The following is a 130,519-nucleotide window of genomic DNA, read 5'->3' as shown; positions in this document are numbered from 1 at the left end:
TCCTTACATTTTCATGATTTATATAAATACTTTTGCAGCTGTATTGTATTTTATTTTTATCCTTTGCATTTTATTGGCACAAAACTACTTGTGCATTTGCAGTGCTCCCATGCGTATTTACCTATTTACTCCATGATTATTTATTGAAAGCTATCTCATGCTCAGTTACTTTTCCACTTTCTTTTGCTTTAAACATTAAACAGATGCAGTATATTTCCAAATAATTTAAACACAAATCTTGATGAGTGAATTTGCTCCTTCTGCTGTGTCAGTGACTTCTTTTTCCTCCTTGTTGCTTTTTTCCTGTACTGTACGTTTCTCTCTCTGCTATAAAATCACTCGCCAATTAGAAAGCCTCGGGATCTCAAAGGAGGCCATGCAATTTCAAATATTTGTATAAGCAAACAAATAAAAAGTCTTTATATCTCTCTTCCTCTCCTTGCCCTCCCCGGTCCTCTCCTCTGTTTCTAGAGAGAGGTCACTTTGCAATTTCAGATCATTCTCCAAAGGGCTTCATTTCTCGTACCCCTGGTTGAAAAGCCAGTTACTGCTGTTTGGCTTTTCCAGACTTGTAAAAGAGATTAATGACTGATGGACGGAATAGGCCCCTTCCCACAGCAAGAGTTTTGCCTGAGTGAGAAGGCGAGAGCATGTCGTACATTCATGGGGTTATTCGTGAAACTCCTCCCAAGGAAACATCCGGGAATTCCTTCTTTCACCCGGGAACGCTCAGTGACTGGAGTAACCAACGGTCAGCAGCAAATAGTTACCGCATGCAATTAGCAGTCGTCCTCGGACAGATCCAGGGAGAGGAAGGCAGCGAGGAGGGTGCAGGAGCTGATTGCAGAGGATCGGAATCATTCAGGTAGTGGGATGGAAGTGGTACTGGGACGGGGGGTCCCAGCCCTGTTTTCAGAGGAAGACCCAGCTCACGCCGCCACCAGCCTCCTGCCCTAAAGGGCACAGCCACGGCTTCTGCCTTGAATCCCATCTGGGTACGAGACTAAGTGACAAAGTAGGAAGGCAAAAATTGAAGAAAGGGCATTTTCCAGGACATTGCACAGCAAGATAACATTCCTGACATAAGAAACCTTGATTATTACGTTAACTTACAAAAAGAAACCAAAACCACCGAAGGCCTGATACCGTGCCCTTCCCACTGCTCAGTCCTACTCACCCGGTCTGTACCAGGTTCACCAAGGCGGTGGCAGCACCCAGCAAATCTTCTGAAAGTCCTTAGGTGCAGTCGCAGTTTTGGAGGAGTCGTCTTAAAATATTCCAGGAGTCTTAAAGGGAACTGAAGACATGCTGCAAGAGAGAGACTCAAAAGCATCCTCTTTTTTTTCCCCCCATTATAATTCCTATAATTTACTCATAATCCCATTGTCAAAACAACGCAACCTCCTGTTTAAAAAATGTTTTAAAACCCCAGGAATTGTTAAATTGCATCTTGATTTGTTCTCTGCTGCCAGGAAGGGAGCTCACCCCCCCAGCTGGCAGCGAATTTGGAGGCTTGCTGCCTGCAGAGACCCTCCAGCTCCTGGGTTTGGTGGCTGGGACCCCGGGCTGCCTTCGGCTCCCTCTAAGCAGAAGGAGCCACGCCGGTGGCCTGGTGAGCCCACGGGGTACAGAGCCACCGCGCCGGGATCCCGTGTCACAGGTTATGGCCAGCTCAGTCCCGGGCTGGATGGGGACGGAAGGATCTCTGCCTCCTCTCCAATCTGCCATTCAGATCTACTCGACAACTGGCTGAAAGCCATTATTCCCCTAACTGTTGCTTATTTTTAAGTAATACAGCTGCTCTGCACAATCTTAACCACCTTTTTGATTGTTCATTAGGGACCTGCAATACTCTTGGTTTATTCCATTTAAATCTGGATTTAACTAACGGTAGTTATGTGCCCCATCACCTCTTCATTATTAGACTGAATTGCTTCCTAAGGACCAAATCATGCAGAGTCTCGCAGTTTCTGCGAGGCGCCGGGCACCCTCTCTTCTCATCCATTTCACTTAGGCAGCCGCTTTCAATGGAAATTGATGGCGGGCTCGGGCTGGACGAGTCCTGAGCCGCCGTTCAGATTCTGCATTCAAAATCTTCATTTGCAGCAAACAATGATGCACGTGACTCCGCTTAATGCAAGTTAATGTCTGCATGACCATCAAGGAACAAAGGCATAATAAAGGATCAATAATCGCAATGATCTAAGTAACGGTTTTGAAATATTTAACCAGAGGCAACAATTAAGGTTCTTTGAGATGTTGCAAACTTAAAGCCTACGATATTGAGTCCGAGTCAAGTGTTTACCCTTAATGATTGTATGAGTTTCCCTAAATGATGCCTCCCCTCGCTCAAGCTCAGCTACCTACAGAGCCAGCACAGAAACAAACGCTTCAAAAATCACGTGAAATTGCAATGAACTTTTCTCCTTTGCTACCTTCTCATCACTTTTAAACAGTGCTAAACTAAGGAATAAATTTATAATTTAACTCACATGGTAGCAAGCCATTAAATGATTCCCAAGGAAAGTTTGGATTGAGTGGACTTGCGTTTTATAAAGCGTAAAGATACCTGCCAGCATTCCTCAGCTGATGGGGGCTGAAACATTACTGGGCTTTTTGGTTTTATTTTTCTGCATGATATTCAGATTTTGGAAGTGAAGAAGAATATTTGCTTGCTGGTAGCCTGAATTCCACTACAGATACAAATCTCTGTCTCTCTGAGAATGATAAAAGAAGTCAGGCAGGGTATTGTATACCATCTTGCATTAAGAAAAACTCGGAGGTTTAAGGCCATCTGTATTTAAATCCAAGGACAGATGAGACATTTAAATTTTAGTAGCACTCAGTTATATACCTGACATAGAGAAATGGCTGCAATCCTTTTTATCAGGCTGGAGAATAGGCATTAAATGACAAAATATTAGTCAGGCCATAGATCCACGAAACCTATAAGTTCTGCAGCAGCTTCATTAAATCTGTTTTTTATCAGAGGGGAGAGAAGGGTCTGGTGTAACATTGCCAGCATTTGAGGCATTGGGCTTTTAGAGGATCGCTGCCAGATACTTCATCCATCTGTCTATTTTCATATTTATTGTTTTACCAATCACTTTATTCATCCATCTGTTCATCTGTGTAAACCCATTTTTTTAAATTTTAATTTTTATTTATAGACTGACCTTAATAAACTCTCCTCAAGTACCGCGTGTTTATCACTGTCATGGATGAAAACGTTATTAATGACAGGAGGGCTGAGCAGGGAAGACGACTGCCCTTTAAATTCCTTTTCAGCTGACTGGACCGCAGCAACTCAGCTGGGTGGAGGTGGCTGGATCGATAAGGTCGGAGTTCAGTCACTGGTCCCATCTCCTCTATCATCCCCATCACTGCCAGCTAACGATGCCTGCAGGTGGAGCGGGGGCACTTGACTACGTTTATGAATTGCCTCGCTCCCTAGCGAAGGCTTTTCCGCCCCGTAGGAAAAGCTGTGGGTAGCTCGGGATATTTATTTTGAAATGTATACGAGGGAAGACACGGATGTCAATACAAGAAAAGCAGCCCGGTGTGTTTAGAGTAAATATCGCTGGCTCCAAGCGCAGCGCTGGCAGCGTGGGTTGCAGCTCTTCCAGGGAAATTCTGATTAAGTATAAATAAGGGATGTGCCGGTCGTTAAATGCTTTCCACATCACACGAAGGAAAGAGAGGTGAGTTAGTTTTCAGCACATGGTCACTAGCGCTATACTTTCAATCCAACTACTTAAACGGCCTTAATTGCCAGGAATCCGGGGCTGGTAACGACAGCATTGCATATGCCTCTATATTTGCCTGCAACAGCCAGGGCTTCCACACCTACACCTGGTTTGGGCAGCAATAGATGTATTTCTTTTCGCAGGTGCATAACTCACAACGCAGTTCAGAAAATGCCATTTACTGCTACTAATCGTGGCCTTATTTAATTGCCAGCAGCAATATGGGTGATTGTTACACTGAAAATAGAAGGTGGTAAGAGTATCTCGAAGCACCTCAAAATTACACACCTATGGATTAAGAACACTTCAAATTTATGGCAGGTAACAGGAGGTGGCTATAAGTGCTTTATGAGTTCACTTACTTGACATAAGGTCTAACCTTGCCGCAAAAATACATTTTTATTCTGCTGACTTAAAGCAGGTTTGACAAATACTCTCCAGGATAACGCAGCCCTCACGTTTTATCTTTGGTTGGCCTAGGTGCCGTTTGCGACAGAGTTTTGCCGTGAAAGATGTAGCTGTGGGGCTGGGGACATTCCCCTCATGGCTTCATCTCACCTCCCAGCTCATTAGAAGCCTTGGATTCCTGCCTGGGATTTTATTTTGACATCAGAGGTGTAAATCAAGTCATAAACATATTTAAACTAATGTTGTTGAAAATCCATAATTCTGACAGCGAAATGAGCAACAAAAAGTGCATATAATATTTGGTGACATGTAATTTTAACTTCATCCAGCCTCTTTGCGTTTGAGACATTGTTACCTGCAGGATAAGGCAATAAAATAAGGATGTACAAGAATGTGTCAAATGTAGGGCTTCCCTAAATTACACGCGGAGGCACAGATTAATACATTTAATACATTCCAGTCATGAGTGAAGTACTTATAGCAGAACAACTGCTCCTTCAGTGATATCATTCACTGGAATGAACTACAGCTAACAGTGACAAGCTGGAAAAATGCCCCCACTTTTCAAACTGTACAAATGGCATTTGGACACAGTAACTCAAAACTGGACACTTCATTTCAAGTTTAAAGCTAGTGGTCCAGTCAAAAGCTATTACTCCATCTTCTTTATTTGTAGTCCATGCTTTTGTGCTCTTTAAGAATCAAATAAATACTGGTGTAATGGTTAGCAACTGCCAGTTCAACGAAAAATACTGCTAAATTCACCAATAAGTCTTTTTTCTACACACACAAATTTATGACATAAGAACTGAACCCATTCCTGTTACAATGTCTGGATAGTTTTTTAATGTAGAGAGAGACTCACTTTAGTGATAAGAGTTTAAACCTCAACTACTTTTTCCTCCTTTCTGGATCATACATCTAGATAGAGAAGAGCGTGAAATAAACGACCGGTGCGTGTAAGCCGAGGTGCACTGAGCTGGCCCGTTCTCAGCTCCATCAATCCAGAGGCGAGTGATCCCTGTAGCTCTGCGGCCCCTTGCACCGAACACCCTTTCCCTTTTGCGTTTGCACCAAGATTATTTGAAACCAGATGCAAGATCTGCCCCCTCCTCTATTTTGATGGAGAAGGGAAGGAGATCGAGCTGGATACAAGCTCACTAGATGCCTCCTCCTTGTCACTTCCGTACAGTCCTCTTTGGTCCACTCTTTGCAAGTCCTTCTCCCCCCAAGGGACATCCCGAGCCTCTCACCCTGCCCCACCACTGCCTGCATAATAGTTAGATCCCAGTTTGTGATCACCACGTGTAGCTGTGCAAAGGGAGGGAGCAGCGCTGCCCTTTGACTGAGGAGGACTTCGTCCAGAAACAAGAGGTGGTCCAGGGAATGGGGCTGGTGGCTTTCCCGTCACCGTAGCACCACGTGCAGGCTTCGGGTCTTGAGTTTTCAAGTTCCTGCTTTGATCTGCCTATACAAAATAACCGATGTGGACAGGTACAAGGCTCGAGGTCTTCTGTAGCAATCAGCACGTGCATCATACCCCAAGAGAAATCTCTCCTGCATCCCCACACAACTACCACACTAGGGGCGATGAAGGCGTCTGCGAATTAATGCTTATTCCAGACAACGTCTATGCTAAAAAAATGCATTATTAGGTGCCACATCACACCTGGAAGAATGCTTATGGATCTGGGGGTTACGCTAGTAATTGTGCTAAACTTCTGAAATTGGCTGATGCGAGACCTAAGCGGGGATGGTGTGATGAAGGGATAAATATTCATGCTGTCCAAGTGCCACGTCTTCTCTCCAGCCAGCCTTTTTACAGCGTGCTGCATTAAATGCTACAGTAAAACAAGAACCTAATACCCACTGCAGGGAACAACGGGTTAGTTTCTAAAAGGAGAAAACCTCACAGCCTAACACTTCTTCAGAAAAGTACACGAATATGTTTCCCCAAACTCATGAGGTTACTTTCAACTTGTTTTGGGGAAGACAAGGAACTAAACCACAAGTAATTATGGATTTTCTAAATATACTGGGTTTGTTCTCCAGCTTCCCCAGGTAGTGATTATAATCCTGTGCCTTTTTGTCACTGATATTTGCAGCTAGAAGCCTTAAAAATATGGGGCTGTTCTCAGGTTTCTTTTCCACTAGTGCAGGCTCTGCAGCGGTCCCATCATCAGAAGACCCATGGTATCTGAAATGCTCAGGAAAAAGTGTCTGGAAACAGAAAGGATTTTAATTTCCACAGAAAGGACTTACATTTTCTTTTATTCAGTTTCTTAAAGATACTGACGCTGAGATGAACAAGGATTTTATGATGCTGTAAGTAATTTCATTCGGTGTCATAATTGCCTCTTGATTAATTCTATCCACATGGAAAATTATGAGGGTTTTTTTTTCTCTTATCTGCAGGGTACATTTTAAAGATTTCGTATTAACTGCAAGTAATGCGAGTTGGGAAGAACTGCGACAGTCTGCAAACAAAGCACCTTTAGTGACTGAGAAGGGATAAATGACAGGTATAACAGGGGCAGGATTGTCCCCCTGGTCTCTGCATTGACATTATGAGAATACAAAGACCCTCGAAGGTATTGTGCAGAAAAAAGTAGGCTGCTAATACACATATCTCTGCCACCTCACTTCTTCCACGGCTGGCACCGAACACAACATGTCTGTTATTATCTTTCCTTCTCGGAGAGAAGCTCTTTACGATTTGCTGCGTGTTGAATGAGACATCAGAGCTCAGCAGCCCCAGCCCTGCAACATCCAGCGGGACGCACGTCCCACGCGGCGTAACTCGCTTTTGAAACGTCAGGCTGGAGGACTGGGACTCTTGTAGAGTTTTCTAAAGTCATTTAAGATTATTTTAATCCTTTGACCTTGGCCAGTTGACACCACTTTTTGACGTTTAGCTGATATTCTCAAAAAGTGAAATTTAAATTTCCTAAGCATACAGACTTGCGAGTTGTTCTCCTGAGTTTGTAGCCGCAAAGAGAAGGATGAGAAACCATGCAGGGCTGCAGGAGGTAGCTTCTACCATGCAAGTTTGCTGCAATGCAGCTCCAACAGCGCTGAATTCCCCAGCACTGGCAAAGTCTGCCCTTACCGAAAGCACTCACAACTTGTTCCAGGAAGTTTCCACATGGCCTTCATCCCCTAGCGATATGAGACCACGAGACCGAAGAACCTTGCAGGATGAGTCCCAAGGAAGAGGAAGGGCTGTGGATACTAAGAAAAATCCTCACAGTTAATATTCATTTGAAAAATAGAATTGGTATCTCTTTTCCTTTCCCTCCCTCCATTCGCTCTCACAAAATAGCTTCACAGCGAGGAACCTATTATTGGCCATTGCACATCATTAATTTTAGAATCATTTCTCTTCTGCTGCATCTTATGGTCCGGCATTACACTGCATAATATTGTCATCCCAGCATAGGAAGCATCGCCTATTTCAAGCATAACACTACAGACCAGAGTTAATCAGTCTAAGAGAGACCTAAACTAGACATCAGAGAGCAGTGCAGGGGTGGAGCCGGCATATAGATATGCAGTCATGAACATACATCGCGGATGAAGAGACATTGCTTTATGTAAAGGGACTGGGAGTGCAGGCAATAGCTGTGAAGCTTGGGAGATTTCTCAGCAGTGTCTTGCTTAGAAATCCAAATTTCAAGAGTATATAAACCAACCCTGTTAAGATATAGTTCACTGTATTTTAAAACTATACAGAGGCCTCAACACCTTGTATCTTTGATAGGCTTATGACAGAGAATACATTTAGTTTTAACTGTTTCAGCACCAGTGGGTCCACGAATAGACTTCACTGCTTATTGACTGCACTGAAGGCTTTGGCCTCTGGAAGACTTCACAGACGCTAGTGTCTACAGCCTAGGCAGGCAGAGCTGGTGGTGGCAGAGAGGACACCATTCAAAACACCTTCCTCCAAAAAGCTGAAGCCCAGACTAACCGAACCAACACCTGCAGCGTGTATTACACGTAAAGGGGCTTTGGGTTCAGCCTGGCAGAGGACAGTGCCGAGCAGACACCACCATGCTCTACAGCTGCAGGACCAGTTCTTATGTGACTAATCCGACTTTATTCGCAGGAACAAAGCGTTTTCATTAGAGCAAGCGAGAGGATGCAGGGCTAGGGATGCTTTTTTTTTACCAGTACACTGCTTCTGCTCACCGATTTTTCTTAAAAATAATCTAGTCACGTGTTTACATTAGTCCACATCCAATCCCGTAAATGCTTTGAAGCAGAACTCTTTTTTTTTTTTTTTTTGCTTTTACCCAGGTAACTGGGGTTTATATGCATCTCGTACAATGGGCCACAGCGAGGGATCCTAGATCAGCACAAAAAATAAGAATGAAAAACAACACTATGTTCTAAACTGCTATGACTAATTCCTTGTATTTGTAATACAAAACCCAATTCAACCCATATCGCAGGATTTTATCAGCAGCCAAGTACTAATTCAAACTTTTACTAGTGTCTGCCTGCTTTTCCATAGAATAATAGCAAAATGTATTTCCAATTCTGATTTTGTCTCATTAAATCCTGTTGACAAAATCGTTCGTTTTAAGAATTAAATGAAATCCTTTTCAGAAGAACTCTCCTCAAGGTGCACACATGGGAAGCAGCCCTCAAATATGTCATTCTTGGAAAACCCAACACGACATTAGGAGGCCCGACACTCCTGCTGCAGCGCCTGTGCAGAATACGGAGCGCAGAGTAAACTGACAAAATAATTGGATTATACATGCACAATTCAGACTTTCAGTTACTGGCTGCTTTCTTGCTCCTGGTTTCCACAGAAAAGTCAGTTTTTTGTTCCTTAAGTCCTTGTACTGCTTATTTACATATGAAAAGGTAAGTTTATAAAAGAGCTTTCCTATTTTACTACATCTAATAGTTAATAATTTAAATCTGTAGCCATTATCATCATATAGATTGACAAAAATGGCATATGTATCATTCTGGGGATGAGGGTTAGTTTCTTTTAAGAGAGAATTGTTTTAGTTTTTGCAGGAAATTAATCGGGGGAATGGGCTTTGTGGAGCATGGAGCAAATCTAATCTGTTCTTTGTTCAAATTTGCCTTGCTCCAATTCCTAGCAATTGTAGACAACATGCTCTTTTGTTCAGGAGCCACTTGTTACATGCATAATTAGAGACTGCAGTAGCTGTGTTTAAAGAAAAACTGTTTTCCAATGTAATGTGTGATCTTGATAATAGTATTTTCATCAAAGGTAGCAATTACATTCATTAAGCTGGGACTGGCAAGGCAGCAAGGAAATTAAGTGGAAGGTGAATAAAAAGCTCCCCGTTTCTTTTAAAAATCTCTGTCTCTTTATAAGTTGAAATGCACCATGTTGAGCTGCAAACTGGAAAATACATACTGAATATAAAAAAAAGAAAGAAAGAAAAAAATAAAGTCCTCCTTAACCTTTCTGAATAATGATCCAGAAGATATCCTAGGGACACCTACTATAGATGCACTTTTCAAATTAAAGGGCTTTATTCTACATTAATTTCTTATGCAAGTTTTAAACGAGCTCAACATATGATTCAGGTCTTTAAAGGCTCCAGGGCTCTCTAGGATTAATTCACTGTTCTTTTCACACATAAATTAATTGTTTTGTGTTCTCAAAAACAGCAAACAGCACATAAATCAACCAGTTTAGAAAAGACGCAAGGCTGGTACCTTTTGCAAATCACTGAAGTTCGCTATTTACACTTCATTATTATAATATGTAACTTTTAAAGGAAAAGCTGGAAAAGCAGGACATATGTTGTTAATTCTAAGCGGATTTCTTGAGTGCATAACTCATTTTAGCAATTTGATTCCTTGAAAGACAAAAGTTGTGGAGCACTGAAAAGACATTCTTCCAGCATTCATAATTATATTTTTTCCAGTTAATAATTCAATTACACATCACTAATGTATTTGCAAACATTCCCACGTAAAAACAGATAGGGTTTTTTTTCCCCCCTCTTTTTGCCTTAAGCTTTGTAAGAGAGATTTGCAGATTAAAAAAAAAGTAAAAATCTAAAGACACGAGCCCCGGAGCCCTGGGAGGGCTGTGCCCAGCCCATGGGCACCCCCAGGCACTCCTGCTGAGCGCGCACACAGGAATCTCATTTTTTAACTCCAAAATGTAATCCTGCTTTTTTTCCCAGGCACTGTATTGCAGGGGGGAAGCGGGTCCATCCCCTCGTACCTTTGCCTTGCGCAGACAGCCAGGGCAGCAACCACTGCAGAGAAGTCGCTACTTCAGATGAGGGCTGAGCTCTAGTTTTGCACGGAGGCAAAATACCCCACTTCAGGGACCTCGGCAAGCGTCAACCAGAGCAGACGACATTGCAGCAAGTGGGGCAAATCTCATTTGTTGTCTCATTTACAAGCACTTACAGCAGGGCAGTACCGAGAAGCAGGCGATAGCAGGTACCGTGCTCTCTCCTGAACAGGGATGTTCCAAGCACACTCTCATCTCGAGGCAAAAGAGAAAAATGAAGCCAGAACCTGGCTATCCGTATCTCCAAAAATAACTGTTTCTCCCTCTGCCCTTCGCAGAAATAGAATATGAAACCACAGCATCTTGGCCAAACTGGAATTTGCATAGTTCTGCGAAGCATTTCCTTCAGTTAGGAATGATTTAATTATTCTTCACTTCCTCTTCTAGCAATCATTCCTGGATAATGAGGTTAGCATAGAGCAGATATGTTTCAGTCAAGAAATAGATGTAATTCAGTGCCAGAAGGCTTTTACAGTTAAAAAAAAAAAGATTTTTGGACACTTCTAAATAGAAGCAGCAGTATAGAGAAGGTTGGCTATTAAATTATAATAGTCTGAGACACCAGATCATCGGGTGCTTTAATCCAGTGCTGCGTCAGCCCCCTGAAGAATTAGAGGACAACCACAACTCTCTTGCAGCCCAGATTCTTACCCAAGGGTAACAAGGCACATTTTAAATAATTATTAAATAATGACAAGCTATATTACCTCCACAGAATTGTTTATCTCTGCAAATTGAATCACTGAAGTCAATGCACAGTAGAGGTAAAATACTTCTAAGTATAAAATGGAAGACCTACTGCTGCACCTTACTTTGGACCTTGGTGTGAATCCTGCACGGCAGTCAAATATAGTTTATGACAAGTAGCTTGCTGAATCTAGCTTTTATTATTCAAGCAACAATCAAAACAACCTGCCATATCAATCAAATGTAGACATTGCTGCAATTAAAGTGAGAAAATTACTTTTTAAAGCTTGGTTGGACAGACATTGAGAAGCCCAAAGTAATCTGGAATTTAAGGCAGCAGCGTAACAGTTTGTGTTTGATAAAAATCATACAGTGGAACATAAGGAATTTTTCTCTGAACATGGGGAAAACAAGACTATGAACGTAAATACAGCCTTCATATCATATAACCATCTTCTAGTACATAATAGGGAGTCATAAAACATTTTCAAAGTTCAAAAAGTACCTGAGCTGAAAAAAGCGCTTTGCCTCAATTCTTACGGGAACAATTGGAGCAAATGCTGCATTTGGTGTGTAAACATCCTCCATCTCAGCAACAGAATGTCTAACATTTTCTTTCCTAAAACAAACAGCATCAGCTTTTGCACTAAAACACATTTGCTCCGTACCAACTATATCTTCAACAGCTCCATTAACAAAACCAGTTCTATGGAGCTTTGCAGTATTTAACTAAATTCCAGAACCTTAACTTTAATTTCTGAATATTCCCCAATTCTTGTTAGGTCAGTTTAGCAGAGGTGACACAAAGCTGTTCTCTACGAGATAAAATGCAAAAAAAAAGTGAAATGTGCCTACAACTTAGTATCATTTCAAGGTTGGCTTTTTCGCTTCAGCGGGTCCTTCAGCCGCTGTTGGGTGCATGGTACAGTAACTCCATAAACAAAGCTATATCAGCTAATACTTTTTAGCATAAGTAACATTTGCAGCTTCTGGGACTCTTAGCCTTTCACACTCTCTGCTTTTTGTCTCCCTACAGAGAAAAAAAAAAAAATCCAGAGAAGCTAATGTCTTTCTAAAATGTAATTATCATGTCTTTAGGTACCGTCTAAACAAAGGCAGAAAAACTCAGCGACACAGTATCAAATTAAAACTGGATGACTGCTCTGGTTATATTGAAAAATTTGCATTTAATTTGCATCTTTAAGATGCAAATTAGTGAATAGAAAAATCTTGCAGCATGTCCTAGAAAATAACTCAGGCCAAAAATATCCGAGAAACTTGCAGCAAACTTAACCAGATGAAAAGGATGATCAGAAAATTACTCTGTTCAACTGACGGGTGGGTCATCGTTTGAAAGTCTTGGCTGAACGTTCGTGAGAGAAGGCAGGACGCAACCCCTCAACCAGGAGAACATCAGCTCTGGATGTCTGTATCGGAGCTTCTTGTTTCCTGCGAAGCGAGACCCAACCAGAGTCCTCCTGCAGGCTCCAAAATGGAAACTTTTCAAAACAAAAACAATCAAACTTACGGGACCTAGGGAGGCAGGGGATACAAATTCAACATGAACCCATCATATTGCAGCTCCGCTCTTCCCTTCGTTCTATCTGTGCTAGGAAAGTCGTCTCATAGTTGGAAAACATGAAGGCATTTCTTCATCTGCCAACCTGCATTTGGCCCTAAACCGAACCAGCACTACCGCTCCGTTTCAGCTCTTCCCACTGACGGGCGCTTTCCCACCATGACCCTCCAGCGAAGCTCATTTTAAGTCCTCCTAATGTTGGCAAGTAGATTTCTCTCCTCCGTTAAACATACCCAAAGCAGTCCAGCCCTGCCTTAGCTGGTGATTTACAACCGATGTTTTTAAAACTGTCACAAATTGTGACAATGGTTTGTGTAACACTTCAAACGGACTGTAAGACCTCCAGGTCTGGCTCGTTAGAGAGCAGAATTTACTTTTCAGTCCATATATGCTGATTTCCTGGTTAGGTGACCCCCAAATAACACAAGCCTCCAATGTGGAAGTTGGGGATTTATTGCTGTATTTTAGGTTTTCCTGTTGCTATTAGAATTTTTTTTTTTTGGTAAGAGAGTGGTTACAGCTTGTAATAGCTTTCCTTTTTTCAGAGATCTCTGCAAAATGTTTGATGAACATATGTTTCTGCACATTCAGAAGTCCTAATTTTGTATATTAAATAAACCCAGTTCTGAAAGTGCTCGTTACTTGGCTACTGAGACACAGTTTTCTGTCAGGTGGGAGTGCTTTTTCTTTAGGATCTTCAGTGAAGTCACCTTGAGATTTCTTTATCGGTATAGTCTTCCAGTATTAGGAGCTCTACAGCTAGTAAGATACACAGAGGAAAAATAGTTTCAGAAAGATGTAAATCCAAATGATCTTGAAAGACAGAAGAATATATAAAAATGCTATTGCTGCCTGTTGAGACTACATCTTTTTGATTTATATTTTAAAGTATTTTAACAAAAAAAATGTTACATTATACATTGCAGGTTCTTTTGAACATTAATATACCAATACGAATCAACATTTGAATGCTCTGATCTATGAAACAAGCTATTAGGAAACACAGTGGTTAGTTCTAGTCACCCAATGTATTAGACAGTTATTGCACATGAACAGAATATTTTCAGAGGATAATAAACGCCAAGATTTCAAAGCAGCTTAATAATGTCTCTAGTATCAGATAATGAGAAATTCCCTCAATGCCGCTAAGCTGGACTTTGTTAATTATAGCAACTGATCTTACAACTGACATATTTAACTGAAATAATTATTGCAATTCCTATTTGTTAGCCTGGAATTCTGGATTCACTATGCACTGACGGTTAACTCTCTCTGGTGTGGGCTCGGAAAGACCTCTTGCTTCCTCTCTCCTGCGTGTACAGCCGACCACGCTACGTAGCTCTAGGCAGCCAAATCTGGAAGAGTAAGACGACTAACCATGCCTCCTCACCTGGACCTAGACCACGGAGTTACACTTCAGAGGAGACGACAACTTGCAAAACGCTCCGCAACAACTGTATTTCAATACAACATAAAATGACAAATCACGTGAAAATTCTTTGGGAATCATACAATATGTATTCATCTGCCCGTCTGCTCTCACTTGATTTGTGCCTCCGCCAACAGTTTGCACAGTGATAACATAACAGGTAAATATTTATGAAGTATTTGTGGTAGCTGTTAACCACTTTCACGTAATTCTCTTAGGAGAAGATCTATCACAGTGGTACACTGAACACATTCTGGGGTTGAGGAAAAATGTTTCTTCAGCTTTCACGTATTCAATAAGCAAGCTCCGGAAAGTCAGACAGCTGCTTTCGAACCAGCCTGTGTTTCAAATCAAGCTTAGCTTGGTAGGAAGAACTTGAAATGTGTCTCTCACCAAAAGATTTCCAAATGGAAATGCAGTAACATGTTAATTAGAAAATTCTTTACATAGTGAAAGGCTCCCAGTGAACAATTACTTTATATTTCACATAAGCTTTTTCTAACACAATCTTTATATGGGGAAAAGAAAATATGAAAGAAAAAACAACAACATAGAAAACATTATATAAAATGTTGTATTTGAGTATTTCCCATGTAGCAATTAAACCTTTCTGTGGAAACCTGCCTCAGACCTTTATCACAAACCACAATACTACTAAAGAAACCTGACAGAAGATATATTCATTCTCTCCCCGTACCAAAATTGCAAGATCTGGGACACAATTTAAAATGACAGATTATATTAGAGAACTATCACCTGATGTACAGGATTAGCACTGTATCAAGTCAAATATAAAATTCAGGCACTTTTAATACATTCTCAATACAGGTCTCTTCTTCTAACTGTGGAAGCCCAGATGCAACATTTGATACTGAAAATGCTGTTCCAGGGCAGTAGACTAGATTGACTGGGCTGACTAAGGGCATATAAAGGGAAAACTCACTAATATAAATACATATGGTGTATAAAGCAGCTTGGAGTCCTGTCAGGAGAACAGAAAGCCTCACAGCGTTCACAACGCCAGCTCTGCAGCCCTACACCTACTGGTGCAGCCAGCCACCATCAACAGCCCTGTGCTCACAGTGCCAAATGTAGAAACGCAATTTATGACAATCCATAAATGCCTGTCCCAAACTGAACTAGGGGCGGGGAGCACAGGCAGCTCTTAAGAGCTCCTGGACAACAGCACAGCACATCTTAATACTAAACCAACGTCTGCATTAGTGCAGCAATGGAATCAGACTTAAACAGGTTAACTCTTCCTGGAGTCAGCGACCAGAATAGCTCTCCACAGAGGTATGTGCCCTTTTAAAACAACGATGAAAGAAACTCAGTGGTTATAATTAATTTGTGCGCATATTCCTCCACAGAATTTTGTGGACAAAAATCAAATACAATACATACATTTCACAAAAGTTACTCTGTATAGAATACAGCATATAGAACTGAGACATGTGAAATATTTACAGCTGTAACATTAGTTAAAGGCTTGACCTTGCTTTTCTGAGAAGAACTGTTGAGTAGCTGATGAGGCTGTTCAGGTTGTTTCCTGGACTATGGCATCCAAGTTCAGACTGTAGGAAATCACATTATTTTGATTTTTTCTTGATTATTTTTTCAAATGGATGCCTGACACAGTTCTACAAAAACAGACAGTCCTTTTACATAATCCTGGATATCAGGCCTTTAACAGTCCTTCAAAGAGCACCTTCCTCCATAAAGGGTTTGCTTTTAGCACTATATTAAGTCAGTTAAGTATTGCCACTCACTTCCTAGCCTCACGCAAAACTGCAGAAGCCAAGTTAAGATAGTATCTCAAACTAGGAGACAAACAGTATGAATCAAAACCTGATCTCTGCTGACACTCATGTTAGCAAAGCAGGCTAAACGGCTGCAGCTAAGGACTGCCTCACATTAGCACAACTCATCACATTAATCAATGCTAAGTCAAACATTTTGTAGTACAGTTATGATAATTTTAGACTCCAGATAAACTATGCCGAGCAGAATAACTGTAATTAACTGTTGTGGTGTCTGTAGTCTTAATTCTAGCCTAACAATCTCCCCAGCCGTTACAATTCAGTTGAAAGAAAGTCTGCAAACAACCTGAAATGCATTAATAATGATAATGATAATAATGATAACAACAACAACAACAATAATAATAATATTAATGCTAGAATAAAACTTCAGAAATCATCTAGTCTACCCTCCTACTCTTGTATTTTTAAAAACCTCAAAGCTGTTGACCAAACTGATATGGGGGGGCCTTTTTTTATTGGCATAAGGATAATTACCACATTAATTCTTCGCCTATCAACAGGCAAAGCACGTATGTAGGGGGAGTAATTCACTAAAGTAGTTACTTCCCCTTGAAGCTGACAGAAAGTCAGAAAACTTTTTAATACTGCTTTTCTTCCTTGCTTGTTTCTTTGTATAAGGCACTGCAGTCTGCTTGTTTCACAAAATCATACTTGTTAAGTGCCATTTACCCTAGTTTTGCTAGAAAATTCTTTGGCAGTCTCAGCCTGTAACATTCTAAGCTCCACTCGAAATGAATCATCAGTGACTAGCAAGCTTTAAAAATGAGATTCTTCTAAGTCAGCCAAAACCAGAAAACCAATCCTTCCCTCCCCAAAACACTTGAAACAAATTGCCAATTACAGCAATTATAATGATTTTTCATATATTAAGCTCTCCGTCTCTTGATTCTTAGTTAATTAGTTCTCCAGCACTGAAGAGGTTTCTGCCGTAAATAAAATGTCTAATTTTAAAGTAAACAGAGAGGGATAAAAACGCAAATACTTCTCAACCCCCCCCCGCTTCCTCTCTCTCTCAAAAGGAGACAAACTTTGCTAGAGAACCACTAACTTCCACGAGCGAATTTCCTAGGCTGCGAATTAGCAGTCCCTCCCTAACCCCCAGGAAGGCTCTGAGGATTGAAGTTTGTAAAAGCATTGAACACGGAAAGGCCACTGTGAGGTAGTATCACAGCATTCCTATTACCTAGCTTATATCTCTGTCTTTCTGCAGAACTACTAGAGCTTTTTTAACCCCATTTCACAAAGATTTCAACTCAACCTTTTATGAAAGGAGAACTATAAATAGCCTCTTAGATTAAAACCCTTAACAGCTGTGAAGGCTGGAAAGGGAGGTAGATATTATCCACCTTTCAGTACTACAAATTGGGGCTGGAAGGGCTTAATTACCAAGATATACTTAAGAGCACACTAAGGGCTACTATAAAAATTACTCCAATTACAGCAGCTCCACAGACACCGCTCCACCCGGGAGAGAGGAAACCATCACTTCTATCTCTTTCCACACACCCCTCCTGTACCCCATGCTAATAAAGGGCACCACAAACAAACCGCAGCTTCACGCCATGCAACAGTTCTGCTGCACGTGTAGAGTCCTTTCTCCCAGGTGGCTTAACAGAGCCTTTCACAACAGGCAAGCCAAGGATTTGGCTTCTTTTCTTTTCACTTTGAAATCTCGAAGTGAAGATGCACTGTTTGTATAACCTAAAGCTACAAAATAATTTCAGCCAATGTCTTAGCTTAGAAGTCTCTCAGGCAGAAAGAGACACTTTTAACCCATGATTTGGATTTGAATGTGGAATTCATGATTTCGCATGAATTACACGCTCACTGTCCTGAAATGGGGAGTTCATGGTTTTCCTTACGATTTTGTCTGTAATGATGTATTCTTATTTATGATTTTTATAATTACAAATAAATGTGTAATTCACAATGAATGTTCAGTGAAATAATTTCCGTCAACAGTCAAGAAGTCCTTATGGTTTCAGTACTCCTGTGCTAAGCTTTTTGCAATGGTGCTCAACTGGATATTTGAAGTTCCTTCATATATTGTACCTGAAATCAGAAGAAAATAAATTAGAAGACTATAAAACCACGGTGAGTATATGAAGAGAGACCAAGATATTGTTCTAACAGTCCAGTTAGAACATTTACAATTATGAAGTGAAGCTTTACAGAGCAAGTTCTAGAAACAGAATTATTATTTACATAAATGTTCATATTTTATTATCTGCAACAATTAAAATACTCTTCTGCTGGTACAACATAATGACAAGACATTTTCCTGAAAAGCAATTCCTAAACACCCAACAAAAATGAAGTATTTAGAAATGCTATCAGCAATAAGAGTCAGAGGGTAATATTGTTAGAAATGTCAAACTGTTTGGTCCAAGGATTATAATGGCAAACAAGGAAGTCTTGAAAATAAAAGTCCACATAGATTCAGATCTTAAAGCCAAAGAAAGTGTTTTCAATTTTTTTGAACTGGAATTTTTTTTAATAGAATGGGACACAATGTGTGTGTCTATATTTTATTAGTATCAAACATTTTAACTAGCCTTACATACACAGGTATTTATACCTAAAGTTTTACCTTCTTATATTTCAGCCTTTGAATTAGTGTTGATTACAGTCTCAGGGAAAAAAATATTTTAAAAAAATAGCCAGTCATTCATCCCCAAACTTTAATACTACTAATGCTACAAGAAATACTTGTTAAGAAACAATCACTCACCTATCTTGCAGTCACGATAGTACTTTTCTATTGGATAATTTTTTGTGAATCCAACGCCACCCATCCATTCAATACATTTACTAGTTGTCAGTGTTGCAACCTATGAAAATAGTTTCAGAGTTACAATTTCGGGATCCAACTTCATGCAGGTGGTAGTAAATCTTATTCTTTGTAGCTATTTAAAGCAAAACCAAAACAGTAATTAAAGCAGAAACTAGAACAAGTGGGAAGAGGAAGGACTGATATTTTTGTATTCATCTTATTTATGCAAGTTATTTTAGAATAAAAATGACATTTTTCTAAATCAGAGGACGTCAAGAATTCACTAACTGCTACTGCAACAGTTCATACGCTGCACTATGAAAAAGACTAGCAGCGGTATGCAAGACAGCAATTACAAAGAGGCAGAAGCAATCCAGTTTTGAATCATATTAAGATTCGCAGTTGTGACCAGCGGAGTTGAAATGGTCACAACTGACGTCTCACCATGCCATCTCTTCAGCCACAAAAAGAGAATTCTGAGAAAATGAGATCTCTCTAGATGAGTGAAAATACTAATTCACTTTCTCTTTTAATGTTGTTACTTGTTTTTCAAAATTTTATTTAGGGGCGTGGGAAGTTTATTCTTTGGCGGCCTACTTTATATTCCATACATGGACTGAGATGAGAAACAAGGTAAATATACATCCACACATCGCCACAGCAAAACATGAATTAAAAGTTACACATTCTGTAACAGAAGAAACATTTAAACAGCAGTGAAATAAATCCACTAAATAAAGAAACTGCAAGTTACCTCAGCAGCGTAGTATTTGGCCATGCTGGCCTCCTTTATGAACGGCCTTCCTGTTTCCGCAAGACGGGCTGCGTTGTAGGTCAGCAACCTCGCCGCCTCCAACTGCGTGGCCACCTGAGCTATCTGATGTTGCATCCCCTGTAATAAGCCACAAGTCAGACCGAACCACTATCTAGTACTCAACTGGAAATTTTAGCAAGAACCATTCTTTTCACAAGGAACATACCTACACTTTAAAATAAAAATACAAAATCTAGATGGACTAGTAAGTCTGCACATCTCTGCATCTATGACATCGACGTTGGAAAACCTCTGGACCACCAAGGTCCTTTTAGGAACTATTTTCTCCTTCCCTCTTCTTGGACTCAGGAGTACTGGGGAACTTCTTCCCTGACTGGCTGGACAGGAGGGTCGAACATGAACCTGTGTGCACCCATAAATATCAAGAAAAATTTCAGCCAAATCTTAATGTTCTCCTCAGCACCACAGAGACACAGGTAGGTCAAAGCTGTGAGCTTAACTGAGAAAAACTTGGAAAAAGTACCTCTTAAGCAAGTGGAGAAATAGCATGGTGACAACCACTTCTTCCCATGTCCCATCACCACGAGACAAGAGTTAGAAGCAGCATAAAAGTCTAGAGAATGTGACTGATGAATGGATTCAAAGGGAAGGAAAAAGGTGATGGAGCTCACCTCTAAATGGTAGGTATTGCAGAAGAATAGGTTTACTTAAGGAGACTCAAACATTATGGTGATTGAAAATGAACATTTAGTTGCCTAACTTGCTCCTAAAACACAATGAAATCTTTCATCTTATTAGAACATTAACACTGCTCCCTAAAATTTGCAGAAATATATATGCAGGTCAAAATAACAAAATGATTCCGCAATTATAAATTCCATTTCCCATTCAAAAGACGCAGTTCCGATAATTTCCTAGATATCTGTGCGTGCTTCCTAAAATTTGTATAAATTATGAGTAGTACTAATGTTCCTTCCCTTCATCCGAGATGTAAATTTCTTTTAACAAGAAAATTACTATAGTAATTACAATTATATATCTTCCTCATTAAACTATACATCATTTTTGCAACAAAAAGTCTTTTTCATTTTAAGATACAGATATTATCATGAAAACTAAATGTCTTTGTGTAACACAGAAAATCTAATAATTCAATCAGTTTTCCTCATCTTTTTATAATTTCTAGTGTCTCCAAAAAAAGGTGTTCCCCCACATCTCATGAAAGGTTATAAAAACTGGAACACATTCAACATACTGTGATATTAAAATCAGAAGAGAAAGGAGTTCTATGTGTATTATTTTCAAAGGCAGTGAATATACTATCAAGGAAAGGGAGTTATGTTAACAATGTTTTGAAGTTTTAAATGATTTATACGGTACTTGCAAAGGCACATAGCACTGAATTTATATATTTTACATGGCAGATGAATGCTCATCTGAAATTAATTTGAAAAATTCTTTTCAAATACTGAGAAATAGAGACATGACACAAGGTGGAGCACAAATTATGCAAATCCCATGACTCATTTTACTGACTTAATCTACTGTGGTAACTACTACTCTCTTGGAGGAAACTTCCCATGCGTTCATTAGCAAGTACCTGGAAATCGAATACGCTTTTCCCAAACTGGACTCTCTCCTTTGTATAGGGAATCGTATGGTCAAAACACCCTTGTGCCAGTCCTAACATCTGTAAGAAATAAGACATATTGAGGTGAATTAGGACAATAAAACACCCAATCTTTGAGGAATAAGCCTGTTCCATACTATTCCATTCCTGAAAGAAACTTTCTTACTAAAGGTAAGATATTTATGAGAACACTATCATTAATTTTTGAACAAAAGTTATGGGTCAAATGTGATTGCACAAATATTAAGTGTTTCTAGGAAAATTCTTAATTACTTGGGGAAATTACTGTAAACTAAACATCTATAGATCTACATTATACTATTAAAGGAAAAATACTTCGAATGATTATTCTAAGCAATTTTCATAATAAAAATAATTTCTCATTTTATAGAAGACACTAGACTGTCAGAATTAGCAATTTATTTCAGAAGCTAGAAAATCAGTATAATGAAAGGAGAGATAACATTCGTTCCAGCATTTTCTAGAAAAAAAACCAACTCAATGGAACAATTTTAGAAGATCCATTGTCTTTTCACACACTCTCTTCACTCAGCAGCAGACAGCAAAATAGAATTATTATCTTGGAGGATTACATCTGGGAAAACTACACATGAACATTTTAAAAGAAATAACTCGCATCTACCCTAGTGTCTGATTTGTTAGCTTAAAGAAACATTAGGAAATCTGGAAAGTAAACTAGTTTTAAGTTTTTTTAACTACCAAATTTTGAGAAATGTATTCCATTCCAAACAAGATAGTAAAGAAAGGACCCTGCCTTTCATATATGTGGGAATCTATAGCTATTAGTAAATAAGATCAGTTGGTTTCATTATATAACTACCATCCATCTGAATGTATTCTTCCTACCTAGCTTCTTTCCTAGGAAAAACCAAGATAGGAAATTAGATTAGGGGAAGCATCAAACAAGAAAAAAAAACCAAAGGGAAATGAATGGCATGAAGAACTATCAAAAAGCAAGGTAACAGTATATGGTAAAATCGGAATCTCCTAAAACTTTTCGAAGTCAAGACGGGATACTACAACGTGGCAGTCAGCTGTCCCATCAAGCAGCTTATGTCCAACTACTTTTAATGATGTACAATAGTGTATGGGTATTTTTGGATAGACCCACACATTAAGCTGAAAGCCAAGGGCCCCAAGAAGATAAAAACATGACTCTGACTGGGTTCAGACATCTACTCCTTAATCATTTAAGATTCTAGAAAAAAACACACAATACACAGGAAAATGAGTATGTGGGAAAAGAACATAAGAAAATAATACACTCTGCTGCTAATCAGATTGGTTGCCTTCTTATATAAACTCATATAGATGAACCAAATATATCAACTTCAGCACCTGTAACAATATATGCAGCTACCTTGCACTAAAACTACCCGAAACTGTTTTCACAGCCACAGTTACATTTTATAAGATGTTCATTACCTTTTAAAACCATTACTACTGTGAAACTAAATTCAGTACTACAGGGCTTTAGAACTGCTGTTCTTGTACATTCAAATACACTTCTCTTCATTTGAAGGTGCCAAGAAAGCAGTAACTAAGATACAACAACTACCTGACCTTAACTTTTAATTAGGTTATAAGTGTAACTGGGAGTAATTAAGAGTAAAATCCAGACCATGTATTTTACTGCCACAGCCTCTATATTATTTGTATCTCTGGGAACAATGGGGCCCACAGCCCTAGTTTTTAAATGCCATATCAGACAAAGTTTAACCACAGATAATCTTTAGAAATGATGGAAAAGCCATCACAGGGCTGAACCTGATTTCCACTGAAATCAGCAGCAATCTGAGATCCAAACTGATCCAAACATACAACATTTTGAAATAACTCCAAGATCAGCAAATATTTTCCCCTAAGATGCCTAAGGTGCAATTTTCAAACACAACAATGAACTAGGACACTTCTGCTATAAAAAATCATATTCATTTTAAAAACAAGTTGACTTTTAAAAATAACGTGTTGGAAAAACATCAGTTAGCATAAGGTCAATTGCCAATCCCATACAATCACAGTTGGAAGCATTAATATTATACATTTCAATGTGTTATATTTTCCAAAGCTAGTTTTCTTTGTAAAATAAATTTGCATAATGGAAGATAAAAATGTTGATATACTTCAGTAGCAATAAGTTAACAATCAAAGACAAACTAATTGCCATGTAATGTTTTCTAAGTCTATCGCTTATGCCACCGAAAGAGACTTTTACCATTTACAGTTTTTTCAGTATTTTACTGTAACTTAGATACAGGTATAGTGACATCTAGTGGCAATTTAGTTTTTAATAAAGTATTTTCTAAACCGTTTATTCTTATTAGCTTTAAAAATTTTGTAAATGTCAATCCAAATTCAAAGTTATATACTGGTTGTATTCAGTATTAAACAAAATTACCCACCTGTGCAGCGATACCTATTCTGCCAGTATTTAGCATTCCAATTGCATACTTATAGCCTTGTCCAACCTGTCCCAGGATATTGGTCTCAGGAACCTAAAGAATAAAACCACTCAATTATTCCTCTTCTATTCTGCTTTGCAGCTGCTAGTACGGTTCACAGGTGAATCAGTGTACATGTTTTATTTAATGTTCCTCATAAGTGAAGGCATAAAACATAAACCAGACATTTGATTCCTAGAATATCTGATTTGAACATTTCCTGATACATGTGATTATAAACTGATGATTGAGAAAAACTGTATCAAAATTGAAGAAACCCAACCCTCCCCAAGACTACCGTGAAAGAATAGGGAGGAAAAAGTTAAAATATACCAAACAATCAGTATGTCTAAGGAAAAAAAAAATTGGGAATTTAGTTAACATTCTTTCCTTATATGTGGTCAAGCTCCAATTATACACAAATTATGTTTCAATAGCTAAACAACTTACAATACCTTAACGTTTTCAAATGTTACTGGGCAGGTGGAAGACGCTCTGATTCCAAGCTTGTCCTCCTTCTTCCCTACATGTAGTCCCTCCGTGTTGCGATCTACTATGAAGCATGTAATTCCCCTGTATCCCTAGGACGAATTAAAAATTAATCAAGAACTGGTTTTTATACTAGTATCACCAAATGGTGGTCTAAATGTCTCATTCCACTACTGAAATTTTACACCTGCTTAATACTGTATTACTAAATAAAACACTGGCACCGTCATCTGTTCCCTCTATGTCTGCTAATTATGGTTTAACAAAGGCCAGAGATACCTTCCTATTAAAATATTCCATGTGGAAAACATAATCAGAACAACCTTAACAGTTCTCTTGATAAGACAGGGGACTGGTATTATGCAAATGAAACAGACAGGACTGTAGTGCCTGTCTGTACTGGAAATTGATGGGAAAGCAAGTTATTGCTGTGCAGTGAAGTTACTGCTTGCTGTTGGAACATACGCCACGGTCAAACAATGGACTGCAAGAAGACATAGGGTATCTTTAGACTAAAGCGGTCAAACAAATAACAGCTCTAAACCCATGTCAGATGATTCTATAGGATGCATGATTTTACTTAAGCCCAATTACTTCAGCTACTCTTCTCATGGAAGGCTGCATATATGCTCTTCCTTTCAAGGTTGTCCAAAGAGCACTGACTGATGAGACTGGCATCTCTGGGAACTGTGCTTGAATATTCAAAGTGCAGTATAATTGTACGTATTATAACAGACCTAATCTAACACCCAGAATTGGTGCACGCATTCTCCTTGTGATTCCAGTTTGCGGAACATTGACATCACTGTTTCTTCACTTTAGAGACGTAGTGGGAATATAATTAATAAAGTAGTCTGAAATCATTATGATGGTTGTTATCAAAAAGCTCAAAGAGTTGATTCAGTATTCAGATAATGATTTGGACAGGACACTAAATAATGCATGCGACAACATATAGATTGTATAGCCAATCTAAATTCTGGCATCTCCTACATACAGGCTTACAATCTTCACATCTTTTGAGCCTTAAACTAGATTTTTGAAGTACAGAACAGTGATTCCTGATAGCTGTCACTTTCTCTTTTTCCATCTGTGTAGTTCTTATTCCCAATTCTCTCCCCTTTCCACCGCTCATTCTTGCTTCCTCAGCATTTCCCCCAGCCAGAACCGCAGTAGTGGTCTTATACAACATACTACAAGGTCCAGGAGACAGAAATGCGAGGTGTTCTTGGCCATGTTTCGATCTCTTCCTGTCCTTAACATCCACAGCACCTACTCTCACTAAGAGGGTGACACTGAGAGGCAGGAAAAGTCCTGTGGTTCTTCTGGAAGAGTTGCCTCTTATTGAAGAGAAGGCTGCTGTTTCAATCGCACCTCAGTAACAACCCATCTCACCAAAGGGGAGCTGTTAGTGCAGAGTGCGTATTTCAGTACACAATTCTACACTGGTCTGTTCTCTCATTTATGCCGACATTAACTGTTATTTAATCTTTGAGCAGCATTGACTTCTAATCTCCTTCTTGAATATTTAAAAGCAAATTTCTAACTTTAAAAAGACAATGTACTATATATTTTTAAAATGTTGCACTAATACAGAAACAACTCCAGATTATAAGGCAATGCACAGCAGTTAACAAATACAGAAACTGGTTTATCAAATATATTTTCATTATATGTAGTACTGAAATCACCCACCACCTTGTGAAGAAATCAATAAAAATTCAGAAAGCGACATGATATTCAATTGTTCGATACAATGAAAGAAAAACCCCTCTTCTTATTTAGGCAAAACCTGAAATTTTGATTTTAAAAATAAGTATCTTCAAGTTAAACTTTTAAGAAAGAGATACTGGAAGAAATTTAAAAAATAAGTAAAAATTTTAAACAATTTAGTTTTGTATTTGATTAACATTCTACCGTATTGGTAGAGTACATTTTAAAGACTGCAGTTGACTTTTCCGAATCTACTATCTATATCCAAATTGGTGACAAAACTTGAAACATGCATATTCAGCTATGTATTTTTTTTCCTGAAAATACTTTGCTGTTGTATTCTTGTTAGTTTTCCAGTGCATGTCCCCTAAGCTCTATTTTACCTTTTAACAACAGCAACTTGTCAGTTAAGTCAGAAGAGTTGGAAAGACTTAGACTAGCTGTTCTTCCGTTACTCAGAATAATACCAATGCATGCTGTGCTCTTCATCTAAGCAATTATGATACTGACATTTTTGTTTTCCCTGGTGGAAGGAATTTATTAAATTGCTCAGCAAGTTCTCATTTTTTGTTGGGAAATATTGTTAAAGGTTTGCTGTCAGCTAGGGAAAGGTTCAAAGAATATTAACCTTTAACATCAGATTATTAATATAAAATCCATAGTTCCATATATAATCAGCTGTCACTGAAATGCAACTATTCTTTAGCAACTTACTAAGGACGGATCTGTATTTGCCATCACAAAGAAAACTCCTGCGTGTTCTGCTAAGCTAATCCACATCTTTGAGCCATTGATAATATAGTAGTCTCCTTTCTTTTCAGCCCGAGTCTTCAAAGAAAAAGCATCACTGCCAGATCCAGCCTCCGAAAGACAGAAACTGCCTATCTGTCAATTGAAGGGAAAAATTAATTTTATTTTTTACTGAACACACAGGCACGACATATAACAAGTTCTGCAACGAAAATAGTTATAAACAAGCACAAGTCTCTTAAATTCAAACATTTTAAACTATTGCATCAAAGTAACTAAGTTTCAGATAGGGAGATTAAGAATAGAAACACTATGTAATTACATGTCTCTCAAAGTCAACTGCTTTAAAGTTCTTTTCCACAGTAAATTAAATTTTAATGAAACTAATAACTGCCTTTCCACTTTTACCTCTCAGCTACTGATGACAGGATATATCTGTATCACCACAGATCTCAGCTCTAACCAGTGTTTCAAAGTTCACATGCATTTTCCAATGCTGCAGTCACCCATTTAGTTACTGAAAATACCCACCCCACTAACATTACTTAACTATTAAAAATTATATTATAGTTCAGTAAAGTGAGACTTTGACTCACTGTATCTTTAGCGACTCTGGGCAAGTAAGTTCTCTTTTGTTCTTCTGTTCCATATGTGGTAAACAACTTATTTGTTAGTGTATTTTGGAGTTCACATAGAAGAGCTACAGCTGGATCGACTTTGGCCAATTCTTCTACCACCAGTATGATTGAAAAAAATGAAGCTCCAGTTCCTCCATATTCTTCCCCAAGCTCAATACTCATCAGCTGAAATGTAAAAGATGCAAATATATCAATCTGTTAGTTCTTGTCAACAACTTGTTAGTCCAAGCTGATACTTAAGAGATTAAAATAAAAACCACAGAACGTATTTACAGATCCTTCCCCAAAGACCTGTGTTCCTTCAATACCCTCAACAAACTAACAATTCTTCACAGAAGTTGATAATCAGTTCATGCAAGAAATAACTAGAACAATTTCCAGAACAATTGCAATCTCAACAGAAGTCTAATATTTAGAGTTGTTGTATAAAATGACATTCTAAACACAGACAAGCTTTAGGTTTGATAGCAGAAAAGGCTAAAATTGAATCCAGGAATAATATCTGCAACGTGAGTCCTTGTGGTTGCCCAGTAAAGACATAGAGGACTCCTGATACCCTTTTCCAGCAACACTTATCAGAGTCATGGCAGTTCTAGTACTCTATGCAATTATGCTTATCCAATTAAAAAAAAAAAAGGGGAGGGGAGATAAGGAACGCAAAGATAAGATGAAGAATGTGGTATGGGAGTGGGAGAGATGGAAAGAATACTACAGGAAAAGATGGAAAGTGATAATGCAGTAAAAGAAAAGAGAGAGTTGCCTTGCTGATGATAAATCCAAAATCTGTAATGATTCATTAGTCCATTTGAATTATATCCCTCAATCTTTTAATCTAAAAATCCAAAAAGTCCACAGCTAGAGATTCATAAAATGATGTCACTTTCCAAATAAAAGATTAAGTAAAAGTGTTCAGACCCCTTGTTCAAACAATCCCTGTATTACAGAGTCTTCCATTTTCGAATTCTCATCCATTTTTTGTACCAAAGGTGCAACTCGTTCCTGAGCAAATTTTGTCACTGCAATGAAGAAAAGAAAGAAAGCGTGTAAGTATTCTAACACCCTACTTGAAGATCAATATAACAGTAATATGGTACTTCTGACAGGTTATGCACGTATTCCCTGACTCTCCCAGACAAGTTAATAAAAGGACAAAAAGTTGCCCAAGTGAAACAAGGTAATGTGCCACAAGGCTTAATTATAATTGCTTTCTGAACTCAGCTACAACTCTCTAAACCGAAACAAATACTTCCTATAAATTCAGAAACCTTGAAAGCATCTCAGCAACACTTATGTAACATCGGTTGACCAAAAAAATTATAGAAAATATTTCAAATACATCCCTTATTTGGTTAGCTGTATTGTATTTCTTTATAAATTAAATCTGCAGTTTGGGAAGATGGTCTCAGGCTTTAACGCATGTTATTTTGATTGCACAAAATCCTGCAAGACTGTTCCTGTTTAACCAGAGCCTTTTATAAGCTCTCTCCCAGATGTGCAGGTCCTCACTCTTTCACCTTTGCTCCGAGGATCCTTTCTGAAACGCTGTCGTCTCCGTGCAGGCCTGGCTGCATTGCAGACACTCACATCACATCTGTCACCATTCTGGGAATACTTGAAATCTCTGAAAACCAGCCGGAGCAACTAACTGTAGCTGAACTAAACACTTTAGAAAGGGAGCGAGTCAATGCCAGGCAACTTCACTTCTGTGACAGCAGCGGTTTTAAACAGCTAATACTTATTTATGCAGAGTACACCGCACTGTGGTATGTGGAACTGCGCTATGGTAACATGGAAAAAGAACACTACATTCTTCTCTTCTGAACTAAAGCAACTAACATTAAGCAAAATCCCACACAACAAACTCAACATTTAACTATAATTAAATAATGAAAATAATTTTTTAAGCTGAAATTCCCCTTCTAGTCAGACATTTCTGAATTTTAACCACACAGATAATAGGTACCCATATTTTTCAGCATTGTCTCCTCTTCGGTGAATGTTTGAAGCGGAGCACAGACAACTCCATCACTGGCTAGATCTGGCATGAGTTCCGATTTGGAGGATCTAAAGACACATGGAGAAGTCCTCCAAGGAGTCAAGTATGCTGGTATATTTTTTTTCAGCTGTTGACAATAAATACAGAACATCAGAACAGTTAATAGAATTTGTATTTGTAGACAGACAGCAATACACAGTTTTATCCAGTCTTTTTATTCAGTAACGGAATAGGAAATATAACTTATGTTTAATGCCTAGTTTGAAGGTTTTTGAGAAGATATAATCCCCCGCTAGTGTCCTAAAAGACAATGGCCTTTAATTACTCTTCTTTTAACCCCAAACAACTTTCCTTCTGGAAGTTTGCTAACACAATGTTCTTCTACAAAGTATTCACAAACATTAATTTCAGTCAATTCTACTGTTTACAGCAAATAAAGCCTGCTGATATTATTTATTTTTATAGATGATTTTGCAATATTCATAGTAGTAAGTGTATATTTTGATAGCATTAATATCTTCACTAACAAATATGGTAAGAGTAAATGTGAAATAGACATACGAATGTTTTTTGCAGAAGACCTGTCAACTTTAATGATAGCCTTAGCTTTCTCCCTGGTTTTCTAGGGGCCAGCAACTCTCGCTTCTAAAGCAATCTAATAGCACTTCATCTGGATTATTGGTATTTTGCTGTGAAAGGACGTAACTTTAACAACGCTGTGGATTTTTGTATTCAAACTGAGTTCTTACCCACCACTTCATGATCTTCAGAGTGAGCACACATTTCATAGACAAAGCCCTGGCATTTGAGTGTTTCAGTGTAGTTGATTTCTATATAGTTAGTTTAAAACCTGTAGTTAGTATGTTGATAGTACTATGTAATGAATAATTAATGTGTCTTATTTGGTTGATTTATTAAATAAGTACAGGAAAGAACTAAAATTGAGTAATTTATGCTTAAGCTCTCCCCATTCGTCCACATACAACAATCTCAAATGATATCAAGCAGCATTGGTTATCCAACCAAGACAGCAGAGATATTACAGAGTGTTTTACTATAGGGGGAATGGCGTTAAGCCATATGTGGCAAAAGTCACAAAAATGAACAGAACAGACGGTGGCTTTTGGGAGCAAGCTACACATAGTGATTGTCAGGTGGGTGGACACAAATACTGTGACAGGTAATTAGTTTTGTACCTTGGAGAACTATGAACTACTTAGTGTTCAAAGACTTACTCAAGTAGGTAACAGCAGGCTTTAGAAAGGAACACATTTGGTTTGAAAGTTAATATACTTTCTAACCACAGAATAATTTCTTACGATTTTAAAAAAAGTTAGCAGAATGAATACGATCTGGCTCAAAAAGCAACAGGCTAACAGTAGCTAAACTGCTGCAAAATCTGTTCCTGAAAAGCAGTAATCAAAAAAGAAGCACAGTTCGACTGATGGATCCCAAGAGGCGAGACAGAAAAATGGCTTTGCTCTCATAGCTCCCAAAACCCAACTTATTCTGTGGCTAACGTCTACAGATCAGATCTTTGCTACACATATCCGTCACTATTGCTATGTCAGTGTAACATGTGGAGATATTAATGCCTTACCAAGACAACTGCTGACAGAAGCCCCCAGTAGAGACACAGCTGTGCCATAAAAATAACGTATATACGAGCATATGCCTGCCAACATACATTTTCGCCAGCACGCGTTCTTAACCCCACAGCAAGCAGACCGACTGACTGTGCCATAACCAGACTGCTATTTAGCTCACAGAACGCAGGACAATTTTGCAATGCACACTGTGATAGCAGCATTCCTCAAAAAATGGCAGAAACTTTGGGGTCAGGAAGTAAAAATTCCTTTGATCCTTCTAATAATTCACTCTCTTTCATGTTGGCTTTCAACACGTGTCATCTCCCTGGCTGAAAAACTGATGTAAACAGATCTACGGACTCCTTTTGTCTTAGAGACAAGATGCATAAGTCTATTACGGTAAGGGAACTCTGACTTTAGCACAACCAGTCATGCATGACAAAAAAAATTAGTAAGAAGTGGCAATATAGAAAACAAACATTGCTGTGAACATTCAACATTCATTCACACACAACACCCCTGGTCACGTAAAACAAATACTGACTAGTGGCGCTGATTCGTCAATACAAAGTTTGGATGATCAGCAATAGCTGCTACACTTTCAAATAAAGACTAAGTTACTGGAGTCACTGTAGGTATTCACACAAAAACAAAGAAAGAGTTGCTTTAATACAAATAAAATCCAAGGCAATCATGTTCTGGAAGCTGTCAGTCAGGAATGGATTATTTGCAGAACATCCAGCTACGGTAGGGTCACTCAACACCCAAACGTATAAAACTATTTAACACCCACATGTGTAGGTCCATATTCTTAGCAAGGTCTGAGAAGGAAAAACCTATATATACACACACACATATATATTTAAACCAGTATGCTTCCTGAGCAGTTATAGGATTACAAATCACACATCCTCCTGCTTCTTCCACTACTTTATTTCCAAGTGCAAAGAAAAGAGCATTTTTCTTTCATAGTGGCATAACCAAAGATGAATCACTGAGACTATTTCACCAGTACTGACCAAGAGCTATCAGGAAAAATGCACAGTGCCTTTTTAAGAATACAAAACTTTTTGAAAAGCTGCCAGTAGGTATGCTCGGTAGGCAATAAGCCAGTACTGTTGAAACAACAACTGTATTGTGGGATTACCTCTACTTTCATTTGACGGCACCTGACACTTGGATGTAGAATTATCGACCACGCAGGGGAACACATCACTAAATGCAGCAGAGGACTCTGCCCTGTCCGAAGCGGGAAGTACAGGTTTTGCAGACCACAAAAAATACACAGATTTTTCTCATATGCTTTCATGAAAATGGTAAGCTGAACAAACTTGATTAAAAGCACCTCAGCAAGGTCAAGCCCAAGTGCACAGGGCTGCATTGGCTGAGGTGACCTGCTAATAGCCTGGCTAGCAAGCGGAAGCTTTCAAACACAGTAAACAGCTCAGTGCTTGTTACAGGTTACTATAGCAAGCAACAGTGCCGAAGGTTTTGAGAAAGTCAGCGCTCACAGTGACCGTCCCTTAGCTCCCTCCCCCTTAGGGGAAACCACCCCAGGTCTTCCCCCCTCCCCAGAGCTTTCACTCGGAGGCTTTTCCACTGCAACCAACTCACTTCAGGGTGGCAGAGAAAGGTGTCCTATCGCGGCAGGAGAAACAAAGGCAGCCCTTAGCATACGTGTATAAATGCTTGTTTGATACCTGATTGAGATGGCGCTAGAGGACAAAAGGAATATTCATAACAAGGTTACCTTGAAAAGCCTTAAAACCGGTAGGATGGCCCCAAGGGACAGGACCGACATTGGCAACACCCACACACAGAGCAGCAACCCACAGGTATGCCAGAGTAATAGCACAGTGTAGAAATGATCTTTTATCTCAACATTTAGATTAAAAAAATCAAGTCACTACATTATTGTTTACATTTTTATTCTTAGAAGTCATGCAGTCATATAGTATCACTAACCTTCAGATAGTTATTTAAAGTGCATGTACATTACTCAAATGCTTTGATACTGATTCCCTGCTTTTTTTCCCCTTCTTTTTCTGTAGGTAAGGTAATGATTTACGCTGCTACAAGATACAGGCTGCTTACCTTACTAAACACAAGTATTTGAAAATTGGTTTCTGGGTTGCTGATAACATTGATTTTTCTGTTTATCTCAATTCTTACCTCCGCCTCAACTCTTTAGAGATCAGTTCTTTTTGTTTCCTTCTGTTTGTTTTACAATCTAAAACGAGATTTTAATGCTGCTGGACCTGGCAGCAGCATTAAGATATAAACAAAAAAAAAAAGGCCAAAGCAATACATTTTCCTAACCTCACTTTGCTTTCCTTGATGTCTTCCACTCCTGTATCTGTCCCAGCTGGCTTCCATACAGCTCCTATTTCTCAGCAGAGAAGCTCCATCACAGGAAGCTTGCTTGCCCTCACTTATGGCATTGGTTTTCTTTACTTCAATTGTCACAACACACCCACAAGCTGCCACGAGAAGGTCCCAGGCCAGCATGTCTTCTCACTTCGAACAGCAAAAGCGTGTGGCACAAACCCAAGTTTTCTGCTTGTTTCCTTTGTCTTTTGATTACCCCTACAATGCCACAAATCTTTTGTCTGTTTAGGTAAGTAATGGAGATATCAAAGCACCTCTGCTGCTAGAACTGTGCTGTCTTCTCACAGGCATATCAGCCACGGGCTGCTCCAACTACAAGCCGTTCCACAAGACTTGCAAGAACTTTCCTTGGCCAGAACTCACCTAATACCACCCCTCCATACAAAACCAACGCAAGACAGAAGGAGACAAGGGCTTTCCAAACCCACTCTCACCCCCTGCGGAGCTGCACTTCAACGGCCGAGCAGACCCCGCACCCCGCCAGCTCCGAGCCCCAGCGAGCGGCTCCCCGGGGGCCGCTGCTGCGGCGGGCGGCCGCGTCCCCGGAGCCGCTTTCGTCCCCAGCAGGCCACGGCCTGTGGTGAACGCGGACGGAACGCGGCACCCCCTTCCCACAGGCGGGACCGGAGAGACGCGGGGGCCTCCTCGGCAGCGCCGCGCACACCTGGCCCTCACCGCGGCGCTCGGCGGCCCCTCGGCAGCCTTAACCGGCGAGAGGTGAGAGGCGAGACAGGACCACCCCGCGCCCGGAACCCCCGGCCCGCCGCTCCCTCCGGCGGGACCCGGCGTCGCCCTGACAACAGGCGCGGCCACAGGCTCGGAAGCACCGGGGGACGCCGGCGCCCCGGCAGAAAAGGGGGCCCACCCCGCTCAGGCGCCCCGCTTCACCTTCGCGCAGCTCCTCAGCCAACGGCCCGCCGCCGCCATGTTGGCTCCCTGCCCGGCCCGGCCCCCGTCCCGCCCCTGCGACGCGAGGGCCACCGCCCTCCCGCCGGTGCGCGCGCAGCGCGGCGACCGGTGGACCACGCCCCCGGTGAGGTCTCGCGAGGCTGCGGTGGGTCGGGCCGGGCCGCGGGAGGCACAACAAACATGGCGGCGGCGGCGGAGGCGGGCGGTGGCCGCGGCGCGGGGCGACGGCGGTGAGTGGCGCCCTCTCCTCGCGCCCTCCCCCTCTCCGTGAAGGGGGCACGGCGGCAGCGCGGCCTGCACCCCCCCCCGGGGACGGCAGCGGCGGCGGTGACACGCCTGCCCGGCGGCCGCGGGGTTCCCGTTGGGGCCTCCCTTTGACGTGAGGGGGGCCGGGCGGCGGGGACGCCTCGCCGGGGGAGGCTGCTGTGGGCTCCCCGCGCGGAGCGGGTGGGCAGCGGCGGGGGAGGGGCAGCGGGGCGGGGGGAGCCGCGCTGCCCTGCCGGGAGCGGGGGGCCGGATCAGCCGGCGCAGCCCCTTGGCTTACCCCTTGTTTTGAAGCCGGGGGGGGGACACGCACAGAGGCATACGCGGAGGTCTCCCGTGGCCGTGTCGCTTCCCGCCCACGCGTGAAGGCGGCGTGGGTCGGAGAAAGGTGGAGGAAACGCGGGGGTGTTCGTACACCGTCTGGTGTGGAAAGAGGGTGGCAGAGCAACCGGCAGTTTTCCGTGGCTGATGACAGGTCGTGGGGCTCGGCCCGGCAGCCGCCGGCGCTGCGACTCCTCTTCCCCTCCCCACGCGCGGAACTCCTTGAGAGGGAGCAAGGAGGGGCTTGGGTAGAGTTGGGGATCCTTCCTCCTTCGTTATGTCAATTTTAAGTCATTTGCATGGAAAAGATGAGACTGGGGCTGAGAGACCTCCCCCCCCTTTTTTTTTTTCTTAATTCCTTAGAAGAAAACGAGATGCATACCTATGCTCGTAGTCATATTATTTTATTCTCTTGTAATTACCACAGTATGAGTTCTTACTGTGTGTGTTTTAAACTACTGGGTTTACTGTGTCAGAATTATTTTCTTTAGCAGAATCCTTTAGGCAAAATATTTATAACACCTTTCATCCTAGCACATCCTATAGCACTTAGACAATAAACTGAGTACACATCAGCACTGTAATGCTGTTAAGTCCAGCACTTGCGCCTGTGTAGGAAATGAATAGCCAGTATTCTACCTGTCAGTGCATAAAGCTGGAGAAAATGTAGTTGTCTATGCAGAAAATGTTTTGTATAAGTAGAACTTGAGGGACATCTGGTGAGATCAGCCCATTCCAGTGCATGAAACACGAGCTGGTCTGCTCAGGTTTCTAGTAATTAGAATTGCATTTACTAGTTTACAGTAGCGACATAGCAAGCATCTGATCTGTGTCATTCTTCCCTGAAAAGGAAAACTGATGGTTGTATATCTATAAAAAATATCACATAAAATCACAAAAGGTTCTTTCGTGTGTACAAATGTAGAGGTTTGAGGTGGTGCTTAAATTGTGGCAACTTATCTACGTTGACATAAAAAAAAAAAGATGAATGTTTTCAAATTAAATTGATGAGGTAGAGAAAGGAAGTTTTATGCAGTTCATCCCCAAAATAATGTCTTTTCCCCAATCAGATTTTTAAAATTTTGTGTAATTTTCTTTAAAAACTAAGTGTCATTATAAAAGTAATCGATCAAATAAGTTTTTGTGCCTCACACAAAGGGATACATAGATTCTTCTGTGAAAATGTGGACCTTTAGCATTGTTTCATGTTGAACCATTCAACATTTAGAATGATTTAATTTTAAATTGTTATTTCTTATTATTATAATTTGGTGAAATTTGGCCTGGTCAGGACTCTACATTACATTGTCGTGTTTTTCTCTGCCGTATCTTTAATTCGTGTCTTGATGTCTTTGTTTTATTGCAGGAGACACCAACAAATGGAACACAAATTAACTTAAGCCTACACGAGGCTGGTGACACCTGAAAGAGGGTAGGGAAGACTGATACGTAAAGAGTTGTTCAAAACTAACTTAATGGTGATAATAGTGATAGTAGTTGAGGACACTTAGGTATGATGTGAAAGAACATACTCATCTGGATTTCAGAAATGAACTAATGCTTGTAAATAACTTTGAAAATACAGGAGAATGTGTTTAAATGTGTTCTGGAACTCAGGACTTGAGTTTTTGTAGGTCACCTAATGCATTGTTTAGTAGCTATTAGAAAACAAAAAGATATTCTTATTGAAAATGTAGCATTATAAACTATTTCTGATTATAATCTGCAGGAATAATAATGTGACTGATTCATTGCCATCTTCCCAGCTGAATCCTAAGTTCTATCTTCACAAATTCATTGCAAGTTGAGACCCTTGAGGTTTGTCATTCACAGTCCCGGAAAAGAGCATGACCGATGATTTGTAGTGAATATTTTTATTATTTCAATGCAAAATAATGAAATGGATTAAGACTTTTATGCAGGATAGGAAACTAAAATTTTGGGAGAACTGTGAAATACTGCTTTCTATAAGGCTTCTTTCTGTCTTTGCTAATCAGCGACATTCAGTTTTCCCCACATTACAGTTGCCATAACTGACTTACCCAACTCTGGGATTTTTTAGAGCCACGTGTTCACCAGAGGAACTACTCAAATGATCAGTGAGATAGAAGTGGCTTTCAGTGAGATACACAAAGGAGTGGATGCAGTCTTTGAAATGTTTTTGCTGGAAGTGTAATTGTTTTATTAAAACTTACAGCAGTACAGTGTTAGAACCTGTCTTTCAAAACATTTTTTTTTTTTTCAAGTTTCTTTCTTACAACTTATGAGGGTTGGGAGGAATAATGGACCTCCATTTTCTTTTTTTCTTTCCAGGGAAAGGGAGAAGCTGTGCTCTGTGCTTTCTATCTGATTTGTTGGGAGTACATTTTGGAGCATGTTTGCTACTTAGCAGGGAACTGAAATTCAGGTACAATCCATTTAAAAAAAAAAAAAAGGGCAAGTTGATTTTTATTATTATGTCATTTTATCCAATTTGATATTGTCCTTGTGTTACTGTTGCTGAAAACAGTTTCCCCAGTAATATGTATTTGGTGATCTTTGAGTTAAAAATTCTAAAAATAATATGGTTTTCAATTTGTGCATTGAGTCATGCTGTATGATAAAACTTATCCTTCGCTTAAAAAAAACCCCAAACCCAAACTTGTTTTTATGAATGCATTCAAATTCAATGACACTTTTGTTTTGAAAATATTTTTCCTTCTAGACACAAAAGGTTGTAAACGTAAAGAGTGAATATGGGTGAAAAGAAGCCAGAACCTTTGGACTTTGTAAAAGATTTTCAGGAATATCTTACACAGCAGACTCACCATGTAAATATGATTTCTGGATCAGTTAGTGGAGACAAGGAAGCAGAGACTCTTCAGGGAGGTAAGCTAATTTCAGTGCTGTCAAAGTCTATTTTTTTGAGAATGACTGCACTGTTTACATTCCAGATCATTATGCAAACTACTATGATTGTATGGAAGCATTTCTGATAGTCATCTTCACATCACAAAAGATGTGTACATACCTTTGTTTTAATCGGGTTTTGTTCTTATAGTTCTGTATGTTTAAAGACCAAGGGCATACAAAAGCAAAAGATATTTGGCATATTCTCACAGCGTGATAGATAGTATCCCACTGATTCTTGATTGAAATCTCTGTTGCATTATTCACAGCTGGGACAGAAGGTGATCAGAATGGTTTGGATCATCCTTCTGTTGAAGTTTCACTGGATGAAAACTCAGGAATGTTAGTGGATGGGTTTGAAAGGACATTTGATGGAAAGTTAAAGTGTCGATACTGCAACTATGCCAGCAAAGGAACAGCACGGCTCATAGAGCATATCAGAATTCATACAGGTATGAAATATTCTGCAGTGCTTTGGTGTGAGGCATTGTATTATTAACTCAATGTTATCGTTTGCATGTGAGGAGTTAGCATCTTCAAGCAGTGTGATAGTTCTTAGACTTACTCAACAATTGGAACTGTTTTTTGTTTTTTTTAATAGACTTTTTTTTAAAGGTGTGCCATTTAGCTATTTAAATTATGCAAATTCCTACTTACATTTATTATTGCAGACTACTGCATTTGAAGTAACTATATATGGGAGTAAAGTTTAGCATGAAGGCATCAGTGTAAATTGAAGGGCCCCAAATGTAACTCTTAGTTTTTCCTTGCTAATCAGAAAAGTGATGCCACACATGGAGATTTGTAGGGGCTTTTCTGCCTCTGTTATTTAGCTGTGAAAATATTCCTGTTTTGTACAACATTTTGGATGCGGAAGTACAAAACATAGTAATAAGAATAAAGTTTTCTTATTGGTAGAATATTCAAACGTGAGGGCATATCATCAAATAAGTGATTAATAACAGTAATGAAAAGAAAAAATACTTACTGTGGCTTGCTTAAGAGCATTTGCCGCTGTTGGGTTTATAAAACTGAAAAGCAAAACTCGCAATAAAGGTTAGAATATCCTAAACGTTCATAAAGTCAGCTCCGACTTCTTGGCAAATGAGAGAAACCAAACAAAAGGTCCTTGTCAAGTCTGACTTTGGTGCCTGCCGAGTATGTTACACTGATACAGAAGACTTTAAGGCTGTTTAAGAGTAATAAGAAAAAAAAAGTATTCTGCAAAAAAAGGAAGTTTTTACAGGTTTCCAGTTTGGTATGGACTGTCCCAAAACTTTTAAGTGTATCATTTTGGTGGTCTTGGGTAGGTGGCATTCTGGGACTCACTTTGAGGGAAACACATTGTTGTAACTTGGGTGTAATTGTAGCTCTCTTTAGGTACAGTTATTGTTAGTCAGATTCTCACCTTGCTGTGAACCATGGCTTCTACACAGTAACTCCCAGGATGTATTTTGGGGAAGTCAGTGCTCCTTGCACTGGCCCTGCGGTGTTGGCTTGTTTCGACAAGGCGTAATGGGATAGAAAATGGCAATCAACTAGAAATCAAAGAGTTCTGAGGTTCATACTCTGAAGATCTTGTAAATTCTTCTCTTGTGCTACCGTGAGCTACCTCTGTGTGTAGCTGTTGCTGTTTTCAGATTCCCAGTGGAAATTCTGTGTAGTTCCAATAGTGGATAAAATACTGTGGCCTGCATTTGACACTGCGTTAATGCCATGGCTTGCTGCAGATCTGCAAAGCAGCAATGTGTTTTGGAGCATTTTTTTTGTCTAGTTTTTCATAAAGCAGTTACAGCTTTACCTACCATTTGCCTTATATGGTATGTGGACAACGAGAGATGTTTTTCTTTTAACAGCTTTACTCTTATTTCTGACCTTGTGAAATGAGGGTCATGTAGTGGGAGAAACTGTACTGCAGACTTACGCCATTCACCGTAGCACTTTAGGATGACTTTTAAATGGTATTTAAAGATATAGAAGTAACATCAACTTTAAGATTTCCTGTCTTTTCAGTAGCATATAGCTATTGCCATCTAAAAACTTGCATCCCCAAGCCCACAGTTACTACTGGCTAGTTGTCAGCATGGACAGATGAACTGCTAGAGCTGTGATGGGAAACATAAATTGCTACTAGAAGATGTTGGTATTATGTGTTTGCTGATTCTTGAGATGTTTTTGATGGCTTTGATGTGCATGGGCTTCCTCAAACAGAATGAGTGAAATAATGTCTTGTAACTTAATATCAAACATCATAAATTCGAGACATACTAGAGAGCAAAAAATCAAATCTTCCTTCTTTAAGTATCAAAATGTGGGTATTGGTATAGTGTCAGCATTCCTTCTCTTGCTCTAGGAAGTTGCCGACCTTTTGTGTACTCTCAGATCTTAGGTTAACAGTTCCTTTGTGTTTTCAGAATGCTTTTTTATCCTGCTGCTACTTTAGGGAGTAGAGGTCACTAAGTAGCTAGGGGTAGTAGAACAATACCAACAACAGATTATAAGCATTTCAGCATGGTTGTAGCATAATATATACAAAAGCAAGAAAGATTCCAACCAAAAATTGGGATGCTGAGAAATGTCCTCAAAAATCTCTGACCCAGTGGTCATTATTCAGAAGCAAACATTCCATGAGCTACACAAATTTGGTTTTTAGGGCAAAGCATAATACTTCGGGTTTGTGCCTTGACTTACATTTTGAGTTGTTTCTTATGGTTGTAGTATATGATATTGGTAGCTAGCATTATATCAGAAGAACGGAGCTTTACACGTGGGATGACTATTGTCTCAGTGCTGCTGCAGGTATTCCCATTATCAGAGGGTATATGCATGATTCATTTGATCAAAGAATCTTTCACAAAGGTGCTAGGAAAAGGTAGCCACATCGAAGGCACACATCGCTCTGCTGCAAAATCATGCAGTCTGAATTACTTTTGTTTCAGAAAGCTAGCTAGCGGTGAGCGAGGGATACAGGGGATGTTAGCCTACTGTGTATCAAAGAGCTTCAGCAGTTTGGACACAGCTTCACACAGTGAACGCTTGATAGCCAGGTTACTGGTTCAGGCATGTCTGATGCCTAATGACAGTAACTCTACAATGATAACGGTTCATTTCCCTATACCAATCTGTTCGGTTTTATAATATAGACAAGAATCTCAGGCTGCCAGAGGCCTTTTTCTGTATAGTTTCCCCTTTGCCTTTTCACAATACATTTCATATCCTTAATTTTAATACAGCACTGCGTGGTGTCCTGATGGTGACATTTTGCCATTACCTTAAAGGCTCTTCAGAAAGCCCTGCTTTGTTTCTTTGTAAGAGACGGGGGACTCCAGAACAAGGAAGGGTTAGTTTGGTTTGGTTTGTTTTTCTTGTTTTTTTTTCACTTAAGGCCAAGGAGATCCGAGACCTGAGTGTAGTTTTGCTCAGAAGCGTGGTGGGGAAGTGTGGCAAAGGGCCAAGAGATGGATTGCATGGGCTATGAAGGCTCAGAGTGACTGAATCACCATTAAAATAAGGAATTGATAGCCGACTAGTAGCCTCGGAGCAGTGTAAGTAAACAGATAATGCATCCTGGATAACATGCAAGTGCAGCAAGGTATCTGCCAAAGTAATTATGACCCAGGCATGACCATGCAACCGTTATTAAGTACAACTTACTACAGAATTAACTTCATGCTGAGTCTGACAGCAGTATAATTAGTAGTTCGCCAGCTGTGTTGTATTAAGGGCATGCAACATGGGATGCAAATCTTCATCCCTGTGTAACCAGTTTAGAATGAAATAAGACTGTTGAGATTCGTCAAGTTCTTTGTGAATGCAGGGAGTTTGTCAGTCTTTTTACATTGTTTGTACCAAATCTCCAGATCTTTACACATGTGTGTGTGTATATATCTCTGAATATATATATGCGCTTATGGAGAAATCATGGTTTCAGTTGGTGCAACTAAGGTACTTAAAAGTAGCACAAAAATTGCTTTCTTTCCTCTTGAAGAGCCAGTGATGTAGGAAAAAAAAAAATCTGTTCAGTATCCCAGGTTGTGATTCCAAACTGTGGGATGCTCAACATGGGAAGGGCTTTCTGTGTCAGTCACATGCCACCTTACAGGGCCTGTACAGTGCTTGCAGTGTAATAGTGGCCTTCACTGCATTCAGATCTCTGGCTTTTACAGTTGTTCCAGATGGATTTTGAAAGCCACAAAACAGATGTGTTGCCTTGTATTTAAAATAATGGAAAATGCTTAAAAAAAAACCCATAAAGGCTGAAGAGAAGGAGCCCACTCACATTTTTTTGGAGTTTGTCTTGCTGTGTAGCAAGAGAATCAGTTACACAACACTCATTTAGAAATTGACTTGGCATTCTAGATAGGAAGATAAGATGATGTTTCATTTCAGCACCTGAGCATGCATCAGATCCTTTACGCATGTCTAGCATTGCAGACCTGGATCTAAAAACTCCTAAAAGATCAGTCTATGAAAGGAAAATCAAAAGTCCCAAAGTATTGTGTTACAGATGTGTTGGCCTGTAATTACGTTTGAAAGTTTTCTAAGTACTTTTAAAAGAAATGTTAATGTGAATATCTCTGAATATCATTTAATAGAAGAGCAAAGTTGTACCTATCAGAAAGGAGAATATCTGGTCCTATCATGCCTGAGAGAGCACATAGCTGTCCAGGGATTAGCTGGCTTTTGTTTTCTTTAATAACTCTTTAGCCACAGGATCCTCTTTCAAAATTCAGTTCTTGGGTGGATGCGTGTGTACATGGGTTATTTAGATAACAGTTCTAGGATGTTTCAAAGTAGGAATGTTTGGAAGATATTGAAAGGATACCCTCCCTCAATATTTAAACACAGTTATCATTTAATCACAGTAAGAATGACTACATTTTGATTGTACAGACATTCCTGTAGCCAGCTGTTCATATGCTTTATAGGTGAGGCAGAGTTTGGATCCAGTTCAGAGCACCACACAAACATCATTGCATTCAGTCCTTGGCATCATTGCTGCAATTCCTAATCAGGTTATCTGTTATGCTAATTCTGGTCACATTTTTTTCTTACGCTTACTATCACTTGGGTGAGGCAGAGAGGTCTAAATTTACTTCACTCTTCCACCAAATACCCAGCTAAACTCAAGGCTAGCAGTGACTCTGAAGCTGAATTGTTTGAGTAGCAGCTCCCAGTTTCTGTTCCATGAAAAGCCTTCTTCAAGCACTCTGAGATGCTATAGTATAATCTATTTTAATTTTCCAGGTGAGAAGCCGCACAGATGCCATTTGTGTCCCTTTGCATCAGCTTACGAACGTCATCTGGAAGCTCACATGCGATCGCATACTGGTGAAAAACCATACAAATGTGAATTGTGTTCCTTTCGCTGCAGTGACAGAAGCAACTTATCTCACCATCGCAGACGCAAACATAAAATGGTGCCTATCAAGGGTACAAGGTCTTCCCTAAGCAGCAAGAAAATGTGGGGAGTTTTGCAGAAGAAGACCAGCAATTTGGGGTACAGCAGAAGAGCATTAATTAATTTGAGTCCACCTTCCATGGTGGTTCAGAAACCAGACTACCTTAATGATTTCACTCATGAAATCCCAAATATCCAGACTGAAGCGTATGAGAGCATGACAAAAACAACCCAGAGCAGTGGGTTGCCAAGAGACCCACAAGACCTCATGGTAGATAATCCTTTAAACCAGCTCTCTACGTTAGCCGGACAGTTATCTAGCTTGCCACCTGAAAACCAAAATCCAGCCTCTCCTGACGTTGTTTCCTGTCAAGATGAAAAGCCTTTCATGATACAGCAGCCTGCTGCACCTGCAGTAGTTTCAGCTGTGTCAGCAAATATTCCTCAAAGTTCATCTCCAACCAGCCCAGATCCTCGGCCTACACACAATCAAAGGAACTATAGTCCCGTGGCAGGTCCCAGCAGTGATCGCAGTGCCCACACCAGTACTCCCAGCATAAGTAACAGTCAACCAAGTACTCCAGCTCCAACCCTTCCTGTTCAGGACCCTCAGCTCCTGCATCACTGCCAACACTGTGACATGTACTTTGCAGACAATATCCTTTATACTATTCACATGGGATGTCATGGATTTGAAAATCCTTTTCAGTGCAACATATGTGGGTGTAAGTGTAAAAATAAGTATGACTTTGCTTGCCATTTTGCAAGAGGCCAACATAGTCAACATTGATTGAGAACATGCTTTCATTTAGTTTTTTAACATATTGCAGTATATTTTTCATACTTGCTGAAGGAAAGCTTGTACATTCCCATAAGGAGTCTTCACATTAATCAATTCGACAAAGGAGGCAAATTTATTTCTGTGTTGTCGTAAAACTTGCCAGGGAAATTTTGTGTAAGATGTGGTTGATATTTTATATGTAGCCTTTTAAAAAAGCCAAGAGTGTGCTATAAGAATTGGAATGCATTTCCATGTTTGGGTTGCTAAATTTAAGTTGCTTGCACTTAATCCCAATAAACATTCTACAAATGTAGAAGCAGAGCGTGTGTCCTGAAACATAGGATGCAATTATCGTACTATTTACTAGGCAAGACAAAATATATTAACCATAAAATACGAAAGGTTAATGCAATGACACATATTGCATTTTGGAGACACTTTGGAGACATACTTATCCTTAAAAACCTAGCTACTCCAACCTGGAAAAACAAACAGAAGCAACTTTCACATACAAATTCAATTTGATGTAAAACTTGCTTTAATCTGATGAAGGTTAATAATAACTTTTTGCTTAGTATAGTGTAAACTCTTCACGCTCAGGCTCAAACACTAATTTAACTATTATTTTTAAAACTCGTCACAAAACTAGAAGATAACAGGTTATTGTGAATGAAACTGGTAGAAAAAATGAAAGAGTTAAAAGCTTGTCATTCACTAGTTATACAAAGGAAAAATTAAACGTGACACCTTATTTTAAACTATACTTACCAAAATTTTACATGTCATTCTTTTTAAAAGGAGGTAATTTTTAAACAGTCATAATAAAGAGCTTGTACAACTAATATATATTCCGTGAGATTTTTAACTGCCTTAAACTAATTTGTACAGATATTTAAAATTTGCACAATTAGACTTCTATCTTGAGGATAGAAGTTCTAATAGAAACAAACAAGAGGTTTACAAATTAAAAATAAATTGTTCAGTTTTATCACGGGCCAAGCTACAACTGGTAGGTTGCCTGCATGTTTGAAAGTTGTATAATCTACTTTATTGAAAACTTCAGCTAACTTGGAAGTCAGTTTGTCTTGTTTCTTCCCCCAAATCTGTTGTCCTTTTGGTGTGCTAGAAGTAAGGGGAAGGGCTTCTGGGTTTTCTGAACTGTTCCTGTGGTAGGCAAGGGAATACTGGCTGACAACGTTTGAAGTCATTGTGATTAATACCGTAGGTGGCAAGTGGTGACTGAAGATGTACGTGAAGTCCATTGCACATGTGGGTTTTTTAATACTGTACATCTTACTTTAGAAGCACCTAGGCTAACAGACAGGCACTTTAATATAAACCTAAATAAAACATCCCAGCAAAATGAATAAAAGCTCTTAATATGCTACACAGGAATCTGTAATATTTCAAAAAAGTGAAGAACTGTTACTTTTCCCATATTTAGACATGCACTTTTACCTTAGTTTGTCTTACTTGAGACAAATTAAAGCTTCCCTTATATATTGCCCTTTTACTATCAGCAAAATACGGCAGCAAATATGTTCTGTTAAAAGCAGGAAGATTATATTAATGTTTGGCAAGTCAGAGGTTGGAATCTGAATAGCAAATGTTTGGCTTATTCAAATTTATATTGTTATGGGAGCTAAAGCTTTCTGAAGCCAATGGAAAAACTTACAATGACTTCAGTGTAAGATCAACACAGGAAAAACCACCCTTCTGAGAATTCTAGAAGTAATTTTGGCTTTAATGAGTTAGAATTTGGGAACCAAATATGTTTCTCTCTACCTAACTTACCTACTGTTGAATTTTCCATGCTTAAGTAACCAGTTGAAGGAACTGGATTCTTGGCTGCACGTAGTCGTGTAGTAATATGCCATTGAAGTATTTCCAATGTAGTGAAGACAAATGATAACAGATATCACTCCTAAAAATGTTTTTGGTTTCAGGCCTGGTTCAAAATCCATTTCAGTGGACTTGTAAAACAGAATGTAATTTCCATTTTTCATAATGACACTCTTTATAATTCCAAAATATCTCTTTGTTGCTTTATACTTTTAAGATTTGTTTTATAAGCAGAACTGCAACTCCATATGCATAAACGTACAGAGTCCTTTATTGTAAGGACTAAAAGTTGCCTGAACTGGAATCCAGTTGGAAGTTACTGCTCCTGGACAGGTTTTGTAACATGACGCTTCCAGTCAAACAGTAATGTAGAAACAATAGCTCTCTTTTGATCACGTATTGACACGTTCCAAAATCTAAATTTGGCTAAAATATAATGTTAGAACTACAAACGTTACTGTTAAAGACCATTACAATTAGTAATTTATAGAAGTCATTTTCCTTGCCTTTTGATAGGTGATACAAAATTTTATTCCGAGGTTCTAGCAACTCCAAGGAAACTTCTGAAATAGTGGTGCTCCAAGGAGCACCTTCCAATACTGAATGATGCAGATCACAGCAGCCAAGTTCTCCTTGGTTTGTAGCTCCAGCCTTTCTCCCTCTTGGTATCAGTAGGGAGGTTAACTCCAACGTGCACAGATGTTTGAGATTTCATCCTTCCATTCCATTTACGTGGTTTCTGATCCATTAGGACTTTCATCGGCAGTGCCTGTAAACATCATAGACTTTTCTTTTTGTGTAGGCTCATGATTTGGCGATTTAGAAGAATGACTTCTGAACCATGATGCCCCTGGACGAAATTTTAGGTAGGAGAATAGTTAGATCACTCATAGAGGTAGCTGGTAGCAAGAGGAAGCCTGCATGGTCTTACTGAAAAGGGGCCCTCATTTAGGCGGGGATCCTCTGTTGCGGGGGAACGTATGTTCTTAATAATAGAACTCAGTATGAAAAAAAAATTCTAACCCCAAACCTTGCAAATTGTTGTTTAGAAGTATTTTAATACTGCTGACTTAATACCATTGTTTCTGCTTCAGAGTACCCAAGGAAAATAAAATTAGCTTGAACATCTAGAAACTGTTGAACAGTGATAAAACTGTTTTTCCTTCTTTCCTTGTGCAAGCTCCTGTTTGCAGGGGGGATCCTTGGGCAGCAGCAGGCTTTGGTGTTCATCCCGTGATTCTGCAACCAGATCTGTGGGGTGGGTCCCTGCTGGCGCCCTGCTCCTTCACAGAGGGTCCCCCTTTGGACCAGGATTCTTAATTTTTCAACGTAATACTGTGTGTTCAGTTGTGCCAAACAGTACCCTGACTGTATCTATTTCCTTCTGTCTACTGAGTAGGTTTGGAAGGTGTATTTTCATATTAGTTTTTCATAATTTTGTATGTACTCTTTACTATAATTTAAAAACCAGAATTAGTACTGGAAAATTGTTTTAGAGTATGATCCTGATGATTCCCATGCACAAGCAGGCCTTACTGAGAGTCGATGAGGGATACTTGTGAGGAATTGTGGGATCGAGTCCTCGGTTAGGACTTTTCATACTGAGTTCTCCATGTGCTACGCTGCACTAACTTGGTTTTTTTAAAAAACCAAATCCTTATATTATAAGGTGGTGACTAGCATTTTAACTTGTATTAACAGGGAAGTTTGGGAATGAGCTGAAGTTTTTCCATAGCTTGACTCTGTTAAGTTCTGTAGTTGCAAAACATTAACTTTGTGGGTTTTTGTTTTTATTGTAATAGATTATTTTATAGATTTGTTGACATTTTTAACATGCACTATTTATAGTACTCTTAATACAAACTTACTATTTTGAGACTGAATATTCCAATGAACATGCAAATATTAGACTGAAGATCTTGGTAGATTATCTTGGTTAATACTTAAACCAACTGTGAAGCAGCTAATAGGGAAAAGTAGTTGTTTTTTCACAGATAGAATGTTTAGATGAAGACGATTTTGACATAAAATGTTGATTGGCATTTTAATATAAAACTCAGTGCTGGAAGACACGTTCCAACAGTGTTTCCAAGCAAAGTGATCTGTTGCTATTTGTTTTGTTCCAGAACGTTTTGGGGGGTTTGTTTGTTTTTTGTTTTTTTGACGAAGGGAATGTAATTTAGAAGTCTTCACTGGCAAGTTTTCTATTAATTTTAAGCTTCTTTGAAAATCTACGGCAAATGGATGTTCTGCTGCAGGAAATCTATCTCCTGCTGAAGCATTTTTCATTGAGGAATCTTTGTGTATGTGCTTCTAAGTACCTGCTTTGTTAATAATATGTATTTCAGTGTAAAGAGCATATTTTGTATGCAAAAATGAAACCTGCTAGAGTTGTAAAATAAATTCTATTGTGTAGTGAATGTTTTCAGATGACAAGGTTAAATCTGAAATAACTCGACTATATCTAGTGTAGTTCATGTTGTGAAGCTTTGCTTTTGTAAGATATGAATAAAATAACACTTTCTAATTAAGTCTCATGTTAGTTCTTCTTAATTGCATATGCTTCAACAGCTGGAACCGGTGAACTGCTCATGACCAGCTATGGTCTAGATGTGGTAAGGCAGGTAAGCTTACCTTTTGGGTAAGCAAGGGACAGTGCATTTATGTTTCAGTCTGCTTAATTTGAAAATGCTTAATTTTAGTGCTGAACCAGGACACACTTTTACTCCTTTCCACTGTTAATCTTGCACATTTGGTCATCTTCCAAATCCTTTGTTTCCTCGTACTCCTATTCCCTTATCAAGAGTGCTTCTATGTCTGAAATCAGAGTTTTTATCATGGTGAGGTGGTTGTCACTGCATATGGAACTTCTGTGTATGTTGTTATTAGCAACTTTGAAGGCAGCACCAAATGTTAAGTTCCTTTGGACATTGGAGTTAATCCTACATGTGTGCGTACGTGCATGCAACTCTCAAGAGCCTTAATTTAACTGCATCTCAAATTTCTTGTTCTCTGCAAAGTTTCTGTCAGGGAAACAAGCAGAGAAGCCAAGAGCTTGATCTAAAAAAGGGACTTGGGAAACTGAAGCGGGACTTTGATTAAGCTTAGGTGCTGACACCCTGCCTTTGGATGCTGTAGTTCATTGTCAACCCACTTCACGCTTGAAGTGCTGAACTCCATCTCGCTTCTTGTTTTTTATACCTTCCCAGGCACGCATGTTCTGGAAGTGCTCAGCTACCCGCTCGACAGAGCAGAGCAGGTCACCAGCCAAGGTGCTCTTCAAACCTCAGCTGGAGGAGGCTCTGGGAAAGCTGGTCCAGCTTAAAGTTAGTCCTGCTGTCGCACGAAGCGGGACTAGATGAACTCCAGGTGTTCCTCCCAGGGTAACTTTTCCTATGATTCTGTGAAATTTAAAATCTAAGGATGGTTTGTGGTTGGCTTGATCTTCAAAGTCAAATACAGTGCAGTAGGCAGTATTTCTGTCCCATAATATGGAGAGAGGAGCTAGAGATGGCACAAGCCTCCAGAGAAGGAAGCTGTATCTCTCCGATGTTTTCAGCAGTGCTGCTGAAACAGTACGGCAGTTTAAACACTTTGGACTCTTAAAAAACACCAACATTCTCTGTGTCATTATTTTAAAATATATTTATTAACTAGATTGGTTGCCTCCTCTTGGAATGAAGAAATTACACTTGTAGCGGGGTCATTTTGTATGCAAATTTGGTTTTTCAAATTATTTCCTTGCCGCAAGTCTTCCAAAAATTGTGCTTTGAGTTTGTTGAGTTCTTCTGCCAGGCCCTTCATCTCACTTGGAAGCACATTTTTATCTAAAAGAAAATGAAAGCTGAACTTTTAACTTCATGCTTAAAGACAAAATTTACAGACTTTGACTCACATTCTACAAATAACCTTGACCAGAGTTCTGGAGGGACTGCCTCAGTCACACCTGCAGGGCTGGGATTCCGTAACAATTTACCCCGAGGGAATCTCATCGGTTTAGTCCTACGTTGCCAGCTAGCGCCTAGAACATGCTACACCTACCTTTTGCGTCCTTCATTGCCTGAGAGATGATGCGCCTGCATGTCTGGTCGGCCTGATGGGCAGTGCTGGCTGCACAGATTGCTCGATCCGCTTCCTACCCAGGGTGACCAACAGAAAGGAAGAATACGTGCAAACACATTAAATTTGATTTAGACTCTCACTGACTTTTGAAGTCTTTGAAAACAAGTAACACGTCAGCAGCAACTCCGTGACTGGCGCAGTGCGCGCCTGCTCCTTTGAATTTGGAGGCAGGTACATGTGTGACATTAGGAAGTGAACATCATTTTCCCCAGTGTGATGCGAGAGCTCCAAAAGGCTTTTTCTTTTTACTACTGTAGAACAGTATTCTTAAAGGTGGTTCAGTGGTTTAACTTACTAAGGTGACAGAAGTACCCATTTCAAATAGGATTAACTTTCCTGTATATGCTTTTGCAATCAAACGCACTAGCTCTTTCTCAGTTTGTGTCATCACGCTGTTCTGAATCCAGTTCAGGAATTACTAACTCGCTCGTTCACCGTCAGCTGAAGGAGACGCGACTGTGAAGACAAGCAGCGCTACCTTTTGCTCAGCGTTTTCCTCGTTCTGCTTCACTGGATTTTCCAAAGCAGTGGCCAGCAAACTAATTATCTGCTCACTAAGAAAACAAACAAAAGAGTAACCCACATTAATCAAACAGTTTCACCGAAGATTTTTCTTTCATTTTGTAATGACATCTCATCACAGAAAAAAAACGAGTTTTCAGTTAAATTTATGAGGCAATCAATGAAATAATCTTTATACAGCAAGTTAGATGAAAAACAATTACAACTAAAACTACAGCCAATTATTTCGAGTCTTAATGTTTCAGATAATTTACATAAATTTTTAACAACAGCTTAGAAGTGCAGTTAGGTTAACTCTGCACAGAACGATGGCTGCGAGTTCCCAACCACTGGCATGTATTGTGTGTAACTGACTGGCTTCCAAAAATCACCACACGGAATATTTTTTACATACTGTTTAGATACAGTAAAAAGCTTCTACCCACCCGTTTATGAAAACACTACTTAGTGAAAACCCCAGCATCAATCCAGTAGCATACTTATCCTCTGAAGTGCAATCAAAACTTTTCAGAACGAGGCTGTTCTGTTCCCAAGTGTTTTTCTTGAGATCTGGCATTTCTATTTTTCTTGCCATTAAACATATTGTCTGGTCAGGTAACGGATGACTTCTTAGACGATTTCTCTGCAAGCAGCATTCAAGTGGACACTCTAAAAATAACTGGCAGAAGCTCAAGGAATCTAAAAGAACATAAACAGACAATTTAAACCGTTCAAGTAAAAATTTCTGAGAGCAACATGCATGAGAAAGGCTTTACATGAATAACTTCTACACTAGTTCTGAGCCTAAGAAGAATACAAACCATTTTACCTTCAAGGCTGCTCAAGTAGTAATTTCTGAGATCAACATACATAAGAAAGGCTTTAAGCGACCGCACTATTTCTACTAATACAGTAGTAAAGTTAAGTTGATGCTTACTATACTGCAGGAACCTAGCAATTAAGAATAACAAATGTTCCGCAGGAATGCTTAAAAGAAAGGCTGTTAAAGAAAACTGAATTTTCTACAAATCTGAAAACGTTCTTACGCATAGGAACAAAGAGTAATTACATTTGCGAGCCAGCTGGTACACCTCGTATCTCATGCTCCGATAATAAAAATTGTCATCCAAGATGAGGTAGAGCGGCCTAGACGTGGCTGCCTGTGTCCAGCAAGGGCCCGCTCCGGCGTGACCTTCCGCTGCGGAGAGCAGCCCCTGCCCGTGGCAGCAGGCGAGGAAGCGCTCCCAGGCCGGCCGGGCGCCGGCGGCGGGGGCTGACAGCGGGCCCCCGGCCACCAGGGCCCGCAGGAAGCGCTCCAGGCACTGCAGCAACTCGCGCCGGCTCCGCTTCCAGCGGGGCAGCTGGGGAGGAAGGCAGCGGAGGGGTGAAGGCCCGCGCACCCGCCCCAGCTCCCCCGCCGCCGCCCGCCCGCCCTCCCCAGGCCCCGCCGCGGGGGCACCGGCACCGGAGGCCCCGCGTGAGGGACGCGCCGCGCTGCCTGGCAACGGCCGCCGCGCGGCCAGTGGCGCTGCTGAGCGACGCGCCTCGGCTGGCCAATGAGAGCAGAGACCGCGCAGCGGGAAGGAGGAAGGCGGCACTGACCAATGGGGACGGTCCCGCTGGCTCCGCCCCCAGCTCGCGCGGGCGGAAGGCTTCCGGCGGGATGAGCTCGTCGTAGGTGAGGAGGGCGCAGGCCCAGCCCGGGCGCTGCGGCAGGCAGCGGCGCAGGGCGCGGGCCAGGGTGGACTTGCCGGCCGCCGGCAGCCCGCACAGCACGCACAGCCCGACCCGGGCGCGCCCGGCGCCGCCCTGCCGCTCCTCCGCCACCGCCGCCGCCAGCGCCGCCAGCAGCTCCGCCGCCGCTCCCGCAGCAGGCCGGTGCTGTGCGCATGCGCGGCGCGTCCCCGCGGGAGGCCCCCTGGCGGCCGGGGGGGGACCTCTCCGCGCGTCGGCGCCGGGAGCCGTAGAGACCGGTCTGGCCGTGTGCGGGAAACAACCGGTTTTACTCAATTTTATTTTGATAATAAATTCAGTAATACATTTTAGTGACCCCAGAAGCCTCAGGCGGCCGTGTGATCCTGGGTGTGCCCAGCGGTGGTCATAAAATCAAGATACTACTAAGCGTGCTGACACCGATGATTTACTTTAAATTATATTATTGTAATATGCTTGTTAATAAGGTCTAAGTGATAGGAATATTTAATTGATAATAACAATTTAAGATTCTAAGGAAATAAAGACAACACTTCTTCGGAAGACACTCCTTGCCAATGCAGATCTTTGCCTGCAGTGTGTTTTGGGTTCTTCCGTCCAGCTCTTCTGTGAAATGACCATCTAAGGGATTAGCAATATTTTCTTGGCGAGGCGATTCCGTAATTTATTCAGTCTTTTTGCTAGTTCATATTCCAAAAGTTTGCTTGTGAACATGGTCAGTGTGATTTACTCTCCGATGTCCAGATTGATCAGCGTCCACAGCTTTGTTCTTGCCAGTGAGTTTTTCTTTGCGTAGCAGCTGCTTCTCCATTAGTTACTATTTTGACAAACTGTGTAACTTCAGACACTTTCTTTTAAATCGGTACCGTTTTCTAATTGTCGCATTTAGAATGACGAAAGTTATCTGTTGCTTTTGTAGTGGAATCAGTTTCTAGCAAAAATCTCAAGCTGTAAGCATTAAAACACTGTGAAGTTGTATAATATATCTCCTGATACACCATATTTTCTACAACAACAGAGATGGCTTGTTTCTTTTAGACGCAAATACGTTATCTACAGAGTTCCTTTCCATTGCTAGTGTCCCTACATGAGATTACTGTTATGAACTACCTGAGCTGGAAAGTAACGCAGCTCGCAGGTGACGAGAGGTGGGATCTGGATCCCAGCTTTGATGCGGTTGCACCAAAGACGAGGCTCAGAGCAAGGCGCAGGAACTGCCCGCGAGCCTGGCACGCGGGGTGCGGCTGCGTTCGGCAGGCGCACGGAGGTCCCCGGCAGCACGCTGCCGAGAGGACGGAGCAGGAGGTAGGCAGACTCCGGACTTCCCAAGAAGTCAATCTACGTTCTCATTTTCACAGCAGCGTATGACTAGGGCTGAATAAATTATGTCTGTAAATAACTGAATTCACTTCTTTTTGGCGTGCAAGTAAGGCTACACTTCAGAAGAGTCCTGTTCTCTGATGCTGTTATAGATTGAATCTAACAAGAGTTGAACTTCAGGCTTCTGATTTAAAAAAAAACAAGAGGTGAGGTAGGAGAGGCACAAATACAGCCAGCAGCAATTAGCAAAATAATGGGACGTTACATAATCTGTGTTCAGTGCCTCTTAGCATCAAGTCTTTTCCAGAGGTACGTGCTTTCAGAAGGCGTTTTGGCTGCACAAGGAGAGGAATGGAAGATTGCAATCTTTAATTTCTTTCACACCAGTTACTTGTCAGAATTGGTTGAGGGTTCTCAAGAAACTTTTCAGGCAGCCGGTCTAGGTGGGACGGTGAGTCGTTGAGGCCCTGAAGGAACTGCAGGAAACTGGGTTTGTACTGATTGCCTGAAGTGTGGAAAACACATTTTGTGAAGTTTTTAATGACTTGAGACAACTGATATTTCTAAACTGGTTCTTTACCATTTTTAGACAGTTGCTAGCATTTATACATATATTTAACTCTCTCTGCCCCTCCCTCTTCCTCTCCCTAATAGCATTTACATGTCCTGTTATGCTGTTTTCTATACAAGCAGTAAAACAGCATTTCTCCTTCAAGTATTTAATCTACTTTATCTCATATGATGCTGCATGAAAAATCCTCCTAAGCAGGAGATGAGACATTAGGAACTTCACTTACAATGATACAGCAATGTAAACGTAGCAAACATGAAGTAAAGAAGGTTTTAAATACCACAAACCTTGGACCAGGGAAATGCGATATGGTAAAAAAATCAGGACTTGATGTGGCAGGCTGGAAAAGATGTCACAGAAGATCAAGTTAACAAAACCCACAGATTTCAAAGCGTGGCTAATTATTCAGTATTAACCTAGTGGTATTTTCATTTCCTGTGACATTCTTCATTTTCTCTTGCAACATTTTGTTTTGATAATTTTTATTTTGTTTTATCAGAACTAGATCCACAGCCTGGCTAAGCATCTTCTGTGGTATTTGGCCGCAGAATTCAGAGTTCAATCTTTGGCCGCTCTGCTAAGTAGCAGCCTGTTCCATCCCATACTACTCACAGCCTATGTTGACAGAGCAGGCAATAAAGCTCATACTTACCCAAACAGAAATCCTGTCTAACACATTATAAATTATTTTAAATACTTGGAAATTCAGATGGTTTCAATGTATCAAAAAGCCACCAAGTCATCAGTAACTATACTAAAGAAAAGGCACTGCATAATTTGGATTACTCAACATGAAATAATGCAAGTATGCATCTATCTCACCTGATTATTTCCTGTGTTATGACTTGGTCTGTTATTTTGCTTTGGTTGCTGCACATGGTTATCCCTGAAATAAAAAACACGTCATCAGGCAAATGCCCATTTGGTTTAACGACCTTCAGGGATGCTTTTCAAGGGACGAGGCTACAGCTCGGAGATCTGGATTCTGTTTCAGACTCCACCCCTTTCTGGCCTTGGCAAGTCATTTCAATATGCTATGTCCATGCAATACAATTATCAATAACAATTAGGAAAGTGCAATGTATTTTGGGAAAAAATGCTTAAGAACTCACAACTAGAGTGTCTGGATTAAACTACCTAATAGCAGGGTACTGGCTATTAAACTACCTGCTACTACCAATAGCAGGGAAGTCTTTTCTTTTAAGAGGTATGGAATTTGTATAGATAAAGCGTCTAACTGGCTTGCTGAATTAGTCTGGAGCATGCTCTCAAATGTCAAAATACACATTTGTAGTAAGTGAAATACCTGTGTTGTCTTCTACTTTTCCTGCAAAACTTTCTTTTTATTGCATCACGCTTAATTACTGCTAATACAGTAACAATTACTATTGGCAACACGAGGAAGAAAAAAATAAGCAGACCATCCCGAAGTGATGTATCTAGAGAAAAAGAATTGAAATCGTGTAAGATAGTAATCTCGTTTAATCTCCTATTAAAGCATTTTTTTCCTAAAAACACCTTTCTGTTGTAAAAACTACAATCTTCAAATTATTATAGATTAAAACTACTAACTCCACTGAAATTTATAAAATGCTATGATCAGAAAAGTAGGATTTGGCCGTATGTTATCACAAGTTCTTTCTGCCTTACCCACCCCATGTTGTATGATATACAAACTTTTTCCTTTTCCATATATTTTTTCAAGAATTCTAAAGCAGACAAATTAATTTTGTATTTGCTTACCCACAAATGATCTGCACGCCTTCTTTGTCTTCCTAAGCTATTAATAAATACAAAACATTTGCATGGTCTCTCAGTGTGAAGGCCAGCAAAATCTACTCCATTTTCCCTTTGCAGAATTTCATGGCTCTTACATGAGCCAGCTGCTGCTTGCTGCATGAACCTCCTTAACCCCTCATTTCTGTGAGACCCCTTCCATATATGGTGGTTGCTGGTTTCATTTTCAAGCTGTAGTCTTCCTCTATTACATCCATTTTATCAGAACTCTGTTTTAAATACCTAAGTAAATATCTAAATATCTGACTATTTAAAAAATGTAACAGTAGTTCTAAGCAACTAATATATTGCTTTTTATCTCAGGTGAAATAGAAGTCAAATTCTCCCTTGGACGAACTTCCTTGATGTCTGCAAACCTACACATCAGATAATGATGTTTGTTCTTCAACTCAGTCCATAACCAAGTGTCCCGTGCAGTAGAAAAAAACAGTTGAAAAGAGACTGAAAAAAACGTGTTATTGGTAGGTTATTTTATGAGACACTGGGGACAGAACGAAGGCCAGTTTCACTATCCTACCTATGTGAGCTGGACCACTGTCAACACTGCCGCCGTAGCCTGACTGGTTACAGAACGGAGGCGCCCATCCAGAATTGCAGTGGCAGTTCCCGTTGTTGTTACACACCTACAGTCAACACAACAGGGATTAATCAAACAAACAACGTCATTCTGGAAGTGGCCACTTTCAACCTCCAGTATATATTTGCAGTTACACATTAAGAATTGCACGTGGAAACAAGAAGCATTGCATAGTATTGCATAGAAATACACGAGGTATTAACCGGCAATAAGCTCTCCCCCTCCGTAACATCCCAAAACACTGAGTCATACTGATACCAGAAGTTAATCCTCTATAGAAGTTAATCTTTGCTTTGTTATTTGCCTGCAATAGATTACAGTCCAAAGAACAACTCAGTTTTACAACCTTTGGACTCCATTTTCATTTTTCATATAGAAATATATAAATCAGGAATCACTAGACTGTCCTCCTTAGAGGAATATTTTCCTTTTACAACTTGACAGCTCAGTAATATTAGAAAATTCCCTAGGGAAATTCAGAAGAAATGTCTTTCAATGTTAGTGCTAAGAGGTTTAGAGCATACTGGCAACACAAATTACAGATAAAAAAGCGGACTTAACTTTTAATACAGATCAGAAAAAAACAAAGCCATCTGGCCGGTTATTGCTTTTATGCAGGGATTTTGTACCTATCTCTGTCTTCTAGAAACAGGGCATGAAAACACCATCTACTCACCCCGTTATCATTACACTTCTTTACATCACAGCTGTAGCCCAGATGAATTGCATCAACACATTCAAAATCTACACAGGCCTGGAAAAAGTAATCAGTGTCTTTCAAACACTTCAAAAAATCCCATCCTTTTACAAATATACTATATAAATGTACATGTTTACAAGTCTACCGCTTGTACTTAAGTGTCAAGAAAAAGGGCTGATAGAACATTCAGTACTTCACAATTTTGTAGCTGTATTTGTCTCAGATTTTCTTAAGTCTGTGGATGCATTTTGATGGAGTAATTTGAATAACTGATAATGTAGTTCACTGATTTATAGCATCCCAGTTTTTGAAGAGCTAATTAATTGTTTGCATGTGTATATCTCAAAAAGCAGTTTTTTTATTATATTATGGCATACAAATAAGGGAGCTATGTAATGCTTTTGAAAGTTAAGAGCTTTCCAGTTGGTGGAATATATTCCGTGGAATATATAATGCTGCTGTGATTCATCTCACCTTCTTTTCTCCACAGGCTGTTCCATCATGAACTTGAGCAGGATCAGGGACATCTGATCCCAAGTCAAAGTCGGAAGACCAGCATAAAACCCCAGATGCATTATTGACAACACTCCAAGCCGGAAGATTTTGAAGACTAACAGATGTGCACTGGAGCTTGCCGCACAGACTATGCCTGTATTGAACGAATGACACTCAGAGACAAGGTGAACAGAAAAAAAACAGTATCAATGCAAATACACCATCCAGTCAAACTTTTTAGCTTGCATTTCAAGGAGATAGTCTTTTAAATCTCATGCTCTAAGAGTTTGTAACAGAATATATTTTTTACATTGAAGATTTTAGAGTTAGCTTTTATTTGCCGGTGACTTACTGAACAGGACACTTCTTGTACACTCCATCTCTCATTCCACAGTTTCCAAACCTATCTCCTTTAATGTTCGCTTTTTCAAAGCATACATCAGGTGCTTTTTGTGCCCCTGTACAAAAAATAGTGAATCTTAGTCGGCCACTACACTGTCTTAAAAATAGGAGAAAGAAAAAGAAAAATCGGAAATGTCTGTTAGGAGACTACAAGTCTTTTTACATTAAATTATAAACATACCTTTTCCATATATAGATTCGCACTGTGAATCAAAACTCTGGCATACTCCATAGTAGCAATATGCCTTCATATTGTCGCATGGGTAACCATTCATCATATAAACGTCGTCTGGACAGTAGGCATTGCTTCCATTGCAGTATTCAGGTAGATCACAGAAATCCATTTTCGACCTGCACTCTGTTCCTGCCACTTTAAACTAGAACCAGAGAGGAATGCCACCCTACTTTTATTTTGCAACAGCAGAAGTTCTGACATGAAACAATGACAACTGGGAACCTTTTGTGATTTTAAGGAAGGCCAAATAGTTTTTCAGATGAATATCTAACAATATCCAAAACTTCCCTCGGTTTCATATGGTGTAGCTATAAAGTTTATGAGCTGAGCCGCAGAGGACTTGGGTAGGTCGTACAAATTAATTTACAAAGCAGCCAACTCTCATAGACTTTGGAGAAGCTTGGTGTTGCATAATGGAGATCACTGAGTTCCCTGATTGCTCCTGCCTCCTACGAGGGATGACACAGAGATGACATTCCATTTCTAAGCTACTGGCCAAGAGTTGTTAGACACAAATTCTTCGCTTATGTGCTCTCTACTGGTAAATGTAGTTTGATAATATGAAAATATGTCAACAGTACTATGATAACTCTTTTCAAACATTAAAAAATACTAGTAAATAGTATCAATTTATCTTAATAAAACATAGCCTACCTTGCAATTTTTGCAGCATAGTCCTTGAGCGCATTGCGATCCAGGCGTGAGTTTGCAGGTTGCAGCATCACAACAAGGGTTAGTACATTCCTGAGGAACCACCATGGACAAGGGGACACAATGTTTTTACCTTGCTGTATAGCTAGGAAAGTACATCATCAAACCACGTGCACGGACAAACCAAACTTTAAACACACCATCTCTCTTGCACGTTCCGAGGCTGACAGCCCTCTGCTCTAACAGAAACCAGCACACAGTTTGGCTGTATTTTTTTACCAGAAGTCATCAGAAAGAGATATGTTTTGATGTGTTGTGGCACAGGGATATAGGATAGGTTTATACTTTAAATGGACACTAAAAGAAGCAGAACACTTTGGGTTTTAAATAACACTTCTTATCACCCCTCCTCTCATTCTTCCACTACGCTAGCAGTTTGACGTAGAGAAATGTTGGCATCTTTTCATGACTTAGAAGAGGGCCTATACGATGGAACCTGGGTTTGCTGACAGCCTTTTGATTTATTGGTGTCTTTTCTGAGACACTTTTATATTCTAAAGAACGAGTCAATATATCCCATTCTTTGAGGGACATTTTGACAATGCAAATATGACCAACAAAAGTAATTTTGTTGTGGGCTAAGCTTAAGGGTTACACTTAGAAACCTGTAAGTGCTCTATAAATGAGCAGTCTTTTTTATGTAACAGAAATATCCATGTTGCTAAAACCAGCACAAAAAACAATGGTGTTTCCACATACTCTTCACTGAAATGCTCTTCTTTCTTAGGCATTGGCTCAAAGTTCTGTGAAGTTCGGTAGCCCTTAACTGAGTTCATATCAAAATCAAAGTATGATTGTAGGCTTTTTCTAAAATTTATCTTCACATTGTTTGCAAAAATGTAAATTTACAAGGAAAACTCCTCAGATATTAATGCAAATCAGGTATATCGAAAGGCCAGTGTTATACAACAAGTATAATATAATATAATATAATATAATATAATATACAACAAATATCCAGTTGAATTTCATTCATTACCTGCGGTTTGCCACAGTCACATTCTTCATTGTTATCGACCACATTATTACCACAGACAGGTTCCTTGTAAACATTACTTGTTTTGGGAGGATTTCTAAGGCAGTTTCCACCTCCATTTAGAATAAGGTTCTCAAAATCATCAGCACTGCAGGTGCTAAAATTCCTGGATCCACTGGAAAGCATAATATTATTTTTTTATTTTCAGTATTTTGCTTACAGGAAAAAATACAACTCAAGCCCTTAAAATATTGTCAATCTATAATAAATACCGTGTTTAGGAGATCATGAGATACTTAATTTTTACTTTATTTTGCATTAAAGTACAGTACTAGAAGTTAAAAATACTATATATAACATAAATGCAAGTACTTTCAGAAGAAGAGATCATCAGATTATCCATTCTGGTGTCCTATATAAAACAGGCCTTAGAAATTCCTTGTCCGTACTGAGTCTAAAAATGCTTGATTAAAAATCAGAAAGACATTCACCTTCACTTGGAGTCCCTAAGAACTCAGGAATGCATCTTCTTATAGTAGTTTTGTCCAGTGTTCAATTACCCTGATTTATTAATACAAATGTGAATAGGTAAAATAATATGATCTTTTTCTGTTAAGAGGAGGCCAAAGAACAAATGAACTGAAAGAAATCTAGGCTGACCGTTTTTGTTTAAATTAACAGTTAAGAGAATCTGTGCGAAGGATGCATGTTTGCACAAACCCAGTGAATATATGTAAAGCTTTCTCAGCAGGGTAAAAAAGAAAAAGCAACAAACTATCATTAAAAAAAAACAATTAAGAAAGTCCAAAGAAGTTTTTAGGAATGCTACAAATAAAGAATGACTGGATCAGAAAACAGGTAACATTTCAAATAAATTAAAATGATGTCAAGACCTAAGTCAGTGAATTCACCTCTGTGTTAAACTTTTCAAACAACTCCCCATTCACAACAATTCTTCAAGATTCATGGGAGTTTCACAGCTTATAAGGCATAGTCACTGCAGGTAAATAACAAGTATGAAAATAAAATAACTGGAATTCTTACTTATCTGTGCTGTGCATAATATAGGATGCAGGACACCTTTTATCATCATGTTTCATTCCGAGATTATGCCCCAATTCGTGTGCAACTACTGTAGCATGACGTAACACATTGTTATGATTCAACTAATAAAAAGAATCAGTGTTAAAAAATATAAAACTAAAGACATTACTAAGTTTCTACCTACCGATTTATTCAAGCCACAAGTCTCTCAGAGGCTATGAAGACAGAATACTAAATTGTATTGCAAAGCCAAAGCAGCAAGGACAATTTGTCACTGTTTTTTCAGTAGGGCCAGATTCTGCCACTTTTTCTATTTCTTCCATTAGGATCATATTCTGAAGAATGACACAGTTAATCAGTCATGACACTGATTTCAATGGAGTCTTCAAAGACAAAAAGACAAAGACTGTTAAAGAACAGAATCTGCCTCTAAGATTGTCCATGATGTTGTGGCATCCATATTGTAAGGACAGGAACCTCTGGAGATACTGGTGCTGCCCCAGAGTGAAGGAGAAAAAACTAGTTTCTGGCCAATTTTGCCAAATTTAAAATTCTTGCCTGTTTACAGCCTCATTGTGGAGAATTCCAGACACTTTAGAATGGAGTGCATTACATTCACTGTCTATCCATGTAAAGAGTAAAAAAAAAAGTAGGCTTTTCGTATACAACCTTGAGCTAGCTGAATTACAAAAAGGTGATAAAAAAATTACTTCAGGACTAAATCAGCCAAATGGACTGGAACGTGATGAAAAGAGAAATTGTAAAAAACTTTTTTTTTTTTTTTAATGCAAGTATAAAAATATGCACAAGTCTTTACATCAGAAACCCCATGAAAGAAACTGTACCAGTTCAAGACCTGAGTGACTTGAGCAAATAGGTCAACAAATTGTACATTCTTTATTTAGGACGTTCTGGAAGGTACCTCTGTGGAAGCAATGTCTGGCAATAGCAGTAGCTACAACTCTGGGTTGTGTAAATGCACAGGGGAAAGCCTTCAATTGTTCAGCTACCTCTTGGTCTCACTGGCAGCATATCTATGATAGTTTAGCAGCTCCTGTGCTAGTTTCTTCCAATGACTACAATATTATGAACTTACAGTGCTGATTGACCCTCCATGGACTTGTGAGCAGACAGTACCCACAAAAGCCATTCCAATGGATCCACCATAAGAGCTTCTCCCTCTGCAACAAAAGCAGTTTGAAGGTGATGTTGAAAGAGGGGCTGAAAGTTCACGATTTCTACTAAAAGACACTGATGAGTTTGAAACAAATACTGCAAGTCAAGAGCTGGTCTTTTTGAAGTCAAGAAGAAATTTATCATTGTATCAGGGTTTCACTGTAATAAATATTGAACATCTGAATAACAGAGCTTGAAAATAATGACCAATCACCTAAATCAGCTGTCAGTGCTTCTGAGTTCACAGAGTCACAGAATGGTTGAGGTTGGAAGGGACCTCTGGAGGTCATCTGGTCCAACCCCCCTGCTCAAGCAGAGCCACCTGGAGTTGATTATCTATAAAGAATTCATTACACTTTCTTGATTTTTTTCCAGGTTAAAACAGTTTGGAAGTTGAGTGAATTTTAGTCTAGCTATATTTTTATTTATACACAAACCCAAAACCACATACATTAACACTCATGTATTGTATAGTTTTTCCACTGAATGAACACTTACATTATAAGATGGCTAACATCATTTCGTGATCGTTTAAGAAGATCTTTCTGTCTCCAAGAAACGAATCTACTCAGTACATCTCCAGCTGAACCATCCATTACAGATATGTGGTTTCTATCTGTCCAGATCTCTAATCCAACCAAAACAACCTGAATGTTTAATGCTCTATACATCTGAAAAAACCACAATGATAATTACTGTCCATCAGTCTGTTTCAACTGAATTATTAAAGATTACATCACTACTACTATAAACATTAAGCTGAACATAATGACTGAGACATAACTTCAGTTTCTTTGAATAATTAAGTTTGATGTGAGGAAAGAATATGTGACTGAAGGCAATCTACTTCATGAAGGTAGCTAAACATGTCTTTCAGTTGGAGAAGTTGGAAAGACCACATTCATTCATTTCCTTAGCTAATGGAATGAGTCTAAAAATGCATGATTAAAAATCAGAAAGACATTCACCTTAACTTGGAGTCCCTAAGAACTCAGGAATGCATCTTCTTATAGTAGTTTTGTCCAGTGTTCAATTACCCTGATTTATTAATACAAATGTGAATAGGTAAAACAATATGAGGAGAAATTGGGAACTGATGATCAGAGAGCTTATGGAATTGTTCACAGCGCTGAAAGTTTGCTTAATAAAAAAGAACTACATACATGAGAAATACTCTTCCTGGAAATGTAAAACCTACTGGACACGTCACACTCCTGGAGCAGCCAAAGTCTGGGAGCACAGAGAAGTGGTTTAAAAACATCTTGCACCTCTCCTTCTGTCTACACCTCTATAAGACTTGTGCATAGATTTATGAGGTGCCTTAAATATGTTACAAATTGCTGTATAACTTCCAAATACAGTTTCAGAACATAATTGTTCAGATTTACTGCATTAGCTGTTCTTTTGAAAACTATGATAAAGTAGAAACTACTGAATCTCAGCAACTTATCTGACCTACCCCATCAACATAATTAATCAGCTCAACTGTTTCCTTTTGCACCGCAGCAGCATCAGACTTCTTCAGCAAAAACTGTAAAATATCATATGAGAATATTAGAGAAAAAATTTAACGGTTTAATAAAATGTATGTAGCATTGGATGAAATCATTACCCTGTTATTATCCACAACGACAAATAATTCCACATAGCTTTTCTGTGGCAGGACAGCTCGCTGCTTCTGCAAATTAGAAAGCACAATAAATTAATTCATTAATAATGATTAATGAGTTCAAGGGGTTTTTTTTACTTATCTTTCTCATGAATTTCATGGATTTATAAAGCAATTATGCATTTTTTAATGTGGCCTATCAATTTGCCTTAGATTTCCACAGAAATATCTGTATGTCAGTAATTCACTTCTGCTCAGACACTGGGATACATGAGCTGAATGGTAGCTTCATACGCCTTTCACATCCTTCCCACAACTGTCTTGGGTAGAGCTCTGCTCTTCTGCTAAAGGATTGCTTCAAGGTATGTTAAATTCCCATTGTGCTGTTCTTTTGTTTCAGAGTAGCAGTTTGGGGTCCATGAAAATGAAGGTAACAAGGACAAGGAAGTGGCCTGCCAGCCAAACCCATCTGCAATGATACCATGCCAAAGCAAGAGCTCTGGAGACCCTTGGCTGCTGGAACAGACTGAGGAGAAGGCTTGGACTCAAGAGAGAAACAGAAAGGTATTTACCCTCAAAAGCTTTTCTCTGCTAGAGGTACTGTTGGATAAAAATGCGTATTTCACAGACTGCTTCACAAACATCTTCTCATGATGAAGGCTGCCATTCAGCACACCACATTGGAAGGGGATGTCCTGCATATCTTCTAACGGGTAAAACATGTGTTCAAATGTGCTGGATGTGTTGAGCGGCTCCATTCCATACCATTTGCCACCAATGTAGAGAATTCCTCTAATAATGATAAAAGAATGAAAAATTATTCCACAATTTTTCCCTCATGGTTATGACTAGGTGAGTGAATGACAGCTGGATACTTAAAAACTAAAACTGTTCATACCATCTTGAAATAAATTATTATCTTAAATTATCATCTTAATATAGGGGCTAAGTTCAAATGCCCAACAGGATCTCAAAAGACAAACCAGAACTTATTTAAAATACTTGATCGTACACAAGTGTGGGCTCCTTGAGTCAGTTAGCGGGCAAACCAAATTGTTACTAAATGAGCCTGGATTGTGGGTACAGAGCTGATGCAAAGGGTCTCTTTTAGTCCTTATCTCTCGTCTCACTCCTAGCCCCATGCAGCTAAAGTAATCTAGCATTTTAGAAAAAGATACCTTCTAAGACAGAAAGAGAGGCTAAAAGCAATCACCAGGGTGTTTATGAGGGCAACAGCAGTATTGCACTGCTGAGTGCAGCTAAGTATAAAGGTTTTGCATCTGTCCATGGCTCAGAAACACCAGGTACCTGCCCATTTGCTGTACCAGAATTTTTCAGAAGCTATTATCTTGTTCTCCAGAATCTCAAAACTATATTTAGGACAAGAATTCTCTAGTTGATATCTTGTGAAAGAAGGTCCTCAAAAATGTGAGTACAAGGTAACCAAAGGATTTGAGTCTGTGTAAGTTTGCAGAACAGACAAAATGAAATATCTGTTCTGCTCAGTGAGATCCAGTGTTACCTGAAATACCAGTTTGTTGACCATTTTATTCTTAATTTAACGGAATGCCAGGAAATGTCATTATTTATTGTGAGTGGCATCTCACTGTGATACTATGTGAAAGGTATGTGGGTGAACTTTATCCCATTTGCTCTTCCTGCTTGTGAAAAAAACATCAAACTGAACAAGGCTACTACAACCGACAAGTATATCCAAAGTCCAGCTGAAGAGCCAAGCTCAGTGAGCACAGGGGAGCATGGACATACTCTAAGCACATTCTGAAATATCTGCACAATTTGCTGTGCATGCCATCTCATTTTGCCAACTCACATGGACTGATTCTGTGGGAGAACACCACCATCTTTTATGCATTAATCTAGCCCGTTTGTGTTTCTCAAATAAATGTAATTTTTTTGTATTTGAAACACAAAAAATTGTTTCAAATTTGGTCAAAACTTTTTCCACAGAAATGGTTTTTCTTTTGAAACATGCCCATTCATACGACAGAATTGTTCACAGGAGTGTGTTAAGTTTAGTAAAAGCTTCATCAACATTTCTTCTAGAGAGGTACCTCTGGTCCAGACATTCGCATCAAGTAACAGAGGCACCAGTTCATGCCCATGTTCTGCCTATATTTGGATTATGCTCTCTCTCACGTTATCTTTTTCTGTGAAGGGATTTTGGAAAAGGGGAAAAAAGTGGTAGTTGAGGGAAGATATAAAACCTCTAAAGAGTTTCAGCTTCATCAAAAGGTGAAATATAAAAAAAAAATTGCAGGATACATCTCCAGCTGTATGATGAATAGCAACTGTTTTTTTACTGCTTTACTCTGGTACTGCACAATGAATTATCCTGAAGTAAAAAGCAACAGGTAATACCTAAGGCCATCGCATGTGCTAAGAGCAAGCATTGAGTCAGTGATTCCTTCAACAGTGCCGTGATAATAACAGTGTGTCTGAAATGCAACAAAACCACATAATTAATGACAAAATAAGGTTGTTGCCTTCAAATGCAAACTTATTTTCTAACCAATCTTTTTATTTGCATGACATTAAGGCTGGCTGTTACAAATTTACAGAGTTCCCTATTCTAAAAGTAATCCCAACCACCTTGGAGTAAAATATTCCTGGATATGAGTACCTACAATAGCACTTGCTCCCTTGGTTCTAGAAGACAGCCAGCTTTTTAGTTTAAGCCATCACCATCTTTTAGTGAAATCTTTTCATCTATATTGCTCATCCTGTTCTTAAACAGACTCCTCTCAAAGGCTGATCTGAGAAGATCTCCCATGCGCAAAGCACCCAATTAAGTCTCACTAAGCTCACATGCAGTTGAAAGTTGAAATTAAATTCAAAAGTATTTATAAGGCTTGTTTGATACAGGACCTAAAAACTACAGAGCTTTGATGCTGCCATTGTACCTTTAATTGCATACTATGCAAAGGCGACCTAATCAGGTAGCTCAAATTCAGTCTTGGCATAATCTCCTGGCATCTCCTTTCACACCTCGGAAAACAGCGATGCTGTATCACCATAAAACCTTATAACTCATAAAACCTTATGTTTTGTATCAGCGGTAACTGTTAAACAGCAATGCTACAAATGTGAAAACTCACAAAAGCCTCTTTCCCAGCAAATATATTTTTCTTCTGTAAGATACTTTATGTGCATCACTAGCATTTTCCCCCCCACTGCCAAAAATGTAAACAATTTTCACTGTTCTATTATAGAGATTTGAAGAACGGTTGTGCATTCACTTTTGCTTTGAAAATACGTTGTTGTCGTCCTCAGTTCTATCAAATTGTTAGTATGGCTTCAATTCATAAAGATTGGCTTCCTTGGTCTGAGGAAACTCTTAAACAAAGGGGGAATTTTATTATGTATGATACCTTGTTTTTTGATTGTGTTGCCTCCAGTTTCCCATTTTCCGCATATGTATATAGCATAAAATCTTCATTAACAAGCTTTCTGGAAACAAAAATAAACTACTGCTCTTTTAACAGTCTATAAAGCAAGAAATAAGTGAAGAATCCTAGTAAGTACTACATTCTGTTAGCAGCACACTCATTCTTCTAAATTATTATTAAAATCCACAGATATGAAACAAAATACCTCAGAAATGAGCTGCATTATTTGGAAAATAAGGTTTTTTTAAATACTTTAACTAAAATATCCATAGAGTAGGACCTGAGCAGACTATGTTATATCAGGCTTGGACTATTACAGGCTCAGGAATGAGGAATAACAGTAATAGACAAATTTCTTCAAATATAACACGGCTAACAACCCTCCCCTACCTGCTACTAAAGAGCTAACAATGAGCCGAATTCGAATTTTCCATAAGGATTTTCTGAAATCTACTATTGTGTAGTGCTAATAAAAAAATAATCAAAATAAATTTCCGCACAACTGGAAAAAATATTATTCCCTTCTATTTGCAAGCTAGTACCATAACAGACACACTATTTAACAGAGTCATTTTGTAATTACTACAATCTACCATTTAAATGGTTTCTTCCGAATTTTTTCAGTATAAAAATAGTTGTCTGTATTTTTATAGTCTGCATACTATATGCAACTAAATACCAAGATGGAATGATTTCTTAGAACACTCTATCACATACTTATTTTTCTTCAGTTTTAGGAGATATGTTCCATTTCTGGTTTTAATTGAGTATGAAAGCTTGTCATCTAAATGCTCCTGAAAACAGAACAAGAGATATCACTTAATTAGGTGATTTTCTACTTGGTTGTGTCAGTTCCGTGTTTTCTTTGACAACAGAAGTCCAACTACTAAATATGTCTTAAGTATTTACCGGATTTACAAAACACACTTTCCTAGCCCTCATGCCTTTCAAAGTCTCAGCAGCACACCCTACATTCTTTCCTATGGAAAGTTTACATTCTACTAAGCTATAAATTTTCATGTAGAAGACAGAATGAAAAAATACACAAACTACACAAGAAATTAAATACGTCTGCCATTACAGATTTGTAGGGGGAGTGTAGAAGATATAAAGTCTGCAGAAAAATTAAAATGTAAAATTTGTGGTATTAAAAGAACAAAAAAGAAGCGTTAGTAAAGCTAAACCTAGACTACCACGCTATAGTGCTATAGGCTCAGGAACAGATGGTCCTGAGACGCTAGTGGAGAGGAGGTAGGTACAGCTTGGATGAAGGTGGCCAGACTTGGTTCCCCAAGGACGCAGCCCATGTATGCACTCTTTGCCCAACTACCACATCATGTTTCATGACACTCCTTATGTAAATCATCAGCAGCCGGATGAACGACTCACAGATTCCTTCCTTAACCGGTTTGCATAAAGATGACTAATGCTATTTCATTAACAGTTACTTCAGTAATGGAAGTCGATATCTGGAACAAAGGTAAGTTACCTCAGAACGGAAGAATTAAGGCTCAGATCTTTCTCTTTTAACGCATTCGTTTAACCTATGCGACTCTGTGGGACCATTTCTACAAAGTAAGCATCAGCCCTTTAGGTGCTACATGGTTGAAATCCTCTGGTTATCCAAAGACCAGGTACAACAAGCAAAAGAACATATACAGCCTGGATGTTAGTTCAAGTTCAAGTTCAACATCTAATCTGACTCGGAGGAAATGGAAATATTCTTTTTGTTCCTTCCCACTCTGTCTGTTAACAGAGACTAAGTTTGAAAGGTGCTAACTTAGAGTGTAGTCACAGACCTTTGTGGGAACAAATTTACTCTAAACTAGTTGAAAACACTTAAGAATCTGAAGAGAGAGTGCACATTTCACAAAAATAATTTATGTATACTATACATTGTGTGTGTGTGTGTAATATAGGCCAATACTGTGAAAAACAGCAACATCAGAAGAAAAAAATCTCATAGAATTACAAACCTCATGAAAAAATGGATGACGTTTCTCTCTGTTTGTCAGACTTCGAGGAATAATTATTTCTAATGTAGAAAGTCTGGATGTCTGTTCAGAAGATACATCTAAAAATAAAGTTTGAAATTTCTGAAGAATCAGAAAGGATAAGTAAGACATTATGATGGCATCTGCACAGTGGTGACTGCTGAAAAATCATTCTGATCAGGCCGTAAATGGAGAAAGTAATTTCACCAGTACCGGACCTGACTGCCCATGCTCAGTTTGGTCTATTCTGTCTCTGACAGAGTTCTTGAGTTATGCTGGGAAAGTCACAGAAATCAACATTTCTCATGGCCAAGTTACTCTTCATTTCTGAGTGTTTAAACTAAATATATGTGGCCTCATTCTCTGCAGAAATGCTGTTTTGACTGTGTTCAAGGTTAATGACTACACTACCCCAAACACAACTGATGTAAAGTGCTAAAAACTGCAAATTCAAGCAAAAATTTTCTTAAATAGATGTCCAAAACTGGCTGGCAATCTTGGCCTTAACTCTTGGTCTTAGTTACTTACATTATAAACTGGGATAATAGCTCAAATATTTCTCATTCCTTCATATAGACAATATCAAACCAAATTAATTATTGTTTGAAAAAAAAAATCCCTCAACCAATATAACAGTAACATAATAAAGAATCCCAAGAACAAGAAAAATAATTTTAAAAAATCCCTTCCTGTATTCACTGCATACTTTAATAGTGATGAAGAAATAGTTTAGGAAGGGTCAAACTGATTTTAAAACAGTAACTTCAGATTAAAGCTGGGGTCTTCTGGAGCACACAAAGAAAAACTATCAAATGATTTAAACATAATCTTAATTCTCACAGTCTGCATTATTAACTTTGTAACTTTGTCTATCATTTTTGAAACATTTTTCTTCCATGACTTACACTTTTAACCTGATGTACCACAGAAAATTTATGCAGCTACCTTTTCTGTCCACCCGTCTGTCCCCTCACAGTAGTTTTTGAAGTAGCTGGCCAGTTAAAATCAACAGTGCAAGAGATGCTAACATCTCAAATAGAATTAAGTTCCTTAAGCTTTGTGAAATCACCTCATTGGTGCCAGGAAGACCGTGCTGATCTGTAAATCTGCAGCAGGGCTCTCTAGGAGTGGCTGATGGACGTATAGTATGATTATTTTGAATGGTGGATCCAACTTTGCCAGGATGTTTCAGAACTTGCTAGACAGAGAATTTGAGGATATTGTATCTCCAGAAGAATAAATTCAGTCCCTAAATACACTGAGGAATGTTTTTTACTCATTACAGAGCCATTTGCTGTGGTATTGCCTTCTAGCTACTGTTAGGTCCTGCACTTGCCCATCGTCTCCCTCTTGCTCATGTCTCTACTTCCTTCTGTCCTTTCCTTGATTAAATCAACTCCCCCTTCAGCCCTCTCCTTCCATTTAAATCCCTTTACTCGTATTCCTTTCCCCATGCCCTGAATGAGGAATACTTACAGTTGTCCTCTGGATATAATTCTGCCACCTGCTTGCGTGTATATTCTTGGCTCACCGCGCTGCCTCCTGCCATTGCCTAATGCTGCATTTTTTTGTTCCAGCGACAGTCAAACCTTTGCAAAAGGTTTGTAGCTTTTTACATTATACCAGAATTATCTCCAGAACATGCTAATGGAGGAAGCTAAAGATAGGAAGTCTGCTGAGTATCTGGTTTCAGGTAAATGGTTTTATAAAGACAAAAACAAACTCCAGTGACTTTTTTAAAAATTGTGTGAACCTGAATTCATCTTCCTTTTTCTTGTCTGCTCATCAATCTGGTTTGAGTGTTGACTTTGATCAACAGAGACACAACCATTGCTTTTAAACAGGTTACAGAATCAACAATAACACAGGTTTTAACAATGAAAGTAGTTTCTTCCTTCTTAAATTGTTCTTTCATAAGGAAACAAAGAGATTTCTTCTCATTTATAGTAGCACAAGTTCACCCTCAGCCTCCCACATTCCTGTGAAAGGAATTCATGATTGCAAAGAAGCGACAGAATCACATATTCAAAGCAAAGAGGAGGATTCTTCAGTGTAACAATGATCTCTACCTATTAGATAACATCAGGATTTTTAAAAGCTAGGTGCAGGTAGCATATGTTTAACATTAAAGACTGCCATTGCAATCAAAATGCAGTAGTTGCTAGTAGCAAACAGGTCTGCAAAGTATATTGGCACTCAATATTTACTTCCAACTTTGCTCTTAATCTTCAATAATTTTATTATCTAAATCACAAAATCCGTTCTGTATCATGGGTTAAGTGCATGTTGAACTAAGAGTGGAAATGCAGTTCCAACAATTTAAATTTTGACACCTGAAAGCAGGAAACCATCTTTAATGCACGTCCTAAAAATATCACTTTCTAAGAAATATTTCAGGTGTTACATCTAAATCTAAAATCTGAAGCCAAATCATAAATGGAAATGAGTTAATGAGGAACTGAAACAAAACTGTAGGAATTTGCCTCACATTACTGAAGAAGAAATCTTTTTCTACAGTCTTTACTATTGATGAGAGTGACAATAACTGCAGTTGTCACAACCAGCGTCCTGTACGGAAGATGATGTATTTACATATCTACTACATCCTGGAGAAGAAAAACACAAAGAGCTCAACTATAAAAAGCTTCAACCTGTAATCTTTTCCAGACACTTTTTTTCTTGAACAAGAATTTCTCAATTAGCAAGTCAGCTAAGCCTAATACCTGGGGAGAGCCGTGACTCAATTTGAAAGGTGTGCATCATTATGATCACGACCAAGTACAAGAAAGTTTCTCCAAGTACAAGAAGACTTGGAGAAACTTTCTGAATACATAACAAAAACTGAAAGCTTACCTTTTATCCAAAAAGGTTTTCCAGTTAAAGTTAGTCCAAAAGTGAACAAAAATAGGCTGTGTTTTAACATGACTAGATTTCCCGGAGAAACTACTACAGTATCCGAGCAGACACTGTGTACCTGGCTGTTAGCTGCTCCACACACGAGAACGAGAAGAATGAGAACCGTCTGCTCCAAAGGTAAACAACAGAAAAAGCACTCTGATACTTCATCTCTGCTAAGGAAACGGGAAGTAAAATTTAATCCATTAGGCTTGCAAAAAAACTGGTTAGACAGCTTAATGCAAATAAAAAGCAGCATGTTCTTAAACGCTGATTGGAGAAAGAGCACCAACCCATGCTAGGATCAAACTGGTTTATTCTAAAGGACTTTGATACCACAGTGAGATCATATGAGATTAGAAACATAAAGTATTGCTACCAACGGATACAATGTTTAGGATATTTATGCTGGCTATTGTCAGCTCAGTAAAAAACTCTAGCGTAAAATCTACTCTTTGAAATTTCAGCTTGTTCTTTGTTTTCCATTTTTTCATCTTTACTTTAAAAATATCAAAAATACAATGCATATGAACACATGGAAATCCCACAAACACGTGGAAATCCCCAAAACAGGGATTTTACCCAGTCCATTCTATGCTAAAGATAATTCTCCTCACCAAAACTCTGTAATTTTGTGCAGCTCATCGCTCTTCCAGGGTCAGAATAATCTCCCGAGGCGTCGTGCAACCACATTGTCACCCATAGCAGAAAATAAACCTTTCTAAAACTGGATGAATTTGCAGCGCATTTCAGAAGTATCCAGCACATTTAGAAAATCAAAAAGGAGACTGACACAACAGTTTTTATGCTAAAACATTTACATTAATTAACTTTAATTAATTCATTAATTAAAACAGAGCAAATCCATTTTTTCTATTGCTAGTAAATCACATAAAACAATGGCTTAAGTGAAAAAAAAGCAGAGATGCCAACTGCGTTTGTAACATTAGCTTGTATAAAGCCTGTTCAAGTCCATCTTCCTATTTTCACAGACCTAATTAACGCTGCTCAGCCGAGCACCAAGTGGAAGAACTTGATATCTGCCTCCCCTGGGTTTATGTCTGTACCGCAGCGTCAGGAGCAGCTTTCCCCGACTCCAGAAGCTGGGATCCTACTGAAAATTAAATGAACCCAATCTTTTATTTATAGTCTCTCTCCTATGTGGTACACTATTAGCATGCAACTCTGAACAGAGAATTCCGTGGCTCCAAATGTGGCTATTTTATCAAGCTCCGTAGCATTGACATGCTTTCAAGGCTCTTCCATCTCTCCGAGAGCGCTTTATTTTATTAGAAAAAGGACTAATGCTGGCTTTTGCCCACACTGTGGGTGTCATTTCGACGAGACCGCCCACGAGTGGCCGCTCCCCTCCGCGTCAGCCCTTGCTCCCCGTGGGAGGGCGGGAGGCGGGACGTGGAGCGGCCGAAGGGATCTCCTCAGCGCCCTGAGGAGGCCGAGGTGGGGCAGAGCCCGCTGCTCCTGGAAGGCAGGCTCCGGGCCGGGGGAACCGCCCTCTTGCGGCCCCAGGCCGCACCGACCGCTTCCCGCCGCGGGCCCGGCCTGCGGGCGGCACCTCAGGAGGGGTTCCCGCCGCACCACGGGGCGCCGCCCCACCAGCGCATGCGCAGAGCATCCCGCCCCGCCGCCTTGCGCAGGCGCCTTCCGCCTGGCGGCCGCCGGTGACGGTTGGTGACCGCTCGGTTCCGCCCGCCGCGTTGTGATGGCGAGCGGCTGCGCGGCGGAGGAGGAGGCGGCGGCCGACCCGTCCGGCGGCCCGCGGGAGCCGTGCTGTGTGGCGGCGGGGTGCTCCTGGCCCTGCGCGTCGCCGGACGGCCTGGCCCGGGCCGTCTGCCTGCGGCGGGAAGCGGGCGGCGGCGAGGCCAGGTGAGGGCGGCGGCGGCGGAGGGGACCGCGTCGCGCCGCTAGCTCTCCTCAGGCGGCTACGGGAGGCGCGAGCGGGGGCCGGGCTCGGCCTGGGCGGGCGGGCGGGCGGCGGGGCGGGAGCGGGCCTGGCGGGGCAACGCGGCCGTGGCGCTTCCCCCCCGCAGCACCGAGGCCGTCGTCGTGGAGAGGCGGGCGGGCGGCGGGAGCGAGGCGCCCTGCGTGCTGCAGCTGGAGTGCCGGCCTGCCGGCGCCGGGGAGATGGTCTCCGTCGGTATCCTGAGCGAGGCCCGGAACATGGAGGTGTACGTCGGCGAGGAGTACTGCGGGACCGGCCGGGGCGAGAGCCTGGGCGCCGCCCGGCCCCCGGGGTGAGTGGCGGCCTCTGGCCGCGGGGGTGCACGGAGCGGGAGGCGGACGTCGCCCCGAGGGGGGTGTCGGAGGCGGGGGGCGGTGTTTGCTCCTGGGTCCCTAACACCCTCTGGCCTTTCTCTTACTGGCAACGTCGTTCTCTGTGTATCTGTAAGGTGCTCCTACTGGTAAAGTCCTGATGTCTGCACCACGAAAGCCACCCAGTTTGGTCTTTCTTGAAGGTCTGTGTAAAACTGGTGAATGGGCATAGGCACTGCAGTCACCTGGGATAACCCTGGTGTACTCCTCACAGTTACCGGTGGCTGGCACAAATGCTGCCTCTTTGATAAAGATATAAAGCTGCAGTTACCTGTTTGTTCTTTTGTAATTGGTGAAACGTTTAATTCTGTAAGTTATAAAGTGCTACTCTGAAATTCTGTTCTGTAACTACAGAAGGAGTTAGGACAGGCGCAACTGTTCTGTATCGTTTAATCTTTCTGGACAGCAGATCTGCTTGTGTCTTCAGCAGATCTCTTTCAGCTGATCTTTACCAAAAGATCTCTTGTCTCTGTGGTACATAGTCATCTCACACGTTAAGAACAAGAGAGAAAATAAAAAAAAGATATTTGTTTTCCCCTTCAATACTTCCTTCCGTGCTTTGCCAGGGGAATTAAAGCAATGTCTTCTCTTTTGTTTTTAAGTCATTGCATGGCACATCTGCTGCTTAATTAGCTAAATAAAAACAGCCGACTCAGAGCCTCAGGGAAGATGTGTGAATAACGTACTGAACCTCAAAAGCTTCTCTAATAGATAATGTACGTACACATACTAATCCTTTTTTACATACGTATCCGATAAGATTCAATACAAGTTGAATATAAGCATTAAAACTGCTATACCACGTTAGAAATATGTTCCAGTCAGTCTTGTTTCTTATCTAAATATTTACCGATATAGTGTATTTCTGCTAAAGAAAAAAGTACTTTATATAGTAATGTCACAGCTCGTTTATTTTATTTTTCTAGCGAAACTGAAAAGGTTACTTTATACAAAAAGTACCTTAAGTTCGAATGCCCTGCAGCCTCCTGTAGAATTAAGGTAGGGAGTTGAACAGAATTGTTTTATTTTTCTTTGTCTTTTTGATAATTTAATTGACTAAATCGCATTGCTTTTAGTCAAATTATTGTTTTATACACTTAATCACTTCATATAACCACTTAAAAATCTGTTAGATGGTACTTTGTCCTGATAGCAGAGTTCTCCTTTTAAATTTGTATCACAGTTTTCTTTTTATGAAGATATAATATTTATATGAGAAAGATAGTAACCTCTTAGAGGAAAACAACTTCATAAACAAGATAAACTGCAGGTAATCAACAGTCGCTGTGTAATTAGAACTGTTAACTCTGATGCAGTTAAATAACCTTATGAAAATCTGTATGGCCAGTGCTCTTAAGTGCTTAGAAGATCAAGGCCTGATTTGTCTCTGGGTCATGCAGGCACCTCTGTTCCAGTCAGAATTTTCCGAAGAGTAATAGCAAGGAGAAATCGACTTAATTTCCCTGGAAAAGAGTTTAGCATTGGTTTTTCCAAGATTTAAAGAATAATGCATTGTCCCTTACATATAAAGAAAACATCAAACCATTTTTTTTTTCCTAACCAAAATATTTTTTTTCCCCTTCTTGCAATAGCTGCTCTCCATTGGTGAGAAACAAAGAGTACTCATCAGTAAAATAAGTGTACAAGTGAAAACAGTGTCTGCAAAACCAGCAACTGAATTTCCTTCACTAGGCTCAAGGATAGATCTAGACAGAGTGCAAACTATAATGGAATCTATGGGATCTAAGTTGTCTCCAGGTGCTCAGCAACTCATGGACATGGTCCGATGTCAGCAGAAAGTAAGTCATTGTGCTTTCCCATAAACATAAATAGTACTGATCTGTGACCTTACCTTCTGTAACAGTTAAGCATGTTCTAAACTGATTTGGTGAAAAAGACTTTTTTTTTTTTTTTGTAACCCAGACTTCCTGCCATTTTAATCCTGGTTTAGCTATTGCCACCCTTAAATAAGGAGTGCAATGAATAAAGATTGTGTACTAAAGGAATCACTGTGAATACACCAAGTCCAGAGTTAAGAACTCTGTATCATCATCATTTTAAACTTCACTGCCACCTTACTCTCCTTTTGTTCGTTTCTGTTGTCACTGCTTGTCAGGGATGGTGGGCGTGTTCCCTGTAGTGTTTGGGGTGTAGGTAGATGGGCTGGTTTATCTCCTTTATTATTAAAAGCATGTCACCTTCAACTAAAGGGAACATGCTCTTACAGAGCATTTATTTGATTTAGATACTAATCCTGCAGAGTAGGCTATTTCAACAGAATCCTGGATCCATCTGATGGGAATAATGTTCAGTCTTAGGGACATAGCATGATAAAAATGAAGTCAGTAAAACTGTTTTGTTACTTAGAGACTGTTAACACATAATATGTACCGTGAAAATATTTTCCTGTGCTTTTCCCTAAGAATATGATTCAGAACTACTTTTAAAATCTTTACACTGCACTAGTAGAATGCTGAGTTATAAAGTATCTATTTTTGTTATTATTGTAAAATTTCCAGTATATTTAAATTCTTAAATATTAATCGTATTGTTTTTCTTCCCATCAGAACAGTTTACCTCTTGGAGACAAACTTAATTGGATCTTTAGGAAAAATTCAGACTTCGGAGGTGACCACGCGGTAGATGGATTGTGCAGTGCAGCTATTCAGACATCACTAGATCAATCAGCCAGTGAACCTTTGCCTGTTAAAAATCATTTAACAAGTGAAACAGTATATGAAGACTTAAAAATAAGTTGTGATCTGAACACACAGGTACCTGAAAGAGGGAGTACTGCCGATTCTGAAGGACTTACTACCCAGCAAAATACAGTTAACCTCAGAAATGATTTTAAAGTCATGGGATCTTCGCATATGCAGGAACAAGTGAGCGAAACCCCAAATGTAGCTAATCCACAGGTGCTTCTTCCTTTTCTTCAAAACTTATGTAGTCAGGTAAATCATCTTCGGCTAAAAGATGGTGATAGGCATTTTGGTAAAAATGCAGTGACTAAAGAGGAAGGCATTCAGTGTGTTGGGTAAGTTAAGTTTGGTACACTTATTAAACTCGTAGTTTGACTGTATTTATTGACAAGTTCAAAAAACAAAATACATAATGTAAGCATTTTATTCTCATTAACAGCAATAGTGAGTCTTAAAATAGGTGGTTTTGAATGCTGTGTGTGATGAACGTGATTACAATTAATTTTTCAGATGACCTGCTTGAATATAGGAGTTTTTCAGAAGAAATCACAACATCATTTGTTGTTACTAAACTGCTTGTGTCTTTTGCCTCCATTTCACCTTTCATGATTTCAAAAAAAAGTATGGTCCTTCTGCGATTTCAAATATGCTTAGTTTGTGTTTCCTGTCTGTTACTACGTTTTCATTTTGACTACTTCTACCTCCTAAATTCTTATCTCTTCCTTTTTTCACACTATGTGCCACGATCTTTCTGCTTAGTGTATCTTGTCCCACCGATCTTTCCTGTCCCTCCTCATTTGTTGGCATTTACAGTGCAAACTTCACAGTAGTAGTAGTAGTAGTAGTGCACCTAGGTTGATACCTAAGGAACAATAATGGAAATGGTGAGATGTAGGAATGCAGCATAGGAATCAGGGTTCTAATAGAGCCTGAATATCTCCAGCTCCTGGGAAAGTGCAGTATTTTTAAAGAATGCAGACGCAAAAAGAATTGCATAGTTTGTATAACTCTTGAAGCACTTCAGCTGAGAAGAGTAAAGCCTGCCATACTGGCAGAATTTGAACTCTGTATACTGTTGAGTTGTGTGGATTTTGTCATACGTAACTAAGCTGTCTAATGCGTAATTGAGCCTTTGAAAAAAATAAGGTTGAAAGATGACGATATACCCTAGCATGTGTATAAAAAAAAATTCTGAGATTTAAAATGTGGCAGACAAGGCAAGGTATTTTACTTGTGCTAAAAACCTAATACCATCCAAACTTTATTGTCTAATAAATGAGATTTTACATTTGGAAGACGTTCAAGTGCCTAGATTTCTATCATGCCCCTTGTCATTAAGAAATAAGTTATACTTATTCTTATATTTGCTCTTTTCACAGAGTAGAACAACAGCCTATTTGCTCCTATTTGGAAAAGATGATCTCAAAAAATATGGATCTGATGGAGAAAAAACTAACGGACTATATTGATCGCCAAATCCAGGCTCTTCAGACACATATAGATAATAAAATGGTTCTCTTAATGGACTTGGTTCAGAACTCAAAGCCAAACAAAATTTCACAAGCGCACTATGATTCTAACGAGGGGTTCTCTAATGGAGAAAGGTAGATGTATATAGATATAGGACTTCAATGTGAGTACTTGAAGGGCAATTATACTTTACAAAGCTTAGTATTTATGGAGTTATAACTGTAAAGAACCTCAGTGGTGTTGACTTGCATTTTGTTACTGTAGTTCTATCCACTGTTGTACACAGTTGTTAGTTTTATGAAAGATCTTAAGAATGTGTGTTTTTTCCTAAATATAAGAATTTTGTATGCCCTTTGTGGCTTATTTATTTAAAGAGCATTGCTAAAAGCCATATGAAACACAGTTTCCCAGTTTCAGTTTGAACAATGGAGAAGTACTCTAAATAAACTGAGTTACAGCTTGTCTTTTTACCTACGTGTAATCAGTTCACTTTTTGTTGTCTTGATTTTCAATGTGTAACGTGTTACCAGTAGAACAGAATGTGGTTTCCTTGTGGTTTTGGTTTGTTTTAATGGTACCCCCGTTGAAGATGTTTATTACTCCATCTATAAGAGGAAGAGCAGTACTGGCATTGCCTAACTTAGGTCTGTTTAAGGAGTCAGGTTTAGAGAGACGGGCTAACTTGAACCCCAGCCTGGGTTCTTTGAAAGCCTTGCTGGCTGTACAGGCACCTAAGTTAGGAACCTAGGCTCCTGAAGTGATACCTAAAACAAGACTGTCATTATACTTTTCCCCTCCTAAGTTAATTGAGCCATACTGGAACAACTGAAGAATGTATACTTAGCAGACTTGTATTTATCCATGTTTCGTTATCCTGAAAATGCCAGTACTTCATTCGTGGTTCCTCTCAAGGGGACCTCGTTGCCAGATAGAACGTGCTGGGGTAGGATCTGCTGCATGTCACCAGCCTTAGGCCAGAGAAGTAGCCTTATTGCATCATATTTACTTTAACCTGTTGGGATCAGTTCTGCTGTCATTTGGGGAGGTGGAAATGTGACTCGAAGTCCCTCTTTTGTGAAAGGTCAAGCTTCATCCTTCATTCTGTTTATTGCTCTTTGAGTTCTGGGGTGCACCATTTAACTTGGACTGTATAAGCACTTAATGGTAAACTTCTAAGTTTGGTGTGCAGACATTGGTTGTATTCGTGACTTAAAATGCATTGTGCAAAAGCTATTGATGGGGAAGCAAGTGTTGAATGAACAAGCAGCATAGGCAGGTACAATCCAGTATCTTTATCTAGTCTACCTAATATTTTCTTCTCCAGGAAAACTGATGTCTTTTGAAGACTGTCTGATCTTGATGGTAGCAACCCATAGGAATAGATTTTGAAGAGAGGATAATTTGCTTTGAACAGACGTGTCGCAGTTGTCCCTCAACTTAATTCATGCCAGGTGCAGTTTCAAAGTGATTTGAAAAGATAAAAAGAGAATTTTTTTTTTTAAAAAGAAAAAAGGACCTAAATTATCTTCTACTTTAAAAGTCACTTTACACCTGTAAAGTTAGTTTTTAGATGCTTTCTAAGAAACATGCTGAGGTAGACACTTGTATTCTTTTTCAACGCGGTGATTTAAGATACAGTGCTAGGTTGAGAGTTTTTTTGAATTACAGAAAAAGTTGAAATATGTTTCCAAGCATTGTTGTATTCCAAGGCTGTTAGTTTATTGATTTTTGGTTGGTTTGGTTTTTTCCCTCTCTCCTCTTTGAGTGACAAAATCTGAATAGAAGTTGACACAAATTCAAAATATCCCGAAGTAGTTACTATGAGCTTTGGATTTTTTGGTAGCCATATCCTGCTTGGTGTTTGATATGATATTTTAATATCACAGCTACCACAATGATAATATTTGAAATCAAAACCACAAATGAGAGAGTGTAGAGGCTGTATTGTTGCAGGTTCGGGGTTTCTTCAGCATCTGCTTTAGTGAGGGATTCTGTGTAGAGAAGAAAGTGAGATGTTTAGTTTTGAATACCATGTCATTTCAGTTAAAATTAAATAAGCATTTTTTTCAGATATTTTGGTTCTGAGGATTTGACCCACACCGATTGCAAATTCTGAATCTGTAGTGCCAAAGAGTTGTAAAAATTTGTAACGAAACAATTGTGCAGAAGAGCATCGCATCGCAATGTTAGCAATTCTTTGGTATTGCTGCAGCCAAGTTTCTGCCAAGCAGTGCTGTCATTATCTTTAGAACTGGATAGATGGGAGACATATTGCTGAAGAAAAGCTGGGCAAAAAAAGAAACTCATGGTTCTAACACTGTCCCTTCTAATGGTTTACTAGCTGGTCCTTGGTAGAACTCGTTATTTTTATGTAAATCGTGAAAGATACTATGAGAATTAATCTATGTTTTATAATACTTTTGAGTATGATCTATTTGCACTTGAATCCTTTTGATATTATAGATGTGTCCAGTTTCTAGCATATGGATGCAAATCTTTCACTATTGAAATAAATGGGAACATGTTTAAAATGCTGCTAGAGTTCAAAGAGGTTAATAATTATTTAAAAAAGGAAAATGTTTATTACTGTTAAGAGCATGATTAATGCTAAATACTTCTTAGATCTGACACCTGAAAACATGTGGTGCAATGTGCTTTTCTCAGGTGAAGCTTTGTGCTCAATAAAAGCTAGAACAATGGGTGTAGTGGGAGTTACAATACAAGCCCTTTAAAATAGCTTTTCCATATTTTGCAGTCTGTTCTACATTGGCGCTCAGTACTCGTCTAGACCACTGTAGAGCAGACTGCAAATTGTGCTACAGTATGTCAGATTGGGGCACTAAAGCTAAGTTGTCTTACAAACGGCTTTGCAGCTCTAAGTTAAAAGCATGGTGCTTTTGATTTCTGCTCCAGTGGCTGTCCTTTTCATGTTTTTGTTCTTATAGGCAATGCATACAGTGTGAGGATTTAACCTAGGGTGGAATAAGTCATCTATGTTTATCATCTGACACAGCTTTTCTGTAGTACCAACAAATAAAACTAAGTGAAATTGAGTGGACTGTTACAAGATACACAGGTTGCAACAAAGCTTGAAAACGATTTGGAATGTGCTTTTTAAGTAGTCTGTGGGTTTTTGAAATGAGCCCTGGTCCCTATATATGCGTCATCAAAAAAAGTCACATTTGAAAATCTGAAATCTCTTGCCATTCGTAACTCTTTCTGAATACATAGTCAGATTCTGTGTATAGTACTTCTGTAACTAGGAGTGAATGCTTCTTTTTCTACTTCAAAGAACACACCTTAATCCAAAAGGCCATCGGTGTCGGTTTGAAAAGTATGTCTGTGATCTCACAAAACACAAATTTCTTGAACCTGTTGCTCTGATCCCATGTTAGTTCTGAACTAGTGTAATTCACTTATTTCATTAGTGGAACGAAGGTAATAGATTTACACCAAGGAAGAGCTTAACCAGGTTCTTAATTTATGTATTCCTCTTACCTGAGTGATCAGCAGACCTGAGATCTCTTTTCAGGCGGATGGGACCTACTACGGTATTAGTTTTCCATGTGTATGAAGAAATAGCTCTTTTGTGCCTGGAGATACAGCCTTCAGTACAGCGAGAGTTTGCGTTGTTGCTGTCACAAATTAAAATATCACACTGGAGATAAACTGATGGAAAGCTCCGCAGGAACCTGAAGGCATTAAATTTGAATCTTCCATAGTGTTCAATTGGTGGGTAGGTTACTACAGTGTCATCTTTATTGCAGCTGCAACAGAATTTATAGATCTGTTAAAGTAGTCCACATAAAATAATCATTATAGTAGCTACTGTTAACTAACCACAGCATTTAACTAGGGCATTATTTTTACATGTGGGCATACAATGATGTGCTTTTTTCCTCTCCCCAGTGCAATGTAGTGCTTGCTTTTCCTAGCTCTGTTTCTGTAGTGCCTTTAAATTTCTATGAAATTTAGCTTCCAACCACAGTCTACTAAAGAAGATAAGTGGAAGAGAGAAAAACAAAAGAACCATGGTTGACATTTAGATTATATTTCCTCATGTATTAGAAGACAGTCATAAAATATTTTAGGGTCTTACCCGCTTCTGATTAAGTCATATGCTAGCGATCCAAAATCAGGTTGTGGAGATGCTATACAGGTATCAACAAAAACCAAAAGATTTGGGTCGGTGGAATGAAGACTGACTTGAGCAAAAAGAGTTTGGTTCAAGTCTACGTAATATGGGGACTGAAGTACAGGCTTGGAGAACGAATCTGAGTCATAAAATGACATGCTAACATTGTATCTTCCCACAGCGGCTGTGTTTTGGATTATATTATTTTTCGTTATGTAAATGACTTCTAAGGTTGAATTGTTTTCCATTTTGCATTTTGCAATGATCTCTATGCTCTTTTGACGGGTGATAATGCTGCTAGTTTTAGAGAGAGAGATGATGTTGGTGTAAGTGATGCTCTGACCTTCATCCTGTAAAAGGAATCATATGAAGTGCTCAGTTGTGATTATATGAGCAGTGCAGTTGAAAGCAATCGTACTAAAGTTACAAAGCCGCCCAGCTACGCTTATCAGAAACTCAAGATACCTTTGAAATGTGAAACATTGCAACCAAAAAACCGTTATCAACCCTCCTCCTGTTTTTTCAAAACACTGAACCAACCCATGCAGCAAGAAGGTTAAGGAATACTGCATGGAGTGTGGAAAGTACCAAAGCTAGCTTCAGTCAGCCTTATCAAAACAATGCTATGAACTAGCTCTTGGGAATCTTCACATCTTAGGGTTTTCCCCCTTTCCTTGTGACTCCAGGATAAGTGCCAGCTGTATCACTTGCAGAGAATGAGCTATGTGAAAGTAAATCTGCTGTTAGCTTATACACATGCTATTCATAAACTGCTTTTACAAGCTCTTGTCATTCATAAGCTGTCGTTAGCTTCACGTAACTTTTTCCCCCCTTTACCTTTTTAGTTGTTCCACAGCTGGCTAACGGGAAGGAAAAGGTCACTGGATCTGTTATAATTGGACTGCAAGATGGATCATTCAGCTGTAGGTGAGTTTCATTATAACCAAGGGAGGCCAGATAAGACTTGCTCAGAACAATTTTCATGCTATCTGAAGAGCATGTAAGGAATGCTGCCATGAAAGAGAAATTTAGGAAAAAAAAAAAAAACAGAACAAAAGACGTTACCACAAACTGTGCTGCGGTCATTTCTCAGTTGGTCTAGATCCTTGAACCTGTTGCATGGTTCTTGATTTGTCAGTCTGAAACGGCTCGTGCATTTGAAGTCATGCAACAGTTGGAACAAAATTTCAGGCTCGACCTCAAAAATGTTAGATCAGGAAAACCATGTAAAACTCATGCTGAAAGTTTAATTTTAAACCCAGTAATGCAGAATGAATTGCAGCCTTTATAAAAGGGGAAAGGAATAAAAGTGCTAGTGCAGAATGGTGGGTGAGGAAATTGATTTATGGCAGACATCGAGGCTTTAGAGGCTCTTTTTCCACCTCAGTTAATGAGAAGATGGGCATGCAAACATACGGAACCAATAAGGAAAATGGTCCAGCTCTGGGGGAAAGGAAGTTACAACACACCTAAACCCTGTTTGACTAACCAGTACAGACCATTTTCCTGAGTATCTCGGGGAACAATAACATTTAAACTAACCAGTCAAAAAAAGTTTATCTAAGATGGTAACAATGCCTGCTTTGTCAAAAAGAAGGAAAAACTCAGATTTTCAATGGTGCCAGCCAGAAAAAGGACCAAAAAGTGAAAGAACAGGCTTTCTTTCCCAGATGGATCAGGTAATAATTTACACTCTATAGGTGAGACTAATGTGGGATTTTTTTATGTAAAGACGGTTAATGACTACCAATAAAAAGGCGTAAATCCTCAGTATCAACCATCAGTTCTTTTCGGTATTTATAAGGGAAGGGAAGAATCATACGTGAGAATAAGAAACACCATCCTATTCCATGTAGCCGGTGTACGTACTGTTGGGCTCCACAGGACCTGGCAGCGGAACACTGGTGTACTGAGCAGAAAATCCTCTGTAGGAGTTGGCGTAGTCCGTAGACAACACAACTGTCATAACATTTGAAGAAGATTCAAATGTGGGCTGAGCACGACCACATACTTTTCCTATTAAGCCAGTGTTAGTGGTGGGGCCATCATAGACTGCTGTGAAGTCAAATTGGCAGTTTTGGTCTAGTTCTAGGCTGTAGACAGAGGAAAAATAATTACAGGGAAATCTGAGTATAGAGAACATTGCTCATACTGGATAGAGACGCAGTGCCGATAAAGTGTCTGATGAATTCCAGTCGACTGAAATAAAAGAATGGAGAATAAAAGAACACATAAATAGACATTATTAAAACCAAGTAAAACATAGAAAACCCTCAAAGGTAAGAAATGCTTAGTAAGACCGTGATTCTGCTCTCATTGAAATAGCAAATATTTTGCTATAGCTCTCAACAGAAGCTGGATCAGCTACGTTTTTATAGCTCTGATACTGTATATATTAATTGCTACTTATTTACTAAAAATAACCACACCTTCAAATACATATTTTTGTGTGTGTATATATATATTAAAAAAAATCTTAAAGAGCTTTTAAAGTGTAGGGTTGACTTTCGCAGGTCTCTGAAACCTCTTCCATATGTCACCAGAGGAAGGCTCTTGCCCTATTTATCAATTTCCGTGAGAGCTTATCTCAGCTTGCCACCCTTGGTGAAAAGCACCGGCTGTACTGTGGTGGGTAGATACCTCCAGAACAGCATCTCTGTTCCTGAATCAGCAGATGGGCCCTGGCCAGGACTGGTGAGAACGTACACCGTACTGTGCAGAGTTCATCATCTCAGAGGGCAGTGGTCAAGGTAACGATTTCCTGTAGAATCCTATACATTTCATACTGAATTCTTATACAGCATTCTGCAGTCTGAATATCTCAAGAAATGTTCTTGAAGATGCTGCCCTTTGAGTTCCCTTGGTCTTGAGACTTTCCTCTATGCAGAGTGTCAACTGATGCAGGGAAAGCCAAAAAAGGGCTACCAGCCCACTACATACGGGAGACCAAGCCTGATAAAGAGCAGTATAGGTCAGGAAAGTCCATGCCAGTGTGGTTTCCTTATGCCAGTGCATCCATTAGCATTTATACTTGCAAGTACTTAAGCCAGTGCTATGCTGTGTTCTTTGCCCAATGGCCAGCAACACTGAGGAAGATGTACTTTAGGCAATATTTGCTTTATTCTTCTTTTGACCCTCGGTTCTAAATTGCAATTACAGTGCACTTGACGGTTTTAAACATCTTTATGTAGCAAAAGCTTTATTTATACTGATGGATTTAAATTCAGATCATTCAGGCCAGCTTAAAATGGACCTACACCTCATGGCTAGTCATCTGAAAGCTTTCTGCATTTCACTGACTGGCACTGCAATAGCTATGGGGTAATGTATAGTGATGTGGAACACATTGCAATTACTTTATCGTAAGAGTCAGGAAAGCACATTTGTTTTAAATGTGTATAGATATTCTAAAAGTTTGAAAGCACTTCTGCTTCCTGTGTTTAAAATAATGCCTTTAAACAGAATGAAAAAAGAGTAATAGAGCATGAGGGCATTTACTCACAAAAAATCCTGGAACTGTAAGTTTATCTTCGAGTTTTTTGCTGTTTCTATGTGCCAGACGCAGTATGTAAATTCAGGGTAAGGTACTGGGTAATTGGGGCTGGTAAATGTCCCATTGGGGCCAGTTAATTGTCCGCCACAGTTTTCAATTTCTGAAAAGAAGAGTAGATATATTGGTAACATAATAGTATTTCTAATGACCTATAAAAAATCAATTAAAGATCTAAAGTTTTATAACTAGTAGGATTGTTTCTTTAGGATTCCATTCTTCTGGAAATTATTAACGGTACTAAAGATAGAACTTCTATAGAGAATTTCAGGTCAGGTGGATGTTACAAAATGAAGCCTATTGTCACTATGGTGTATCTGCAAGGCACAATGTAATGGCATCTGAGATGGCTGTAGATGAGTTAGCTTTGATACTGTGAGCAATTTAGTTATATCTACATTTAGGGTAAATTAGGTGCTATCTTGAAAAACTGGTAATGAAGATGCTATACCAGCCAAAAGAAGCCCCGAGAGACTTTATACTGGAGAAATCTGTGAGGCCTTGGTCATGATCTATATGGAAGTGCAAAATCTTCAAGTTTGAGATATTTTACTTGACAGACAAAGGCAAAATAAAATCGTCAGTGGAAACCCCAGAAAGACAAATGTAGACTAGAAATAGGGCACAGTTTTTCAGCAGCAAAGTTAAACACAAGCAACATAAACTAGGATGTAGTAACTACTCTGTAAAATTGAAGCTTTTAAGAGCTTAATACCATGCCACTCAGATCAGCAGAAGGAAAGGAGTTGGTCGCAAGCTAAGACTGATGTTGTCCAAGCTTATTCGTACCATTTAAGGAAAAAAAAGTAAGGAGCATGTTGAATAAAAACCTTTACTGACTTCAGTGACCTGTACTCAGCAGGACTAGATAGTCATATTCTTTTTCTACAATATTTGCAAACTGAGCAAATTTAGTAGAAGCCTGTAAGTAAAAGTAGAGTCCCATAATGCTGCCTTTGCAATCATTTTTCTGAGTAAAATTGCACTTTTTAGGCTCTCCAGCAGGTGCACTATTCTTTTTCTGCCTCCTTCCTTCCACTGATTTTCCCCACACCGTTGTCTAAGGGCTGAAGAACTGAGTGAGACTAATTAAAGATTCTGTTAATAGTTTCTAATTGCTGTCCTAAACTTTCCCTTAATGGGAAAGTTTCTTTTAATGATGTAATTCAAATGGTATTTAATAGCTGCATTAAGTTCTGACTTACTTGTTTCTGGTGAAAAGAAGTAGTAGAAGACAAAGAAGTTTCGTGTGAAAGCCACGGAGTTTGTTGTTATGAGAAAAGTTAAACTGTCTGAAGACGATTGAAGTACTGGGACTGCATCAGTGTCACTACATACTTGTCCAAGAAGAGGCGAATTAGTTGAGGGACCATCATATATTTTAATACTTTCTGTTTCACAGCTTGAAGAAGGAGCAAATCTATTGAAAAAACACAGTGAGAACTAACTAAGCTCACTGATAGATATGCAGGCTCTTCGGAGAACACAATACAGATTCCACACAAATATTTGGAGGCAATATTTTTCTGTGCTGTACTCTAATGGAATGAAATAGTAAAAAAGCATCTGGAGGAAATACTTACTTAAAATAGGAGAAAATGAGCCTAATTATTTGATTTGCGTTCCTCTGAATTTGCCAGACGCAGTTTGCATTTGCATTTAGTTCAATCCTTAATGGTTTGTTGAGCTCGTGAAGTGAAGCACCACAGCGAGGTACACCTGTTGAGGAAGAGCAACAACAAAAACCAGCTTGCAAGGATCTCTCTCAAGTTTTCTCTTGCAATAATGTTTCATCTGCCATTGTGCAAAGACTCTGGGACAGTCCGTCATGCAACAGACATGCAAAATATACTTTTTTTTTATTTATATTTCTGCAGTTTATGAAATAATCGAATAGTAAAAAAGTATTAGAAAATACTTTTTATCCTCATTTTCCTAGTAGCAGAGAAAAGGGGAGTTAAGGCAACACATACCACAGATGAAGCCAATGCAAAACTGGAAATGCCAAGTAATAGAGGACACCTCCGCAACTCTCTTCAGCAAGGTTTGTCACCGCAAGCACTTCAAGCCTCCGTTCTTCCCCCTACACTGATTTCCTAAAGATCATTGAATCCAGTTCTAAGTTTCAGCCCTTTACTTAAAAGCATTCAGGGACCTACGCCCAGGGAATCTAAAAGGCTTTTCAGATTTGAGCTTGTAAAGGACTATGTGTAGGATTACTGTATATTTACTGCTGCATACAGTTCTGATCCTCCATTTCTGAAAGGGTACTGCAAAACAGGAGAAGCTTCAGAGAATGGCAATGAAGATCAAAAGTTTAAAATAGCTTCCAGACAAGGAGTAAATAAATGGACTGAAGCATTTCAGGTCAGAAAAGGGATCGCTAGAGGGGAAAGGACGTGCTAGAGGTCTGTACATTCATAAAGAGGGTTAATATGAGATATTCTTTTTCAATACAGTAACTCAGTGGCCTGGAATGAAACCAGTAAGTTGTGGTTTTGAAACAAACAAAAGGAACTGGCTCTTTGCATGTGGATCTTTGCTGCAGGGTGATGTGGATGGTGAAAGTAAAACATAAAACAGGTCAAATGCGTGAAAGAAAAAGCCTTTGGTAACTATTAAACACAAAGGTAGCATTTCCTCTGTTTCAGAAGTCCTGAACCATGTTTGTTGGTGACTGAGAGAGTATTCTGGGGAAGTGTTATGCAGGCTTGTAACCATATTCTTGCCCGAGCATCCTCTCTTGACTGTTTCTGGGTTCAGGATGCGGGGCTAGCTGGACTTCAACCCAGTTCTCTTACGAAAAAACCCACAAACCAACCATGGCTAACATCACTGACATCACTTAATAAGTTATGAAGTAGTTGCAGTAATGACCACTGTACAGGAAACTTTAGAGAAATTTAGTAATCCAGTTTGAGCATGAGATCTCCTTTCTACTTTAATATTAATCTGAAAAGAATGGTCTAAACCAGCAGGAAGAAATTCCTATATAGCGTATGCAGTCCCAGATAAAAAGGTCAGGCTTTCTGATGAACTCCAGACGGAAAAGAAAGGCTTAGGAGAGATCTTTCTCGTCACATATGAAACCTCCCGATTGTAAGAGCTTTACAAGGTCAGCTTTGCCCTGCCCTCCCTCTGCATCCCTCTGGACTGGCACCTCTAGAGCAGCTCTGCAGCAATACTTTGTTATCCTACAGTAGCTACCCACCATTAATCAGGTAAATGGCTGATTTGAGCACAGAATGGTGATCCCAAATCGAGCAAGAACTGACTATCTCTTGCTTCTGATTGAACAAAGGAAAAATGAGCAAATCTTTTAAAAAGCAGCCATTTCCCAATTGAGTCACTTTATTCCTATTACTCCAATACAGTATTAATTTATAAATGCAAATTTCCATTCCAGAATAAAATATCTTCAAAAACAAGTTCTTAAGTTAAAAATTTGCCATAGGGAGTCATATATTGAATTTTTTTTTTTATTTACCATTTTTAACACTTGCTGGCGCATTCGAATGTTACTATTGTGCAGCAGTACATTAAGATAAAATGCACTTTCAGAGATATGTTTAACATTTTTCCCTTCAGTTGCCTATGAAATACCTATTGTGCAAAAATTAATAAAATTTCAGAGATGAAAAAAAGACTAGATTTCCATACCCGTGGATTCTATGGAGTTGTCTTCAGCGAGAGCTAGAGCAGCTATGAGAGGCAGGAGGAGGAACTGCATTTTGATGGCAGCTGGGGAGGGTAGGCTTTTCTGACTTTTATACCTCCTGCTATTTCATAATTATCTTGTATTACGTGGTGTCACGGAGGGAGGGCTTAATCTCTCACTGTTTCTTTTTAACAGATATAAATGGGAAAGTAACAGGTGTGCCCATTTTTTTAATATGTACTACGTGGAGTAAGTTTAACTGTGCTTTTGTCAGCACTTGTGCGTTCAAAGCACATTTTTCAGTTGATTTCATTGAGCGTCTGTCCGGGTGTGTTGACATCAGCAGGAATGTTCTGGAAGGGATTGACAGACTCCCTTGGGAGACACATTCAGCAGTTTTGCTCTTAACACTGGTCAGCAGGAGCTTGTTTTTTTCCCACCTTCATTTTGACACCTATCCCTTTAGGTTGCACTGGGCAAATCATTCCCTGTCCTTGCTGAGGATTCCTCAGGTTGTAAAGTGCGACTACCCTAACAGAATTGTCACGAGTAGTAATTTCCTGTTGCTGAAACATTCAGGGATGAACAAGGCCAGATTCATGTTAGTCACAGATTTAAAAGAAGATTGCACTGCAACCACTTTGCAGATAAAACTTTCTTAGTCCCACGATAGCAGCTACAAAAAAGGGAGTCAGCCTTTCCTTCCCGATTTAAGGAGACAAGCACAGTCCCAAGAGCCTCCATTCCTTCTAGCACGAGTCTAATGAGTATCTGTTCCAATATATTTACGTTGCTTTGTCTGCCTTTCCATAAGGACCAAAGCTCTTGAAATCCAGAGTATTTCCTACTGCAGCAGCGGATCTTAAAGCTTCTAGAGGTTGTGGTAGTGCCAGTGCCACAGATGTGCTATTACCCTGACCCTGGTACCTGCGCGGCGTGTGAACAGCCAGGCTTCATGCAGGAGCTGTGTGATTCTTTCCAATACAGAGAGCAGGTATCCCACAGCTGTGCAAACAGGTCGTCTTTCAAGTTTACCAGAAGAGTCAAATTGCAACGCAGACCTTCTTGAAACATATCCAGGTACTTTCCTTTCATAAAAACAATTTTTTTGTACAAAACCGTGTGTTTTCTTTTATTAACAAACAGAAATATGATGCATCTGTAATGATCCTGTATTTCTAATCTCAGACCTATGCCTTCTTTAAAACAATTCTCTCTGATTTTTAACTCACTTTAAGGATTTTGAATGCAATTCTCTCTTTATCATGACAACGTACTTATACTGCCTTGAAACACGGAGGCATTGAATACCTACGTAAAGATGTCGCATAGCATTTGAATTCTCTTTAGCTTCTGGAAATGCTAAATTTGGATTTAGTCTGTATAGCCTTTCATTTTTTAAACCACACACATACTTGCAAGGAATTTTCAAATGCTAACATCCATTTTGTATGCATTTAATGTGTGAACTGGTGTGTGGAGCCCTGCCAATGAGTGCTGTGTCCATCAGAACCAAGAAAAAAATGCCTATGGCTATGATAGCCTGGTAATTTACTCTGGTAGTTACGGGTTGGTAGTCAAACTGTTTGGAATCACTTGTATATGAGTGATTAGGAAATTTTCTTGCGCTGGAGTTGATATTAAGGGACTGGACCCCTAAGCAGTGTTTCTGAAGGGCTGAGCCCGTGCTCACACTTGAGGCTGGCTGGCAGCTCCCTCTGCACAGACGAGTCTGTAAGCGGCTGCGCTGCTGCTGCTCCGCGTACTCGTGCTACAAAGCTGAGCGTCCAAACTGTTTCCAAGTCTTGTGCGCTAAGCCCATGTTCAGGTAGTGTGGTGTGTTCAGACATCGGGTGATGCTGAAATATTAACGGCCTGCTTTGAATTTCCCCTCCTACCTCAAAAGAAGATGGCCAGCAAGTCTTCACGGAAGTCCTTTAAGATGAGGAGAGTAGAGAAGGTGTTTCACAATAGCAGGTCCTCAGAACAAATTAGCGTGCAGTTTAGTACAAAGGAACAAGGATTCAGCTGTTGTGACACTTATTTACAGGCCCTTTCTCTCGCTGCCTGCAGCTGGGAGTGCGATAGCAGGGAAAATGTGATTTCAAGCACTTTAAATCATTATCTGTGAGAAGCGGAGCAGTTGGGTTAGGAGCGTGATGGAGTTTTGTATGAACTAAGTATGATTAGGAAATACTCTGGCTCAGGACGGGCATTATGGTCCTGCAGGATGAGGACTTTGGCTGTGAGCCTACTCAGCCAATGCCAAGGCTTAACCACCAGATAAGAGATTTGATCTGGAGCCTTCACGGGAGACCTGCGTGACTTTGGCATTTGAGAGCTGGCTAAGTTATTCATGGAGAAGCTGAGTTTCAGAATGACTCTAATGCCTTTTTTGAAGGGCTGAAGCATAAAAGGAAAAGTTGCTGAAAAAAGTGGATTTTTTTTTTGTCTTGTGTGGCACAGCCTCTAGACGCTAGATATCCTTATTCAATACAGACCATCTCATTATGAGTTTGAGTAATCTGCACATACTCGCCATACGGAAACTGAGTATTGGCTTTAAAGATGCTTTTCACACTCAGGCCAATTTCACCAGACTATCAAAATGTAATCCGTCTCTTTTCCTGAGATGCCTGCTGTACTACTGTGCAATTCTGCAATCGATTGCCAAGATATTTTTCTCTATTACGAACTGAAAATTATTAATTTCCATTTTTTTCACCAAGTCATGCCAAGTAGGACAATTTAACATTAAGATGCAGAAACTCTTGGCTCAAAGTGATATCATTTGAACAGATATTGAAAGAAAAAGGATGAAGCAAATGCTTATAATGAAGTAAATTTAGATGTAAATTTTTTTATAGTTCTAACCTCCAGTAATAAAAACTGACATATGGAAAGATTATAATAGTTTATAGGTATTGCAGAGATTATATCTCAGTACCCATACAATATTTTTTCCAAATATTTTTGAGTTCCTGTTTAAGATAATTGCTCAGACATTATTGGTTACAAGGGGTGCTTATCCTTTGATTTATATCTCTTCGTGAGCTCAGAAAGCAGCACTATGATGTGTGCATCTGTAAGGCAGGTTAATCTTCCTTAAATGCTCAGTATTTGAGCTATTCGGTACAATGGGGAGAACTGGAAGAACTGTGGGAGGGAAACAAAGTCTTGATGAGAAAAATCAGCCAGCTGATCCAATTACTCTTTGTCACTGACAGTATTTACTGAAGTTTAGGGTTTTACAAATCTGGAATATAGATCCAAACCATCTGAAATTAAGGAACACAAGTACAGTTAAGATTAAAATACTTTTAGATTTACACCCCCTAGTATAATGTATTTTTAGAAATTAGTAGCAGATGTGCAACATGTGTGATCACGTATATAAGTGATCAACGTAATGTTATGGTTAGAAGAAGCATTATTGGGGCTGTTATTATTTGGGGACGATGATAATAACGACGCCGTCACTTGTGCTTCTTTTGCCTCTCCTCATATAGGCCGGGTAGCGTTGGGAATAATAATTGTATCTGTTGCACGCTAATATTTTGCACTGTAGGCAAACTCTTGGGTATATGAAACCTCTAAAATTGAACCGGACAATCCTCTTGCCTGGTGAATAGTAGTTCCTACAGGTTGGATCCCTTACACACCTGAGAAAAGAAAACGGAAAAAAAAGCCATGTATAATTGTCATACAAAAATTGTGACATGGTCACTAAGCCCATTTGTTTCATTGGTTCCAAGAAACTTTCCTTCAGAAATTTCGAACTGTGATGTTAATCACAATTCGCAGCACAGAACTCCTGAACACAGATGTAACTGTATGGAATTTAAATATGTATGTTGGTATAGCATGTAACACAAGATATATAAATATCACACATGTATGTAAATGTATAAATGTAAAGCACCTGATGGAATTTTACATATGTGAGAAAGAGTTACAGTGTAGGCCTGTTATCTTTCCAAAGTTATTTTTTATTTCAACCTTAGAATTTCTGAAGAGCTATGAAGAAACAATTCCATATCCCAAATCAATCAAAACCCCTTTAATCAGATGCTTCATCCTTCTCTAAATTTTTAATATAATTTGTGAAATACCTTCTGAGAACTTATACCAATTCTTCTTCCCTAGCAGAATATTATGGTGAATTAAATAGAAAAAGCTGTGTGTTTTTGTCCTAACAAAACTGTGTGTTTTTGTCCTAACAGCTAGTTCATTTAAAATCCCGCTGCTTCTTGCAAGAGGGTAACTCAAATGTGTTTCAGGACTGTGTATCTTTGGTGTATTTGTGGTTGTCCATCTGAAGTCAATCACACGTGAGGAATTGTTTTGAAATTGTTGTTGAGATATTTTCCTTACCCTCTTCTGACTAAATCAGATGCCACAGTCTAAAGTCATGAGGATTTGGAGACACCACACAAGTGTCTGTAAATAGCATCAGATTTGGCTTTGTGCTGGAGAGGATAGCACGAACAAACAAATCCTGGTTTGACTGAACATAATATGGTGAAGCCCTCACCAAATTTGAAAAAGATGGTAAATCATAAAAGGCACACTTGACTGCAGATCATCTAGACGGAGTTTCCTGGAGACTCTACAACACTGGGTATTGTTTGGGCACCAGTGGTCCCATGTGTTTTGCAGTCAAGGTTTGGCAAGAGAATTTGTATTTCTGCTGTAGAAGTTGCCAGAAATGGATCCTTCCTGTGTTCGAATAGGTCATGGCTTGATGGGCTCTGAGTTTAGAGCTGCAAAGTATGTCTGAAACCTTTTCCTGAATGTCTAGAGCTAAGGGGTAACAGGGCTCCGCTGGCCGTGCTGGGAGGATCCTGGAACCGCAGGTCCCAGCTGAGGACATAGCCAAGTTGTGAGAAAGTCTGCAGAGCCATGCGAGATAAGAGAGGTGAAATTACTGACGAGTCAATTACTATTGATTTGGATTCAGTTAGTAGCTCAAGGACTCAAGAGGGAAAACACCAACGTGGACGGGTAGAAAGACTTAAAGGGAAAAAAACCCATGGAGAATGGCAGCTGAGCACAGTGGAGGGTCTGTTTGAAGGAGGGAGGAAGACCAACCCTTCTCTGCCTGACTGTCGCCTGGCCAGCAAAGGCTCGTTGGGAACCTCATCGGTGCGGTGAGCACACTAACGCCCAGCTCGTTAAATTCTGCTCTCTGTTGTATGTTGGAGTGAATACACCATCGCTTTATACATTGCAGCTGTACATAACCCACTTGCAGAGTCTCTTTGTTTTGGGCACATTTAGCCGCACACAAAGTGACCTGAGGGAGGGTTACAAAAGGGAAGCGGGGTGGGGAAGTGTGTGAAATGGGGAAGGTTGGTAATATCATGTAATTCGGAATAATGAACTTTTAGAAACATAAATTGGTTGTGGTGTTAATACAACGTCCGTCTATGCGGTGGATGTTCCATGTCAACTTCCCTAGTCTTGGCGTTCCCAAAGCCATGGAGTGGCATCATCTGGTAACAATCTTTAGAAATATTTTTGAAATTTTTTTTCATAAATAGTTTTGATAATGTCTTGGCACGTGACAATTTCAAACCCAAACGTTCCTACCAGCCTTCTTGTGCCACAGCCTTTGCATGGCATGTGAAACGGCACGGGAGTCGATCCCAGGCCTGTGTCGGGGGTTGCTCAGGTGTCTGTTCCCTGCACGGTAGCCTCTGGCATTGGTGTAGGGTCTTCTTGGTGGTCAGTGTTATGAAAATTCTCTTCCCTAACTCTTATATCAATCAGTCTTTAGAGGATGAAAGTGTATTAACTTTGTTAATAAATATTAGTTCACGTTATGCGCTGTAATGTGATGAGGTAGTGGAATTTTACTGGAGACTCTGGTATTGTTCATGCCTAAGTAAAAGAAACTAAAGGACAGCCTGGCCCTGGAAAGGAGAACTTTTCTTCGTGGAAGCTTAGAGCTGGCCATCAAGGATTCCCCTGGACAGCCAAGATAACGCCGGCATCCCAGCCCCTCTGACACGTCTTTGAAACCTTCCCAGCATCATCTGGTGTCATAGATCAGTAACTCCAGCAAGACTGATTCCAGGGATGTCTGGATCAATAGACAAGCAGCAGGAATGCTGCAGAAATAGAGTTGTTTTGCAAAGTTTCGCTATGATTAGTAAAATTGGTAGCGTGGGTGTGAGTGATGAGTCGAATCATGTTGTACCTGAATATTTGAAGGGTGTAGAACCCAGTGTAAAGCTGTAAAACAATTTGGTTGGGACACCTCACGTGCATGAATAAATATTTACCCTTGTAATCTTATACTTTGCATCCCAGGCCTCCTCGGTCCGCACAGGCCAGTTAAGAATCTTAGTAACATCACCCGCATGTATTTAGGCAGATAAGTAAGGTCTGCTGGAGAAGAAGAAATTTAATGTTAATAAACCCATATGTAGGCATAGTAAAATGCAGCATGTATTAAATACTAGAATGCTTTGCAAATGCAAATGTGGGCCTTCCTGCCGTACCTTGGAATAGCAGCTGAGTGGAGAGGAAATGAATTTCTCTTTCTTTGATGGTGTACCATTAAAAGCTCGTTACTCCCTCCTACAACTAACCCCGAGGTTACACAAGTTAGCGCTGTCCGTCCGTTCTCTCGTGGGAAGAGGGTGAGCTCACCGCAATAACAAGCTCTTTCTTTGCCTGGGAGCCTTCCAGCAGCCTGGCAGGCTTCGGGCTGACGTTTTAAGCGTGTTTTTTCAATAAATGGTGCAGACATAGGTCAGCTCATCCCCTTAATGCTTACCACTGAGGATGGTTTGGCTGCCAGCTGCGGTATCAGTGGCGTGAGGTCCCTGGGCAAGCCGCAGCATCCCCAAGCTCTCTGCCTGCTCCCGATCTCTCCCGCTTCCCCCTTTCTTCTGCACTCAGATACCCTCTGCCATAAATCTGCCAGGCTTTCCCAGCTTACCCAGCGCATACTGCACTTGGGAAGAGAAGTCATTAAAAATAAGAAAGAATGAGAATACCTTACCTGGGCTTTTAGGTGCTGGGTCTGGTTTTGGATGGACTTTTAATGCAAAAAAAAAAAAAAAAGAAAACAAGTGAGGCTGAATAAGGAAAATGTGTGCTTGTATGTAATCAATTAATATACATTGTAATCAGCTGAATGCATTAAGATTAAGAAATGTTGGAAGCAACAGTTCTGAGGAATAGAGTTGTCATGGACAAAGGGCTCCTATTAAGAAAAGCATATGGGCTTGAATACTAAAGATGACATATTATTAGCATTAATGGGAACAAGATTTAATTCTGTTTATTCCTTTGTGTAGGCAGATAGTCCCATGCTCAAACGCATGCTTTGCACGTGAAGTTCAGTTTCCTGTGTATTGTCAACACAAGTATGTATGTTTTATTGATGCAGCCAAGTGCCTTTTACCAATGTGTAGCTGATGGGGCCAGGCTTTAAAAGAAAACCTTAGTCTGTATCTAAGCGTCTGAGGCAGAATATTTTCAATTAATGAGCAGAACTTGCAATTCGAAGTTTTCAAAAGATAAATCCCATTATAGAAAAATAATTTTCAAACAAAATACCACTGATTAAGTCAGAAAGATTTCCAATCAATCAGCTTCCAATGGGGATGCAACTTTGGAAAGCACAGGGAGGCTGGCTTTCTAGGAGTGAGATGATCTAGAGCAAATCTGAATTTATATTGCTGTAGTGTGTCTGCCCCAGTGGTTTCCCCTTCCCTCGTACTTCCATCAGTGCAAGTATTTCTTTCACATTGATACCAAGAGCATTTTCCATCCCTTGATTTGTATGGAAGCCAAGGGAATTATCCCTAAAGTTAAGTATTAGATATGAGATTATGCACATAGTGGAGACAGGGAGACAGGCCAACACATCATCAGATCACAACTTTGATAGGTAACTAAGGATGTAAACCAGAGTAATGCTGCATTACTTACACGTGGTAATGGCTGCTGCTTCAGGAGTTGGAGAGACTGATAGAGCGGATGAGTTTGTCACTGTGAGATGAGAAAACATGAAATTAAACATTGTCCGAGTTTTAAATACATTGATGGCTTAAGGGTCTTTTGCAACCTAAATGATTCTATGATTCTATGACTCACAAGAAGAATGCTAAACTAGTAAACTGCTCACCACGGTTCAAGAAATGACCAGAAATAAATACCTGTTTTTTCAGCTGTTGTGGACTCGGTCGGGACTGTCAAAGAGAAAGTAAAAGCCCTGCTTCAATAGCTGTTCCATTATTGTGTGAGCAAAGCAAGGACTGTTAATGGGGAGGGAATCAATAGTTTACTCCCAGGATCAAGCATTAAGCCGATTTCACTAAAGCTAAAGTCATATGTACCTGCTGCTTCAGGTGTCGTGTGTTCTGCAGGGGCTGACCCGAGACGGGAGAGAAGACAAAACTGCAGGTTAGCCGTTGTCCCAGCACTGGGTGGGAGCGAGGTGCCCGAACCGCAGGAGACCTGCAGGTCTCATTCAGGTGGCGATCAGCCACAGCACCTGGAAGTGCTGCTGCTGCCCAGGGCGGGCGTTAGCAAAGTCTGCCCGGGGCAGGAGCGGCACCGGTGGGAGGAAAACACATCCCCAGGGCAGGCTGCCTCTGCCACGGCCTCCAACAGGCTTCTGACCTGCCGCGTGAAAGGCCCTGGGAACCTGTGGGACATGTGCTAAGGAACAGTTTGGGTGCCGGGAGATAAAGAATAAAGCTACGGTTTATAGTGTGCGGTGCCCATAGCAGCGCCGTGCGCTGCGCCCACAGCAGCGAGGTCCGTGCTGCCGCCTCTGCGGGCGTTGAACCTGCCCATTCCCGTGGGAAGCACAGCCCCGTTTGTGCAGCGATGGGGATGCAGCTTTGGGAAGTGCAGGAAGGCTGACTTTCTTGGAGCGGGATGATCGAGTGCAAATCTGAATTTATACTGGTGTGGTGTGTCTGCCCCAGCGGCTGCCCCTTCCCTCGTGCTTTCAGCAGTGCAGGTATTTCTCCTGTGCTGATACCAAGCACCTTTCCCTCCTTTACGTGTATGGAAGCCAGGGGAGAGGCGACAGGGATTATTCCTGGAGCTAATGGTTAAATCCATGAGATTATACACACCGTGGCGACAGGGAGCCAGTCAATACACGATCACAACTTGGGCAGACAACTAAGCATGTAAGCCAGAGTAACACTATTACTTACAAGTGGTAACGTCTGCTGGTTCAGGAGTAGGAGAGAGTGTTACTGTGAGAAAGAAAAGATGAAATTAAATATTGTCTGCATTGTAAATGTATATTTTTGCCCCAGACCTATAGCAGCAACCTCAGCTGCTTGCAATATCACACGAAGCCATGTGAGTAACCGGGAACACTTGGCTGCACGACTGAACGTAGCCCGAGTATCGCTGTGTACGGCTGTGAACATACACCCTGCGGTGACACAGCCGGCACGACGCCGTGCGTCACCTCTGGAAAACCCTACAGCGAGACCCGGAGCTTGGGCAGGGCACGGCTCTGGCAGCAGGGCAGGTAGTCTGCTAAATCCTGAATTGAGACTGGAAGTCTGAGTGCCTGACAGTTAATTCCTCAGCTCTGGGGTGCTGTGTGAGCCGGGGATGCTGCTGTCCTTCATGGTCTGACAGTGCCTCTGCTCACCACGGTTCAAGAAGTGACCAGAAATAAGTACCTGGTGTTTCAGCCGTCGTGGACTCGGTGGGGACTGTCAAAGAGAAAGTAAAAGCCACACTTTAGTCATTTTTCCAACATTGAGTGAGCAAAGCATAGATTGACAAAGCAAAGCAACGTTATCATTTAGGTGTAATTGGGCCTGGTATAACGAGATCCCCAATCCAACTACATTACAGCAGTTTACCCATAATTTGACATTTTTGTAAACCGGCTTGTGGTGTTTCCACCGCCCTCGAGGGTGGATGGAAACCGCGTGTATGGTTGTGTGTATCTCTGCAGAGGCAAAAGAGCTCAGTGCGGCAGGACACCCCTGTCCACACATCCCACCAGGAGCTCGTGTTCACCCAAGCGCCTTGAGTTCTTCAGGGCTCCCGATGAGCTAAGGGCTCTCTCACCTCCGAGAGAGCACGAATTTCGGCTCAGCACTGCTAAAGTCCGGGGGAATCAGCACTCTGCTGCGGGATAAGTTGTATTTGACTAAACCTGAGATAAATAAATGAACATTGAAGTACTCCATACCTGTTGTTTCAGGTGTGTTAAGCTCCGGAGGGACTGTCAGGAGAGAAAATAAAAACCATCAAAAGAAGGAAAGCCAGATCAACGCTTTCAGTTATGAGACAAGCGGCAGCAGAGTCAGGGCTCTCCCCAAAACCGTGACTGAGGTGGTGCTTTCTGAAGCCTTGGAGAAGGCTGCAGGTGTTTCTGCCTAGCCATCGGTGTTTCTGCCACCCCATTTCCACTGCCACCCCATGCAATGAGTAATCATGAGTACCAGACAAGCAAACCTGGTGGGGACAGGTATAATTTCTGACCTGCCGCCTCACCCAGGCTGAAATCCAGTATGAATTGCTGTTTGCAGGGAAGTAGCTCCACCACTGCAAGATTGGCCAGAGCCTGAAAGATGAGCTGTCCAGAACTCCTTTTTAAATCAAATAAATTACATGCAGCTTGGGAAGGTTAGTTAGGAAACAAACATTTTGTTCTGTAAATTTACGAAAATGTTTAAGCAAGCATGGCTCGTGCTGCAAAACAGCCTCTTGATACATCGGAGGAGAAATGGTTTGCGGTGTGCGGACTATGGTGGATTGAGCAGGACTGAGTGAATTAGGAATGCAGGCTGATAGTCTGAACATGATTTCTCCTTAAATGCTTCTCCTGGGGCTTGCAGCTTATGTACAGCACGTCAAAGATTTGTTGCAATTGTTTCTCAAATATTCATTGTAATTATTTGCCAGTAACCATCAGCTAAGAACAGTGCATGGTACCCGAAAAAGGGGAGAGGAGAAGAAATAACAAAAATAAAATCGAAGTGAAAATACGGGCCTCTTCAGAGGGGTAGGAGAAGCCTTACTCACTTCTTCAGGAATATGTAAGTCTCATGGCTATTGTTATTCATTATTTCATTATAATACAATATGACAGCACAGCAGGAGTATCACTTCCCTATAGGATCTCACTGTCTCTTGGACTGAAACATCTGAGTCCACAAAGATGCAGTGGCCTGCCAGCCTACACAGATGTCTAGGATCAGACACACCACATTCATCTAACGCCAGAACCATCAAAACAATTTTCTTCTGCATCCTCAGCTGGCAGGAATTTTCTTCACTTTCCTCAATAAACTTCACATAAAGATGACGCAGATCTTTGAAAATGAGTACAAATTCGTAAAGGGAAGAAAACACATTTCTAAAACTGCAAGTCTGACACAAGTACTTTGAGGCTGTTGCGCGAATAGTCTTTGTCCCAAAAGCAGGTTCCAGGTTGGTCTGCCAAAACCTGCTGGTGGTCCTCTGGAAGAAAATGTCTATAGCCCCGCTCTTCCCTCTCCGCTTCCCCCAGACCCAAGCAGAGGAACCCCTTGTTGGAAGGACGAGACGGCCCTGGATGTATGGACCCCACGGCGGCTGTTCCCACCTGTGACCAGGGTGCTCCTGGCCATCCTTCTTGGCTCTCATCGGCCTCCCCTCTCCCTGCATGGCCACTGCCAAGGGTCCCTGTTCCCACAGTGGCTCCAGCCTTGCGCCAAGCTCCTCCTTTCACCCATGCCCGCTTGCATGCACGACTTAGGAAACTTAATTCACGTTAAATAAAATGGAAAAGGTGAGTACCTTCACAGATAACACCAGCGTCTTCCTTGTGGTAGCAGTCGTGCGTGCCCAGCCCCTGGTGAGAGCACTGCTCCAGGGAGGACTCGTCCCCTCCGCAATCCACGTTGTCCAGGAGAATATCTCCTGTGCCTTCCCCAAAAAAGGCATCGATTTTGGCTGAGACAGCATCTCCGCAGCCCAGCTGCCTGCACACAACCGTGGCGTCCTTCATGTCCCAGCCATCATCGCAGACGGTTCCCCAGCTCCCGTTGTGAAAGACTTCGAGGCGTCCCGAGCACATGTCCTCTCCGTTCACCAGTCTCAGGGACATGTCTTGGAAAAGCAGAGGGAAACGCATGGGCACTCGGCAGCCTCAGAAATGGGCTTTCCAGGTGCATTTATCAAATTGCAAAAGCTAACTTTGTTGTGTTGCACAGAAAGCAGCAAAAATATGAAATTAATCTTATTGTAACAAGCCACATTGTGTCAGTTCATCAGCTATCATAAATCCTTACTCTCAAGGTGTGCCATATATACCTGGGAGTAAATATAAAGGTTTTTTCCTCTTTCAGGCTCTGATGTATATGTCCGTAGCTAACATAACCATTCCTATCGATACCAGTATTCTTTAACAGCAAAATTCTTAGATAAGCCTCAAGTATCTCAGAAACTCTTCTTACACACATTTACTTGCTTTGAAATTTTTACCTATAAAATTTTTGCTTTCCTACCAGTGCTTAAGTTACTATACAAAATATATCAGCTGTGAAAGCTTTGCAAGACCCATCTAGGGAGAACTCACCAGCTGGAACGGGCTCCGTTGTGACCAGGGGAGTAACTGGCTCTAGGAAAGGAAACAGAAAAGTGAATTTCTAGTTTTACTACAGAGGATGCTTAGTAACATTCTTCAGTTACTATATGAAAAAAAAAGAAAGCAGTAGTTATATAGAGCAACCCATTCATCTCTGGAAGCATCATCACCAAAAGGAAGAAGGCTGCAAACCCTATTTTAAATATCAGGTGTTAATGGTTGCAGTTACCTTGCAGGTGTAATCTTTAATTGTTTTAGGTGTGGGACATACTCACCGAAGAGCCAGATGTCTGCTTGGGTCGTGTGTTTAACTCCACTTGAGGTCTTTACTAAAAAACCTAACTCTATAAAAAATTTGCTTTGATTTTTTTTTTTCCCGGGGAAAGGTATCCCCAGGATAAGCTGTAAACCAGCACTCTTTGTGCCAGGTCTCATCCACAACCCCGTTCAGCCAGTTACGTTCCACCTCGGTCATTTCAGGCTCACAGAGTGGCCACCACGTGGATGAGCTTTGTCCGTGGACCACCACTTGCCGTGGCACTGGCTGCACAGAGGCTGCAGTGACTCGGGCTCTCCAACTGCACATGTGTTTCCAGTTGGAATACAGAATTGCTGGAAAACTGGGAATTGATTTAGAAAAATCCTAAAGGAAGTTATTAAAAATAATTTCCTACTAAATACAAGACAAGGAAATTTGATTTTGTGGTCATCGTTTATGGGAAATCAGGACTAGGAGGACTGAAATATAATAGTGATGATGTAAAATTATGATTCAAATAATAATGCATAAAGCAGTCAGGTAATAGAGCAGGAAATGGCATCAGATAAGATTGACAATGATATTCCAGGTAGCCAAAGGATTTGAGAATTAAAATAAAAAATTAACACACAAGCCTGTGTGAATAAACTGCATGAGTTAACAGAAAGAAAAAAATGTGGTAAACCACAGCAATTCTCATAGATCTTGGTTTCATGCCTGAAACAATTCCACTGATGGAAACAAGTTGTGCATCAAAACCTTAGCTGCAGGCAAGCTTGCATTGCTCACGAAGCAATAGTTTACGAGAGATGTACCTGCGCAAATGACGCTGGCGTCCTCTTTATGTTGGCAGTTATGGACAGCGATCCCTCTGTGGGAGCACTGCCACAGGCTGTCTTCATCCCCTCTGCACTGCACGTCGTCCAGGAGGATGTTCCCAGAGCCTGGACCAAACTGGGCTTCAGACACAGCTACCAGAGCTTCTCCGCACCCCAGCCTCCTGCAGACCACCTCGGCGTCCGCCAGCTCCCAGGCGTCGTCGCAGACCGTTCCCCAGCTGCCGTTGTGGTAGAGTTCAACGCGGCCCGAGCACCTACCGTCACCGTCTGCCAGTCGCAGGGACGGAGCGGAGGTTTCTGCTGCGGAGAAGGAGCCCACAGTGGTGTTCATCCGAGGAGGTGGCACAGCCTGTCTTCAGGCCAAGTACCACCCCGGAGAAGACAGGAGCAGGTAGCCCGCAACGGAGTCTGCTCTGACAAAGGATCCTCCCCTGAGTTTCAGTGCTGTTGTGGGATAGATATTAGAAATGCTGGAACCCATCTTTCTACGTGCAATGCCCAGTGGGCACGGACATAGTCCTCTTCCACAATGTGCTGATCTCTGGGGAAAATGGTCCTCACCCGTGCAGCTAGCTGCCACCTCTCCCCAATTTGTGCAACAAAGGGGAGGTTTTCTACCTTTTCTTTACCATCATTCTCATCTATACTATAGTGCTGTCTAAAGGACGAATGCAAATACCCAGAGCCAACCTTTTCCTGGGATACCTCGCAATCTAAGGGCTATGGTTTGGGGTTTTTTTCTTTTTCTTCCTTTTTCTTCTTCTGCCTGGTTCAGGTTCTTTTCCCATCCCTGCTAACCCTCTGGCATAACAGATGGTTGGCACAGCATCATTTCCCCAGAATAGTGGCAGAGCTATTTCTACAGAGCAGGCTCATTTCTGAGAGCTGGGTACTTACGGAATACTCCACACATTTATCTCACTTTCAGAGGGAAAGGCTTTTAGAGCTCTGAAGTTCCAAATTAGTTTTATGGGCTTGGAGTGTATTTTTCTTTCAGAGAAAGAAATCAGAGACACCGTCGACAACATAATTGAGTTCCTCCTAGTTTGTGGCCATCATAAACTGTACCAAGTATACACACCTGTCTTACTCCTTGGTGGGTCAGTAATTACGAGGTTTTCATTTTGGGACATTTTGCTGTCACCTGGCAGCCATTTGTATCCAACTAATGCACATCCATTCAGGATGAGGGCCATGTTTCCTAGGATTCTCTTTCTCCTTAATTCCTTTTTGCTGACCATGATCAAAGCTCCTTCCATCTGAGTACCATGCTTATCATTTACTTCTGCAAAAGCTGGCTGTAAAGAAACGCCAGTAGCAATGTGCTTGGCTCACTTCCCAAGATCTAGGTCTAAACTTCTACAAGAGGGCCACATATGATTTCAGGGAGAAAAAAAGATAATTGAGACAAAAGATAATTAACCTGTTGATCCAGGCGTTGAGTATTCACCAGCGATGGTGAAAGGTGTTAGATAAAAAGTTTAAGAACTGGCCTACATTAGCTATCTAAATCCAAGTAGGAATAGTGAGAAAGAAGCAGATTAAAAATTCTATATCCAGACCCAGATCTTGACTTAAATTACAGGCAGAAATAAATTTGTTGTGATTCAACTGATATTAAAAATGACTTTATTGGGAGGGAGGCATCTTTCCTATTAAAGTTTCTAAGTAAATGAAGTATTTCATTAATCTGAAATCTGAATATCAATGTGAAATTTTGGAGGGCACTTCAGACAATAAAGGACTGATTAAGTAACAGTCCCAAGAATCTTTGATATATTCTTGTGGGGGTGTCTACAGACAGCTGAAAGGCAACTTTTTACTTTCAGCAAATTAATAAAAGAAAACAATCGATATTTGTATCTCTTCAAAGTCAATGCTTTGTGCTTAGTTAAGTGTAGAATATAATCAAAGGAATCGGTGAGCACTTAGTTTTCCTGAGACTTTAACACAAACAGCAGTTTTCCTGCAGTATGTACAAATGAAAGTAATGAGATTATTAGTTAGAGCTACAGAGGAGCCTTTTTTCCCCTTTAACCATTGAACAGCATCCCTGTTACACACAGTATGCGTAAATAAGATGAAGCTGTTTGCTCAAATACTTGGTTGAGTAGACTTAATAGCACTTAATATTTGCAAGCACATGGTTCCATAGTAATTCTTAGGAAACCATATATACATCATGTATTAGGTTCCTTAAGCCTTCATCGTAGTCAACAGATCACTCATTTAAGAAATTCACATTCAACTTCTGAAAGCCAAGCAAATAAACGTAAATCTTGAGCGACCACATTCATTTCTCAATTTCACTGGTGCGTGCAAAGAAGTGCAAACTTCTTTCATTCAGCTGGAATAGAGCCCAGTCTGAGTAAGTAGACAAGCAGCAAAATCTGATCAAAGCTCTGTAAAATATTCTTCAAAGTAGGAAAATCTTCATTTCTATCCTTTTGAAAGTGAAATGACTGGCAGGAAAAAGGTAGAAAAACACTGACTGAAATGTCTTCTTCACTGTGCTGAAGATTTGCCTGTTCATTTCTAAGACAACATTTGTAGAAATTAGGATGGATAGATCCTAGATCTTGACCATGAAAATATTGTTTCAGATCAGGTTTATGGATAGAGCAGTAAGCAAATCTGCATTACACTTTCTAGTGCTGCTACCACTGGCATTGAGTCACAGCCCTCAACTTCTGACAGCATAGATAAGGCTGGCGAAGACAAGCAGTGTTAAAAAAAGGTCGTAAAGAGAGGAGTTATCAGGTGCCTTGGTAATTGTTTCTCATCTTATGCAGCATCTTGGACTAACAGATGGTGTGGGTGTTGAACAGCCAGCCACACCTACCGTACCCTAATGAGGTCCTCAGCCCTTGCCACTGAAACTGGAACAGTACAGAGTGGCAGAAGGAAAGGCAAGATCTGTGCGCTCTCTGGAGGACACGCTGAGAATTCAAAATGATCTTCATAAACTGAATAAATGTCAAAAATCAGGAAGCTCAAATTCAAAAAAGACAGGTGGAATGGGCTGCTCATTGGAAAGAGAAAACCAAGGCACAGTGGCAAAATCATCCTTTCAGCTGGCACAGAAGGACCATGGAAAAACTGGAAGTTGGTAATGTTAATGCTACAGGGAGCCAGTCCAGTCTCAGTCTTGCTTGCGGAGTGAGACATGGGAGCTACTTATTCTCCTTGGCACTAGAGACCTCAGCTGCTCACTCGAAGAAAGATCGAGGTAATGGGGCGAGCTTGGATGAATGAATCAAGAATATACTAGGCTTGAAAATCATGAGCTCTGAGGAAAGGTTTAAAGAACTGAATTTAGTTTATGTGGGAAGTGCCTTTCACTATTCTGAAGAGGGCTCTAAAGAGGATGGCCACCAGTTCCTCTGCTCCCTGGAGTCTACAGAGAGCTAAAAGAGCGACTGTAGGCACTACAGAAAATGGTTGTCAATAAAAGAACTTTGAAAATTTTTTTTGTGTGTCTTGAAAATATCTGTCAAGTTCAGAGGCAAAGTACACATAGTCATCTCCCCTGGTGGAGGTTTGCAGAGGAGTTTAAAGCCTACTGGTGCTATCAATTTCTGCTTCATTAGAAGAGGAGGTAGGACAGGGTGTGGTGGAGAGGAAGGTCCCAGCTCAGCTGATGGCTGATGCAAAATGGCCCTGTCTGGTGAAATTCCAGTTTTAAGATTTTCTAATAGCTAAGAAATTATTTCACAGATTCATTAAAACAGCTCATTCATTAAAAACTTGCAAAGTGTCTTACAAAACAGATGCCGGAATAAGAGTTGCCCCAGCAAAGAGAACGGAGAAAAGGTGGGACATATGCACACAGATTGCGGCACAATCAGCACTGAAGAAGGGCTGGACCAAAGCTCTGTATAAATTAATTTCCCCTCCCCAGTGGGGACCTCTAAGAGGTGCTGAGGAGGAGTACATGAACGGGACAAGCATAGAAAGGATGCTCAGGTTCATCTTCTAGCGACCATCCGTCTGTAGCTCAGGGACTTTCTGAGCCCCAAACGGTGCCTTGTGTGGTGACGCAGGACAGCGACATGTTTGGTCCTAAACAACACAAGGCACACGGGTTGTATCTGACTGTTTCTTACCTTCGGTCGGCGTAGATGGTGATGCTGGAGTTGTTAATGGCTCAGTACTGTCTGTGACTGGGGCAGATGTGATCAAGCCATCCGTTTCTGTGACAAAATGATCTGTTGAAGCTTTGAGGAAAAAAACAATAGGAACAATGAACAATAATGACCAAACATGAATATGAACCAGAAGTAAATTTTCGGTTAAAATGACCTGGATTTGTCATTTTGCTAGAAGGTATGAAAATACAGGAAGTTTTGTTTCAGAGAACAAACGTGGACTTCTCTCTTGTACTTCTACCTGAGTCTCTATCACCACATAATACCATGATAAGGAAATATTTAAAATTTGGATTTTTAAGCTTCTTAGCTACCGGAGAATGAAGCAATGTGTTCTTAACCCTCTTTATTAAAACTTCATTGCATACATTTTCCATACAGTATGGCTTTCCCTTAGCTCACTTAGACTCAAAATTGATTCTGCAACTTTAACTTTGTAAGCTGTGCTTAGGATTCCTGGTGTAGATACTGCCTCAGTCTCTTCATTTATTGAAGCGGATGCAAAGGAGGAACACAGGAGTGCTGAAGGGACTGTGAAAGAGTTGAGGAAACACATCATTGGAGAGGAACATCAATCTCCTTGGTGAGAGACTTCAACAGGGATGAGTGAGAAAGCATGGAGATCCAGCTTCTGTACTGTGTCAGGTGGTGGCATCTCCATCTCCAGGATTGGGAAAGAACTGTCAAAAATTATTGAATCTTTAAGGTGAAGATATCGGTTTCCCAACACTGCGACCGAGCAGTAGAAGAACTTCATTAAGAAGTTAAAAAAGTGAAATAACAAAGGGTATTCTGGCTGTATAGAGGGAAATGTTTATTACAGCTATTCCTGGCTTATCTGACTGAAAGTCTTTCTCCCAGAGGTACCGTAGGAGAGGAGAAAGGAGACAGAGGCCATCAGGACTGACACTGAAATACAACATCTGTTTTTCCTGCAATTCTCCACCGGATCTCCTTGTCCTATGGAGCATCACCGTTAGCAGGTGGGAGCCATGCCGAAGAGGAGAGGGAGGCTGGGGGGAGAGCCAGCTCTTTCATCCCCAGCTCTCTGGGCTGAGCCTGCAAGGTCAGGTCCCTCCTGGGCCACAAGTTGGGAGAGTCTGAATCTGAGCTGAGAAATCCTCAGGAGGGAATACAGAACCTGCTGTTCATCCTGGACGGGCTTGATAAGAAAGCCCAAGCCTGGAGGCTTATAAATTGGTTAGAATCCAGATAGGTAATGTTACAAATGGGGAGAAACATAGACTGGGTGGCTTTTTCCTGAGTCATGCTTCTTAAAGAAATGAAAATAAAAATAACCATTTCCTTCAGATTCTGTGGTTCAAATTCTGCACCATTCAGCTTCCCCTGAAGCAGGCATTGCATATAGCATTTGCAGCTCCCGATTGGAGTAGTGGTAGTAGTGTTAGCGATAGCCTGCCCATGCTGCCAGAAAGCCAGCAGGTTGGTACCAAGCAGATGAAGTTCATAGACAAGCATTAGCTGCACTGAGAGACGGTGATTTTGCAACATTTCTTGGCATCTCCACTAAGGTCCTCTCCTAACCAAAACTTATAACCACATTTTTCTAACGTGCTGCATGTTGTGCAAATGCCCTTTACCTGTCTGCAGCGTAGTCAGGATTTCTGATGTCCTGCTTTCCTCTGTGACGGTGGTGGAATCACAGCAGACACTTGTGCTACCAGAGGAGGCTATAAGGATGAGAAATTAAATGGTTGCAAGTAGCAATTAAAAGCACAAGTGGGATTTGAGGAGCTTGTGACTTGCTTGAGGTCTCAGGCTTGATAAAAACCTGTGTTATCAGTCTGCTAAATCACTGGAGAGGCAGAGGTCCGACCGAGGGAGATGAGCGCAAATGCCTGGCTTTGCTCCTTAGCGTTTCTGGAGTTTTTATGAATCTTGGACCCACAAAATCACAATGATCTGGACACTTTTGCTTTACAAAATTGTAAGTGTAGTATTTATAGCTCAGAGGTATTAATCATTAAATGCATATGTCCCTGACACGTCCTGACAGTCTGATATTTTTAAAGTGAAGATGTTGTAAGGGAGTGTTCCTTCACAGAGATGTTTAATTTGTAGTTGTCTGCTATGAATATTTTACAGATTTACATGGTCACATCTTAATCCAGCTGAAAAACCCAAATTAACAGAATATTTGTTTCAAATAGCACTTGCAAAATGGCTGTTCTTACCTTTATAAACTGTGGTTGAGATTTCGGGAGCTGATGTGGCACTTTCCTCTGTGACAATAGTGGACGCAGAAGATGTAACTGAGGCCAAGAGAAAGTTGAGGAAATAAAAAGAAGAGGAGAGATCGGCAGCAATTAGGACTGAACATGTGAACTGAAATCATAATGAAAGTAAGTAGATTTGGGCTTTGCAGAACAGTGAGTCAATGCATAGCCCTTTCTTCTGGCTGAAAAAAAAAGACTTTCACCTTCATTTAATATTTAATAATAAAGATAGTAGATATTTCTGACTGCATTCTTTTACTACTAGAGATGCAATAGTCATTTGGAAAGATGCAAAGTCGCCATTGTTAGGGGAAATAAAGAATGAGATTTGTCTTGTGCTTTGGAAATGACTTTCAACACGCAAATGTGCCTCACCTTCCTTGAGGGTTGTCAAGGTCCCTGGAGCAGACGGTGTCTCAGTCCCTGCTGGGCTTGAGCTGGGTGCAGAGGAGGAGTCTGTGGAGGTGGCCAGGGGGTGGGGAAATATGTTATTAAACAGAAATACCACCATGTAAAAGAAAAGACATTTCAAGGATCTGTGAAATTGTTAATACTTCAGGCTTCATGGAAAAGAAAGTCTGTTCCTTGGACTTTAACTTTTGGTAATGTGGCTCAGAAGAACATCTTCCCATTAGTAACTGTAAGTGAACTTGGGAGACTGATGCAGCTGGTGCACCTCTCAGCAGGGTATAAACACACCTTATGCCCATTCTACCTTTGCACTAACTTAAGAACCAGGAAAAACTAAGCAAGATTATTAAAAGTGTTGAAGGTGAAGAAAATATCCAGGTAAGAGTGCTTCAGATGAACCAATTGTAAAGCTCTCCCCATATATACATGCAATCTTGATAACCGTATATGCAGGTAGACTTAATCACATGCCCATTTTCCCTCTGACCACATTTTCCTATGAAAATTAAGATGGTGTTGGCCATTGGCTCTTCCAAGGCTAATTGCATTATTAAATATTTTTACTGAATTCCCAGTGTTCCCCCTGTCTGCTCTAAACAAATTGCCTCTATTACTCAGAATTTCCGCACATGACATTTGCAGTTTGTTTTTTTCCCTTGCCTTTGCCAGCAGAAGTCAGGGGTTCTGTGGTAGATGTCACAACGGTGCTGTCTGTGGACAATGTTGATGAAGAAATGGAAGTTTGGGGCTTCTTTGAGGATGCTGGAAGTTAGAGAAAATAAATTATTAGTGAACTGTAAGAACGATCATGAGAACTGAGACATTGGTCATGCACCAGACCTTAACTTCTGGTAGTGTGAGTGACATTTCTGTCGATTAATGGCAGTTCTAAACGAACTTCAGAGATATTTGCCAGTGGTGCCTTCAGTGCAGAAGTAGATGCGCTGAGTATGCAGCAGCAGTTCAGGGCTACTACAATGTGGTTTTGTGGGTTCAAGTCTTGAGAAGAAATGATTTTAGGAACCACTCTTTCACTTCTGGGCTGCGTATGATCGAAAACTGTATTTTAGCACCCACTCCTCTGTGGCTGTGTATTATGAAGAGCATTAGTAATTAACTCAACACTTAAAAATCCCACGAAACATGAATAACGCCTGTACTTCAAAGTTCCCAGGGTGCTATGATTATTTCAGGAACAGTAAAAAAAAAAACAGGAGTCAGAGACTGGAGTGTTAAGACTCGCCTTATGTTCTCCCTAATTAGTAGTAGATGAGTGGCAAACGCAGTTCCTATGAGCAATCCAAAGAACAGAAATAATGTTACAGTGGATGAATAAATAGTAATTTGGAGCAATAACTAGCGATTCGGAGCATGTACCTTTCTAGAATACTGTCTGCCAAGGAGCTGTAATCACATGATTTTTGAGTTAAAAATCAGACTCTGAGCGTTTGGGGAGACTGTGAAGAGCTAATGGAGTTATGTCTCAGAAGCCCTGCCTTACCTGTCGGTGCAACCGTGGAGCGTGTCACACCTGCGAACATGGAAAAACAGCAAAAATTTACTTTTATTGTCCAGTTATTTACATTGCTTCAAAATAGGCTGCTGCTAGTTATGCAATCTTTGATTTCAGTTATGTTTATGACAAGAGTATTTATTTTTATTTTCAATTCAGACATGCCTGGTTCACATCTGGATGGGTTTCTATCTCCTCTTAACTGGTTGCCTTTCTTATCTTGGGAATGGCCTGTAATCAGATGTTGACTAAAGTGGTCCTGAACTACCTTCTTTTCACCATTTTCATACGGTGCTTGCTGCTACCAATCTTGATATTTTGTCCAGGACATCCTTTTGTTCCTCGATCACGCAGATCAGCCTAAATGCAAGGAGCCTCCACATGCACACGGTTCAGCTCTAGTCTGATTTCCAAGCTCTACTCTGATGTTCCTTGCATTTATGGTCAAAAGGAAAATCCAAAGAGATTTTTAAGAGCGCATAAATTTTTTTTTTTTTTTTTACCTGAACAGGTGACGCTGACATCCTCATTGTGTCCACAGTTATGTCTGCCCCAGCCGGCGTGCTGACAGTCCCAAAGGTAAGATTCAGTTCCTCTACACCGCACATCATCCAGGTGGATGTCTCCTCTGCCAGCGCCAAAGTAAGACCATCCCAAGACAGAAACAACTTGACCACAATCAAGTTGTCTGCATACAACACTGCCACTGTTCAAATTGAACCCATCATCACAGACTGTCCCCCATTTGCCTTCATGGTAAACTTCAACCCTCCCGGAGCATCGGTCCCCTCCAGATACCAGTCGCAGTTGTGGATCTTCTGAAACTAAAGCAAAAATTGACAGGTAAACATCTCAATTTGTTTATTCCTGGGATATCTAAACTTCTTACGTCTAAGCTTGCATCCCCATCTGTGCAGGGACAGGCTGCCCAGCGTTTCTGTGTCCCCAGTACCCAGGGCTTACTGGGGAACACCTGCAGTGTGCAAAGTAGTAAAGGACAAGGAGCTGAACACAGAGCCCAAATCAGTGCGGTTAATTCAGCCCTGTTCACGTGGCTCTGCTGCGTACAGGACTTGATCTATCACGGTAGGTTATCGTTGGCTGTGCTGGTGAGATAACCAGCTCACCCAGAGCTGGCTCGTGTAACTCTACAAGTGTGCCCGCTATGTTCACACTCAGGAGCATGTCTCACCCTCTTACCTTTGGGTTGAAATTTGTCTTTTATCCATTGTGAAAATTTCTTCCATAGTGAGTTTTGAACTCCAGTTGCTGAGCCTCCCGGTGAGTTCCACCACATACCACTTGCTGTGGCAGATAAGAAAACATATTAGCATTGATGTGACATACCACAATTCCAGGTATATTTTATGTTTTGCTGTGAGATGGTACCCGGTATGTGTTGGTACAGAGTTAGATGCAGTAAGTGTTGGTATGTGGTGTGTTTTCAAAGCAAACCTGCACTTCCTCCCTGTGTCTGGAAGGACATCCTCATAGTTCAGTGGAAGATGACTGTAGAGGACCTTATTTCATGGCAAGACAAAGAGTAAAGGGATCTGACCCCAGAAATCCTCATATACATCCTTCACCTCCAGTGAAGACATGGGCTTCTGGGAGCTGAGCTCTGCCAGATTTCACTGGGGAGTAGAAAGGGTTACTTACCTTTGCCATACGCGATTACCAAAATAGCAGGGGAGGCTGTGGACCATTTGTTGGTGCAAACCGGGACAGTTTTGGCTGAAAACCCAGCACGTTAGGTTAAATCTTTGCCAATGCCTGCTCAGGTCTGCATGGGAAGCCCAACTTTGTCTAACTCTGCAGTGAAGAATTTACTATATACTTCTTAAGGTATTTAAAAATGTATGTTTGATTAAACCAGGCATGGCATCATGGTTCAGATACCAGGGGATGAAATGGTCTTCTAAAACAGGATATAAACCTGTGGTCTGATCACATGGTTTTGACAATCTGTAGTTTTAGTCACATAAATACCTTTGAAAATCTACTTATATTCACTGAAAGGAAAAAAGATTTAGGCTGCCAGGGGTCAAAGCAATGTTTTCAAATGGCAGCTTTTTAAAATAATATCCTTGCTCCTTCAGAATTAGCATGCTCTGAAGAGCTGTGCCTGATTCAATCACTAAAATCAGGAGAAATTTCATTGGGGGATTTTTTTTTCTTTTTTTCAAATTGGCACTTGATCTTCAGACACTCATTTTTACTTTAGTGATACTAAAGACTTGGGTTTGCAAGACAGGATCCTAAGTGATTTTTCCAGTCAAAGTTAATCCAGTTTACATCAGGTCAAATCAAAGACAAAAGTGAACCTATTGAATAAGAACAAAGATTATAGGGTTGCTGAAGTGCTGGGATTTGACTACCTTCTTGAAATGAAGCTTAGTCCTCTTTGATGCTGAACTTCCCCCTAGGCTGCCTTTGCTCTTGTCTTATAAATAATTCAACGTAGCCAACCTCTTAATCTACACTTCATGAAATCATCTTTTTTTGTAAGGGATTAACAAGACTTTATTCATGGTGCCCACGCTGATAATTAAAGATCAAAGTATCTCGTTCAAACTAGCAAGATTATAAGGAAGGTTTGAGGTTATTGTTGGAAGTTTAAAGGAACATGGCACTGCAGTAAAGTATATTTTCACCCGGGTCTGGCAGGCTGCTCTGTGTTTCTTTTTTTCTCTTTCTCTTCATTTTTAAATGTTCAATGTAGAAGAATTTAAATTCAAAACTAGAATATTAGAAGAAGAATATTTAGAGAACAACTTCCCCAAACTATTCCCCTCACAGAAGAGAAACAAAATATTCTTCAGCCTTCTTCAGCCTGCAACCTTCCTAGGATATATTTTGAAATATAACCTATGGATTTGATCTGAATCTTTGAATTGGAAGACAAATTAAACCATCAATTTTATGGTACAAAGCTTGTCAGCAATATTCTAGGAGACTCTCTGCCACCACTTCCCAGCAAGCTGGTCTGCATCAGTAACTAATTCTGTCTATAACATTTCCCTGCAAGCACGTAAAAATTTTAGACACAGTACCTGGTTCAGATAGAAGAGTAGCGCTTAACAGAAGCAACCAAGTGAGGCTCACTTGAAGGTCCATTTTCATTGCGGTTGTCTGTTCTAACCCAATGCAGTTTCAGAATTTATACTAAATGAGTTCTGGTCCTCATCAAAGGTATGTGCTGTGCAATTTGATCTTTCTTTCTGAACTTCCAGATCGATGCCAAGGAAGTGATTTACTGAGTATTTTCATTTCACAGGGTACATCCAGACATCCGGATAAGTAGATCCTGATCACAGCGCTGTTCCGGACTGGCTACCGAGATCTTCCCAAACACTCCCCAGGACCTTTGTGTCCGTGTGTTGATGATGTGGTTGTTCCAGGAAGCAGTGATTTACTTTTGGAGATTAGGCTGTTTGGTAAGGATTCTCATACCATCAAAGTCGGTTTCCAACTTACAACCATTCTAAATCAGATTAAATTGGTGTGAGAATTGTGCCAAAAGAAGATTAGCATCCTAAAAATGTCAGGAAAGCGTCAACCAAATTCTCTCTGTCCGCTACAGATTACTCCTGTAAGAAGTAGTTTCTATGTTTTTTCATATCTCTGAGTCCTCTTTCACCTGGGACTAGATCCCTCCAACATGTTTCAGATCTGCAGTTATCTCTCTCTTAGTTGCAGCCTACAGAGCAAGAAAACGGCTGTAAGAGATATTGCCAAGGCATGGTTGGGTGAGAAGAACTGCTTTGGGGGTAAATAAGAAGGGCAATTGCTGAACTACAGAAACCAAGGAAATGGAGCAAGATAGGGCCAGAAGGTGCTAAATTAAGCTAAAACTGTGCAAGTCAAGGAATCTCTATGTTAAAACAGACGGACATGACCAGCTGCCATGCCCTGTTCTGTGGAAGACCAGTAGAGGATGAAGTCATGGGGCCCTATGCAGTGATCTACACTGATTTGCTGTGATCCCCAAGAAAATGGTGAGCGCTGATGGAGCACAGTAGGGAAAATCCAAATGTTCCTTATGAATTGTGAGGTTGCCAAAGGGAATTAGTCACCTTTGTTACAGTACTATAAATGCTGGACAAGACGAAGACTCAACTGACCATTTATGTCCTGCTCTCCATCTAGCAGTTTCTCAGCAGGTATGTTTCTGACCAAAGTAGACTGAGATTTTCCCCTTTTCTTCAAAGGACAAGCAGACATGCTAGCTGACAGTCCTGTGGGTTACATCCCTCATAAACATAGACTGCACAGAGCCTGCGGAAGTGAAGCCTTTCTGTGTTAGGTCCTGTGAGACCTGCTTTTGGATCTGTGGGATACTGCCCAAAAGAATTGAGGCACAACGTATTTTTCAGGTGAAGGGGAAAAACTAGAAACAGGTTTTTATTCTACTGGCAAGAGATACGCGATCACAGGATGAAAGGCAGAAGATATTGCAGTGCCAGTATAAACAGAAATTAATAAAGGACTAGGAGAAAGCATGAAAAAAAGTCATTGCGAAGAGGAAATACACAACAGGTCATGCTGGAGATTATCCTTTGCCACCCGTTTTCATCGTATCTTTTCAAATTAGGTGACTTGCATGAAAAAAGGCAGTCCCACCTAGAAAGGCCTATACAGCTGGAAAAGATTTGTCTCTAGCAAAGCCATGGATCCAGCAGGATCCCTCCAGCCACTCAGTCTTCTCCCTGGCATGAGGTGGTGGTGTCAATGCCACTGTGGCCTCTGATACCCCAAAGGATGCCTCCAGCTCTACCTCACTCTGTACTGTCAGGGAGAAGATGGGTCTCAGCTAGAGAGAGAAAAAAAGCAAAGCTGAATTTTCTTAGCTGATTTAAAAATTAACATCAATTCTTTCTGTCTTTTATTTTCTTAGCACGGTACGATATCTATATAGATATCCATGTTCTTACCTTCACAGTACCTTCTTGAGCAAAACCAGTCATGTCAAGTATCTAAACTCCTAGTTGTGAATTCAGTGTCATTTCCTGAAGTGACTAAGTGGATTTGTGGTAGATCCTTATCAGTATATTTCTATCCAAGTAGCTATAAGCTGCGCCTGAACAGGACAGTATGTACCAGTTTTCTTTCCTGACAGAAATTAAGCTATTTTATACAAACATTTTTCACTTTTGAATGAAAAGGAAAGTTTAAAAACAGTCCAAAACTCCAGCTGAAATCTCATGAAGATTTTATTCTCAAAACAACGCCAAAGAAATTAGTTTCATCTTGTGATTTGACCCAGATCTAAGTCCTCTGGATTTAAAGATTTGGATCTGAACAATATCATGTAGAAGGCACAGAAGTCTGATACCGTTTCAGTGCACTTCATATCCATCTTATAATGAAAGTATTTCTTCGGTTGATGCTGGACGTTCAATAATATTCTCTCATGGAAGTGTAGAGTCCTGTAGAAATAGCTAATGTGTCAGCCTGGTGACTCAGCCAAAGAGCAGTAAAGCTACTTCTCCAAGAAATCCCATCAGCAGGAGCATGGGTGTTAATGGAAAGTGGGGACATAATTCACATTACCTAGTTGTAGGCACCTAATCTATTTATAAACTAAGCTCTTAATCAGCGGCATTTCAGTGCACCTCTGTTTGGAGCCTAGGTATAGGGATAGGAAAATATGGGGACATGGCTGAATGCAAACATCTTGGATATGAAGAAGCATCAAGATTTGCTTTTTCAGCGTTCCTCAGTCTCTTTTATAAAGTAGGTCCCAAAGAAGACATTAGTCCTGGTGGACATGCAGAGGGCTGAGGACTCCGCTACCGAGCTCTTGCCTAGTGAGGCTGGATCTCACCTTAGGCTGTTTTACACCGTATCTAAGAACTGATGGTGGTAGGTGTGAATGCTAGTAGGGGCAGAAGATTTGTACAGCTAATCTGTAGTGATAGGTGACAAAAAATTACCAGCCTCCCCATTAAACATTGCAGCTCCCGTCAAGGACGTTGAAGATCCCATTAGAAAGGAGGTGGTAAGACTTCAGTCCAAAGCTAAGCAAGCAGACTAATCCTGTGTGGCAAGAACCAGCAGCGATGACAAACGGGCTGACCTTGTGGTCTTGGAATAGCAAAGCTGTTTCCCAGAACATCTTCTTAAAGAGATCTATCGACATGCGCTCATAGAAAACAAGCAGGGTTTGTCTATAGTTCATGCTGGAGGTTGGGTGTTGAGCTTCCCTCACGGAGTGCTGGAGCTTTGCTGCACTGGCAAAACTCCCCCTCCCTGGAAATAGTTTCTTCCAGCTTTTTCTAGGTACATATGAATTTCAGTGTGTATTTCATATTGTGAAACACGAACACACAGGGGTATGTATATTTGTATATGTGACATATTCTCCATAGGACACCTTCTGCTAAGGGGCAAGTTCTCCATAAAGTCATGCTGCTCTGCAGCTCTGACCGGCCAAATTCTCCAGCATTTGCAAACAGAAGTAAGCTCACCAAAGGCATTTAAACATCTAATTTTCATGGAAAATTAGTGTTATAATTTCCATGAGAATCTGAGCCTAATATAGTTTAAGGGGCTAAAAGCAAAGGGAAAACGCAAAGCTGTTCTGGAGGCTCCCACCACTGGAGGGCAGCGAGGCACTGTCCTTAGGGAGCGAGCACGTTTCTGGATAAGATGGTCTAACAATACATTGCTTTTGTAAGGTCCATAAAGAGGCTTCCGCTTTAACAAATACCTTTAAAAGTAAGCAGAGGTGAAAATAAACATATGCCAAAGAGACAGCTACAAACAACAGGACAGTTGTTTCCATTCCTCACCTGTCTCTGGCCAAGATCAGAGGACGTGTCTCTGCCCAAATGGAGATCAAGAGAAACTCTGGCCCACCTCAAGCATCCATCTGTTTCATCTTCCCTTACAAATCATCACTCGTTATCACTTAAAAAGGTTATAAACCATGACACCTGATAACTCTCACATTGAAGGTTTGTAAAGAATTTCACTGAAGTATCTTTGAAGGAATAAACTAGGGCTGGCTGCCTTTCTCCTATATGTGCCTTTCTTGTACGAATACTTATTGTATTTGTTCTTCCCTGAAGAAAAGAAATTGCTAATGTGTGTGAACTCACAAAATGGTGCACTTTTTTCCATGCTATAGTAATGTATTTGCTATTTCTTTAAATATACTTACTGCACTTTTGAGAAGATTTCTTAGGCAATAAATTGTGGTGTTCCCAACAGTCTGGTAATGGCCGCATCTAGTGTCCTGCCATAGTGGAGGTGTTTGCAGTGCCCTACAGAAACAGCCCTGATAGGTCTTATCTAGCGGGGTTCTGGTGATGGACCAGCATGGCAAAACCTGGATCCCCACACAAGTGAACTCGTCTGCCCCTTCAGGGCTGACCTGGGGAGACATGGGAAATATTTCTCTCAGGTCATGAAACACTATTGGTAAGGACCTGCTTAGCTGTTTAAAAAATAGTGTCTTTTGAAGCACGATGAAAAATGATTTAGTTAAATATAATAAGGACAAGCCAAACTGACTTCAGAAGAAATGTCATGCTTTGTTTCATCAGGTTTACCTTTTGTTTCTAAAAGCTGAGAAGAAGGACCAACTGCAAAGGAACTTCTGAGGCCTTCAAGATGTACATGTAAATGAAGGTTCCTTATTTTGTCTGCTTTGAAAAACACCTGGAAAGAACCATGGGAATGAAATAATATGTTGCCAAAGAGCAGCAAGGTGGAAGAGACGCACAAGAAAAAGTGAGCAAGCAGAGGAGCCAAAGACTGCCTTTTTTCTACTTTTCCCAGCCCCCATCCCTGCCTCCTCAGGGGCAGCAGAATTACCTGATAACAGCAGTCCTTGTGCCGTGTACACACATATCTGCACGCCTGAGCTTAGCAGGGGGCTGGGTGCAATGCGTGTGCAACAAGGGATGATGAATAGCTGTTGTAGAGCTTTGTGGCATGATTTGCATTTGGAAATGTAATATTCTGTTGAGGTTTGGAGACCCTGGGTATGCGCCTGGTTGCTTGCTCCTGTTAAGGCCCATGATGTTGTATATTCACTGCTGCTGTTACCCATGCCATCTGTATGAACCTGTGTAGTGCCCTAATATTTGTTATTTAGCTGTCCAGATGTATTCTCCTTTACAATTAAAATGCATATTCTTTCAATTAGTTCTTTTTCCATGTTTTCTCTCTGCCAGCCATTCCACTAAATTCAACCCCGATAAGTTCTGAAATGAAAGGTATTTTTGCACACTGAAGAATGTATAGAGAAAAGGGCAAAGCCCAGGTGAAGTAAATCACATCTCTGATAACATAACCTTCAAACAGGTTCCCTGCATTTATGGTGAATATATTGGTAAAGCAAAGTGGAAACTTTACATGTGAAGCCATCTTCTGTGGACAAAACTGAGTACTGAGTGCTGGGTCCGGCTTCCCGGTCCCAGAGGAGAATTGAGATAAGGATGTCACTGTCCAGCCTTTGGAAGCCCCAGTCCACCCCTGTGAATCCTGCGAGGGAAAATCTTTGTCAGAGATGAAGGCTATGCCAATGTAAATGGGTATCGGTGATCTTGGCTCTGCACACAGTAGGACAGGTCATTTCATCCTGTTACCCAGCTAAGGCTTTGTGTCAACACAGGTTGCTTATTTTGGTGTGTGCTGCATTCTTGCAGCTTTTCCTGCTTTTCACGTTCAGGTGGACAATGGTATAGTCTTAATAAAGAGTTTTTCTCAGCTTCTAGCAAATGCCTTTGATCTCAGCAGGTACCACGGGTAGGGGTCACACAGAGTACCACCAGTGCTGGTGATGCCTCCAGCACCCTTAAAGCATTTGTTATTACACAAAATGGAAGTGGCCTTCTGGTGCATTGGGGGTGCCAGGGAGTGTGACTAGTACTGCCTTTAAATTTCTTTTAAGTAGATTTTGATAGTAAAATCAATGCAATAAGAAACAGGGATTGAAGCGCACAGTCTAACCAAATGTTAACTCCGTCAAAGTCTGATTTCTTCAAGAAATAAGATCTGTTATGAAAGGTACATTTCTATTTAGAGCTTTATCTCCTGAGAGTTTGGGGAGACCGTAACAATTTCTCAGGATTTTGATTCAGAGACATCTCAACACAAGAATAATCAATACATTACTCATTAAAAAGTGCACAGAGACAACACAAAATCCAGGACATAAATGGCCAAACCCCAATCCAATCAACTCCCAAATTAAAGTCATCAAAGCTCAAATCACAGAAGAAGAGAGAGGAATACCCTGAGCCAATGTTTCCACTGATTTTGATTAATTGACTCCTGATACTCCTTCTCATAAGTAGTCTTCAATTAAGGAAAAAAAATTGATTAGGGAAATTCACAAATGCTTCTCTGGAGAAAACACTGGCAGTTGTGCCTGCATAAAACTCAAGGATTTTTTATGCAATATTAGAGCCCTAGTAGAGGACTTCAGCAGGACCCTTGCATGGGTCCTGCCGTCCATCAGCCTCAGTGGCACCTCCGAGACAGCAAAGAGAATGGGTCTGGCACTTCGATTTTCCTCAGGAAATTAATGTAGCAATGCTCTGGGTCTTGACTCATAAGGCAGCTGAATATACTAGATGTAGGTGCAAAGGATCAAATTTTGATAAGTATTTACTGGAAATAATGATGATAAAGAGAACTGATGCTGACCTAGCTTTGTTTTATTAGTTACTGATGAAAGCCGATGAAAAGAGTAATTAACAGGATAGGGAAGATGAAATAGTAGAGAAAATAAACAACAAGAAACAATCAGGCTAATTACATCAATTAATTAGGAAAACTTTCTTCCCTGCGTGAGTCCTCAGTGGCTCGGATGTAAGAGGGAAAAAGTGCACATAAAGAGATGTGTAGATCTTTTTTGTCTGTACACTGATGTTTTCCACAGTGCAAGCTTGTGCACGTAAGGCTGTGCAAACACACGTGCAATAGGTATGGGAGCTGTTAAGTGACCGGCAAGGGGTGCTTCAGTGGGACTTTCTCCTGCCCCATGCGCCTGTCTGCCCCAGGGAACAGCGCTGGGTGGTGGTGACGGGTGTGAGAGGTTGACAAGGCATGAGTGTGTTCTCCACAGGAACCATGTGAAAAAGCAGATATCTTATTTAACTGTGACATTTTGGGCGACTAATGCAGTTAAAGACTTGATAAGGAAAAAAAAAGGATGAGTAGTAAGCAATGTTATGCAATGGAAGCATTTATTACTTATTTATGATATCTTATAACCACATCAGTCCATACATGTGCCTTAGGTATGTACGGAAAACATTTCTGACTATCCTACCTCCATGTATTAGTGTGAATTGTACTGACTCTCTAGTCATGAAAATGTTTCTGCTGGATCAATCTGCTTGTAATCAGGCTTATTTTCAGTTTATTTGAATACCTGATTGTTTCCAAGCATAAGGAGAGAATTAAAGCACAAGACTGCTAGATTTCCAACAGGATGCATATAAAATTAGATTACTGCAGGAAAGACTTATTGTTAGATGGATTATATAAATATATTATTTTCTAAAGAGTGTTTTGACATGAACAAACAGCACTGTTAGTTAAGGTAAAAAGGCCTGGGGTGATGGGAGAATAACACAAACACTACTTCTCTGAGGAGCTAGGGATGTCATGTGGACCAAGTATATCTCTGCAATGGAGGACACCTGGCTTCCCTTTTCCGATTCCAGATTGTAGAATCCTGTGTCAATCAAGTTAAGAAAGTTTGTCTCACAGTTTTCTTACTGGGTACATCACTCTTAGTGGACTTTATAGAGCAAAGAGAATACAAACAGTTTGTATGCTGCTACTTGAATTAAAGGTCAAGAACATTAGTCACAAAATACTCAGCTTTGTGAATCTCAGGTGATTAGCAGATGAAACCACTGAGACTTTGAGTTTGTAATAGACAAAATTCATTGGAAAGAGGCTTTCTTCACCATTCTTCACTGAGAAATCCAGTTCTTACCGAGACTGGGGATATGGAAGGTGAAAGTGCCAGCTGAGATTTCTTGTAGATGCCTCAGCAATTTACCAGGCTTAAAGATAGTGTACATCTTCATGCCCTCTCTTTATTCTGCAGACCCTGTAAGAACAACAAAAGAGAAAAGTCATGAGTTGAGCTGGCAAATAGGTATGAGACTCATATTTGTTAGGTCTCAAATAGTCCACAGAAGTGTAGCAAGAAATTATTTTGCATCACGGGCTCAACTCCTAATGATTTTTCAGCTATACTTTGAAACGCATCTTAAGGGAAATCCTTGAAATGAAAAAAATAAAGCAGCAAATAGCTGAACAGACAGCATTGGCATCTTCATTGTGGCCACAGTTATGTCTTATGACCATCCATTGTGGGAGAATTGCCGCATATAAGCTTCATACCCTCAGCACTGCACATCATCCAGGAAAACAACTGCAAAACCTTCCCCAAACTGGACAGCTTCTGCCCACACTCAAACTGTCTGCAGATGACCTGAGCATCATTAATATCCCAGAAATTACGGCAGACTGTTCCCCAGTGTCCTCTGTAAAGAAGTTCAACATGTCCCTCATATCGATTTCTGCCATTCTCCAGCCACAGAGATATTTCTAGCAAAGACAGAGCAGAAGCAAATTAACACTGCCCTGATTCTAACCCTACACTTGTGCCAGGTGCAGGTCTGCATTGCAAAAAGGACAAGGCTTGAGAAAAAGCTGTTCTGCAGAAAAGGGCCGTTCACACAGCCTGACATGGTACTTGGAGCAGGCAAACACCCCTCTGATGCTATGCTGTACTTGCACCATAATGAAACAATAAGGTATGGAGGCCGGATTTTTGTAAGAATGACGGAAGTGGCCATTTGCTCTGTGCCGGTTCAGTGAATCTTTGGAGCAGCACAACACCTCAAGGAAGGCTGTGTTCCCCGAGAACAACTTCTAGAGAGTCTAAACAGGCACGTGTGAGGGACACGTTGCTCTTCTGTGATGAATTTCTGAAAGTACGTCCAAGATTTTCATCTGCTTGCAATGTGACTTAGTAAGCAGTGAGGTAGGCTAAGGGAGTCTGATTTTCATTCAGTGATAAGTTCTGAATTGCACACCTTACACTCTTTTTCAAGGTCGTTTCCCAACATTTGAGTCCTCCATAATCATCTACATAATTTGATGAACTGTAGCATGGCACTTTTCCATCCTCTTTGAATAAATATTATCTTTTTCCCTTTGCATCAAACAAAAGCAAAATGTATTTACCAGTGAATATCCAATTCTTAGAATGATCAATTAAAGAAATGATAAGACTCATCAGATGCCCTGTCCCCTCTAGAAGCTGTGGATTAGAAATATGAAAATATGAACAACATGAAAATTGTTATCTTAACAGCTTCAGTTGTATTTCAGAAGAAATTAATTAATTAATTGCCAGCAGCAGAACAAACACTAGAACAGATTTTTGTGGTACCTGGTGGCAACTGGTGAGAACTTTGTACCTCCCCCTGCTCTCTGTAAGTAGTGAGGAGCCTCTCTCTTGTATTGTCTAATTTGTTCTAATACTAAATTACTTTTTTATAACCTGACTTTACTACCTTAATCAAGACAAAGATTTTACCTTGTGTTGAAAACCCAGAGCAAGAGTTAATTCTTTAGGAATGGCTTCTAAGTTAAAAACAAAACAAAACAAAAACCCAGTTAAAAATTATGTTCTGGAGAGGCATGGGAAGGGTTCAGTTTGAACACACACAAATCTGGATATAGCTGTGCTATAGCTTGTGGTATCTGGTTACCTTAGAATTCCTAGAGGAGTAACACCCTGTGAAACCCAAAGTGTGAAGTGTTTACCAAGCCACTTCCTCCTCCAGTATCTTGCACAAAACATAACGCATCTCCTTTCTACACTCCCATCAGTATTGCTGACTCACCACCAGTAGCATATTCTGAGTATCCCAGACCAGAAGACCTCTCCTGAGCATGCAACACAAGCTCTTGCTCCCAGTAACCACCTCTGAAGCACCTGGAGGAGAACAGAAAGAGGCAATCGGGCTCTCGATTCACTTCAGCCTTCACCGTGCTTCTCTTGTGTCGCACCCTGGCAGCTCTGCTGGCTTTGTTGCTATAAGCCCTGTCCCAGGCTGACAATTAGATTTGCAATTTACACAATTCACAATTTTACATAAATAAAATCATGCCAAATATACCTGAGCAAAGCACACTGGCATCTCCTCTGTGCCCACATTTATGTGCTGACCATCCTGTATGAGAGCATTCCCACACGTAGGATTCATTTCCATGGTGCTGCACATCATCCAGGAAAATGTTCCTTGGTCCTGGAAGGAAACGTGCATTTCCCAGTGCAGAGAGCTTTTCCACATCCCAGCTTTCTGAACATGACTTGCACATCATTTACATCCCAGCAGTCATCACAAACTGTCCCCCAGCTTCCTTTGTAATAGACCTTGACGTGACCTTCACATCCGTTTCTATCATTTATCAGCCTCAGGGACACTTCCGTGAAAGAGAAGAGAGAAGGAGATAAGACTTTGTAGGCTGCCAAACCACTGAGTTAAAATTCTGGAGTAGTTCTGGAGCTGATTCGGCATGTCGTGCTGGCTATCGCATTCTCTCCTGGTCTTTCCTCTGCAGGGAAGGTGGAGAGAGCAATTTCATTAGTGCCAGCAGATCTAGTGTCATTGTGGGACCATTTGCAATCACTTGGTGTTTCCTGGGTCACTGTTTGAACCAAAGATCCCCTGCTTGGGCCAGGCAGATGTTCACAGTTACCTAAATCAGGTTTTCATTCCCAGCTGAATACTGATTATGAAATTAAGAGTAATAGAAATCACCTACGTTAGAGAAATGCTAGTGGGTATTTATCTATTGGTATATTAACAATGAAATATTAAAATCAGTAGAGGCAGAATCAAGGTTTTACTCATTGAGACAAGGGTGACCAAGAGATGAGGTTAATCAAGCCAAAGCAACAGGATGTGACCATGACTTTCTTATAAATAAATTCTCTTTTCTCCTTGCATTTTAATATCACTTAAGGGCCTTTGAGTTTCACTAGAAAGTGGAAAAAATCTCTTAGATGTTTTTTTGTGTGTGAGGTAACTCTACCCAACAGATAAAATGAAAATGGTGTTTTCTGCAACACCTTTCCTTTTTTAAGACTTTGGACTTTTAGCAACCCAGTCCAGTGGAGAAGTTTTTCACACACAAAAAGTCCCATCCTTTCAGTACTCTGGCAAACCAGATATACGTTTCAGTTTCGATTATTAATTCTCCTTAAAGATTAACATTCCATGGTTAGCCTCATGAAAACTATGTAAACCAGTATTACTGCTTTCATTGTGGTCAAAATATACTGTATTTTAAGAAGTTCTTCTCATGCATAAACTACTGAAGAAACTAAATAAAATGTAAATTGGTAATAATTTAAACAGGAAGTTGCTTATGCTAGGAAAAGTTATTTCAAGATAGAAATGGTTGAATAAATATGAAATTGAAATTGCCAGGTTTTTCAGTTCCCATAGAAGCTGTGAGAAGAGAAAGTAGACAAAATACATGTTAGCAATCACAGTTTTTGTAAAATTGACTGTATTTTAGAACAGGTTCTTCACTGAGAGGGTGGTCGGTCACTGGAACAGGCTCCCCAGGGAAGTGGTCATGACACCAAGCCTGTCAGAGTTCAAGGAGCGTCTGGACGACACTTTTAGTCATACGGCTTCGTTTTAGGTAGTCCTGCGAGGAGCAGGGAGTTGGACTCGATGATCCTTATGGGTCCCTTCCAACCTGAGAAATTCTATGATTCTATGATAATATTTCACCCTTCTTTGCAAAACCTATTTTTGTTTCAGAGAGTCTTCTACAACTGGTTAATTAAGCTCTTTGGAATACATGTCTTCCGAAGATGACAAAAATGATGAGACATGAGATTAAGAGCTGACTTTCCTTGCTAGCAACTTGAAAATCAATGGAGAACAGGATAAGATTTTGCAACTCTTTTACCATCTGACAGATATTAAAAAAAGTTGCCAGAGATAAATTTACATAAGGACCTAGAACTGCCAGAAGTCTGAGCATGGCACGTCCTTCTTCAGAGGGATCTGACAGAGCCCTGGTTCCTTCTTGTTGCTCCCTGCCCCTGGGCTGCAAAAGAGTGGTGACTCTAAACCTTCGGATTTGTTTTATCCTGGTTATCTCACTCAAATAAATAGCCTGCAGGCATTCAATAGGAGCTTTGTCAAGGTGAGGCATGTGGGATTAGGACCTTAAGTTTACGAAAAGTCTCCTGGGTGAAAGCTTGTTGGTTCTGTAAGGACAGAATGTGCCTTGGGATTCCTTTTTGGTGCTCCTCCCTGGTCTTGGTAATAAGAAAATAGAATTGGTTAATACAGGTGATTAAAAATAATGTGATGGTAGTATAAAAGTATTTGGTGGACTCCGAGTGACACTGATTAAAATGCTCTAAAAGTTTTTGAATCTTAGCTGGATGGAAGTTTGCAATGACAAATATTGATAAAAAAAAAAGAGGGAAATTCTCTGTGTAGAATAGAGCCTTGTTACTGGCAAGAGAGCCATAATGCTGTGGAGAAAAGGGTTTTCCAGTTCATGGGAGCACTTTTCAATTTGAAAAAATTAAAAATTAATTGTGACTCTTCTTGATAAAGCAAAGATATTAGTGTGTACACAAGCAAATGACACTGGCATCGTGGTGGCTGTCACACTTCTCTCTATACCACCCCCTGCAAGAACATTCCCACAGGTAGTTCTCGTTCCCTCTGCACTGCACATCATCCTTGACAGTATTTCTTGGGCTGTGAGTAAAGGTGATATCTCCTGAAGATGATACAACATGTCCACAAAACTGCTGGTTACAATCATCTGCATCACTTATATCCCAGAAATCATCGCAAATGGTCCCCCAGGTTCCTTTATAAAATATTTCAACATGCCCTTCACGTTGGTTCCATCCATCCACCAACCTCATTGACATTTCTTTGAAGAAAAGAAGAGAATTTCCCTGAACCTGGGCACTTCACGGAAAGACAGAATTAGAGACTTATGCAGGTTGGAAGCGACCTCCAGAGGCCTCTGGTCCAGCCCCTGCTTGAAGCAGGCCGAGAGCAGCCTGTTCTGGGTCATGTCTATGAAAACACTGAATATCTCCAAGGATGGAGATCCCATAGCTTCTCTGGGTCCCTCTTCCAGTGTTTGACCACCTCATGGTAAAAAAATTATTTTCCTTTATATCGAGGTGGAATTTCCTGAGTTCTGACTTGTGCCTGTTGCCTCTTGTCCTATTGCTGTGCACCTCTGAGGAGAGACTGGCTCTATCTTCTCTGCACCTTCCAAGCAGGTGACTATAGATGGCAATAAAATCTGAAGACTGAGCAAGCCCAAGTCCATCAGCATCTCCTTGTACATCTTGTACTCCAGCTCCCTGAACATCTTGATGACCCTTTGCTCCAGGATGCCCTTGCTTCTCTTGTATGGGGAAGCCACACTCTTGTACCGGACATGGTGCTACAGATCTGTCTTACCAGACCTGAGTAGTGGGGAAGGATCACCTCTTTTGAGCTGCTGGCAATGCTCAAAGGGCACATTGTTGGCTTATGGTCAACAAGTTGTCTACCAGGAGCCCCAGATCCTTTCCTGCAATGCTGTCGTCTACCCCGCTGGCTCTCCGCCTCTACTGCTGCACTTTGTAATCTTAGCTGACGCTTACTGTCAAAGGTATTTTTTGTGAAGGAGGAATTAAAGTGGTACAAAACAGGTTATAAGATAGACCTCTATGCCATTCTCATTTCGCCAGATAGGTATCAAGAAGTGTTTTCAACCTACTTAGATGTTCCTTCTTTTCAGAGTCCCTGGGGCAAGGCCTTACCTACTCTATCCGGAGACCGTGATATTCCTGAATAATTCAGGCTCTGCAGCACAGGACCCACAGCAGTACTGCTCTGAGTAGTTAAGTGCGAGCTTCCATGTAACTCTGTATAAACTGTATTAGTCAAGCCTAATTTATCCAGACTTAACCTTGAGATGGATGTAATTTGGGGAAGTTCTTGACTTTATTTTTTGTTAAGCAGTAACAGAATAGAAAAGCTGGTCATCCTGTGTGATACCTGGGCTACATTGGTGTATTATCTCATTATGACAAAAAAATTTACAAATATTCCTCTTCGTAAACTGTGCTGTTGGTACTAAATGACTGCATTAGGGAAAATTCACTTCATCAGTAAAATCAATAAAGATATATAGGAGATGAAAATTATGGGGAACTTTAGACATCAGAGAAGCTGGAAAAAAAGAAGAAAGAAAAGAGTGAGAAAGTTCATATTTTTAACAACTTGCACTAAACAAAATGAACAGAAATTATCTATTTACCCACACTGCTAGGAAAAAACCCACAATTTGAAATTTTGTCTTTATAAGGTTATTTATATTTTTAAATGCATAGTAGCATGTATTTTGCAAATACAGTAATATGTCTCATGAAAGATAGAATCATAGAATAGAATCATAGAATCATACAGGTTGGAAAAGACCTCTAAGATCATCGTGTCCAACCGTCAACCCAACACCACCATGCCCACTACACCATGTCCCTAAGGGCCTCATCTACACGTCTTTTAAATACCTCCAGGGATGGTGACTCAACCACTTCCCTGGGCAGCCTGTTCCAAGGCCTGACCACTCTTTCAGTAAAGAAATTTTTCCTAATGTTCAATCTAAACCTCCCTTGGCACAACTTGAGGCCATTTCCTCTTGTCCTATCGCTAGTTACTTGGGAGAAGAGACCAACACCCACCTCGCTACACCCTCCTTTCAGGTAGTTGTAGAGTGCGATGAGGTCTCCCCTCAGCCTCCTCTTCTCCAGGCTAAACAACCCCAGTTCCCTCAGCCGCTCCTCATAAGACTTGTGCTCCAGGCCCTTCACCAGCTTCGTTGCCCTCCTCTGGACGCGCTCCAGCACCTCCATGTCCTTCTTGTAGTGAGGGGCCCAAAACTGAACACAGTATTCGAGGTGCGGCCTCACCAGTGCCGAGTACAGGGGCACGATCACCTCCCTGCTCCTGCTGGCCACACTATTTCTGATACAGGCCAGGATGCCGTTGGCCTTCTTGGCCACCTGAGCACACTGCCGGCTCATGTTCAGCCGGCTGTCAACCAGTACCCCCAGGTCCTTTTCCTCTGGGCAGCTTTCCAGCCACTCTTCCCCAAGCCTGTAGCGTTGCCTGGGGTTGTTGTGGCCGAAGTGCAGGACCCGGCACTTGGCCTTGTTGAATCTCATACAGTTGGCCTCGGCCCATCGATCCAGCCTGTCCAGGTCCCTCTGCAGAGCCTTCCTACCCTCCAGCAGATCAACACTCCCGCCCAACTTGGTGTCGTCTGCAAACTGACTGAGGGAGCACTCGATCCCCTCGTCCAGATCATTGATGAAGATATTGAACAGGAGCGGCCCCAGTACTGAGCCCTGGGGAACACCGCTCGTGACCGGCCGCCAACTGGATTTAACTCCGTTCACCACAACTCTCTGGGCTCGGCTGTCCAGCCAGTTTTTTACCCAGCGAAGAGTGCACCTGTCTAGGCCGTGAGCCGCCAGCTTCTCTAGGAGAATGCTGTGGGAGACAGTGTCAAAGGCCTTACTGAAGTCCAAGTAGACCACATCCACTGCCTTTCCCTCATCCACTAGGCGGGTCACCTGGTCATAGAAGGAGATCAGGTTGGTCAAGCAGGACCTGCCTTCCATGAACCCGTGCTGGCTGGGCCTGATCCCCTGGTTGTCCCGGACATGGCTCGTGAGCACCCTCAAAACCAACCACTCCATGATCTTCCCTGGCACCGAGGTCAGGCTGACCGGCCTGTAGTTCCCCGGGTCCTCCTTCCGGCCCT

The 130,519-nt window shown here is 40.6% G+C and overlaps 7 protein-coding genes across 15 annotated transcripts; 2 read left to right on the top strand and 5 right to left on the bottom strand.

Annotated features, from left to right (window-relative positions):
- Positions 1–14,701: 14,701 nt before the first annotated feature.
- Positions 14,702–34,149, bottom strand: ACADSB (acyl-CoA dehydrogenase short/branched chain). Its single transcript, XM_075155248.1, has 11 exons — positions 34,065–34,149; positions 29,167–29,326; positions 28,119–28,219; positions 27,162–27,368; positions 26,530–26,700; positions 24,069–24,194; positions 23,575–23,667; positions 21,122–21,211; positions 19,501–19,638; positions 18,705–18,804; positions 14,702–18,025 (listed from the first exon to the last, which is right to left on the bottom strand). The coding sequence occupies exons 1-11, from the start codon at positions 34,101–34,103 to the stop codon at positions 17,955–17,957; spliced, it is 1,296 nt and encodes a 431-aa protein (XP_075011349.1). The 5' UTR covers positions 34,104–34,149; the 3' UTR covers positions 14,702–17,954.
- A 39-nt stretch (positions 34,150–34,188) lies between these two features.
- On the top strand, positions 34,189–57,695 carry IKZF5 (IKAROS family zinc finger 5). Of its 8 annotated transcripts, none has more exons than XR_012674377.1 (9): positions 34,210–34,315; positions 36,037–36,102; positions 36,984–37,077; positions 37,375–37,538; positions 37,829–38,011; positions 42,807–43,685; positions 48,155–48,207; positions 55,911–56,068; positions 57,375–57,695. XR_012674377.1 is itself a non-coding variant. In XM_075155243.1 (9 exons), exons 5-9 carry the CDS (start codon positions 37,406–37,408, stop codon positions 48,943–48,945), a joined length of 1,401 nt encoding a protein of 466 aa, XP_075011344.1. In that variant the 5' UTR covers positions 34,210–34,315; positions 36,037–36,102; positions 36,695–36,876; positions 36,990–37,077; positions 37,375–37,405; the 3' UTR covers positions 48,946–49,038. The 8 variants fall into 8 exon arrangements, 7 of the variants coding, with proteins under 7 accessions (XP_075011347.1, XP_075011344.1, XP_075011345.1 ...); XM_075155243.1 differs by lacking the exons at positions 55,911–56,068; positions 57,375–57,695 and adding exons at positions 36,695–36,876; positions 48,793–49,038 and having other exon boundaries at positions 36,990–37,077; XM_075155244.1 differs by lacking the exons at positions 55,911–56,068; positions 57,375–57,695 and adding exons at positions 36,678–36,876; positions 48,793–49,038 and having other exon boundaries at positions 36,990–37,077.
- PSTK (phosphoseryl-tRNA kinase) lies at positions 49,214–52,097 on the bottom strand. The gene is given in 7 exon segments (XM_075155247.1): positions 49,214–49,410; positions 49,625–49,718; positions 50,184–50,259; positions 50,707–50,905; positions 51,276–51,567; positions 51,809–52,079; positions 52,081–52,097. Coding segments are annotated over 7 exon segments (1,146 nt in total).
- On the bottom strand, positions 53,646–71,856 carry LOC142084463 (disintegrin and metalloproteinase domain-containing protein 9-like). The gene is made up of 22 exons (XM_075155239.1): positions 71,787–71,856; positions 68,916–69,013; positions 67,657–67,733; positions 66,922–67,000; positions 65,912–65,988; positions 64,105–64,324; positions 63,536–63,601; positions 63,383–63,454; positions 62,422–62,594; positions 61,844–61,928; positions 60,748–60,869; positions 59,707–59,878; positions 58,671–58,760; positions 57,963–58,158; positions 57,732–57,837; positions 57,359–57,533; positions 56,861–56,938; positions 56,125–56,230; positions 55,117–55,249; positions 54,633–54,696; positions 54,098–54,150; positions 53,646–53,744 (listed from the first exon to the last, which is right to left on the bottom strand). Exons 1-22 carry the CDS (start codon positions 71,854–71,856, stop codon positions 53,666–53,668), a joined length of 2,391 nt encoding a protein of 796 aa, XP_075011340.1. The 3' UTR covers positions 53,646–53,665.
- A 1,639-nt stretch (positions 71,857–73,495) lies between these two features.
- On the top strand, positions 73,496–78,801 carry C7H10orf88 (chromosome 7 C10orf88 homolog). Of its 2 annotated transcripts, none has more exons than XM_075155238.1 (6): positions 73,496–73,712; positions 73,877–74,080; positions 75,086–75,158; positions 75,752–75,958; positions 76,727–77,077; positions 78,241–78,801. In XM_075155238.1, exons 1-6 carry the CDS (start codon positions 73,549–73,551, stop codon positions 78,328–78,330), a joined length of 1,089 nt encoding a protein of 362 aa, XP_075011339.1. In that variant the 5' UTR covers positions 73,496–73,548; the 3' UTR covers positions 78,331–78,801. The 2 variants fall into 2 exon arrangements, with proteins under 2 accessions (XP_075011339.1, XP_075011338.1); XM_075155237.1 differs by having other exon boundaries at positions 76,727–77,196.
- A 1,051-nt stretch (positions 78,802–79,852) lies between these two features.
- On the bottom strand, positions 79,853–89,746 carry LOC142084550 (CUB and zona pellucida-like domain-containing protein 1). The gene is made up of 9 exons (XM_075155397.1): positions 89,677–89,746; positions 87,600–87,735; positions 87,222–87,436; positions 85,969–86,119; positions 84,336–84,559; positions 83,304–83,476; positions 82,431–82,816; positions 81,830–82,098; positions 79,853–80,322 (listed from the first exon to the last, which is right to left on the bottom strand). The coding sequence occupies exons 1-9, from the start codon at positions 89,744–89,746 to the stop codon at positions 80,150–80,152; spliced, it is 1,797 nt and encodes a 598-aa protein (XP_075011498.1). The 3' UTR covers positions 79,853–80,149.
- Positions 89,747–99,237: 9,491 nt separating this feature from the next.
- LOC142084549 (scavenger receptor cysteine-rich domain-containing protein DMBT1-like) lies at positions 99,238–114,778 on the bottom strand. Its single transcript, XM_075155396.1, has 7 exons — positions 114,709–114,778; positions 113,315–113,389; positions 112,159–112,479; positions 103,323–103,643; positions 101,459–101,770; positions 100,805–100,992; positions 99,238–99,378 (listed from the first exon to the last, which is right to left on the bottom strand). The coding sequence occupies exons 1-7, from the start codon at positions 114,776–114,778 to the stop codon at positions 99,238–99,240; spliced, it is 1,428 nt and encodes a 475-aa protein (XP_075011497.1).
- Between the last annotated feature and the right edge of the window lie 15,741 nt (positions 114,779–130,519).

Source organism: Calonectris borealis, chromosome 7 (genome assembly GCF_964195595.1).
Source record: "Calonectris borealis chromosome 7, bCalBor7.hap1.2, whole genome shotgun sequence".
Taxonomy (NCBI): Eukaryota; Metazoa; Chordata; class Aves; order Procellariiformes; family Procellariidae; genus Calonectris; species Calonectris borealis.
Note: the sequence above shows the minus strand (reverse complement) of the source record. Positions and strands in the feature narration are given on the sequence as shown.

Bases quoted from the DNA above. Each gene is read 5' to 3' on its own strand.
- ACADSB (XM_075155248.1), bottom strand. From the start codon at position 34,103: ATGGCGGCGGCGGGCCGTTGGCTGAGGAGCTGCGCGAAG. The intron at 27,369-28,118 runs GTCTGAACACTT...TTTACATTTCAG, and splicing joins AGGGATTGTTTGAACAAGGG to CTGATGAGTATTGAGCTTGG. The intron at 26,701-27,161 runs GTGAGTCAAAGT...TTCAATTGACAG, and splicing joins CCAGAGTCGCTAAAGATACA to ATAGGCAGTTTCTGTCTTTC.
- IKZF5 (XM_075155240.1), top strand. From the start codon at position 37,406: ATGGGTGAAAAGAAGCCAGAACCTTTGGACTTTGTAAAAGATTTTCAG. The intron at 37,539-37,828 runs GTAAGCTAATTT...CATTATTCACAG, and splicing joins AGCAGAGACTCTTCAGGGAG to CTGGGACAGAAGGTGATCAG. The intron at 48,208-48,792 runs GTAAGCTTACCT...ATACCTTCCCAG, and splicing joins GTCTAGATGTGGTAAGGCAG to GCACGCATGTTCTGGAAGTG.
- LOC142084463 (XM_075155239.1), bottom strand. From the start codon at position 71,856: ATGTTAAAACACAGCCTATTTTTGTTCACTTTTGGACTAACTTTAACT. The intron at 58,159-58,670 runs GTAGGCTATGTT...CTCTGGTTCTAG, and splicing joins TATGCTGCAAAAATTGCAAG to TTTAAAGTGGCAGGAACAGA. The intron at 57,838-57,962 runs GTATGTTTATAA...TTTTTTGTACAG, and splicing joins CGAATCTATATATGGAAAAG to GGGCACAAAAAGCACCTGAT.
- C7H10orf88 (XM_075155237.1), top strand. From the start codon at position 73,549: ATGGCGAGCGGCTGCGCGGCGGAGGAGGAGGCGGCGGCCGACCCGTCC. The intron at 75,159-75,751 runs GTAGGGAGTTGA...TTCTTGCAATAG, and splicing joins CAGCCTCCTGTAGAATTAAG to CTGCTCTCCATTGGTGAGAA. The intron at 77,197-78,240 runs GTAAGTTAAGTT...CTCTTTTCACAG, and splicing joins GAAGGCATTCAGTGTGTTGG to AGTAGAACAACAGCCTATTT.
- LOC142084550 (XM_075155397.1), bottom strand. From the start codon at position 89,746: ATGCAGTTCCTCCTCCTGCCTCTCATAGCTGCTCTAGCTCTCGCTGAA. The intron at 87,736-89,676 runs GTATGGAAATCT...CTTCCTCAACAG, and splicing joins CAACTCCATAGAATCCACGG to GTGTACCTCGCTGTGGTGCT. The intron at 82,099-82,430 runs GTAAGACCCTAA...ATTCTGTTGCAG, and splicing joins TATGACTTAATCAGAAGCGG to CTGCAATAAAGATGACACTG.
- LOC142084549 (XM_075155396.1), bottom strand. From the start codon at position 114,778: ATGAAAATGGACCTTCAAGTGAGCCTCACTTGGTTGCTTCTGTTAAGC. The intron at 103,644-112,158 runs GTAAAAAAAAAA...TCTCCGCAGCAG, and splicing joins TGTCAGCGTCACCTGTTCAG to AAACCTCCGCTCCGTCCCTG. The intron at 99,379-100,804 runs GTGAGATCCTAT...TCTCTTTGACAG, and splicing joins ATGTTTCAGTCCAAGAGACA to TCCCCACCGAGTCCACGACG.